The 144,179-nt window shown below is 40.7% G+C and overlaps 2 protein-coding genes and 1 pseudogene across 4 annotated transcripts; all 3 read left to right on the forward strand.

Moving 5' to 3' along the window:
• Positions 1 to 775: 775 nt before the first annotated feature.
• On the forward strand, positions 776 to 2,266 carry LOC311486928 (nuclear factor 7, ovary-like; the record flags this gene model as incomplete). Its single annotated transcript, XM_084542949.1, has 1 exon — positions 776 to 2,266. The coding sequence occupies one exon, from the start codon at positions 776 to 778 to the stop codon at positions 2,264 to 2,266; it is 1,491 nt and encodes a 496-aa protein (XP_084399075.1).
• Positions 2,267 to 5,850: 3,584 nt separating this feature from the next.
• On the forward strand, positions 5,851 to 7,708 carry LOC311486574 (E3 ubiquitin-protein ligase TRIM39-like; annotated as a pseudogene). Its single transcript has one exon. The product of its transcript is annotated as an E3 ubiquitin-protein ligase TRIM39-like (transcript).
• Positions 7,709 to 10,549: 2,841 nt separating this feature from the next.
• Positions 10,550 to 72,836, forward strand: mtss1 (MTSS I-BAR domain containing 1). Of its 2 annotated transcripts, XM_084542466.1 has the most exons (14): positions 10,550 to 11,476; positions 29,767 to 29,828; positions 34,805 to 34,878; positions 47,128 to 47,212; positions 48,688 to 48,779; positions 48,884 to 48,958; positions 59,733 to 59,890; positions 59,978 to 60,085; positions 60,446 to 60,543; positions 61,710 to 61,788; positions 65,088 to 65,210; positions 66,341 to 66,491; positions 68,119 to 69,315; positions 70,964 to 72,836. In XM_084542466.1, the coding sequence occupies exons 1-13, from the start codon at positions 11,405 to 11,407 to the stop codon at positions 69,279 to 69,281; spliced, it is 2,340 nt and encodes a 779-aa protein (XP_084398592.1). In that variant the 5' UTR covers positions 10,550 to 11,404; the 3' UTR covers positions 69,282 to 69,315; positions 70,964 to 72,836. The 2 variants fall into 2 exon arrangements, with proteins under 2 accessions (XP_084398592.1, XP_084398591.1); XM_084542465.1 differs by having other exon boundaries at positions 68,119 to 72,835.
• The last annotated feature ends 71,343 nt before the right edge of the window (positions 72,837 to 144,179 follow it).

The raw sequence follows: 144,179 nt of genomic DNA on the forward strand, positions 1-144,179 counted from the left end.
GGTAACACCCACAGATGTTTCTATTTAATCCTAAACTCCCCACCAGTCTTTTAGAACTGAAGACTGAAGAAACATCTTCAGGAAACTCAGTTGTTGTATGCGGAGTCTCAGGTGCTCTACTTCTTCAGTCATTCCGTTTGCGAGGATTTACACATGTGCCGTATTCCTTCCATTTCCTAATGATGGATTTTACTCCAGTGTATACATTCAGCGACTTGCCTTTACTTTTGTACATCCCATACATGGGTAAAGAATGACATTTGTGCAAATATGACTTATACTTTTCAAAAACACTTTTTCTCGAAATTGCTTGACGAGTTTTTTCCTCTTCGTTGTGTAAGTATAGCCAGGGACACTGATAAACCAGTTTTCAAAAGTTTTACAGTATTATCTTCTTGTGTTTAAGCCATGTATTCCTCTCTACAATTTTAACAGTAAGTTAAAAGTCTGCCAGACATGAAGAGGCACTCCTCCAGTGCATGACAAATCCTCACGTGTTTCATAACTCACACGCAAAGCAGGAAACGGACATTGGTCTTGGCGCTAAAATAAAGACAATCCGCTCCCCGTAACACAAAAACTGCAACGTCCACAAAGAGAGAACAGCTACAGGAGGACCTGCTTCAACCTGATATTGACTTCAATCTGTAAAAGTGAGTTTTCAGAGAACTACAAATCAAGATGAGAATAACTTTGTAGAAAAGTAAGTGTTACCTTACCATACCTTCATGTTTTAACTTTGTGCCTCCTGTTTACAGCCTCAGTCTGTGATAAAATGGCCTCTGCAATGGAGGAAGATCTGACCTGTACAATCTGTCAGGAAATATTCAGAGACCCTGTTATCCTGTCATGCAGCCACAGCTTTTGTAATAACTGTCTGAAGAGATGGTGGAGAGAGAAACAAATACGTGAGTGTCCCATTTGTAAGACTACAGCTGGAAGAAAACACCCACCAAGTAACTTGTCTTTAAGGAACCTGTGTGAGGCCTTCGTACTGGAGAGAGGTCAGAAAGCTTCTACAAAGACTGAGCCTCTCTGCAGTCTGCACTCTGAGAAACTTAAACTCTTCTGTCTGGATCATCAGCAGTCAGTGTGTGTCATCTGTCGAGACTCAAAAACACACACCAATCATAAATTCAGACCAATTGATGAAGCTGTACAGGATCACAAAAATGAGCTTCAGAAAACCTTGAAGCCTGTACAGGAGAAACTGAAGATCTTTCAGCAGGTGAAAGAAAACTGTGATCAAACAGCAGAACACATTAAGGTCCAGGCTCAACAAACAGAGAGGCAGATTAAGGAGCAGTTTAAGAAGCTTCACCAGTTTCTACAAGAGGAAGAGGAGGCCAGAATCACTGCTCTGAGGAAGGAAGTGGAGCAGAAGAGTCTGAAGATGAAGGGGAAGATTGATGCTCTGAGCAGAGAGATAGCAGCTCTTTCAGACACAATCAGAGTCACAGAGAAGGAGCTGAGAGCTGAAGACGTATCATTCCTGCTGAACTACAAGGCTGCAGTGGAAAGAGTCCAGCAGCGCCCCCTGATGGAGGATCCACAGCTGGTCTCAGGAGCTCTCATAGATGTGGCCAAACATCTGGGCAACCTGACCTACAACATCTGGAACAAGATAAAGGAGAAGGTCTCCTTCACTCCTGTGATTCTGGATCCAAACACTGCTCGTCCAGGCCTCATCCTGTCTGAAGATCTGACCAGTGTGATACTCGGACCGAAAAAGCAGCTTCCCAACAACCCAGAAAGGTTTGACAAATATCCAATGGTCCTTGGCTCTGAGAGCTTTAACTCAGGTACTCACCGTTGGGATGTTGAAGTTGGAGACAGTACAGGCTGGATTGTTGGTGTGGCTAAAGAATCTTTTGGAAGAAAGGGGAATTCCGGCATGAGGTCTGGAGTATGGGGAATATTGTTGTATATGGGTAAATATACCACATTGTCTCCAACAGATCTCGCCTGTGATCTTCCTGTGAAGAAGCTTCAGAAAATCAGAGTTCATCTGGACTGGAACAAAGGAAAACTGTCCTTCTCTGATCCTGACACTAACAAACATATACACACCTTCACACACACTTTCACTGAGAAGATGTTTCCAGTCACTGGCACCTTGAACTTACTGCCACTGAAAATATTGCCAGAGTCACATGATAAGGAAGAGGAAGACCATGAGGATGAGGATGAGGATTTGGAAGAGGAAGACGATGAGGATGAGGATGAGGATGAGGATGAGGATGACAGTGAGGATGACAATGAATGAGGATAATCTGTTCGGGTTCTGATAACATACATGGGTTCTAATAACCCATGTATGATGCATCACCTCATGTAATCTTGCTTGTATCGTGCACAGGGATGCTTTAATTAGTTGCACCTCTCACAATGTTTTACATTTTTGCATAACAATGACTCAAAACATCAACAGATTTTCCTGGAAGTAGACAAAGAGAGCCCAATCAACCAAATGAAACAGAAATATTATACTTATGTGTTTATTTAGAAAAAACACACTCTTAATAAAGATAGATAGATATAATTGATATATGCTGCATGTATGCTTCATCCAGATGATTAAGTGAAAAAAAAAAGGACCAAGATGGATTTAAGAAGGCATTTTATTATTTTATTTCAAATAATTGTTGGGCCCCTGGTGGCTTTAAGGACCCATAACAAGCTCATCTTAAGGGCTCAGTGGATCAGACTCACTGCTGTTGTGTGTACGTCTGTTCGCCTGTGGTTGTTTGCTGGATACGTTTCTGAGGATTATGTTTGTAGAATGACTCTTGTGTCCAGATAGCGTCTCGTACGGCCGCCTTGGTGCATTGCTGTTCATCGTTTTCTTTAGTTTTGTTTTTAAATGTGGTATTTTTCGCATCAAGACAAATTCCTTGTTCCTAGCATACGTGGCAAAAATTATGATTCTAAAAAACTGAGAGTTCCGTTTTATTTATGTCACATTAACTGATCTGTAGGTGTCAAAGAGGTCAACGTCTTCCTGCAGATTCCACTTTCCTCCTTGTCACTGCTCTACTACTGGCCAGGAGAACACTTTGCTTCACCAGCAGGTGTCAGCAAACGCAGACTGATAACAAACATGTAGGGTAAAGACTGACAGTTGTGCAAATATTACTTCTATGATTTTTTATTTTTTTTTGCGTGAATGTATGTTGAATAAACTATGTTCATGGCCTGTATGTATTCTTTGCTGTACTGTGTACTATAATTTGTGTATATTCACGTATCCTCCATTGTCATCACATATTATAGGAACACAGAGATTGTGTAACAACATCCACCTTTGCCTTAACATCGAGAAGTAGCTGATGACGGAAAAAGCGTCAGAAAGGTAGTAATTCAACTAGATGATCATTATGGATGATGGAGTTTGTGGTTCTGTTAAACTGGATTGAAGTAAACACACAAGTGTTTCTCTTATTTAGTCTAGCCCCTGACAGTATCTCTCTAATACTAAAACTATGCAATATACATGCATATTCACAATTAATTGTTGTCCTCCAATTTGATTAAAACTGAAAAGCAAGGACTCCAGGAAGAGTAGCCACAGTTAAACAGTCCATTGTCTAATGGTGATCTAAATTCAACTTAATACATTATTTTCATATGTCCTAAATTAATGCACGGCTTGAATTATGGTTTTGAGGATATAGGCTGTATCTCCTTTATTCTCTTCCCCCCATTAATGTTCCCCTTTCAGTTACGAATGAGTGACTTGTTCTGTTTAGTTCAAGCAGTCAGCCTTGGCTGCAGTCTCTCTCAGCAAGTAGTCTCCTTAAAACTATCAGCAGTATGTTACAGTAACAGTGAGCTGTCACAGTGAGCCATTTTCAATGTTAGATATCTTTGCATGTTGTCATGATCACATAATACTTGTTTAATCAGCTAAAGAGCATAGAGATAGTATCTCTCCCATGCTCTTTTTAGTGTCTACACTCTCAATTCAATGTACCCTATCAGGTAAAACACAGGCTACTTTTGCTTTTCACTGGCCTCTAACAAAAATATGAGGTGTGGACAATGATATGGTATGTTTTGACTCCATGTTACATTCTTTATGAATATGGGTTTCTATAATTCAACCATTTATATTGTAAGGTATGTTTCTGTACGGTATTTCAAATTGGTGCTCCGTGTGCCCCCTTTCAACTTTGAGCACCTGCCCCTCCAAAGGTCTCTGCACGGCCCTGCTCCAGTGTACGTTCAGCGACTTGCCATTACTTTTGTACATCCCTTCACTTATACTTTTCAAAAACACTTTTTCTCTGAGTTGCTTGAAGAGTTCTTTCTTCTTCAGGGTGTAAGAATAGCCTGGGACACTGATAAACCAGTTTTCAAAAGTGTTAAAGTAGTATCTTCTTGTGTTTAAGCCATGCTTCTTTTTCCGAAATTCTCTATCATTTTAGCAATAAGTGAAACTGAAAGCCTTCACCGCCAGACATGAATAGGCACGCCTCCAGTGCATGACAAATCCCCAGTAAAGTGGTGTGCGACACCACTAGATTTGGTACCAATCCACTACCAAGTAAATATAGGGCCAGTCTCGCTGATACCGATACCGATATTGAAACTTTTTAATAATTACGGTGGATGTATCATCAATCTGAATCAATCTAAATCTGAATGAATTTTCATGACATTTAGGTGTTTTTGTGATTTGCCTTTTGGATTATTAATCAGTTAAAATCCAGTACAGAGTTTGGGTAAAGGTTGTAAGTAAATAGAAAATATTTTATTATCACAATAAAAGTTTTTGTTCATAAACAACACAAAATGATCACTTGAGGACAAATGAAGACATTTTTTTTTTTTTTTCATAAACTACAATGCAATTATAAAACTAAATCTCTCCCTTCATTACACGTCTTTCTGGATTTTTTTTTCTTAAATAAAGTGTACAAAATGATCACTCCACAACAAATATTATAAATAATGTAAGGAAGTATTCAGGAAGTACAATACAAGAAGACATTTCTCCCTTTTAGTGCACTTTTTTTTCTTCTTTCCAGAGGTCTGTCGGGGCCAGGGGACGGGGATTTTAAAAATTCCCATATAGGTTTGTTGTGTTACCACTGTATCTTACAGCCTTTTTGCTAATTGTACAACTTTCGTTTCATTTTCGGCCTGAAAATATAACTAGACATTGCTCCGCTTTCTCTCTGTCATTCCCCGTCTCTGTGCTGTGTGTAATGCAAGGCTGCTTGCCGGGTGTGGCTGGTAGCGGTGGGCGGAGCTTGGTTACCTGGCGCCGCGGACTCACGTGACGATAGAACAAATTACACACAAGAGGGGGAGGAGCAAAGTGAGCCTGCTCTTCTCTGTGACATCAGCAGCAGACAAACACGGTCAGGTCGCCTCTTTGATGAAACGAGAGAAACTGAAACTTAATTATTAACGTATTAACGTATTTCGTAACTCGTACCCAAAGCAGGGAACAGAGCTTGCCGCTGAAATAAAGACAATCAGCTCCTTCTCTACAATTTTAACAGTAAGTGAAACTGCAAGCCTGCCAGACATGAAGAGGCACTCCTCCAGTGCATGACAAATCCCCACGACGTGTTTCATAACTCACACCCAAAGGAAAAGGACGTTGGTCTTGGAGCTAAAGACAATCCGCTCCCCGTAACACAAAAACTGCAACGTCCACAGAGAGAGAACAGCTACAGGAGGACCTGCTTCAACCTGATATTGACTTCAATCTGTGAATGTGAGTTTTCAGAGAACTACAAATCAAGATGAGAATAACTTTGTAGAAAAGTAAGTGTTACCTTACCATACCTTCATGTTCTAACTTTGCGCCTCCTGTTTACAGCCTCAGTCTGTGATAAAATGGCCTCTGCAATGGAGGAAGATCTGACCTGTACAATCTGTCAGGAAATATTCAGAGCCTGTTATCCTGTCATGCAGCCACAGCTATTGTAATAACTGTCTGAAGAGATGGTGGAGAGAGAAACAAATACGTGAGTGTCCAATTTGTAAGAGTACATCTGGAAGAAAACACCCACCAAGTAACTTGTCTTTAAGGAACCTGTGTGAGGCCTTCGTACTGGAGAGAGGTCAGAAAGCTTCTACAAAGACTGAGCCTCTCTGCAGTCTGCACTCTGAGAAACTCAAACTCTTCTGTCTGGATCATCAACAGCCAGTGTGTGTCATCTGTCGAGACTCAAAAACACACACTAATCATAAAATCAGACCAATTGATGAAGCTGTACAGGATCACAAAAATGAGCTCCAGAAAACCTTGAAGCCTGTACAGGAGAAACTGAAGATCTTTCAGCAGGTGAAAGAAAACTGTGATCAAACAGCAGAACACATTAAGGTCCAGGCTCAACAAACAGAGAGGGAGATTAAGGAGCAGTTTAAGAAGCTTCACCAGTTTCTACAAGAGGAAGAGGAGGCCAGGATCACTGCTCTGAGGAAGGAAGAGGAGCAGAAGAGTCTGAAGATGAAGGAGAAGATTGATGCTCTGAGCAGAGAGATAGCAGCTCTTTCAGACACAATCAGAGTCACAGAGAAGGAGCTGAGAGCTGAAGACGTCTCATTCCTGCTGAACTACAAGGCTGCAGTGGAAAGAGTCCAACAGCACCCCCTGATGGATGATCCACAGCTGGTCTCAGGAGCTCTCATAGATGTGGCCAAACATCTGGGCAACCTGACCTTCAACATCTGGAACAAGATGAAGGAGAAGGTCTCCTACAGTCCTGTGATTCTGGATCCAAACACTGCTCATCCACAACTCATGCTGTCTGACGATCTGACCAATGTGAGACTCAGACAGAAAAAGGAGCTTCCCAACAACCCAGAAAGGTTTGACTGCTATCCAGTGGTTCTTGGCTCTGAGAGCTTTAACTCAGGTACTCACCGCTGGGATGTTGAAGTTGGAGACAGTGCAGACTGGATTGTTGGTGTGGCAAAAGAATTTTTTGGAAGAAAGGGGAAAATAATCATGAAGTCTGGAGTATGGGGAATATGGTTGTATAAGGGTAAATACAGAACATTGTCTCCAACAGATCTCTCCTCTGATCTTCCTGTGAAGAAGCTGCAGAAAATCAGAGTCCGTCTAGACTGGGACAAAGGAAAACTGTCGTTCTCTGATCTTGACACTAACGAACATATACACACCTTCACACACACTTTCACTGAGAAGATGTTTCCAATCATTTACACCTTGAACATACTGCCACTGAAAATATTACCAGAGTCAGATGATAAGGGAGAGGAAGAGGATGAGGATGACAATGAGGATGAGGATGAGGATGATGATGATGATGATGATGATGATGATGATGATGATGATGATGATGATGATAAGGATGAGGGTGAGGATGATGTAATGTTGATCCAATGATGAAGGTGAATGATGTCATCACTTACATAGCTTTCTGCCTTGGTGCTCCTGTTTATTCTCATAACAGTAATTTTATGAGTGCACTGTATACCCACTAATGTGTTTGACATCTAATAACCCATGTATGATGCATCACCTCATGTAATCTTGCTTGTATCGTGCACAGGGCTGCGTTTATTATTTGCACCTCTCACAATTTTCTACATTTCTGCATAAAAATGACTAAAAACATCAACGGACTTTCCTGGAAGTAGACAAAGAGAGCCCAATCAACCAAATGAAACAGAAATATTATACTTTTGTGTTTATTTAGAAAAAGACACTATATGTCAAAATATATGCTGCATGTATGCTTTATCCAGATGATTAAGTGAAATTCATATTTCAGAACGTGAATACAAAAGTCAGTGGAAATATTTCCTCTGTTGCTGTCAGTATATTTTTTACTTTTTTACTTTTCCCTGTTGTGTGAAATGAACTACCTTGCTTAACTACGTGCTGCTGTAACATGGTAAATTTCCCCACTGATGTATAAATTAAAGGATTATCTTAACTCATGTCTTATGTCAAAATAAGTCCATCATTATCTTATTTTTTAGATTATATTGTCAATATATCAATAGTTTCTGTTGTACTTGTTCAGATTAATAATAACAATACATTAATTATGTTCATGAAACAGAATTCATTAATACATGAATTATTACTGAAATGATACATGATAACATGTGCCTTAAATGTATGTAATTAACTTATAAATTAGACTTTTGTTTACTTTCATATAAGTTATCTGCATCCTTTTTTTTTCTTTTTTTTTTTAAACAGTTTGATTTATATGCTAATCCAGAATAAAGTGCATACTTAGTGAAATCTGTGACTCTGTATTTGGATGCTTTGGTCTCCATGGAAACCACGCAGACACTTGGTAGATGGTGATCCGGTGACTCAGCACAGCAAACACAACTATGGACTACTGTGGCATGCAAGGTCACCATGGCAACGGGGCTGGTGGGATTGCCGCTTGTAGATGTGACTCAGGCTGGTTGCCGGGTGAAACTGTACAGCACACAGAGAACAGCCTGTGAGCATCATCATTATATCATTAGTGGGTCATGTGACAGTGGTTTCCTGCGGCAGACAGAGTATAAAAGTTTAACAGCATTTAGCATGTTATCACACACTGTAGTGAAGTTGGAGGCAAATCAAAGGGTGTTTTAAACATTTTAGACACATTTTATTTTATTTCATCCGTTTTAATGCAGTGTAAATCGCGGTTCATGCCATGAAGCAACACTTTAGTGTAGAATCAATAATAAGTTTCAGAGCAGTCACAATTGTGTTGAAATATACTTTAACAAAGGATTCATCTGGTATTACACTATTAATTCTGTCATTTTTTACTCCATGAAACAAAGACATAAAATACATGGCAGTGCTCAAAACACAAACACACTCACTTGTCATTTCATTTAGTACACTTGAAATTGAACATACTAATGTAACAGTCCTGCTCTAAACCTGGTCTTCATGAAGGTTCTGGTGTTCAGCATTTATAGTTTCAAATAACTGAGAGAGCTGGTGGTTCAGCTGTGTTTTCACAACGTTTATGTTCAAATCAGAGACAGATTCTTTCAGTTGTAAAAAATTGTAAAAAATAAGCAAACAAACAAAAAAACATGATGGGTTTAAGAAGGCAAATAGAGTTTTTTTTTTTTTTTTTAAATAATTTTTGGGCCCCTGGTGGCTTTAAGGGGCCCATAACAAGCTCATCTTAAGGGCTCAGTGGATCAGACTCACTGCTGTGTGTACCTCTGTTCGCCTGTGGTTGTTCGCTGGATACGTTTCTGATGATGATGTCTGTAAAATGACTCTTGTGTCCGCCTTGGTGTATTGCTGTTCATCGTTTTCTTTAGTTTTGTTTTTAAATGTGCCATTTTTCGCATCAAGACAAATTCCTTGTTCCTAGCATACGTGGCAAAAATTATGATTCTAAAAAACTGAGAGTTCAATAATTAAATTAAATTAAAATAAATCAGGAGTTATTGCCACTTTATGTTTTTTTTTTTTTTTTTTCCTCATGGTCCAGTAGCAAATGTTCAGTGGCCCTGCATTTGACCTCTAACCAGGTACTGGAAGCAATGTTTTATTTTCCTTTAATACAACTTTATAATATATTAATTTGTAATATATTTATAATACTGTTTGCAGTTGTATATCCTCGATTGACAATGAGTGTCTACTCTCACTGTCTTACTACCTTTTTCTGTTACACCAAACTCTTTTATTTTTCCTCTGCCTAGCTCCGCCCCGCCGGAGTGCCGCGTCCTCAGCCCAAAGCGAGCCTCCACCATCAACGGACACGCAGCAACGTCAAGTCAGCCGAACTCTGCGACGAAAGGAAGCTGCACAGACTTCAAAATAAAATTTAATGCGTTAAATATTTTAGTTTTTAGTTTTTTGCTTTAACGGTTGTTTCTGTTGTTCTCACTGTGCATGTACCAACAAAAGTATAACTTCCTGATTAAAAAATAAAGACTCTTTCAAAGCCGTTTTATTTATGTCACGTTAACTGATCTGTAGGTGTCAAAGAGGTCAACGTCTTCCTGCAGATTCCACTTTCCTCCTAGTCACTGCTCTACTACTGGCCAGGACAACACTTTACTTCACCAGCAGGTGTCAGCAAACGCAGACTGATAACATACGTACATGTAGGGTAAAGACTGACAGTTGTGCAAATATTACGTCTATGATTATTTATTTTGTTTGTGAATGTATGTTGAATAAACTTTTGTTCATGGCCTGTATGTATTCTTTGCTGTACTGTGTGCTATAATTCGTGTATGTTCACATATCCTCCATTGTTGGCTTCATCACAGATTATAGGAATACAGAGATTGTGTAACAACATCCACCTTTGCCTTAACATCAAGAAGTAGCTGATGACGGAAAAAGCGTCAGAAAGGTAGTAATTCAAGTGGATGATCATTATGGATGATGGAGTTTGTGGTTCTATTAAACTGGATTGAAGTAAACACAAAAGTGTTTCTCTTATCTAGTGTAGCCCCTGACTACAGTGCCAAAATACCTGTCAAGTGAGTGTATGTGTGCATCTATCTATCTATCTATCTATCTATCTATCTATCTATCTATCTATCTATCTATCTATCTATCTATCATCATTACAATAAAAATGTAACACGTCATTTGACTGGACGACTTTTATTCTGAAACGCTTCTCCGGATGCGGTTTCCGCCGCGTCGCCTGCCTTGACGCACGGTTCGCCTCACTCATTCACTTCAGGTCGGGACTCCCATTGGAGCATTAGGAAGACGAAGGAGAGAGCGGCGGCTGCTGTCCAAACTCGCCCGAAAACAGCGTGAAAACATTCGGATTTCACTTCCAGACAACCCGCGACCGGAGCATTTAAACCCGACCCGGACGCCAGATAAGAGCCGTTCATTATATAGTCGAACTGGATCGATCCAGAGAGGCGTGCGTGTGTCTGTTCGTGTGTGCGCGTGTTTATATGCGTGTGTGTTTTCGTTTGGACGCACACAGTCACAGGTTGCTAGCGGAGTTAGCCACGTTAGCTGCGGTTTGCTTTTCCCTTCACTGGAACCAGCCGGAGCCAAACTTTAAATAAAAGCTGTCAGACATTTTTTCCTTCATTTTCTTCTCTCCCCCCCCCCGAAACAGGGTTCCGTGTGATTCAGTCAGGATGTGGTGCTTTTACGGACGTTTATCGAGTTGGCCGGCGGGTAGCATCGGCTGACCGAAGCCCAACGTTTGGATTTTACCTTTTTTTTTTTCTTTCCCCCCTCTGCTGTTTTTAGACTTTAGTTTTAAAGCGGACTACAACCTCTGGGTGTTGAAACTAACCCCTTCTATTAAATAAAAAACATATTTGTTGGAGGATTTCGAAACTTCTCGGCTTTCAGTTTTTTATTTTTTATTTTGGGACGTATATATATTTGGAAAAAAAGAAAAAGTTGGGAAGTTGAATTTTTTTTTTCTTTCCCCGAGCCTGTGGAAAAATGGATGCGGGTATAGAGAAGGAATGCAGCGCCTTGGGAGGGCTCTTCCAGCTCATCATGAACGACATGAAGGTAATAAAAACAATAATCCAATTAAATACATTTTTATAATCCTTACAAGTGACCTCAGTGCGTGAATCACTTTTCAAAGCAAGCCTGCCCACAGTTAGAGTTTAATCTAATTTTCTACACCTTACGTATCATTCTTTACTTCTATACTAGTATTTTTATGTGTTTTTATGATTATATATGTTCATTCCTCCTAAAAAAAAACATTTAACCATTGGCTCCATTCATTCTTAATGTAGATTTCCAGGTTTGCCTCACTTTTAAACTTCCCTCTGCATATCATCCGTGTTTACATGTCACGCTTGACACGCAGATTTGAGTCTTAAAGTGAAGGAGGTGATTCAAACAAAGAGCCCTAGGTATTAATGAGTGGATCCTGAAATCTAGTGGCTCAGTGTGGACTGTCTGGATGTTGGTTGGGAGGTGAGTGAGCAGAGGTTCAAGCTGGCGGTGGGCCATCTGAGAGGCTAACGGCGCTGGGTGGGGGTGGATTTTACCAGCTGTGTGCCCTTTGATGTTTGTCAAGCAGCCCCCCCCCCCCACCACCACCTTTTGCTGTCTGTCTGTGTCTCACTGCTCTCACGTGTCCAGCGTTAGAGACTCTCGTTCGCTTATTTCTGTCTTAAATAGGCAGTAAAGCGTGAGCTGTTTTTGCGCTTGTGTTTTGTGCCAACTGTAGTCTCGCTTGCTTCGTTTATATGGACACTAGTATTCTAATAATAGGAATAAAAATCCTCATGTTACCACCTCAGTTGAATCAGACTGACCTGGACCTGATGATCCATGATAACCATGTAAACACACGAATCCATTCTTTCTGAGCATGTTTGCTGCTCGTGGGGTAAACATCAGGCGATGAGTTTCCAGGAAACATGAAGGTAGAAAAACCACCAGAAGATGAACGAAAAACGTAGAAACATCTTGCTCATCTTCTAGTGAGTGATTTCACTGTTGTCAATAAAGGTTGGGGAAAAAAACAGCTTTTTCTGTTCTGTTTCCTGCAGATATGATTATCCACAGCAGCAGAACCACTTTCCCAGTTGAGTTCTGTCATCTGTCATTGTTGATGTTTTTTGGGCCATGTAAACACATCATTACATTATGACCACCTTCCTAATATTGTGTAGGTCTCCCTTGTGCCTCCAAAACTGTTGTGACTCATCAGAGAATGGACATGGGCCTTCTGAGGGTGTCCTGTGGTGTCTGGCAACAGGATGTTGTTAGTGGGGGGCCTTTGGATCCTATGGGTTGTTTGGAACGGCCTCTGTGGACCATCCCACAGATACTTGATCAGTTTGGGATGTAGTGAATTTGGAGGCCAGGTCAACACCTTGTGCTGGTCTTCATGTTTTTTTGAGTTGTACCTAAACTGTTTTTGTGTGTGTCTGTGTCAGTCTGCATCCTGCTGGGGATGGCTGGCGCCATCAAGGAGTGTCATTGCTATGGGATGGGTGGTACATGTCTAAGTAGAACGTTGTATTGTCACAAGAGTCAGTGTTATTTACTTCTCCTGTCAGTGGTTGTGATGTTGGTGCTGATCGGTGTATATCTGATCTGATCATTTTATTTAGTGTCCATGTAAACAGTTCTCCGGTCAGTTCTGTGGTTTCTAAAGTATAATATCAAATGTGTACAGTAAACAGAATCCCAAAGCCCTAAAACTTCTAAACTACAGAATTGTACAGTTGTAAAACTATTGTACAACAGTTTTAATCGTCACATTGGAAATAACAAACAGATTAATTGGTAAACATGATCAGTTGCAACTCTAGCTCTAATAAAAGTTGTCCTCATAGCCACAGTCTGCCTAAAATAACCTTCTTTGAACAGATTGCACAGCTTATTCACTTGACGTCTGGGAAACTTCTTGTGTTTCATTACAGCCAAGATAAGACAAAGGCCCTGTCCACACGTACGAAAACGATCTTTTTTCTCTCCGTTTTCGACGTCATCGTTTCAAGAAATATCCGCGTCTACACGGGTCCGTTTCTGCTCGACCGAAAACGCTACTTCCTATTCCAGGCCTATAAGTGGCGCTGTTTCGGTTTCAGAAATTCACCAAAAATGGAGAGGAAGAGGCGGAGCATGCGCACAAAGCTTGAGCGCTGTTTACAAATCGCCTTTTTTGCTCAGCGTGGTGGCACAGGAGCATGATATTTTGCCCTGGTAACCCTAATAGGCTCAATATCTTCTCCAGCAGGAAAACTAGCATGTAGTCCGCCATTGTTGTTGATGTTGTTACGAGACGTCTCGCTCACGGGAGGTGTAAGGCTGCTCGGGGGGGGGGGGGGGGGGCATACGATGACGTCATCGTTTTCGTTTTTCTGTGTCCACAAGGAAACGCTAGAGCTGCGTTTTCAAATTTCTCCACCCTGGGACCCGTTTTCAGAAAAGTGCGTTTTAGGGCTATGCGTTTACAGGATACGTCTGGACGCTCGGCCAAAACGATTAAAAAAAACCTCCGTTTTGGCGTATTTGCGTTTACGTGTGGACAGGGCCAAAGTAGACCAGTGTTTCCACAAAGTGTCACTGTCACAAAACCTTTTTTAAAAAGCCAGATAAATGTCACCTGTTCTTGGTTTGATGGAGCATTGATGAGATCTAAGCATTAGTATGAAAACAACGTCTCTAAAGTTCAACCTTCTACTTTATGTTTGTAGGCTAGTTTTAGTCGCAACATGCCACCAAATGTATAAAGATGTGCAAGAGGACCGGAAACATCTTGAAAGTACTAAAAGTACATCTGCCACTTGTTATGTGATGCTCTACTGTGACTAGTGATGTCCCGATCAAGTATTTTGTCCACCAATCCGATTCTCAAGCTTGTAATATTGAGCATCGACCGAGCCGAGTTGTGATCCGTTTTAAGTAAACTAAAATTCCTCCCCTGGAGATTCATAAAGACTTTACTTTTCTTCCTTGTATTCTCCTAGATGTGACTGTGTTTAGTCCAATAAATAATTCTGTCAAAGTTAATGTCGTATGGAGAGGGTAGCTTGTACCTTGACTCCAGAAAACCTGTGTTCTCTACTCCAGAAATGTCCTGGTCATCCAACGCCATAAACTCCTTAACACTCTCTGGAATATTTTTCTCCTTGACATTATGTCCAGGAAACTTTTCTCTTCTTTTCAACATTCAGTGTTTGTTGTTGTTGTTCCGGTGCAGCCTTTGCCTGAGTGCACTCCACTGATTCTGTTTAGGGATTTTTGTAGGTGTTGAATCAAGTTGGTAGTATTGAATGATGGTCTTCTACTACCACCTCACCAAACATCCACTTTGCACAGTTAACAAATTTCTGTCTGACTGACTTCATGTTCCAGAGTTAAGTTCTTCCACCAGTAGACGTGTTTAGTCACCTCCTGTTGGTTCTTCTTCTTTTTTTATGGCAGACCTAACTAAAGCTCAAGCTTGAGCATCCCTGTATAGCACATTGTCTGATTCTACTACTCGAAGGTCACCTTGCTGTTGTCTATGACTACAGAGGAGCCCAAAGTTTGATCTATATGAGGCTGTTTCTCATTTCATTCAGAAGTTAAAAACGGTTTGCACGTAACGTGATGGAACTTGCAGACATCCTGTGGTGAGAACAGCGAGCAGTACACATGAGTCACTTCTGCGGTCAGATAACAGGGAAGAGGGCTGTTCATGGAGGACTGTGTGTGATTCAGCGCTTGTGGCATCATATCCTGGTATTTTACCAACCTGGAACAGACCCAACAGGGGCACTCCTGCCATCTGCCACACGCACAGAAGTCATGTCTAATTAAGTGGAGAGTTGCTGCTCAGATAAATCTCTCCTCAGGGCATCATAACATGTCCACGAAGAGCTCACTCTTTGAATGAGCCAATAAACATGGAGGCGCAGAGGCCTCTTCCAAATTGTAGGTCATTTTATGAAATAACCAAGCCGAAGAATTTTTAAAATGTCGTGAAAAGAATCTCCACAATATAGCCAAACGAAATACAGTTCAGATATCATTAACAGTTTCTGTTTGTCCAGATCTTTCAGGAGTTAGAAACAATACATGGCCCCTGGATATTACCCAATGCAGGTCAGATATTGAGTGTTGCAATTTATCTGGAAGGTCTTTCATAACATCGGATTGCGCATTGTGGGTTTTTTTCCACACTGAGCAAATGAAGGAATAGTCTTGAAAGAAGGAATTCAGTGGCCTCTTCTTATCGTGGTAAAAAGAGAAACAATAAAGGTTTTCATAATTGATTAGTTTGTGTCATTTCAACTGCTTAGAGTTGATCTTCCTTTTAGTGATTGAAAGATTTTAAGTTTAAGCCAAGAGTTGCCAAAAGTTCGTGAGGAGGGGCTACAATCAGTTTTGGTCCATTTCCCTTTGTTTTTAACATTTAGAGCTGTTTGTATAGCTAACATTTAACCTGCGTTTACATAGGTTGACAGTTGCCGATGCAGCGTTGTTGTATTTGACCAATCAGCTCTCCTATGCTTGGGAAGTGCCTCCTTTAGGAACTTAAAAAAGACAATTAAAATACCTTTAAAACTACAAAAACATCCTGTGGTATGAAAGTGGCTTTTTCCAGTAGGCTCCATATTTTTATCCTAATATTTTCTGTGTTTGTATAGACCGCCATCCTCACACACCTAAGTACTGGGGAAAATGACTAAATCTCATCTTTGACTCTTGTTCATTTAATGACAAATAATGTGGTCATTGTGGTCCTGTGGTCATCAGTGTGCGTTTTCTACTGCTTAATATTCTGCTTTTTACCCTAATACTTTGTCACCTGTGCTATCTGCTCCAGATCGATCTTGAGACTGGTTTCGCATGGCAAATTTTGGTACAAGACCCAAAGCCTAACACTGGCTCCAACTCTTTAGAGCACCATCAGGCCTTGGTTGATTTCAGAGATGCACAAAAGCAAAAACACGAGAAAAATGTGAAACTAGAGGGAAAATATTGTGGAAATTAGTGTTAGTTTTAAGTAAAATTCTTTTGAAACTGAAATCTCTAAACAAATTGATATCAAACTGAATCAAGTCGGGACCGAATCGATTCAGGAAATTGGCAGCGATACCCAGCCCTAGTTTTAAATTCTCAAAAACGGTCAGTGGAGACCACAGCAGCCTTGAATGAGCGTGGGCAATTCTCCCTCCTTCTGCCTCCTACACTCCATCTACTCTGGTGTCTGAGCTCTTTTCTGTGTGGCAATAATTTCAGGAAAATTCACAGTTTATCAACATTTATTTATTAGCGTTGAGCGGTCGCTCAAGGTTGTGTAAGGTGCACCGAGAAACTCGACAAATCTGACTCGTTAGTTTTAGTGGCGTAATTACAGAATGACGGGGACACAGCAGCTCTCAGGTATAAATGTTTTCACTGGTGTAGGCTCTGCTTGGACTGATTACGGGACTATTAGTCGTTCTCGTTGGCAGAATTATTAAAAGCTGATCAAGGAACGAATTAAGTCCACAAGCGAGTGAGGAGACATTAAGATGAGCCACGTTGGGGGAGAGGCGCTTTCAATACTTGGGAGTTTCCAAATTGCCCGTTATGTTTTAACGTGAAGTCATTCAATTATCACATCTTGTGCTAACATCCTGTTTGATTATAAAATGAGTCAGCGCTCGGTAGAAAATCTGTCCCGCAGCAGCTCTGGGGACCTTTGAGTTCCTCCGCAGAGAGACAGACAGCTTATTGATTTCTGTCTCGGCTATATCAGGAGTGACATTATGAGCCATCGACCTTCCACACTCCTCCATCTATCCCCCCATCCTGACATGCTTAGTATGTTCCTCCACTCTCTCTTTCATGCGCTCACTCTTATTCTCCACCCCCATCTCTCTTCTTCGTCTTCTCTCTTTCTGTTTTGTAGTTTTCTCCCCTCACTAGCTCCACCTTTGATATAATTCTCTGCTTCATGTTTTATGATTGAACCCCCCTGTTGGTTTCTGAGTGACCTTCTGTATGTATGTGTTGTCTTGTGTTTATACATACATGTTATATTTGTGTGTGTGTGTGTTACAGTGGCTGTCCTGTGTTGTGTACTGAAGGTGAACTGAGAAAGGGACAGTAGTAGCGTGTGTGTGTAGAATAGCAAGTAGTGTTCACTTTTTAGACAGACACTCATAGTAAACAACTGTCAAGTGCATTATTGTGTTTTATAATCTTTCACGTCTTTATATAATTAACCGTGGGTGTGTGAGAAGGCTTTCCCCACACACTGTTGGCCGTAATGCAATGCCGTGTCGCCAGCGTTTAGTCACACTGCTGATATGGCACTTTATAGTTCCTGATAGTTGGGTGTGTTTGTGGGAGTGCTTGATTTCAGAGTCAAGAGTCATGACTGACTGGAAAATAGGCAGCCTCAGGTGAAAGTGGGCGTCAACACACACGTTGAATTCTTCAAACACTTTGCCGCAGAACAGACCAAACTTTTATTTTTGTTCAATTAATTAATACGTCGATTACTTTTCGATCATTGTATCGACTATTGTCTGAGTACTCGTTAATCTTTTGGTAACTACTAAAATTTAACAGAGCTAAATTAATTCAAACATAATGATGACATATTTGAAAACGGCATATGAGTGAGGATATACCAAATGATACCATTCGATAAAAGTTCTGATTTATTGAGTGTAATTAGGAAGGATATTTTTACTATATTCAGTCATTAATTAGCATACACTGAGTATGATTTAAGTCCAGTGACTTGTGCTGTTTGTAATTAAAACTCCTGTAGTAGAGGGTCACCATTCATAGTAACGTTAACCTAACCTACATGTCTATGTGAGAGGAAACACAGCACAGGACACGTAAGACACAGGGTGAACATGGAAACTCCATATATACTAAGCCTGCAGTTATGTTTGTATCCTGAAATGTTGTGCATCATTTTCATCTCAAGAATTTAAACTTTCCAGTGGTGTATAACGTGTTGGCACATAGTCAGCGGGCTGAGTTAATCCCTGGTTAAGTTGCAAAAATAGCCGTCGGAACATCAATGGGCTAAACTTCTATTCAAATATAATCATGATGGGTACAAAAAACCCCAACTTGATTCTTCAAGCTGCTGTAGGGTGTTATGTTTAAACTGTGCGGTGTCAGCAAACTTCGTCAGACTACTGTATTGACTACTGACAGAGACGCTGTAACTTATGCACATAGCCCGTACCGGTACGAGGCATTTATGCTTGTGCGCTCGTCAGTCTGACTCGCTCTCCACAAACGCCACCCAAACGCTAGACGGCGATGTGTCTTTTTCGCGAGCCGGGTTAATTTTTGTTTCTACTTACTGCTTCACTTTCCACTTTGTGCTTCACTTTCAACAATGGCCCCTTTCAACATGAAGGAACAGCGGCTCTACTAAAAGCTTCTTCACCCTATGGCGACTAACTTTCGCCGAAGACGAGTCATGCAAATGTTTGTGTCTCCGAACCTCCTCAGTTAATATTTCCTCGATGTGTTCAGTCTGTATTGATCCAAAATTATCAATTACAAAATTGTGGCGATGGAGAAGCAACTGGAAAAACAACATTTCTGGGGAGGTGCATGTCAGCTATGGCAGTAGGGTCTGCGCAGGGTCTGCGTACGCTCTGTGCTATCGCCGTAGCTTCTGCATCAGTTTGAAGCAGAAGTCTATACTGCCTATTGATGTGGGGTTTGCCCTCCTTGTTTTCACCAACCAACTACATGCTAATGTAATTAGCATGGGTCTATGGCAGTTTACATTCAATAAATTAGCGTAGCAATCAGCAAACTTTTTCTGGTAGCTTTCCACAACAAAATACACAGTAAGCCGCTCAGGTTGGCAGATTGGGGAAATTAGATCACAGACATGGGAAGGCCGCAAGCGTATAGAGGGGAAAAGATGTAATGAGATATTCACGCTGCAAAACTGGAAAACACAGTGGGAGTTGCAGGTTTTCTTTAAGTTCAAACAATAAATAAGTAATTTAGATGTTGAAACTGTGGCTATTTCAACTTCTGTTATTATGACCTGTCTGTCCGTCTATCCGTTTGTCAATTTCCATGCGTGGGTCGGGTTGGAGTGCCAACAGGCTAAGCCAAAAAAAATCCAGACTCCCTTCTCTTGCTTCTCTCCAGCAACACATTCCAGTTCCTCATGAGGTATCTCAAAGCGTTCCCAGGTCAGTTAAGATATTTAATCCCTCCAGCGAATTCTTGGTCTACCCTGGGGTCTACTCCCAGCAGATTGTACCCTGAACCACCTCAACTGGCCCCTTTCAACATGAAAGAACAGCGGCTCTACTAAAAGCTCTTCACCCTATCTCTAAGGCTGAGCCCAGCCACCCTGCAGAGGAAGCTCATTTCAGCCATCGATTTAACAAAGCTAACGCCACAGGTGACCTTTGCACTCTGTGCATTATTGGATACTAACGGCCTTGTGATACAGTTAAACTTGGCTGGAACTCTGCTTTTCATATGAAGTGGCCTCCGGGATTGGACAGAACCGTTCCGACGTGCTGAAAGAAACACAGACTCGGGAGGATGGAGTTTATGAATCGAGATGCAGCCAGAAACTTGAACCGTGCATGGGAAGTTTAGAAGGAAGTGAGGGAGATGGATGGGCATGAGTCAACAGGTAAAAAGAGATGGAGGTGCTGAGGTGGTACGGATGACTGCGGTTCAGTAGAGGGTGTGGATTTATCTCTCGCACACCTGGGTATCCTCACACACTGATGGAGGTGAGCCGTGTTTTGAGCACCGTCATAGACATTCGGTGAGCAGTTATATGGAAATTTTAAAAATGCATTTGAGCTTTCAGAGATGTCTTTTTTTTTTTTTTTTTTTTTTTTTTTTTTTAGTGGAAGGTTGATGAATTTTCTTGAGAGGCAAGTGTGAGGAATTAAAATTGTTAAAAGTTGATTATTTTTCTTTTTGATCTTAAAAGGAATTGCAGAAGGTTTAATAGATATCGTAAATAAGTGGACGATTTCTCATGAAAAGTGAGAGTTTCGTCACTCAGTCTTAGATTTTACAGATTTCAAGATTTAATCGCTTTGTTTTGTAATGCTCATAATAACATTAAGCGATGCCTGATGATGCCTCATCACTAGCAGACTGAGCGACAGGACTAAAGGCAAATAGATACACAAATAATATGCAAAGACACAGAAATAGACTAAAATCACATGGAGATCAGCTGCTGTTTGCTTCCTCATATCTACACCAAGTTTGGAAAAAGACAAATGAAGAATAAAGCAAGCAGAAAATAAAAACACTTTACTGCTGGTTTAAGACAGGGAGACTCATTCATGAAGTATTTGCAAACATTTAAATGTTTGCTACCAGGCACGCCATATTCATAAAATATTTACTGGAATTTGTTTCACTCTTCAAACTTCAGCATGTGTAGGTTGATTCCATTAATAGGTATGCAGAACTAAAATAAATAACTACAAAAGATCAGGCTTGGTTGGTCTTATCCTGTTATTAACAAAAAAGGCCTGGATCAGCCCTGATTGAGACATCCCTAATTGTCAGCATCATAAACAGCGGAGAGAGCAGATTACAGAGCTCGTGTTGGCTTCCCGAAGAAATTTAAGAGAATTTGCAAAACCAAGAATTGGAACATATTAGAAGATGTGGAGCACTGATTTTAGTGGAACAAAACTGGCTTCTTTGGACTGTGGGTACAATCCTTTACTGACACAGCATAGCAGCAACACCTCACTTATAATTTCAGATGAAGCATGTTATCCAGTCTCATCAAAATCTGAGCAACACTTCGAGGTTTCATACTAAACATAAGCGCTTCTTAGATCTACTGCAGCACTCTGCTTGCTGTTGTTAAATGCTCGGGTTTGAGATACTTGCTCAGTAAATGTGACCTCAACCATTTGACCTCTGACCCTGCAGCCAAACCAAACTCATTTTAGTCAAGACTGTTAAGGACTTAAATAACTTGATCAAAACCAAGATAAAACAATGTGGCTGATATATAATTAGTCAGTTTTGCAGTATTAAAGCCTAAAGTTGTCCTTAAAATCATCTTCTTTTTTTTTCTGTGATCTTTGCCCGTGCAAATTGTTGGGAGCTGTTTAAAAAGTGTGATCAAAGAAGTGAGATTTATCCGTGTTTTTGGAAAGTTGTTATTCCGTAGACTATCTGTTTGCCGGTAGAGTTTTATGTCAGATGGTGAAGAGACAGACTGACAGCCATGCTTTACTCATCAAACCTAATGTCTTGTTGACCTGGTTGACCTGAATGTCTGAGCTCTAACTCGTTCATTCCTTTACTCGTCTCACTTCAAGCTGCATAGCTTCAGTTTTCACCAGAAGATTTTTGTCTGGAGATCATCTGATTGAGTCTGGCAGCTGAGAGAGGTGACCCCCCCCCCCCCAAATCAACAGACTTTGTGAGCAAATAGAGATATTTTCAAGCTGTCGCACCGTAAAGATGTGGTTCACAGCAATTCCCCAGAGCGGAGGACGACAAAGCTCAAATGCTCAAAGTAAAACGTTATGTGAGACCTAGGGAGGGTAGATAAAAGGAGGAACTGAAAGTGCATACTGTTTTCTGTCTGTTTGAATCACTTAATGACAAAATGTTTTCCCAGATAAAGGATCAGTTAGTCCATGGTGGAACACATTCACTGAACAAACCATTAACCTGGTGTTGACACACCCCACCCATTTACATTCAACTCTCTCTCTCTCTTTTTGTCTTCCTGTCTTGAGTCAACCAGTGTTGCTCAAATACGACGTCAAACAAACCATCAACCTGTTGTTTGAACAGTCTCTCCCATGTTCTCCGTTATGTCAGTGTGATGAGTGGCTGACATGTTTTTGTCAGGGAGTGGAAGAAATTTCTAGCTCCTTTTTTTTACTTTAATTCTCCTTTGTCTTTGGAGAACAAAACAAGAAAACAATTGAATCCAGTGTGGTGGTGATCAATGCTTGTCTTAGGCAATTTGGTTAATGCTTTGCAGATGACTGCTGGTCACTAGTAGCCTGGCACAGTCATACTAAATTCTTATCAGAAAGTGAGTCTTGTAACACACCATTTGGATTTCATTATGTTCTTGTTTCAACTGATTTAGAGAAAAAATATGACTTATTGCAATTGGATAGCCCTCTGACCAATCGGAGTGATTTTGTTGTAAAGCTCCACAGCGCTCCACAGCGCTGAGATGATGTGTATTACTAGGTTGCTGTTACTCTTCTTTCCATCACCGCATAATGTTGATTGGCCTGGTGGACTGACCCCAAACCAATTTTCTGATGTAAACATTGGATGACAGGCTGGCTTTCAGGCTAGGTTGCTATTGGAAGATCCAGGTTATGGTTACCTCTTGTATATAGTCCAAAAGATACAGAGTGAAACAAGTTTCTTGACATTGGTTGTCGCCTCAAAGTTGAAATTAGTCTATTTTCTTCTTTCATTACCTTGTGGCCATATCTCTGCTAGTCTCTTGCTGTGTGCACACCCATTTATTATCACTAAAACCTAAAGAAAACACCAAATGATAGAATGAGTATTGACTGCATATGGAAAGTGGTAAATTTCTGTACCTTTCAAGTAAATTGTCATGTTATGGCACGATCATGAACACAAGTCTCAGAATAGGAGATAAATGTGCGTTTACATGCTCTACAAATAAAACACACATTTACAAATGTGAAGAGTTTTTAAAGACATTACACTGTGAATGAACATCAGATTTGACTTTTTTACTGTTTTTGTATTTGACTTTAATGTATATTGAGTTTAAATGCTTGTGGATACCTCAGATATCCTTGTGTATATTATCAAAATGGGCAAATTTGTGTTCCTCAAAAGATTAAATGGCTCCTCTACAAATCAACATACACATTTGGTTTATATTTGCAAATCATGCAACATATATTAGCCACCGTTATTGAGTAATTTCTCTTCATGCACATACACTGTCCTGCTGCTGGAGTAACTCGATAGATCTCCAAATGTGGATTAATCTGCAACTAAAAGTAGTCCTTAACAAATGCATGATTTTCTCCTGTTTAAGTATTATTTGCTAAAGCTACAGTGAACAGCTGTTGTAGGAAATCACTTTTTAAACATTAGACTACACATGGTAAATTATTTGTAGTGATTTGTATGGTGAGGGATCCTTGAACAAATTGTTCATTTTGGACTGTTCATTGGATCTATTGGCAGTAAGAACACACATGGGGAGTTAATTCATAAAAAGGCCTAAACAGTTTTGTGCTAATAACAGGAATGTAAAACAAAACGTTTAGCTCCATAGAAATCAAGTGTAGTGTGAAAATTTCAGGTTTCATTTCCAACTGGCTTCTGAGGAATTTGTACCATTACATTCTTTAGGCAAGTAGCCCCCCCAAGGTGTGTATCAGTAGCCACACATGCATGTTGAGACTGGATATTTCCACTCCTAAACCAGTTAATCAGAAGTTGAGATGGGGGGGGGGGGGGGGGGGGGGTTAAAATTTCCTCTGGACACATCCCACAACGTCAGTTCCCCAGTCAACACTCAGAATTGCACGCGTGTGACGTCAGAGCCTTTTTTTTAATCAAATCAAGGACACGATGAAGGAGATTGTTTTGTTTCTGACAAGCTCGAGCATATGTCAACAGGCCAGTATCTGTGGTTCCAGCTTATTCTTATCGTCTATTTATGTGCCACATGGTGAAAGTGACAGGTCAGTTACGTGGTAAAAGTTTTAAGTCGGAAGTCATGGGTGACTGTAGGTTGCAGTAACTTTTAGAGGAGCTGTAAAATGAACTCTCCAAATTGCAGCAATGCTATGTGAAGGCCTTCTGGCCAAACAGAAAAATGTGTTGATCCAGTTTACTCTCTGGAGGGCCAGTTCGTAATAAAGCACGGGAACCAAACAGGACACGTTAAACCCAAATTGTACGGGTATAAATACAACACTCTGTCCGTAAGCAAGTAAACGTGCAAAGCAAGCGTGGCCCAGCTTTTAGTTTCAATGTTTCCTGAAGTTGAACTATAAAACCAGTTCACTGGAATTTACTTGGAACAAGTTTCCACTGAAAAATACTTGAGCTCTTCTCTGCGAGCAGTGCCCGCACGGACCAACTGTTATCGGTTTATCTGGGAGATAGCGCACTAAAAGCATACACAAGCAGCATTCGCTTGGCAGCAAGCGGCATGCATAGTTGCACATGTAAAAGACCTAAAGCAACAGTGTGCACTCACACACTCACATATATACACACACCAAAGGTCGTGAACACACGTTTTAGAAACCTCACGCAGACAAAGAAAATGAATGGCAGGCAAATGTTTTGTCAGTTAGCAGTTGCAAAAGACGCCCCTGTTTCTTGCATACCATACAGCAATATCGTTTAATATAGTCAAAGTAGAGGTTGAATGTCATAGACCACAAACAGATTCTGGTGAATGTTGAAACTCCATATCCACAATTTGTTCTTATGGCTTGACTTGACTTATGACTGGATTTTTAGTTCTTTTTTTTGGCATTGAATGTCTCCATTTTCCCAAGTCCTTAATACTGCTACTACAGTGTGGGCAATGGGGATGTGGTGGCCAAAACTCAGATCTGTACGAGGCGGGTTAGCACCAATGAAGGCGTGACAGAATTATGGCATGTGATTGCAGCAGTGTAGTGAACATATCCTACACAGATGCAACAAAAAAATCTATAAATACAAGATAAACTTTGGTTGGTTTCACTTTCACTACCACACCCACAATGGTATTTGGGTTAAGTGAGACATCTAAAACTATTTCCGGTTCAGTGAGGCTATGCTAGGGCTGATTAGACGTTGCTGCCATAGCCTGATCATTTTGATTTCATTATGGGGCATATTTTAACCAGTACAAAGAGGAAAAAATACAACTGCACACTTTTGGATAGGCCGACAACAAAATTCGATCCATTTTGTTGTAAATCAAACCAATTTTCCGACATAAACATTGGATGTCAGGCTGGCTTCTAGTGTAGGTTACTATTAGACGATCCAGGTTCTGGTTAATTCATGTATATTTGCCATGCCAAATGTTTCATAGTGAAACAGGCACCACATAAAAATGTTTGTAGTGTATGGACATAGCACTGCTCTCTATTTTGGAAACAAAATACCGTGAACGTCTGACACCCAGACAATTTTTTTCAGTATTTAGTGTCTTGATTGATCAGGAAGTGCTTGCTTGACCAACGGACAGTTAATTACAGCCTCACCTTCCTTTCTGTCGGATTTACTCGATGAAGGAATCCGTGAATTACCTTCTAACTGGTTGGCTGACTCTTTGAATGAGTGCCTAAACTTGGTCTGGACTCTAGAAAGGACTCATGTCTTTCTGTTGGTCAGTAGAGCAAGTCAGGATTACCATGGTAGGATTAGATGCTGGTGGCAGGTGACCACACTTACAGACCGTAGTAACTTTATACCTGGTCATGCTGTTTGGTTGACTAAGAAGATCGGATAACAGCTCTCTACATCTTGAATACACGGACAGCTCAGACTGTGTAAATGGAGTTTACTGTATCAATAGCAGTAGAGCTTGTAGACCGTCTCCACTCTCCTGAAAGAGCTTTAGTGTCTATAGGAATGTCACATGGGCATAATGGGCAGTTCTCAGGCCACAAACCATTAGACAATGAACTTCTCTGCACCACAGCTAACAAACCATGATTTTGGTAAACCTAACTTATGCTAGATTTGGATCATTTGAAAGGTCTGATGACAAAGTATTGGTTTAATAATTTTTGTATTTTTACATGGGAATATATAGCACTACAAATGTTTTTCTGATGATTAGGGCTGGGTATTGCTACTCGTGTCCTGAATTGATTTGATTCGGATTCACAAGGTTTCGATTTATTTAGAAAAATCTTAGCTTCGAAATAAATAAGTGCCTTTGGAGATCTGTGGTATTTCCACAATTGCTTACCTCTAGTTTTACATGTTGAATATTGCTTTGCTTTTGTCCAACTCTTCTGTTGAAATCTATCATACTCAGAAGTTTCAAACATAAACTTCCAGTCCTCTCACAGTTAGAGCTTCAGTCTTGTTTTGTATCTTGGTTACACGTGGACTGATCTGACTGCATGGCCTTACAAGACAACGATGCGACAACCATCATGCAGAGTTAGTGACGCAAGACTGCAGGAAATGGCATATAGGGTATAAGGGTGTTTACACTCATATTCTATTACGATTCAGGAAACTTAACATGGTTTGGTTCATATTCACAAGGCAATCAAGACAAAACAATCGAGACATAATCTTATTCTATGTGCAGATGTTTCATATACTGTAGTTTTTAATAGTTGGGATCGCATCACGGTAGACAGTAGAATTAACAATAATGTTAGCACCCTCAGGGTCTCAAAATCCTGTGGGAAAGACTGCTGCTGTATAATTCTAAGGTAGTCGTTTTGGTCTGTGGGTAACGTGTAAATTTAGATTGGTAAATTGATGTGTTTTTTTAATACATGTGGCCCTACCAATGATCTCATAAAATGTTTTATTAAAACAAGTGAAAAACTATGTAATGGGAACTATGTAATGTCAACAAACGCACAAAAACCAAAACGGATGGATTGCAGAGAACACCATGAATTTTATGTCTCAACATTTTTACAATTGCCAAAAAACTATGAAAGAAACTTTGGGAACTAGTGATGGTCGTTATTTTTGATGTTTTGGAGATTAAAACGGGGTTTTGTACCTTTCTAAAACCTGCATTTGAATTCAACACATTTGATGCCACTACCTTTGAAAGTCTAGAAATGTTGTGCAGTTCAGATGTAAAAATAGGCATCCTGCCAGATGAGAGTAGACAGTTGTTTTGTCGGCAGCTGTCTCAGGGAACCCTCTGGACACCATCGGTGACCCCTGTGGGTCCCAATACCCCAATTTAGCAACCACAGCTCCAAAGCTCTCAGTGTCAAGCTGCAGTGGACCCTGATACTCTGTCTGTCTGTGGCCTTTTTCGCCCTGCCTGTGGCAGAACCAGAGCTGGAATATTTTGTCTGTGAATGGCTGTGACATTCCTGGCAGTCGCAACAAATCCTGGCAGAATTTTAGCTTTAGACGAGAAGCGCGCGAGGGAACAAGAAGGGCCTTCTAAGAGCTGCACAGAGTGAAATACAAGCCGGAGTCACATTTTATATTGTACATTCTTGGTTGGTAGCTCGACACCGATGTCCAGAGTGACGTTCAGTGTCTGCTCAAGTAGAAGAAGTCTCATGTCTTATATAACAATCAGTCTACAAGATCATAAACAGAAACATACAATAAATGCAAAATATATTTATATATATATCGCAGTCTTTGTGAACATACAAAGAATATGAAGATAAGAAAGAACAGAAATGCAGTGTGATGCTGGAGAGAGAGCTGTGATTCTATGCAGGTCACGGCAGATTTAAACACGAGACAATTTTCCACACATGGATTTTCTGAAAGATTAATACAGTAAAAACCTCTGGCATGACACGAGGTTTTGGAAAGATGACAATATATCATGAATGCTGTCATTTTGTAAACACTCTACATCATATCTAGAAATGCTTTACTGTGAAATCTTGCTCTGAATTACCAGTTCAGTAACCTCTGATGATTTCAACTCCATAATCACTACTTCATCTTAAATGTTTACTTTTTGGCTCATCCATTTTTTCCAACTAGAACCTATTTTCCCCACATGTGTGGGAGCAGCCCGTTTCTATTCACTTCCTTCGTTTTCTGTTTATTGCATGTTCACTGTTGGTTGTTCACCAGAGGCTTCCAGCCGTTCACCTGCAGTATTTCATCACACAGTGCCAAATCCCCACAGCCAGTAAACCTGTCAGCCCCACGCTGTGTTCATGCCTGGCTAGCTGTGAAGCAGGGGTCTGGCTAACAGCTTTAGATGGTGTGGAGCTAAGAGGCTAACGGCATGGTGTTAGGGGTTAAATCGGTATTATCCTCTCTTTGGTGGACCAGCTGAGTTGGAGGACAGACAGGGTGACTGGGTTCGGGAAAATAAAGATGGAGAAATTGGGACTCAGACCAGGCCTCTGTTCCAACAGGACTTTCCTGCATTTTTAATTTAATAACCAGAATGCCACAAACCAGCAGCTGTTGGTCACAGATGTAACCTAAGGTCAGAGCCTGCAGCGCAAACCAGTCTTAGATTACATAATCGGTCAGCTGCTGTTCCAAAATACAGGTATTGAAGCAGATTAGGAGAAGAAAAAAGCCAAAAGGTTAAAGACATTTATATATCTGCAGACCGACGTATTGAAATCATCTGTTGTTTTTTAACAATTTATGGACTTTTACAGATGTGAGGAGATTTGGAGCTGCAGGGATTGGTTGATATAGTCAGCTGAAATAAAGTTTTAAGAAATGCCGCTTTTTGAATTTATTTCCATTGCATTTGATGTCATGTGCAAAGACACATGAAAAATTGTGGAAGTACCACAAATCCCCGAAACTAATGGCAACATTAATGTTAGATTAAGATAAAATACTTTGTAAACTAAAATATCTCTAAATGAATTGATATTGAATCAATTGATTCAGGAAATCAGCCTATAACTGAATGTCTAAATAGTTTTAAAGAAAAATATGAAAAATGTGCTGCATGACAGCAACCGTGGTTTGCTTGAATTAGGTCCTTCTTCCTTGTTTGTTTCTGTGTGTAGATGGTCGACCAGAGAATCCCCAGCTTTTCTCCTAATGTGCAGCCAAAAATAACACCAAGTCAGTCAGCTGTTGATTATTTTTTACGCTGCTCAGAGCTGTTGTCCAGAGAGATCAAGGAGGACTGTAAAACAAATCTGAAAAGAACATAAAGGTCCCACATTCTCTAGTGTCATTCTTCTTTTTATTTCATTTTGACCTTACCTTTTTTCCTCCACACTTTGTGATTTGCTCTTTTTTTCTTAGACCATGTCCCCTCGATTTTCATTTAGATCCAGTCACTAATTCATGTCAGTTTAGTCCTTTGACCCTCTCTTGACCTCTCATAGTGCAGCTATGTCAAAGTATCAATGAGAGCTTTTCTGTACATTGTGTTTCATTTGTTCTGCTTTTTAATCCTCACATGTCACTTGTATTTATCATCATAATGTTTGTTTTAACAACGTTAAATCCACCTCATAGATTGGAGTAAGTTCTGTTTGAGCCTGACAGGTTGAACTCTATTACTTACTTACTTAAATAATAGTTGTGTGTACACTCATTAGAGCCATAAGCCCGGCAGGATTATTGGTATGAGATGTGTATTGTTAAAGCTGTGGGGTTTACATTTCAGTTAGACTTTGGGAATCCTGTTGAGGTTTAGTGTAATTCGTTGTTTTCTGTGTTTGCAGGCCAGTTATCCTACGTGGGAGGACTTTGTGACCAAAGGAGCCAAGCTACAATCACAGCTCAGGTAAGATGCACATGCACACATTTTTGTAAGTGGCAGCTGGGGCTGGACAATAAGGCCTGAAAATAAAACCTCAGATTTTTTTCACACTAAACTAGATTCACAATAATTTTCTCTCCTTCCTAAAAAATAAAATACACAGCCTCAAGCTCTCTGCAGAGCCTTTGACACGCACAGTTGTACATGCGGGGCAACTTACGGCAAAATACTTGCCGCCTGGTAGCACATTCAAGAGACTGAACGTTTTCAGCATATGCATAAACTGTGTTTATCACTGTAAAAATGGGCACTGTATCTTTAACGAGTTTAACCCCATTCGCACGGGACAAGTTTTACCTGGGGATCCGTAGTACCTACAAGGAGTTGCGTGACTTCGACTGTTATGTAATGAAAGCCACGTCAACACTGACTAGTCGCTGATGACTTCACTAATAAATACACAGTAGAAAGTAATGCTTTGCAACAATGAAATCTATATTCTTGACCTGAATACGTATGCTGAGAACAGACAGCTCATGTGCTACTTACTTTGTGCTGCAGATATGTATAGCCTGTTTAAAAACAGGCTGCAGCTTGGCACCATCAATAGCATTATAATATCATAATAGTACTCCACAGTGTGTTGTAAGATGGGATAGTGCAGCCGGTTTCAAATAAATGCAGTATTTCTCCGTCCGTGTACTGCAGCTAAAGGTCTAATAACTCTGACAATGAAATTCACCAACAAATTGATGAGCAGCCTCCTTCTCTCTGGTGTCACAGTGCGATTGGTGAAGTTGTTAACTGACTGCCGTCGAGAGGATTTTCGACTGTTCCTCTGCAAGCATTAGTGGATGCCTTTTCAGTAGTACTTTTGTTGTCTTTCAGTACTGACTTAGATCTTCATCTTTAGTACATTATGTCCACACACTTGATGAACCACTGCTAGTCTGCTGCAGTGACCCACTGGGCTCCTCACCTGTCTTCTTGGTGGCGTCAATGCTGTTACTGTCAAGTGATGAGTGACTAGTCGACATGATGCTTAAAGCGGCACAGCACGGCAGTAAAGTCGACAAACTGACTAGTCACTGTACAACCTCTAGTGTAAAGTAGTGAGCTCAACACTGTGAATTAAAAATAATAAATCCGTGATTATGTTTGTTTTTGTGTTTCTTATATGAAAGGGCAAGCCATTTTTATGGTGCTATAAGGAACTTATTGAATCTTATTGTGGAATTAAAGTCTACATTAACACTTTGTGTGTGCAAATAATCCACAGCAAAGTAGCATTAAAGGAAAACCACAGTAGTTTGAACAGAATTAACGTCCTAATTGTGTGTGTCTGTGTATTTGTGTGTAGCTGGCTGACTGGCAGGGCTAATAGAGTGTGACTGGGTGCAGCAGGCAGAGTGATGCTTATCAAAGTAAACTGGCCCACTGGGAAATACAGCCATTATACTGTTATTACACAGAGCCAGCTCTGGGGTCACTGTGTATGAACGAAGGAATAAGAGTCAGAACATGAGCAGCGTTCATGTAAAATACAGAAAACAACAATAATACAGACACTTTGCAGGGTAAAAAAAAAAAAACTCAAGGGACAAGCGAACGGCCAGCTGGGGCCGTCCAAATGTGTTGATAAACTTGCAAATAAGTTTCAGCACCAAGTCTGCAGTTTAGAATATCATTTTCACACAAAGCGCCGAAGGAATAAACGCTGAATAATATTGACTGATGAATAAGTTAACAAGTTGATGTTTCCTGCAGTGTTGTAAAGTGAAGGCTCACCATTTCAGGGAAGATAATTTATGATCTGGCCAAACTGGATGCTGGATGGTTGGATATGTTCAGAAACACCCTCTCTCCTTAACACCTTTGTAGATAAGCAGCCCTAGTGTTATCTATTCCTTTCCAAAACCTCCAGTCCAACTCTGACACCAACTTCTTGCTGTGACTGTTTGGTCGTGTGGAGGACAGGAGAGCCTGACACTGTCTTTCAGTTTGTTACTCATTTGACACTTTAATGTGAACAACGTACTACAATACCATTACTATCTGTTTTAAATACTCTAGTCTACACCTCCTAAATATGTCTACATAAACTGAATCGAGTCCTTGTGAAGCCAAATCAAATAGATTCAGTACCCAGCCCTAATCATCCACCCACCCTAGCTCCACCTCTTTGCCAATTTTTGAATTAACCAGGAATTTGGTCGATTCAGATACTGCCAAGATGACGACGGTCAGAGATGAGACACTGAGCTTCAAAACCGCTCTGCAAGAAGACCAATTGCTTACTTCACACAGGGTTCATTCATCTTTATAAACGGTCATTGACCCATATATCGCAGCCTCACTGAACTGTCATCTCTCTTAATAAATTCTGAACGGAGTCGGACCGGGAAACTCTCAATCAGTATATTATGTACAGTTTTAAGTAGAATAAAATATCCCAGGGTAATCTGTACACAGTGCTTCAGATACAGCCACGTCAGATTAGCACTGCAGATTGGGTTAACATGACATAATTATGCTCTAAATGATGACTTTTATAATGGTGATAAAGCCAAGGAACTCAGAATGGCATTGTGATCTTGTAGAACCCAAAACTAATTGTGAATAAGTACATTAAGCATCCATGTAAATGAATTTCCTTCCACTATAAACCAAATAAAGATTTGGACTGATGCAACAGTGAAGCACATAACTGGCTCTGCTCCTGTTTAGACCGACTGATAGAGACATTGTGACAAAAAGGGACAGTTGGGTCGAATGAAATTAAAATGGCCCACATCTTAATTTGAATCCTTTAAGTTTTAGTATTTTATTTAAACATGAGCGATACTGGAAATTGTCTTTGGTGTTCCACATCAGATATGTAAATAATTAATGACACTGTCCCTGCTTGCATTAAGCCTCACACACAAATCCATAACTCTTTATTTTATTACCACCGCCCGCGGATTAAGATCTGCAACTGCATTTAATGAGGCTGTTTCTTACAGATCTTCAGAGAGAAATATTTTTCCTGTTTTTGTTGCGGAAGGATTTTTACTTGAAAACATTGTTTGAGGGTAGGAAGAGCTGGTCATGTTTGCTTGTGTTTTCTGCTGTGAGATTTCAAAAAGACAGACCCTCTCTGATCAGAAATTCTGTATCTTAACTTGAAAGCGGCTGAAGAGAGACCAAAAATTTGAGCTTCTGTCAGACTCCAATGGGATTTTTTTTTGTTTTCATGTATGTGGGGCTCTTGAGTTTTCCTGCAGCGCCACCAGAGTGCTGTGATACTGCGGTGGGGGATTATGGGATGGCATGATCAAACGTGCACGCACAAAACCTCAAAAAGGCACCGTGGTGTGTTAGATTTTTACATTATTTGTTAGCTATAACAGTAATATTGTGAAATCTGTGTTCTTTGCTAAACACAGACTTGAATTGTAAGGATGATGCACCGTGTAATAGAGAGAGTCAAGTCTTTGGTTTTAATATGAAAGAGAATTTCCACTGAGGTAACTCAATGCAAACTCTTGTTTCAATCTTCTTCTGTTACCATAATGTATTCCCTAGTCCCTTTGCCCTAACCCTAACGCTAGCCGCAGCCTAATTGTAACCTTTAGTCTTAACAAGTTTTAACTGTCAAAGTCAAAAAGTCCCCACACCATTAGTATTCCATGAAGAATTGGGCCCTACAACTTCATAAAAACAGGACTGCACACACACACACTATTGACAGCAGTGTCATCTGATCTTCTCAGTTAGGTTTTCAGGGGTAATGACTTTGTGTGGCTGTAGAAGAATAGACGCACACACACAGACAAAAGGTCCATTGATGAAGATGATGTGCGTCTCAGAAGGTCTCCAGTTTCACTCGTAACACTGGACTCTGAGGGCGACTGGCCCTCTGAGGGCGAGTGGAGGTTTTCACACTTCCCAGCAAACTAACATTTGTTTTCCCATGGTTGCGAAGTGGCTTATGGGAGACCTGCATGACACAATTGTAAGACTACATTATTAGTTTTAGAGCGTAACAGCAGTCCCTTAGTGTATATGTTAGAACCTGAATCATTGTTTCTTTACAGTCCAGCAGCAAATGTTTTGTGGCCTGATATCAGTCCCCGTGCATCTGGTTGGGAACCACTGATCAACATGGTTGTAGGCGAGGATTTTGTTCTCCAGGTCACGTCTAATTTGTTTGTGTGCGCGCGTTCTTGTTCTCCCAGTGAGCTGGGGCGTGACCACAGTTCCGCCCATCATGCAAAGAAGGATTAACAGAGAGACTTTTTGTTTTAAATGTTTCATAAGCCCTTTGAAGTGTCACTGTAAGTGATGTCTGCTCATTAGTAATGAGAGACTTTTATAATATTCTGTCCATGTAGCTGTTAACTAACTAAAGTAAAACATAAATCTAAGCGACAAATTAAAAATATTTAATATGAGTACACTCTTTATTTTACAATCGCAAAAAAAATGTATACGCATGTGGTGAATTATTGATGTGCTCATATTGATATATACAAAGCAGCCATGTGCAGTGAAGGATTGTCGTTATTTAAATTTATTACTGGAGATTTGTGGAAGCTTCCATGGTGCAGTGAGAGAGAGACTTTACAGCTTGGTCTAAAATTTGTGTCATCAAGTTGTATCGTGATGCACACACACATGATGCGCTTCATGGTTCTGATACAGCGGTAGGTAGAGATCCATTAGAGACACAAGCTGGTATAATATTCTACTGCGCCCCAAATGATCTCAGTAATTATGTGAGTGCAAAACTGTCACTGTGGTGCAGAATATGACTCTCGATTGCAAATGGGAGGCACTTCAGCACACATCAGCTGCATGGTACAGCATATTTAATGATAGTAGCGGTATTCCAAATGCAGCTGGAAAACTGTCAGTTTTTTTGACCCAAAGAGCTGTTTATTTACCCCAAAGACTTCTGATCAGACTCAGATTTGATCAATCCACTTTATTTATTTATTTTTTTTCTTGTCTTTCAGGACGACCATCGTGGTGACCGGAGCCTTCCTGGATGCCTTTCAGAAGGTTGCAGACATGGCGACCGGGACCAGAGGTAAACACTCACAGAAACACATCTCCTCAGAAACACAGCACAGGACGCACGCACTATCCTTATCTGCCTCTGAACGATAATCAGCAGCTTTATGTTACAGTGAACAAAGAGAAATGTTTCCTTCTGGGTCTGTGTGTTCCTCCCTTCTCACTGTGTGATCTTTCACTGTATCTCTCTTGTCATTATAAATAGTGAGACCATGAGGGAACTAATTAGCTCCATTATCTCTCTGTGGACAGACTGTGTGTGTCATTTAATATCATGTAGAAACCATTAGGCTCTGTGCTACTGCAGGATAAAATAGGTCAGGAAAAAAACCTGTAGCCAGTCGTCTCTCTTTTCCTCGTCCTTACTTGCTGTGAGCCTTTTGTGCTTTCATGTAGCTCTGAGTTACTTTGGCCGTTTTTATTTATTTTTTATTTCTGCTCTGAAGTGACACATTATCTTGTTTCACCCCGGGTTAGGTTTCACACTTTCTAAGTACAGTTCAGCCTCTTGTTTGCTTTCGTATATAGTGTTCACGGCAAACATTACGCCCACATGTAGTAGATGAACAGGTATTTCTAAACTGACTTTAAAGAGTAGTTTACTGATTAAACACTATTTAACACTGTCTCAGAACCAGAAATATCATCTTTTTTGATTCCAGGCGTTATCCTTGTTAAAACTTAAGTCAGCATTACTTTACAGCTGACACTTGGTCGCTAGAGGATCCAGACTGTGGTTGCCTAGGTAACCGTCTTGTACATATATATCCCACCGCATTTCAAACATTTATGAGTGAAACACGAGGAACATAATAATACTGCATTTGTATGGACGTACCTAGCTGTTCCTGGTGTCACTGTTCATCCGGCGTCAGCGCAGTGAATCTGGTAGCAGGAACCAAAGTGATGGATGATGTTTCCTTGATGAAGGTGTTGGGTGACCTCTGTGTTTGCATCATATGTCAGTCTACAATAAGAGATTAGCCCAACCACTTTGCGGGGCGACAGTGTTTTTTTCTCTCCTGTCATTGCTATAACTCGCTAAATTATTCTAAATATTCTTATAAACTATTACTGGAAAATTGAAACCAAAATTGAATGTAACTCTGCTTTTTCTGGGAACAAACTCTTCCCTGCTTGCTGCCATGTTGTGATTGTCTGTGGAAAGTAAATGCAGAGGGCGCTTACTGTGAACTACAGAACCCAAAGGGAAGAGTGAAGGCAGTAGAGTTAAAGAAAAATCTGATTTCCTTAAAAACAAATCAACCTAAACCACAGTGATCTATAAAATTGTGTTCATTTTCATAGTTGCAGTCTTCATCCCCAGCTTTATCGGTTTTTTTTTTCTTTTTTCCACGCATACAGTACTGCTTCCCCAAGACAGACTTTGATGTGTAAAACGAGGTCTTCCATTTTAATGTTTTATCTGCATTAACAGTTTTCCTTCTTCCGTGAAGACTTTCCACCAGATTTTGGAACCTGGCAGCAGGGAATTGCTCCCATTTAGCCTCAAGCGCATTAGTGAGGTTGCACACTGGTGTCAGGTGATAAGGCCTGGCGTGCAGGCTGCTTTACTGATCATCCTGGCGTTTGGGCTCTGTGTAGTCTTCCACATCAGACTGGGAATACAAAATGTTTATGGACATGGGGCACAAACTACCGCAAATGTGCATTAATATTCTCCTTCGTTTGACCACAGAGGCCGTATTTGTGGACAGATGTGTGTTTTAACACATTTACAGAGACGTTTTTTGCCTTTTTCACATCCATAAACTGACACGGGACTCTTTTATTTCGGGCCCACTTCAAGCATAAACAGATTATTCCTGCAAATAAAACATCAGCGTTAATCCCGGAGTGCATCCTGTTTTAATACATGGAGGACGGGGAGACGGCCTGACGAAGTGTGCTCAGAGCTGCAGTGCTTGTGTGGAGGGGCTTTAGTAACACACAGCCAGCTGCTGGTGTGATTATGTAACACAGAAGTCGGTTGGTATTTAAAGGAAATCCAGTAACATGTGGGTGGGTGTGTGTGGGAGCTCAGTCATGGCCACTCCCCTCCGTGGAAGCCTCGGCAGACCTGCTCTGCCATATTTTAGTGATTGTTTATGAAAAAAAATCAGAAGCATAGAGGGGGAGCTGTATGACTGCGCACAAAACAGAGCCAGAACGGACTCATGAATAGCAGCACAGTGCTTTTGATACAAATTTGAAATAAGCAGCTGCAGATCACATTTTACAGCACATGACATCACCTCATGGTATCATAAGGTACCGTCATGCATCTTATATCACGAGACATACTGTATGGTTAAACAGCAAGAGCAGCGGGTTTTGACTGTGTGTATCTATAGAGAGCAGACAGCACAAAAACCTAGAATGTCCATTGTGGATGTGTCTGTGTAGGAGTCAAGAAAGTAGTAAATAATCAGCAATCCCAGTAAACAAGGCTAAAACATTTGTTGGAATGGTTTCTCATGTTGACGTTAGGAGAAAGAAACATTTACTTCTAAGATTTAGGTTTCATTAGGAGTATCTGTGTGTGTGTGCAGGGGAGAGGAAAGTGAAAGCTGCTTTAGACAAAGAACATTATTGTCAGTGTAATAGAAAAAAAATGTCCAGAACCCCTGGACACACCCTTTTCCTTTGTGCCACACAGCTCATAAATGAACTATTGCATAATCCTTTGTGGGTCGACAGTGAATTGATCCGAAGCCTTTAGAGTGAGATCTGAGCAGAAAGTTTCAAAATATCCCAAGCGGCTTTCAATAAAGATTCCAAAGGTCACAGATAACACAGGTGTTGATGGTGCACGACAGATCCCTCTTGAATTCAAATAGTGGCGCAATGAATCGATCAGCTGACAGATAAGCACCACTGTTGGGAACTAATTAAACCTTTATGTTCTTTATTATCTAAACGTCCTGCGTTATTGGGTTACACTTTCTTTCATTCAATGAAAATTGATTATACGTCAGTTTTAGGGCGTTGATTGAACAAATCAAGACGCTGGAAGACGGATTCTTGGAAATGTATCCTGTTTTGTTTTGCTGTTTTGTAAGCAAGATAAAATATCTATTGAATCACTGCAAAAATGGGCTACAGTTAAGTTTATTGAACCAAGTGATGGTTCTATTTGCAGCAGCTCCTGTAGACTTTTCATTAGTTTAACAGATTGTAAAGCGTCGTCCATCTCCTTGTAGATGACTGTTGGTCGCTAGTGGATGTTGCAGGCTCTGGTTGCCAAGGTAACCCTCTTGAATATTTCATAACCATATTCCTAGTTTATGGGTGCAGCTAGCTCTTCTCGTTGTCGATACTTCGTGTTTGAAAAGAAAATACCAAAGTTATGGACAATGTTTCCTTGTGGTAAACATTTGGGGAAGTCCCTCCCACTGGTCGCGCTTCAGTGCTGAGATAAGTTCAACTTCAACCCACTTCACGTTGCCCGAAAGGTATATTAGTCCACCATTGAATTTTGTCTCTTGTTTATACATGAGTCTGCAACTGAAATCCAGAGCCATGCTGTGACCTTTAAGACGTGTCCTGGTTCAACTTGATTGTTTTTTTTCACAACTTGTTGGGTTGTTATGAAGCGTTGTTTTTCTGTGAGGAGGTCCTTGTTGATCTTGTGCATGTGTTTTTTACCAATAGTGTCACGCAATTCCACTGATATCTGGTCGTAACATGCCAAGACAAGTTGCAGTGCAACGAAGAAAGGCAGGGATGAACGTGATTGCAAACTAGTAAACATGGACGTAAGCAACGCTGTATTTAAAAGATTTAAGCAATGAGCTACGTAATTGTTTTATGAAGGAAATGCACAGTTTGTTAAACCTCAAAGGTCCAGGCATTTTTCAGTATTTCAAAAACTACTGATTTTATATGAACAGGAATTTTCGAGCAATTTTTCACGGATCGGTCTTCGTGCACGTAACAAATCCTTATCATGTTTTCTAGTATCCTCTGCTGTCTCATCATTGGTTCTTTCCCTGGTTTCATAGAAGCTCTCAAGAGACCTTTGTTTTTTGCTCATTTTGTCTTGGGTGAGCTTGACAGCTTCATCATAACGAGCATAGTTAGTTAAGTGCAGAAAACAGGTACAGACGACAGAGTGTCAGGTAGACGATCTGGTAAGTTCTTCACAATAAAGCACCCTGCAGAGTCCAGGATTCAATAAAAAAATGTATTCTTTCTGTGCGGCCCGGTGGTTGGGGACCGCTGGGTTGAACAATAAAAGGTAAATTTACTTGTTTAGCATATTGACTTTTTTTTTTTTTTTTTTTAAAAGTGTTTAAAATCAAACTTGAAATACCAACGCTGCACAGACTCTGAAGGATATGTGCAATGTGTTTGGTGACCAACACTGAATGAAACATAGTGTAAAGATAACTGGCTCGACTCTTTGATAACAGATCTCACACGCTTCAGTTCAGTTTTAAACAAGAGGTATTTGTTGGAGGATCAGGAATAGTTTTGATTTAACGCAGGACTGTTGACATCTGTTAGCAGTTAGCTCAACGCAAAGCTAATGTGGCCTTTACACACCACTTTGTGTGTTGACCGAGCACATTCCACTGATCTGTGTGCGTGTGTGTGTGTGTGTGTGTGTGTGTGTGTGTGTGTGTGTGTGTGTGTGTGTGTGTGTGAGAGAGAGAGTATATGTAGTATGTTTTGACAGCTGTCTCCTCCTCCTCCATTCTCTCCAGAGTCTCTCCTCGGCTTCTGAGTGTGTGTGTGAGAGAGACGACCAAAAGTGCAACAGCTGACTTTCAGGAGGCTACAAGTTGTCTCTCCTATAGATTTATACCAACACTCATACTCCTGGTGTTGACAAGTCTTGACACCAGGAAAAAACTTAATTGTTTTCCCCCTTTCAACCCCTGGTAACACCCGCAGGCGACTCTGTATGTCAGAACCGGTCTGGTGGGTCTGTGCGTGGGCTCTGTGGTTGGTTTCCACGGTAATGCCCCTGTTCTCATCTTTCTGCGAGCTGAGTGTTTTCAGACTGTTTACCAGGATAGACAGACAGACTGACAGGAGGACAGCTGGCTTCCCAGTTCCTTGCCTCAAAGACGTGTCAGTAGTTAACCTGCTGTTGAAGTTACCCTGTGTGGGAGCCTCTCGAACCACATTTCCGTGTCAGCTGACTATAAATTGTTGTTTGTCAGTGCACACATAGACACTGACAGCAAGCTCGTGTTGTGTCAACACAGATACCATCAATGCGAACACAGTTAAAGCCGTAAGGCGTCTAATATGAACCCACACAAGTAAATTATAGCCACAAACGATTCACTTTTAATCGGCGTCTTCTATCAATAGGACAAAACAGATTTTGAGTGTTTAAGCTAAACAGATGCAACAAAATGGTGTGTTCATGCTTGCCCCCATTATTCATACTGAGAATCTGATCAGATAGATATAGTTGTGGGCTGTTTAACGCCTATCTTGGAGTCATTGAACTATTGATTCATCACAAAGACTGACCCCTGATCAATCAGTGTCCATGAACAGAAGCCGTGAGGCATCGTTCTCTTTCCCTGGTCTCAGCGGCTGATGTCAGCTCTTCCTCTCGGCTGTGTTTGTGCGGCGGTTTACAGCAGATCGCGTTTACTGCAAATAAAATCACATGAGACTTCATTTTGTCATAATTCGGTAAACTGAGACGAAGCCTCTGCGCGGCCTCATAGCTGTGATCGCTGCACTCTCCGTCCGTCCGACTGTTCAACACTCGTAACATAATAAATAGTTGTCGATAAATGCAGTTATGTTTATAATGTTGATCATATGCGCAGTTGTCAGATTCAGGACTAGGCTTAAATCTGGTCACAATCAGCTGATTTTCAAAGCAGGTTTCTCTTGTCGTTTCTCTGGTGATTCCACATGACTGGTTTCCCTGGCAACCGAGAAACTGTTGACGTCTGTGGCATCATGGGGCTTTCAAAGCACACAGACACACACACATGAGTGTACACACAGATCACAAGACGACCTACTGAGTCCAGTCTGTTTCTAAGAGAGGTTTCATAAGGTCAGCTCTGTGCGTGCGTTTGTCGAGGTGAAGAGACGGTTGACTGGCTGACTGATGGACTGGTCAGCCGGTCAGTTAATCAATCAACTGAATCGATATAAAGAGGGAGGGAGTTGGTTGAGTGTGCGAGATGGGAGCTGATGCATGCACTATAATATCTGCACGATTTCAAATTGGACGAGAACTTTGTAAAAGCTAAGCAGCGTTTTTTTTCTCCTGTCACAGAATCAGAGTGACACCAGAGTTTAGGGAATTGAGTCAGAGTAAAAGAAAACACTGCAAACTAGTCTTTGTGGAACAACCTGCGAGTAGAAGAAACAACAGGGACTAATTCACTCATACACACTCACAGGCTTTTCTGAAAGGGCCACATTATGAGCAGTGAGGAGGAGCGCGAAGCTGGAAAATCTGGGTTTAGGAGGAGGGTGAACAGTTCTCTCTCTGTCCTTAGAAAACGGAGGGAAATTATAAATGACTGGAGTAGCTTTACATTTTCCACCCGGGGGAAGTTCATGACTGAGTTCACGTTTCATATGCTAGGCGGATTTTCCAGGGGAGACAGAAACATAGAGGTACCAAATGGATGACTTGTTGTTTAAAATTCTGCTGGAATCAATGAGCAGGTCGACTTGGTCTTAGTCATCTTCTACTAAAGTAATTACATTTTAGTCATTAAAGCTAAGGAAAAAAAAAAAAACTTCCCAACTTCTTCTCCTGTTTTATTTCCAGCAGATTTGACACTCACTCCACAGCAGCAACAGGTGATGTTACTAACACAGATGCATCTGCTTATAATAGCACTTGTTGGTGGATGGGATATATCAGGCAACAAGTGAATAGTTTGTCCTCAAAGCTGGGTCAGAGCATCTCCAGAACTGCTGCTCTTGTGGGGCGTTTCTGGTCTGCAATGGTCAGTAACTATTAAAAGTCCAAAGAAGGTGAAGAACCAGAGACAGGGTCATGGACCAAGGACAAGTATAACTGAGAAGGCTGACAAGGCTGACCCGATCCTACAGGCGAGCTACTGTAGCTCAAACTGCTGAAGATGTTGATGTTTGATAGAAAGGAGTCAGAACACACAAGGTGGATCACAGTTTATTTAGTTTGGGGCTGTGTAGCTGTAGACCAGTCAGGGTGTCCATGCTGACCCCTGTCCACTGATGAAAGCTCCTACAATGGAGACATGAGCAACAGAACTGGCCCATGAAGCAATGGAAGAAGTTGTTCTGGTCTGATGAATGCAATATGAGAAGAAGACAAGCCATCAGAGGCAGGTTGATGCTGTTTGGTCAGTCTTCTTCTGGGAAACTTTGGGCACTGCCATTCATATACATGTTACTTTGACAAATACCACCTACCTAAACACTGCTGCAGACCATGTCAACCCTTTCAGCGAAAATGATATTCCGGCAGTCGACAATGGCCTCTTTCAGATCTAAATTCATCTGTGGGATGTTGGGTGGGAGTTAAAGGATCTGCTGCCAACGTCTTAGTGCCAGATACCACAGCACACCTTCAGAGGTCTAGAGGAGTCCATGCCTCGACAGGTGGCAAAAGGTTGACCTACACAATATTAGACACGTGGTCATAATGTTCTGGTTAATTGGCGTACCTTATCAGATGATTTTATTTAGGCTCCATGTAAACAGTTTATTTAAAATCCAAAGAACAATATTTTTTTTTGGGTTATTGGAAATATTGTAAACAGAGTCTGTATTTGATGTCCACGGTTTTAAAAAAAGATAGTCATTAATCACACATGACTGCAGTGTTCAGGTCTCCATGTGCTTCTGACCATGCATTGTATATATAGGTAACTCCACTTAAAAAAGAAAAAAAAGTCTTGACGAATTGTCAGTGTGTAAATCTGTGAAGAAGCAGCACAAAACTAAATGTGAGAATCAAAAACAAACTCACTCCCACACCGAGTCTGTCTGATCTTGTCAGGTCACATTTTTCTGAAGTCATCTCTGCTCCTCACTGTGCTTTGCCAGACGTGTCTGAACACAAGTGCGAAGAACACCTGCGGTGTTCAATGCCTGGCACCACAATGCACACACAGTTACATACATGTTGTGTTGTAATTCATGTGTTGCTGAATGTTAAATCACACCCCGAGACTTAAAGGTTTTTTTTGCACGTCTGCTTTTATGACATTGGCTTAAATACAGCTCCATATATGCATTCAGTCAAAGTGAAATAAACAACTGGAAAGGAACGCTTTAAATATACAATTTTGGACTTACCTCATAGTTAAATAGGACTTTTTTTTTCCATCTAACTCCTGAGTAATTCAAAAGTGGGTAAATATGTGGGAGTGCAAGTAGAGCTGAGGCTGTAAACATGTTTATTTATGTTTTAAAGTTGCACATTGTCACATGGAACTCTATCGGGATTGACTCACTTTTGGACCCTGTCTTAAGTGACCAACAGCAGTTTTATTACTTCTGTGTTGGTTATATTTTTCAGCCCTGGAGGTTGGTATTTAGGGTTTTTCAGACTTACTGATGAAAGGTCTGAGCTTAAACTACAAAATCAAATCAAAACAAATTAAACCTGCTTAAGAAAACTGAGCTTGATTGCAGAGTAGGGTTGGTTTTAAAAGAAATAAGATTTTCCGATTCGAACGGATCTTAATTTAAAAGATTCAGTGTTGACTCTCATCATCAATTTATTTATTTGTTTGTTTGTTTTTTAAATACGCACTTTTCCTTGCATGGTCTCGTTAGGAATCTGGCTGTGATCACGCAAGACTGGTTCCATACAACAAATCTCACAAGGCCACACAAGTAAAATTGTTTTGATACTGAAATCTCTAAATGCATTGATATTGTATTGAATCAAGTCGAGACCTAATCGATTTAGGAAGTCGACGGCAATTCCCAGCCCTAGTTGTAACGCATGCGAGATGTGAAACTAGAGGTGAAATACCAATGACAACATTAAAATTAGACATTCAGATAGTGATTTTAATTGGTTAAAAGGAGAAACTCACATTAATCCAGACAAGATTCAATACACACACTTTCAAAACATTGCACGACAGGCTTTTGAAACATCTACTTCAGCTGCATTAAGATAATAACTCAGTGACCCTGAACACTGAAGTTCTCTGAGCAGAGAGGGGAAGGCAAAAAATGCAAACACACCTCGCCACACCTTACCGATTAACCTGGTACCTCAGTGCGTGTGTGTGTGTGTGTGGCTAATAATAAGTGTTTTGTTTCAGCACAGTTGTGCAGAATGGAGGAGGAAAGGAAGGCAGGGAGAGGAGGAGGGGAGAGAGAAGATAAGAAGGACAGGTAGAGGACAAAAGTAAATAGAGGAGCGAGATAATGAATAGAGGCAGGTGTAGCGATCGAAGGTGTTGTTGCAACCAAGGAGATCAAAGGGGAGAGAAAAGGCGAAGCGTCTGCTGCTTTAAGACATACACAACGTGAAGAGGGATGCACGTATGATAGCCATGACTCAGCTTTGCAGCCTCTGTGTGTGTGTGTGTGTGTTGTGTGATTGCACGTGTGTGCGGCCGCCTGCTTCCTCCCGGTGCAGCTCAGCTCAGATTTAGATATTCAAACGACAGTGAGCCAGTGAGAGCTCGCCCTGTTGAGACTCGGTGTAAATCTGCTGTGTCACTTCCATCGCAGCAGAGCTGAGAGATGTGCGTGAAATGTCACCGGATGTTCTATTCAGTGTCTGCGGATCATAACTAAAATCACAGATTCTGTCTCGAGCTGCAGCAGTTATTAATTTTATCGATAATCAAAAATGCTTGCGCCCACATTTATAATGATTTAAATCATTTGAAATCAGCAAAGTATTTATTTCACTTATTTCAACTAATTAATTATTGATTACATGTTTTCCAGCTGTAAGCAAATCTCATGTAGCAGTACTCATATATTCAAGCATGCTCAAACTACTTCAGTATTGCGTAGTTTATCAGGTTTTTAGAGCAAGATGGCTGTTTGTAGGGTGTGTACAAGAAGGCATGTAGTCTATATGGCTCACAAACACAATTGCGTACACAGTGGATACATTGATTTCACAATAAATTTAACAAATAAAATGTACAGTGTTGTAGACAGTCATGTTAGGCGGCAAACTGTTTTGCTTCAGTTGAACAGGAAGTGTCATCTCCGTGTACAGGCCGATGGCCACAAAGAAGCCATTATGACCGGCTCGGCTGTGTGTGGGTTTGAGGTTGACAGAGGACTCAGTGTGGAACTGATGCAGCTCTTTTCCTCAAGTCCTTCTCTGCCCGTTTGTGTCAACATTTGCGTGACCTCCCCAATGTTCAGAAAATATGTAATGAATACAAATCTTCTGCCGTCATTGTACCTAGTTTTTACTTGTTTATAGTTTAAAAGTGCTGCATCTAAGTTTGTCGACATCATAAACCTCTAACCAACAAGTCTTAAAAAAACAAAAAACAAAAAAAAAAACTAAATCTAATCAGACATTAATTTAGTGTTACGACCTGGCTCAAGGGCCGCAACATAAAGTGGAGACAAGATAACGGAGTTACAAGAATCAGTAGTTTATTTCAATTACATTAAAATAAAAGACCAGGCCACTGGGGGTGCGGAGGGATGTAACACTTGTATCTTTATCTGGCAGTGCTGTAATTCAAGAGTGGGCTGACATGAAATAGGAAAAGCATGTGCATAGACATGGATAAAGGCTGATTTTTTTGAAGCTCAGTCTAGTGTCTTCAGGCTGTTGCCTTATTGGCAGTGCCTGACTCCACCTAGCTTGATTGAAATTAAGTGTGATTGAAGCTGAGGTGGGCGGGTGACGCCAAGGCAGACCGCTAGCAAACCTGTGAGGACATCAACTTTATATTCTCCCCCTTAGAATTAGCTATAAAGGCCAAAACTACTTTTGTACCTGACTGTAAACATGATTATTTCTGATGTTAAGTTGAACATTTTAACATGGAGGTCTATGGAGATTGGCTCTGTTTTGGAGCCAGCCTCTAGTGGACATTTTTGGAACTGCAATTTTTCCCATTTTTGCTATAATTCATCTACGTCTCTACAAGTGCTTCCCTCTTCAGCTATGGAAAATAAGTCATTGCCGGTTCGCCCATTGGTAGCAAAATACAGAAAATTTACCTGCTGCGAATTAGCTTAGCTTAACTTAATTAGCTTGTATATTAGTATTGTGTGAATTTCTTTGGCAGCGGCTTGAATGTAACAGACTTTTGTGTGTAAAGTTGAGCACTGTGGTTCTAAAATGTTAGTCCATTTAAAACTCATTTAAACTTTATCTTTAATGACACATGGACTTCAGTTTTCCACCGGAAGAGAGTGAGAGAGATGGTCAGCTGCGGAGTCAAGTTGCTCCAGCCTGTGACTACGTGCAGAGATTGCTGTAATGTGTGTACACGCAGCGTCTCTCATTATCTCATGAGGTGGTGTTAGACAGTGTTTTTTATTGTGTCATGACTACTGGGTGGATCCTATTTGTGTGTCTGTGTGTGAAACTTGATATTGTAACCTCATACTAGCCCATGCTGGTTGTGAAAGGCGGTGGTCTCTTTCTTACATAAATAATTAACATAATGAGGCCCACACACACCTATTGTTTCAACATGCGTTACAACACTCTTCACAAGTTCTTAATAGGATTGATCCCTTAATACCACTTTATGAGGCAACGATGGCACACAGACACACACACACACACACAGTTGTTTTAAAGCAAGGTTTCAGTTCTGCTCCTGTTGTCCAGACCATAGCTACAACCAAGAACTGCACCCAGTTGCCAGTTCATTGGGTACGCTTGTGAAAACTAATCCATTCTGCTATACCAGTCCTGCTCTAAATCCTCCTTTATAATTGTTCTAATGTTCAGACTATGACTACAATGTCAAAATAATAGGAAAATGTGTTGGTACAACACAGTGCAGAGAATAACCAGTTCTTAGGAGATCCAGGCTATTTTTCCGACACTGAATTATTGTAGGCAAAGTTGATGTGTTGCTCTACAGAGTGAAACAGTTGCTCTTATAACACACAGGTGCAATGTCATATAAATGCTTGATTCACCATAAACTATAGGCAAATACTGAAACTAAGGTTCTATGTGTCTGTTTCTACTGTTAAAATCGTCAGCTGGCTTTTTATTTTGACGTTTGAGCTCTCCAAACTGAGCTTTATTCTCAAATGACATTTATTCTCACCCATCAAAAAAGTCAAAAGTCAAATTCTGTTCTGATTGTTGCAGGTGCCACCAAGGAGATCGGCTCGGCACTGACCAGGATGTGCATGAGACACCGCAGCATCGAGTCCAAGCTCAAGCTCTTCACCACGTAAGACGCATACACAGTCACACACAGTAAAAGACGAGACAGGTGAAGGTGTGTTTTATCTGTCAGTCTGGGAACGAGACACTTAATTATTCTCAACTGGCACATATAGTCACACACACAAGACGGCCAGGGGGTGTGTAGAGTTACACGTTGTCGTGATTTCACTCGTCATCACTGTCACTGCCGCAACATCGCAGTCGCTTCCCTGTCATTACTGTCGGCTGTCATTAGAGAAGCTGTCAGTCAGCGAATCACACATTCTCTCCGTCTCACACATGCAGACACACGATGTAAACACCCAGCTGCCTCTTTATATTCTGCCATGTATGGAAATGGAAAGGATAAAGTCATCCAGTAAAACACTAGTAAACATCATAATATGTACACGATTTCTACAAACAAAAACTGACGAATAGGAGTTATATAAAGGTTGTTGTTATGACAGGTCGTGTGTATTAGACTGTAAATGTGTGTCTGGGTTCAAATCCACTGGGGCCTTTCTGTGTGGAGTGTGCATGTTCTCCCTGTGTCTGCGTGGGTTCTCTCTGGGTGCTCCGGCTTCCTCCCCAACGTCCAAAGACATGCTGGTTAGGTTAATTCAACGGCTTCACAGCGGAGACAGCAGCACCACAGAGTTTTATAAGAAAGAATACACAGAGAAATGTTATCTCTCCAATTGTCTGAGCCAGTGTTTTGGACTGGAAACAAAAGTGTCCACTAAAGTTCTTCCCTCTTCACGTTTAAATAAATAATTATGAAAAAACGGATGAACCGGGGACTTATGACATGCTTTTAGTGCATGCATGTTGTTTATAAGTCTTATGTTGTTGTATTTTGAACTGAACGAACATAACAGTAGTGTGTAAAAGCATCAGATGCAAGCATTGCTGATGACTAATTCTACAAAAATACCACTCGAGTTTAAAGAACACATGTTTTGATCTTATCAATAGCTAAGGAATTGTTATTAGTGATCAGTGCTAAAATAATAAGTTGAATAATCATTGTTTTTAAATGAATATGGGATGAATGTCTTGTGATATTTTAATAGTCCTGGCTTCCAAAATGTTTAGTAACCCTGAAAAAAACATGAAAATCTGCACAAACTATCCGTGAGCTATCCTTCTCCACAGCTGCAGCACTCTTTTCACAGTGTTTTCTCCAACGTATCAAATTCGTCCCTCGAGTATTTGCTTGTTTTCCAGGTTTGCAACCTTGTAAAATGTGATCTGGAAAATTATTTTCAAACTTGCAAAACTCTTTTTATTCGACTTCAAGCTTTCAATCAGAGTTTCAACATTTTGAAGCTGTTTGATTATGAGATGTCAGCTTAGATTCAGCACAGCATTATTGTTGCCTGCCGGTTCAAATCCCGTGCTCACAGAAACATTGATCATGTTTAGTCTATTGTGATCATTTCAGAAAAGGCAGTAAAACAAATTGACCCATTAAATGTTTTTTTCTTCTTCTCTCAGAGCGCTGTCAGAAAGTCTCATCACTCCCTTAGAGTTGAAAATGGAGGAGTGGAAGAAAATGGCCAGTCAGCTGGACAAAGACCACGCCAAAGGTATTCCAGCATGCCAATACACACATGCACATTAACACAGTACCTCAACAGACGCAAACACTCCCTCACGCCTGGCTTTTTTATTTATTTTTTTCGTCATTCAGAGTACAAGAAGGCCAGAGCAGACATCAAGAAGAAATCGTCAGACACCATCAAACTGCAGAAGAAGGTTAAGAAAGGTAAGGAGAATCATCATCACCTTGAGATAAAAACATAAATACAAAACTGGCAGCAAAATTGTTTAATCTGTCAAAAAAACACTGCCTTTTACCCCGTTCACCATAAGTAACATATCAACATCATCAGGTCACAGACAAACATACAGAGGCTGCTAAAGGTCAGCAAGATAAAAACTAATGAGATAAGAAGGTGAAACAAATAAGAATAGTGACAATAACTGTTTACTTTCTTTAAAATGACTGATGTCATTCACTTTTGGTAATCTGACAGCGGCAGAATAAAACATTTGGAGTATTGTTGGTAGTATTCATCTTTGTATGACTCCAGTGATCTTTGAACAGATATTGAAGAAAGTAATCAGTTTTGCCTTGTCCTTAATGGTTAACCCATCAAACCAACTGATAAACAATAATGCTGAATGACAGACCATAAAGGTTGCTTAAAATCTGCTAATGTTAAGTTGAACACTGTTTCAAGATATCGACAAGACAGATACGAAAGTTTGTTTACTTGAGGTGAAGAAGTAGCCACCGGCTGAATGTGAAAACCTTCATCCACTGAGTGACATAATCCTCCACAGTCAACAGTCAGAGTCTGTTTGATCCTGCCCTCATTGTGCTCAAGTGTTTTCAGATCTCTGCTGCATTATGTTATGCCTTGCCTACTGTCAGTCAGCTCATGCCTTGAGGGAAGATAATAATCCTCCTGAAAGATATTTTTTTGCCAAGATATCCACCACATCTATGCGTATGTAACTTTGTCATTAGACAGGTTTCTTTCTGCTAGGGTTTGACATTTAACAGATCAACCTGTGAGTGAATCTTGTCAGTTTAAATTTTTTATTTGTTCAGGTGAAAAATATTATTTTTTCTTTTGTTTCCCTAAATTGTACATTTCAGCTCCTCTAAAGGACTTGTTGAGTGCACAGATAGAATAATATAAATACACCAAAAATGAGTAACATGATGTTTTTCCAGAGTGGTGACAGGTTTTTCCTAAAAGGGAATCAAACAATGGCATGAGATCACAAATTAGATCATACTCTGTACCAGTGGTTTCCAACCAAAGAGCCAGGAACCAAGAAGTAACAGGGATGTATTTAACTTAGAAAATACTAGAGAGTTTTAAGTTGGTCAGGACTGAAACGTCTTGCAGAGGAGTGAAATGAAACCACGTGAGCAGGGAACGTAGTGTGGGAAAAAATTGGAGACCAGGTGTAGTGCAGACTATAAAGACTATTGACAGTATTTTGACTTTGTACACCAAATGTTCTCTGGTTTCGGCTTCACTACATTTGACTTGTGACTTTTTTGACGTGGTATGACTTGATACCTTCCACAAGAACCTGCAGATGGCAAAAAAAAGTTATACTCTGAATCAGTGCCCCAGTAACCAATCACATTTGTGACTATTTTCTCTTTTTTGTAGGAACTTTTTGGTCTTGACCTGGGAGTTGTTGCTTTATCATTTGCTCTCATTTGTTCATATTTGGGACTTGTTGGCTGTAATTTAGGACAGTTCTCGATGACTCTGTATTACTTGAACTGTTTCCCGAAGAATGTCATGTGGAAGTCAGGAGTTATTTTGTCAAAATTTGTGTCATTAGGCAAGAATGTACTGCAGCACACAAGATGGAGGACTTGGCTCTTAATGGATTTTCCAATTTACATGTGGATTGAAGCGGTCTGCCCAGGACTCCATATTATTAGAGAAACCTTTTTTACTATGAGTCCTGTTATGGACTCTAGGTTTCTCAATTGGACCACAACCACAGAAACTATGGATGTCCCGAGTGGTCTATCCAGACATTTTTAAAATGATTGAATCGGATTGGCACCGGGCGGCAGTCAACCCTGATCTTTTGTAGTTGTTTATTTTTGGTCTGCCACAAGCTAAACATGTCTGCTTTGTGGAAGTACTTAACTCTAGAAAATTAAGTCGGTGAGGCGGCAAGTTGGAGGCGAGGTGGTAGAAGATTGTCATTCAATCCTACCAACTTAATTTGCGACAGAAAAAACAAACAAACAAAAAAAACGAAATACGCCCAGGCAAAGAGTGCACCAAAACAACTTCAAGAAACACAGAATGTTGCATTTAATAGAAGAGAAAAGCTTCCTTGAGACAGCATCAAACCAAGAATATTACAGTGAGGATTATGCAGTTAGACCAGCGTATTTCTTTCAAACAGAACACAGATTTTCTGGAACCAAGGTACGAGCTACCCTCTCCTCTCTACATGAACACTGACATTAGACTTAATGCAGTCACACGGGGTACATGTGATCTAGGAGAATAAGTAAAATAAGAAAAGCCTTTATGAATCTCCAGGGGGGGACACATATTAGTTTGGACGTCAGAGGTTGTTTATTTAAGATCAGATTGGGACTCTGGTAGACTGATACTAACTGATACTAACTATTAGTTGATCGGTGTCAGACTGAGGGGCAAAGAAACTTGATTTGGACACCCCTTATAGAAACACATACTGTCAGGTGGACACCAGAACCCCCTGTTTTGTTACTTAAACGTTCAGACTCGGGCTTGACCAGGGACTTGTTATTCTTGAGTTAGTCTTTGTTGGTTTGTTGGTATTTGGGGTCTTACCTTAGCCTTGTTTCCCATTATTTTCTACTCATTGGTTCATATTTGAGATTTACTGCATTTTGCCAAAGTAGGTCACTTTTTTTGCTTCTAGATGGGATACAATGTACTGCAGCGCACAAGATGAAGGGCTCCTTGGAACTGTATAATTTACATGAGGATTGAAGCTGTTAAGACTCATTCCTAAATGTATATGCAGCAGCTTCTGTGCTGTGAGGCTTGGTGCGTAATCTAGTTTTCTCAGTTGGAACTTATGCTATAAAAACCCAGACATACTGCCAGGTGGACACCCATGGGAACCTTTTTTATGACTTTATACACACACTTAAATGGTGCGTGTTGGTGCTGACTTGGAAGTTGTTGCTCAATGCTTTGTAACGAGTGGTTCATATTTGGGACTGGGGTGTATCCAGAAGATTGTCACATGGAAGTCAGAGGTTATTTTGTCAAAGCAGGCCACTTTTGTTTCTAGTTGGGCTGCAGTGCACAAGATGAAGAACTTGGCCCCCAATTAATATGTGGATCGAAGCTCTTAGCATTTAACACTCATTTCATACTGTTAGAGTAGTGTCTGTACTGTGAGTCCTGATACTGAATCTAGGTTTGTCAATATGACCGATGAAACTCATGAACCGACACTGGGGTGCTCTGTTCATGACTTAATACTCACAGCTTCGTACGTAGACTTGAATTGTTACTTGTTGGTCCTGACCAAGGCTTACCTGTGTGGAGAACAGACTTTTGTGTCTTGACTGGGAGTTGTTGCTCATTGCTTTGGTTCATATTTGGGACTTTGGACCTGTGCTTTTAATTCAGGACTACTCTTGATTACTCTGCGTCATTTGAACTGTATCCAGTAGATTGTCATGTTGAAGTCATCAGTCAAAGTAGCTGTCTTTTTTTGTATGTTGGTAAATGCAAGGTAAAAACAGTGGACATGACTGAATGTGATATGAACTGTATAATCACCGTGTGGATCAAAGCTCTCTGGGTCTTGTTACTAAATAAATACTGCTTAAACTGAATACGTATCGCAAGGCTGAAACTGGCTCCCAGGCTTGTCAGTTGGGCCGTTGCCACAGAAACCCACACATACTGCGAGGCAGACACCTGGGCCACACCCTTCCCTGCTATCAAACGAATACGCCCTGCAGTTGCCATGGTTGCACCTGGCCGAGGCATCCCATAAGCAGAGGCCGAGAGCTCGACAGCTCAACATAAAAGACTGCTGACTACCTTACACGGTAGAAACGGAACGGAAACGCCCCTAACAAGTGCACAAACACACATTCCTTCATGCATAAACACATAGAAACACTAAAGACTGAAAGGAAAACCTCGAGGCCTTTATACAAATACCTTCTCTGTCCTCTCTTGCTCTCTCGACAGATCCAATACGCAAATGCACATTTGACACAGAAATAGTTTTTGCACACATCACAAGTCTCATTGCTAGACCCGCCCAGGGTAAACAGGGTGATGTCTGATGTGGGTTTAACATCTCTGAACATGTTTTCTGCTACGTGAAACTTTTCATTCCCTATCCTCCATTTCTTTCCTCTTTCTGCATCATTTCTTATACTCACATTTCTTCCTCAGTTTAATCAACCATCGTGACCACAAACTGAATCAGTTTTAGACAGTCTATACGTCTTCTACTCAATGCCATCTTTGCTTATGATACCTCTCTCTAGTATGTGTAAAAGATAAAACTACATTAAAGAAATATACTGTGACTGCCAACCTAATTGTCCAAACCACTTTATCTGGAGATCAAACTGAAAGTGAGCACACCTGAAACAATAGAAATGATGCGTCATTGTGCAGGCAAGCTACGGTAATTAGGGACGGACGAACCAGGTCTTAGCTATCAACTAGTGCTTGCAGCGCTTGTAGTTCTGTTCACACTCGTAGATGTGTAGGAACAAAAAAACAATTACATACACTCTCTTAGAGAAACGATACGCAAACAAGTAAGCACAAGAAATTCAAAGATGGAGACGGAGCCACGGCTCCTCATGTTGTCACCACGTAATGACAGAGGACATGCACTCACACACACAAGAACACAGTTTTTTTTCCCCCTGCACAGTGTACCAAAACCGTTTCTGTACACTCACCCATCAGGGCTTCACGTTGTAATTATCCCTTCTGCACTGTGTGCTCTGTGTGTGTAGACACTATATAATAAGTAAGGACAGACAGACGGACTAACTGCTGTAGCTTTTGGTGGTAGTAGTAAAAAAAAAAAAAAAAAAAAAAAACAGTCTTAAGAAAAATCCAGTTATTTTTAGCCTAAAAATGTTTGTGAATTGCTTGCATTTAAAGACTCCCGCCCATTGTCCAAACATTGATATTGCCGTATCGCTACTACTGTACCCTTCTCTCTGCAGATCTTTATTTGTTTCTGTAGTTAAATCCATAACAGTCTTTTTCTCTCTTTTGCTCTTTTCTCAGATCGCTCAGATCACTTTATTCTCCTTTATAATATAGTAAATGACGGGAAAACCTCATAACACTTAACATCTGTTGTGTCACTAACCATCCCATATGATTCTGCCTGTGGGTGTGTGTATGTGTGTGCGCGTGCGTGTGTGTGTGTGCTTTAACTCTGTCATTATGTGGTGTTTAACCACTTCAGGACAGGGAATCTCCAACTACTTAGAAAGAGAGATGGGAGGAGAGTTGCGGAAACAAAGCCAGACATTAAGATGCAAGGTTTTTCCTTTCTTCTGTGTGGACGGAAAATGCACACACTAGGTTTGCCATGTGTTTTTGTAGCACTTTAACACGACTATCCGTCTTGGCAGCGCATGTAGAAGCGGTATGGTTGTTGAGATTTGATTTCATTTGGGAAAAAAATGCACAACTTTTGAACCCTTCAGACTGCAACCCTAACTCAAAAAAAGGATTTATAGTTCAAGATATTCTTTAGATTATCTGGTAAACTGCAGAGGCTGCAATAATTCTGATGTGTGAAAGCAAGAAAACTGGTGCATGCTCATTTGTTTTGATGCGACAGATATTTGAAGTTATATTTTTTTCCTTTGAGACATAATGTAGCTCTGGGTTCGTAAGGGCTCGGCAGCACTAGCTCGGATTTAGCTCGGGTTTAGCTGGGTCTGAGTTTTAGGCCTGTGCAGTGCTTTAACTGGAGCACAATACGTTGAAGAAGGGTAGAGATGAGAAAGGGAAGATGGATCATGATTGGATGAAATGAAGAAGAACGAAGGATCAAAGACTGTTTGTTTGTCTTTGTGGTTTTATAGATATGACGACCAGAGTTAGAAAGATTAGTTGGCGTCATACTTGCTCCATGACTCAACCGCACTTGAAAAGAATGAGTATGGTGCAGTATGAATGGAGGAGCCCAGAGGTTTATGGCAAAAAGAAAGAGAAAAGAAATTGTATTAAATTATAGAGGCAAAAAAAATAAAAATCCTCCTGTGAGAAAGGAAATGAAAGAAGATGAGGTCATAGTTGATAGGAGCAAAAGATGAATGAACTGATGATGGACTGGCTCTCAATTGGAGAGAGAGATGAATGAAACAGACAGACGAAGAGGACATTATTGAGGGAAAGAGTGAACGAGGAGGACAAGGAGAAGCTGATCAGTCAAACTTGGTGGTTTGGAAAAGGGAGAGAAGAAAAAGGACAGAGATGTTGAAGGAAAGGGGTTCGAAAGAGCTACAGTTTGGAGAAGGTTTGAAGGAAGGTGAGATGAAAAAGGGAAATAGGAGTAGGGTGACGATTAGGGAAGTCAAAGAAGGTGAAATGTCCTCTTTTGAATATCCAGGTGGATTTGCATGCAGCTGCTTCGTGTCTAGACCTGACTCCGAGGGCTCTGCAAAAAACATTGGAGATTTCTTGCCTGAAATGAAACACCAGTCTGATGTTGATGACATCATCAGTGTGTGACACAGATGGGCTAGACTGCTGGATGAATAAGACTTTGATAGATATTAGTCGTCGTCTATTAGAAACATTATTTAACAGGCAGCAGATGTCATTCCAGCCTGTTTACTGGCATCTGTTACTGACACACATTAGAAAACTACAAGAGCCAAACTCTGGGAGAGAGGGTTAAGAGATGAGTTGCATCTCTGCGTGGTTCCCAGTGTCTAATCACTGACTGAAACCTTTGGTGCTTGGTGTTCTCTTTTCTCTTTCTGAAGGGGTCATATTTAAGATATTTAACATGACATAAGTAAGTATTACTCCAATAATCAGAATAAAACTGCTTCATGCAACCACCTCTGTCAAAACAGACTGGACTGGTCAGGCGTAAACCTTTGATAATCCTCTCACGGGGAATATATTAGCTTCTAATAATCTTGTAAACACTTGATCTGATCGTTTCAGGTTTTTGAGTAAATCCATTCAGCTGACATGACAACTGTCCAGTTAGGGACAGAAACATCCATGTGGACTGCACCGGTCAAATCATGGAAACATCTAGGTCATCTCTTTCTATTGAATCAATACAGTGTTGTTAATAAAGTTGGGGCAAAAAAAGGAAAAACTATTTCAGTCATATTTGTCACTCCACAGTGAGCTCCACTTTAATGATTGTCAAAAAGGTTCTGTTGTGGATGATGTGTTGCGGATTGTAACTACATGGACCTTATCAGATCATTGTGTTTAGCCTCCATATAAACAGTTGGAATCTCTGATCAGAATGATTTCAGTCAGGTTGTCGTACACTTCATTGTGTGTACGGCACTTCATCGTATAGGTTGTGGTCAGTTTAACTTCCAGGAAGTCTGTATCAGTTCCCAGATCTGTATTTGTGTCGGATCACCTCTGAAACAGTATCACACACTAAAAGTTTCGTCTGAATCTTAGTGGAGCGCTTCAGTTATTTCTTTTAGCAATAATACATTTATTCATGTGCATAATGAACACATTTGTACCTTGTGAATAGAACTCAGGGCAGATTAGGTATGAAGTAAGTCTTAAAGGTCAAGGCCTGCAATTGGATTTGTCAGCAAATCTCGTGGGAAAGCCCAAAACAACAATGCGACCAAACCCTGATTTAGCTAATTCTTCCGTGCCATAGAGCTCCATTGTTGTCCAAAAATAAAAGGGCAATGAGCCACGCTGTTGCGCTGGGAGTAACCCGTCGCTGCAAGGAATATAGTCACTGACAGATGATGGACACAGCAATTGTCATAACTTGTCAGGTTAATAGTCCCTGCCTTCACTAAATTAATGAATGAACTTTGAAGTGATTTTGTTTGTTTGCTTAACTAACTTCCATACAAATAATGTTAAACGTTCTTAACATGAGATGTACAGTACATTTCCCAGCTGGTAAGAATTAGCTTCGTCTGAACTTGGCGTCACCTCTAACGGAGTGAATGAGTTGACTCTGTGCAGGATGGACAGCTCCTGAGTTCAGGTTTTTGTGGGTGGCAACCCAGAGTCCAACAACACGCAGCCTGTCTGTGTGTTTCCACAGAGGCCAGACGTCAAACTAACAGCTTGCCGACACTGAGCTTGTGTTTGCAGTGTGGAAACTACCCACTGTCTTCTCTGCGCTCTCACACACACCTGAGTGAACAGGCTGTGTTTAGGTTCAACTTCATGGCACAAAGTCTGCAGTGTGAGTGTGTGTGCATTGGCAGTGGAAACTGTTTCTCACAGGATTTACTGTCCACGTCTTTGTTTTTTTGCCTTTTTCTCTGTATTAAAGTTGGTTTCTGTTTGCACCAGGTTTGCTAAAAAAAGCGTCTCAGCGTTTCAAAGAGAATGATGCAGCAAAAATCCAGCGAACAGATAAGCCCAGAGATCAGTTCTGGAGATTTTCCTGGTGGTCCTGAGCATTGATTTCAAACATTAGATTGTTCTAAAACAATCAATGTAAGTGGGAAACTGACAGGAGAAGTTAATAACATTGACTATCATGTGACAATACAATGTTCTGCTGGGAAACTTTTGGACCTGGCATTCGTGTGGATGTTATTTAGATATGTAGCACCCACCTAGACCAGACCAGACCAGACACAACTCAAAAAACATGAGAAACAGCAGAAGGTGTTGACCTGACCTCCAAATTCAGATCCCAAACTGATATTAGGCAGGTGATCATAATGTCATGTCTGATCGGTGTATAAAAACTCTGGAAAGTAGAAGTCCTGCATCCGAATACTCCTGTGAAAGCCAGAAACTGTGAAGTAGTAAAACATAGTCATTACTATGAAAGGTGCCTCATGTGTTTTATTATTTGATGTTGGAGCTTGTTCAGAGGAAGGTAATCTGAACTAATTTACATATATTGTAGTAGTGTCCTAGTGAGATGTAGTAAAATAACAGTAGCATCAAAGAGAGTTGCACATAACTTGACAACCCTGAAAATCAAACCACTGTGGGAGCTGCAGCTTTGCAGTTTGTACCTAAACTGCTTTGTGTTAGCAGAGGTCTGTTCTCCCTTCTCCCGGCCTGGACTTATTTTTACACTCGGTGATTGTTGTTTTCCACAGCTGGGTGGTCTGCAGGTCAGAGCTCTGTCTGTCTTTTCTTACCTGCAGCTATGAAGCCAGTTCAGTGTACTGCTACTACAGCTCACTTTTTGTCAGTGTCTCCCCACATAGTTTGAAATTTAGCTTTAAGTCCTAAAGCTGATTATCTTTTATACACGTCTATTCAAGTTCATTTCAGCAGCAGTTTGGGCCAAAACTGTGGTTCAGACTGAAATATCACAGCAACTATTGAAATCAATAAATTATTAAGTAAGTGTTTTTTTTACTTTTCAATTACTGTGGTTTACTCATGGACAGGTCAGGAAGCACATGTGAGACAAGCAGCTGACACTCAGCAGTGTGTGGCCTGTGTTTACATCAACTGTTTAGTGTTGTGCTGACCCCTGCTGGTAGTTCCTGGTTAGGACCGATTACATTTCTGATTGTACTGAAATGAGTATGAAATAATTGTTTCTTATTTATTGTAATGTCTTCTGTCATGTTTTGAATCCACCTGGACAAGATTGCGGCAAGACTTTCAAAGAGGGGAGGCAGGAAATGTCTTGTATTTAAACATCAGTTCAAGGATTTTATGTATCAACATTGGATCTGTCAAATGAAGACCAGTTTGAGTCGGAAAATCCTTTTACTTTTTTTTGTTTGAATCTAGCCCTACTCATAGTCTCATACATCTGAGGCTGCAGATTTTTGCTGCTGTTTTGAAGTGACAGAATAATGTTTACCTGAAATAATTAATTAAGCTCTATTTGAAGGATATCATTTGTAAATTATTGTATTTCTTGACTAATTAGTTTGTTGTCTAATGGTCAACTTTACGATAAAGTTATGGACGTCTTTAGTATCAGCAAGCATGAGGAAGTTGGAGATGCTTCTGACTGAACTACCAGTTTGTGTTGTCTAGCAGAGGAACGGTCCAAATCCTCTTGACAGCAATCAATTAACGACTTCACCAAATGCGCTGTGGTAACAGAGAGAAGGAGGCTGCGAATCAGCAATTTCCTGGTGAATTTCATTGTCAAACTTATTAGACCTTTAGCTGCAGAACACAAAGAAGGATTCAGAGAAATACTGCATTTTTTTTAACCTGGCTACACTATCCCATCTTAAAACACGCTGTGGAGTACTATTAAATGCTTATGGTGGTGCTGAGTTGCAGCCTGTTTTTATACAGGCTATACATATCTGCAGGGCACAGTATGTAGCACATGAGCAGTCTGTTCTCAGCATATGTATTCAGGTCAAGAGTACAGATTTCATTGTTGCAAAGCATTACTTTCTATTGTGTTTTTATTAGTGACTAGTCGGTGTCAACTTGACTTTCATCACATAACAGTCGACTTTACAAAAAGACTTTAAAAGAGAGGATGAGGCTGTTGGTAGTATCAGCATTTTCCTCAGACATATAATAAAAGAAAACCTGTAATTGACTAAATCACAGTGTATTAACTAACCATCCACCTCCAACATTAAGTATTTACTAACTACAGTCAGTACTTAAGAACTTGTGAAAATTGCCACTAACGAGCTCTTGAATACTAGAGGGGGTGTTTATGTGAACTTCTCATGTGAAGGCAGCGACAGAACTGATGATTAAAGTAATAAACATGATGTTCCTTCCTAACTAGTCTCTATTCCCTCCAGCCTGACCCAAGTTTCCTGACATCAATTTCTCCTGTGTGTTTTATTTCAGGGAAGGACGAAGCTCGAGGACAGCTGGACAGCGCGCTGCAGGATGTAAACGTGCGTTACGCCTTCCTGGAGGAGACGGAGAAGCGAGCCGTGTGCAAAGCGCTGATTGAGGAAAGGGCTCGCTACTGCAGCTTCGTCAGCATGCTGAAGCCTGTGCTGGTCAGTGCTGTGTGTGTGTGTTTGTGTTCAAACCCATTTGAAACCTCTTAGACTGGAATTGTGCTAATCGTTTGTGCGTGTTTGTAGGACCATGAGATCAACATGCTGGGTGAGGTGACCCACCTGCAGACTATTCTGGAAGATCTGACCAACCTGACAGCTGAGCCCAGCAAACTCCCACCAGCCAGTGAACAGGTATGCTAAACTACTTCTGCTTTATTTTGGAAGATTTTTATTAGTAGCTTGAGGAGGCCACAATGAGTTTTACTAATATGGATAACAAGGTTAAGGCAGGTGTAATTCTACATTTCTATTCTCTGTCTCTATTTTACTTCAACCCCACAAGCATTGTCTTGTTTAATATTTAAATGTGTATTAATCCGCTGCTGAATATAGTCCCATAGTTATGTTTGCTAGAAGCTGCAGAACCTGGATTTTTTATGAAATCAAACTGTTTATGTGTGCGCTGTTTTTAAAGTTTTATGTCTTCTAGGAAAATGTAAGAAACGCAAAGTTACAATAGTTGTTATGTGTTTGTTTTTGTTTTTTTCTCAGGTAATTCTGGACCTGAAAGGCTCTGATTTCAACTACACCTATCAGACACCTCCGGCTTCACCCAGTAACACTCTGTCCAGGAAGAGCAGCATCAGCAGGTAACCCACAGCTCATACACGGACACACCATCCTTCTGGTAACAGCATTTCTAATAAGGTCACTCTGCTGTAGCTTTCTTTTCATTTGGCTGCTTTGCTCGCATGATAATAAACAAATACATGCTGACAGGTGTGTGCAGTTTTACAGAAACATGTGTTTTACAGACTGACAACCTGACAGTAAGACCATACAAATATAAGAAATAAAAAAAAGGTGCAGGCTATTGCAGGTGAAGAAAATATTAAAAAAAATATGATGAGAAACACATTGAGACAGTTTGAGCTTCTCTGACAGCTTTTCCAACAGCTCTAAGCATAAAAGCAAAATCTTAAACAGGACCAAATCAATCAGTTCCAAAGATGGACAAATCCTCTGTTGTGTCACCAGTAGTTTTCCTGAAGAGTGGTTTTGAAGCTTAGTGGGGTTCCTTTGGCCGTCACCTTCTTGACGATGATTAACTCCACCTAACTCCTGGCCAATTCAAAAAAGATCAAAGATGTGGAGTGAGAGGAACTGAGGTGGGCAGGTGACGCCTAGACAGCTAGCATCCTGTGAGGGCGCCTGTCACTCAAAGCGGCCACAACCTTAATTATGCATATGTTTAAACCTTGATATTATTTAAACAACTTAGTTTTATAAAAATCCTCACCCGTACAGTTTTCATGACTAAAGAAGTTAGCTAAAGAGACCAAACCTGTTTTGTGAACATGTTTATTTCTGCTGTGAAGCTGGACATTTTAACATGAAGGTCTATGGAGCCTCTAGTGGACATTTAAAGGACTGTGACTTCATATTAAATGCAGGTCAGATGTGGGTCTCTTAAATGCTGTATCTCCAGATCACAATTAGATTTAATACAGGTCTATGTATTTCACTTTGTCACAGATCGAGCTTGGTATCAACGTACTGAAAGGTGGCATTACGTGTCAGATCAGATTCAGGATCTTTTTAGTTTACTTAAGATTAAAATCATAAATTCACACATTTTGACTGTATCATTTAATAACTCTTTGTCGGGCTTTGAATGATATAAAAGGTTTGAGTTTGTTGCTCACAGCCTTAACTAAAAAAACATCTGAATAGTTTCAGACAATCATCTCTTTGTTTCTTAGAAAAGTTAATTATTATTTGATCACTTCTCAACTCTAATGTTTATGTTTCATAGCAACTACCAGTCTGGATCAGTGAGGCATGTTCCCTCTTTGGACTCCATCAGCTGTGCTGTGGATGGAGTACACATCCAGGTAATACACACATATAGAGACTGTTTTTATTGGGTTTTTCTTCTGAAACACACCAACATAGAACTTATAAAAAAAATAAAAAAAATAAAAAATAATACATTAAATGGCCGAAAGTTTGTGGTCACCCGGTCCCATGCTCATGTCCTGTTTGAGTCTCTTATGTCAGTGATGGGAAATCTTTTTGCTGACATATTTAAAAAAAACTTATTTTCAACAATATAGCAACTTTTTGAGGAATTCCCTCTTCTGTTTTAATACATTACCTGTGCACTGGCCCACGTCCAAAAACATTTTCCGTGTTTGTTGTTGCTGAACTTGGCTGGTCTGCAAAGATGTCTATCCAAAACTTTTTGGCTGAATGAGATCAACTCTGTGCTGCAAAATGTACAACCTTTCCCGAACTAGCAGCAGAGTAATGCACAGCTTTGAAGTCACATGTTCACCCAGTCCAGATCTCTCTAATTTGCGGTGTCCATATACTTTTGGCCATATATGAACATCAGTGATGCTAGTGATTTCCAGCAAACTCCACCAGTCTAGCTTACAGCTTAAATTCAACTAGATTGTAAACCATTTTAATATCTTAAAGGTACATGTCACTTAAACTTCAGATTCCCATAACGCTGCTTTTTGTGACTCTCTGCCCCCACCCACACTTTAACTGGTAGCTTTTACAAAATAAAAGCCTTTCACCCTCAAAATAACAAGAAGTGCAAGAACACACACACACTCTCTAACCCTCTCCTGTGTGTAGCGCTGCTCCTCCCCCTATCTGCTGATTGGCTGTGATGAAAGTGGCCGGTCCCTCAGCGAAGGGAACTCCCCCTCTCGCATCGGTCGTCAGGGCAGCCGTGGTCGTTACGGTTACGCAGCTGGCTATGGCCGCCATCCCGCTCAGAGCCACCGCGTTAGCCGCAGGGATTTGACCACCGTGAGAAAAAACTACAACTATTAACATTCCTCCCAACCTGAGCTCCGCCCTGTGTTTTCACCATTTGTCGTCCATCAGTTTAAATCTGAGTCCATTTCACGTTAATTCCAACTGTTTTGCCTTTTTATTTCCCATCAGTTCGCACCTGGAGATTTAACCTTTGAATCCTCCCCCTGTAATGTCTCCAATTTCCTCCACTCTAAATGTTTCAGCTCGAACCTCACATCTCAGATCCAGCTCTGGTTTCATCCCATAAAATTTTGGATTTCACTCCAAATCTCTCCTTTTAAACTTAATACCAGATCCCATTCCATAAAACGTGTATATTTGTGTCATGCGTACAGTGACAGGTGCTGTGTCAGTGTTTTCCTCAGCGGTATTTTTTATTTTTTCGGTGTCGTCTTTTAAAGTGTGTTTATGTCTTGTATCTCCAAGTGTGTTGTTGACTCTTCTTATACATTGTGCTTGTCTGTACGTACATGTTTAGCCTATACTTCAAATTTGATTAAAACGTATTGACTTTTCTTTTTTGACCTATATTCTCTAAACTACCCAACCCCTTCAGAGGCGTTTTACAAAGTACTGATTGATGGAACCTCAGTGATATTAAGTTCAGATCGATCTAAAAGAGAAAAGAGCTGCAAATTGTGGAAGCTGGAATCAGGCCCTGTTTAGACCGGGTATTAACATACGTCCTGAGTGTTCTGCTCGCAGGTAGTTTAAATGTCTTTAAATACACATGTACATAAGTAGGGGGTCCCCGCTCCATCTCTCCATCAGTTTGGGGGTCCTTGGCCTGGAAAACATTGAAGACCCCTGCTGTAGACTGTTTAAATATATGTCAGTAAAAAGTCAGCAATAACTTTATGTAGTGCAAAACAGCAACTTGAAAAGTACTACTGTCAACTGCCTGAGGTTAAATCAGCATACACCCCTTATCCAGTCCAATGACAGGAACACAGTCAGCCGTTCAAAGAGATCATGTATTTTGAATGTCCAATGTTCAAATAACATTTTAGTCCCGTCTTGTCTCATTAACAGAAAAGGGTATTTCATCATAGTTTTTATCATCAGTTATTAGTTTTGGCTCGTCAACGTCTCATCTTCGTAGCATTAAAAATAGTCGTTGACAAGTATTTTTCGAATTAAAACTGGAGTACATGGAAGATTGACAACGCATTTGGCCTAGACCTCCTCTTTTGCCTCATTCACTCAGAAAAAAACATAGGTCTCCTGTTACGAATGATTATTAGAAAAGTGAAGATCACTGTAAGTAATTTCTTAACTCAGAGAGCCTTTTATTTCCTCACTAATGACTGGTGTCTTTATTTTACTTTAATACCGCATATTTTTCTTGATGATGACATTAGTATGTGGACGCTTCCTGCATTCGACTTATAATCTTAGCTTTGTGTGGGTCTTTACAGCTCACTGTGTTCTACAATTTCTATCATGTCCCCACGTCGGGGTGCACGCACAACATCCATCGGAAACAGCAGCTGTTACAATATTCTGCTACGCACAAAATGACGTTGGTCTTTATTTGCATACATAGTGTCAAAAAAAAACTGTGTTATAGTACCAGACCGGAACACACCTACTTAAAGCTGGAAACTTGTGATGGGATCACTTGGGACACAGGATAATAACAGGTCTGAACAGGGCTTCAGAAAGTGTTTGGCTTAAAAAGTGACTGAAACAATCAATCATCCAAACTTTCGCTGATAAAATGTTTCGTTTTCTTCACTACGAACCACCTTATTCAATAAGTCTGAAGCTAAAAATTAGAATATGATGCGATTCCCTGCTGTATAGGGACTACTATATCCAACGACACGTGATCACGTCGCCCCTTCCTAGAAACCTTAAGCGGCCTTCATCCTGTTGTAAAGTTCCTTGTTGCATCTTTACAGAGATGCCCCGTCTGTTTCAGAAAGAAATTGTCACTGGTGTCTTGTTAGTGGCTCTGTAATAATGAATGTTATTTATGTGCTTGAAATTGAACTTGAGTTTATTTCTAAAGTTCTGTAAGGAAGACAAACCTAACAGGCCTCGTTAGCCTTTAAATGCAGCTCATTGACATTATATTTTTGGTGACGCCTTGTTTGTCTTCTAGTGTCAGCTCTTTCTTTTTATCCCTTCAAGGCTCTATTGATACACTGTAAAGGTGTGTTGGAGGCCTTTATTTAAAATGTATGTTCAGCCTCTTTATAGCTGCTTTCACGGTTGCTCTACATAGAAAAATAAGTTGTGAAGTGATGATGAATGACAGCTCAACAGGATTATACTGTGTTTACTTAGCCATTGATACTGCTGCTTACACCGACGGTGCGCGTTGGTTGACTCGTGACTGCTTTATTTCTGACAGGACGCAGTTGGCTCGACCAATCAGCTGGCATCCGGAGGGGCGGAGAACGGTCTTTTGGCGCCGCCACACAACGCCTTCGTACACCCTGGAGAAAGAGCTCGAGCCATGTCTGCGTCTGGGAAGGTAACGCACAGCGAGAAATTAGAGTGAAATTCAATGTTAAAAACTGCAAAAACGCGTTTGTCTCAGTGAGCAACTTCTCAAGAACACGTACGTACTTCCAAGTGGACTAAAAACAGCTTCATTGATGATTGTATAAGGAAATTACTCACACACAATAAGGAAAAGAGGAAATACGAATAAAAAAAGATTCTGAAATGTAATAATAGTAGTCATAATAACAATTATGAATATTAATAAAAACGCCAGTGAATGGAAAATGTGTTCAGTAAGTTTCCGGTACACGGTGCAAAAACAGAAAGGTAAATGGATTCATGATTATTTTTATAGGAAATCACATGACATGTATGACTATGTCGCTGTTCTATCCATCACCACACCTCGATCTGATTGGCCCGGCAGATCTTTGCTGGAGCATAATCAGTTGCCAACGGAGACACTCCAGACCAACTGTCTGGGGGAGTTGTGCTGGCCTCCAGGCCAAGTGCATAGTGGATAAATTCAATATTAAATTTATCAGAGAGTATATATCTGGATTCTATCAGCTGATTAGAAGTCCACATGATCCACTGGAGGGCGGCAGAGGAACAAACATCCTCTCATCTGAACTCCTCTTCTCGTCTTCCTCCGACTCTCTTTGTGTTCTTCAACATCAGAGGCCTTTGTTAGTTAGTCAGTTAGTTGAAAGTGTCACACTTATAATCTCAAGCTGCAATAATGTTTCTGCGTCTGCACCTCTCCAGAAATGTAGCTGAAAGTCAGCCCGAGGCAAACTGCAACAGCTGTGATTGGTCTGCTTTGTACACGTGTCTCAGTGAGCAGACAAGCAAAGAAAATTCTCCCTCCTTTTTCCTCCTATACATCATCTACTCAGACTCTCTTTTCTCTGTTGCAGTGATTTCAGCAAAAACAACATTTATTTACTCTCACTCCAACATCAGCCGCTCAGTTCCAGTTGCAATTGTTTGAAGTTCGCAGAGAAACTCAAGACATCTGACTAGTCTTTTAGTGGCGTTATTACATAACAATGCAGACACATCAACACAAGTATAAAAGCTTAATGGTGTGGGGCATTCACATAGTAACATCATCCACTGTCTCTCCCTCTCTCTCTCTCTCTCTCTCTCTCTTAGTCTTGTTCAGCCCGGGATCAGCTGGCGTTGACATTGGGTGCGTTGAATTCAGGCGCCCCGAGCAGCAGCCGGGACTCTCTGCACTGCTCCAGCGGCTACAGCACCCAGACCACCACCCCATCCTGCTCTGAGGACACCATCCACACACACAGTGAGTACAAAGACACAAAAACATAAAGCAACAACTCTTTCTTTCACGTTAATATTCATTATGCTTTTACAAATTACGTTTTATCGATCATTTAGCATCATACGAGATGTATTTGATCGCCTGGTTACACAGCTCAAATATGAACTAAAGAGGCAGATTCTCCGACAAAAACACTCACTGTCCGTCCGCCTCAGGTGTCCCCCCGTTTTATTTAGATTTCCTATTACTAAATCTGTTGAGCTGCCTGTCATCTGAATTGTGTTCTGGTTTCTTCAGTGTTTCTCTGGTGCTCTAGCTCCTCTCTGGTTCTCTGTTGTGTTTCTTTGGTTAAACTTCCTTCCTTCTCTTCCAGCTGTAAAGAGAGATCCTCCCCTCTATGGTAGGTCTCTGACTGCCTGTCCATTTATCTGTCTGCCTTCATGTCTGCTTACCTCCCGTGTAGTTTCAGGGTTCAGCTGCATGCCCTCACATCCAGCATGACGAATCGTTTTAGTCTGAGAATAATTAATCGGAAAGGACTGAGGCCCTGTTCAGACCTGGTATTAGCATGTGTTTTCAGCGATGCAATCACAAATAGCCAGCTTAAAGTACACACACTGAGGGCGCGTTTGAGAGCCAATCATTCAGACCACAATCCTGCATTAAATTGATATGTAAATATGTAATTCTCTGCACCTTCTCGTTAGAAATTCGACTGTGGTGTCATGAGACCGTGCAACGAGATTAGTCTCCATGTGATCCAAAACATGACAGAAGCTCCAACTCTTGAGAGCACCGTCAGGCCCGGAAAATGATTGGATTTAAAAAAGCGTGGCGACAGTGAAGAGCTGCACAAAAGCAAAGACACACGAAAGATGTGAAACTAGAGGGAATTATATAACACTTCTAGTCTATTTAAAATGTTATGTTTAAATGTCCCAGGCCCACAGACTGTAAGTAAAGATGGATAACACGAAGAAGAAAAGCCATTATGTAGAAAAAAAAATGTCACTTCTTTCCTCTTCAAACGATCTTTGGTTAATCACAGACCTCGGCTTGCAGAAAGGACCTATTAATACGACACTATGTGTTTACTGTTATTAGATTCTTCCCAGAATGAACATCATTGTCAGCTGAGATGACCTGTTATACCATTACACTGCGAGACGGCCTCGGATTATCAGTTTTGTTTTAAACCCAAGGATATTACATTTTCAGAATTGTTTCTTTGATTTATTTGTGTAATCGAGCTGTAAGACACAAATTGCACAGCTGTGGCCTCTGTGTTATCTATAATGTCGCCCCTCGTCCTGTGTGCGTGTTTGACCCTTTTTAATGTCATACTGTTTACGTCATATCCATTAAGTGACGTGTGCATCTGTTTTTTTTTTAACTTCATTATTCTGAACATTATGATGGATTTGTGCGTGTCTGTGGCCTAAAAGTAATTGGGTTGCATGCTCCCTGTTTTTGTGAGATAAGAGTTTCCACAATGATGCATCCCTGGTTCGCATACACCATCAGTGAGTCACTGATGTAATTACATGTTCCTGCTCCTTCTGTCATCTGTTCCTCAGATGAGGAGATGCAAACACTTTGAAACTGTCATCACAACAAGCCAACATTTTCTTTGTCTCTCTCTCTCCAGCTGATTACGAGTCCATCTCTCTCCACGGAGACGGCGACTCCATCTCCCTACGTCACCTCCCCCACGGCAACAGCCAGTCGGACTTTGACAAGTCCTCGACCATCCCGAGGAACTCCGATCTCAGATACCAGTACAGGGAGTTTGTTCAGGCCAAGCGTCCCGCCTCCACCGTCAGCCTGCTGGCGGAGTCCGAACTGAGTGGCGGCTCCGTCCGCCAGCTGCCGTCACACACGGCCACCATCAGACGCAAACCGTCCTCCAAGCCGGCGTATCGCAGGGGCACAATCAGCGGAGGGGTTCCCATCCCCATCAGCACCCCGCAGGTTCCCCTCAAAGCCTTCGGAGGAAACGGCGGGAGCGACGAGAATGTTTTCATAGCTCCCCCTGCTGGAGGAGTAGGAGGTTTAGGTCAAAGTAAACTCTGCACCTCCACACAGAGTCTCAGTGCGCTACCTCCCTCTTCCTCCCCGTACTACCAGCTAGTTCCAGGTCAGATGCCCATCCCTGTGCCCATGCCCACTGTACCCTCCGTGCTGTCAGAGCCTAGCAATACCAAACAACAACAGCAACAACAGAGACAGTACCAGCAACAGCTGCAGCAGCACCAACGCAATCAACTGCAGCAGCTCCACATGCAGCAGCAGCAGCACTGGCAGCAGCAGCAGCAGCAGCAGCAGCAGCTTCAGCAGCAGCAGCAACAGTTTCAACAGCCGCCACTGCTTCAGCAACACCAACAGGATCAGTATCAGCAGCAAGATCTGCACCGACAGCAGCTCAACCAGCAGCACCAACAGCAGCTCAACCAACAGCATCAACAGCAGCTCAACCAACAGCACCAACAGCAGCTCAACCAACAGCACCAACAGGATCAGTATCAGCAGCAAGACCTGCACCGACAGCAACTCAGCCAGCAGCACCAACAGATCTTTCCGCAGCACCAGCACCCGGCCTCCGCTGCCCAGGGAGAGCCCTCCGTTCTGGGCCAAATTGCTAACTATCCAGCTCCTCCACCCGCCAACCAGGACCAGAATCCAGAGCAGCTGACCCAGGAGGGAGGTGGAGGCGGAAATATGCTGACCCTCATCAGAGGAGTCAAGCTCAGAAGGACCCTCACCAATGATCGCTCCGCCCCTCTCCTGCCTCCACCAGCCAATCACAAGTGAGGCTGAACAACGGGTCGTTTTGCTTCCCTTGCTGGTGAGCTGTTATGTTTACTGGGCTCAGCACCCAAAGGTGGCACCAGAGTGTCGCCAGCACAGACTGCACAGAGCGAAATCACAACACACTGATTAATCCGCTGGAACTCGACACGTTTTATTTGATAAACTTCCGCTTCCTTTAAGGCGTTTAGATTTGTGCTTTAAATATTTTGGAGATTTAATTGTCATTTCCCGTTGCTGCTGCAGGGACCATCTTTTGCCTTTTTTCCTCTTTTTTTTGCTTCATGTTTGCATTTGGATTGTGTGTAAAGTTTTCGTGTGACTCAGTCTTACTGGTAGAACTGTCAGTTGTTTTAGTTAGCACTCACTTCCTTGTCGGAGGAACAGGAAGCTGTTAGTGTCTCCTCATCAGGCCCCCCAGGTGTGTTTGATTTGCTTCTTTTTTTTCTTTTTTTTTTTCTTGTCTAGACTCCCAAGGGGGTTTATTGAAAAGTCCAGTAGCTCCACAGTGTGATTGAACTGTGGTGTGTAGAGGTTTTAGTCTGCCGGCTGTGGGTCAGCGCTGGTCCAGTTTATTTGTTTGTTTGATTCAGTCATCTCAAAGAGGAACCGACCGCTTCTGCCTCTGGAATAAAACGTTGACGGGGTCTGTAGACTGTAAATATATTAGAGCTTCACCTGAGGAGGCTGGATGTTTCTTCAGCCTGATGAGTCACAGTTTGGACTCCCTCACTTTTGAGCGGTGGCAGTTTCTGCCTCCGGGATGCCAAATGGTGCCTCTTGAAAACTAAATCTGTTACTGTGGGCAGAAGTCTGGTTTACCTGTAAATAATTAGCTGGTTAGTACGAGGAAAGATGACATGAAGGCAGCAATTTGTCGGCAACTTTAAGAGGCAACGCTTACGTTTCAGGAGAAGCAGACTTGATGAGGTTTCTGCTGGGAACATAGCTGGCTATGATGAGCAGAACTGTCACTCGCTATCACGGCGGCCGTCGACACACAGGTCCTTAACGCATTTACAGGAGACTCACTGCCATGTTTGAAGACTTGATCCAAACCTGTGGTTGAAACTTTTCAGAAGCCAGGCTCATGTTGAAGACTGACAGAGGCCTGTTTAGTCTAAACATTAATTATCTTTCATTCTATACATAAAAGAGTCCAAAAACACCGTTGCATCTAGAAATGACGAGAAATGTGTTGTTTCGTTTAGATACAGCGTCGTCTTTTCACACTTTGTCTGCCAGAGCGCAGTTGCTAATCTATTTTTATTTCTACACCTTAAAATGATCAGTTCAGCACACGACACACATCTGATAAGCATTTGTTAAATTTTAATATTGGAGACAAGTTTAAAGTCTTAAATATAATTACATGAATTTCATTCAATGATGATAAAAGTTTTGCGTGATTATTTGAAGAACATCAGGCGATGATAACTCTGTTATTAGCCAGATATTTCGCCAGTAATATATACAGTATATCCCATCAGATGTCAAAATCTCATATTTCTTATTAATTTTACACATGAGCAGTTTTTGAATGTAGACGTGTGATTGTTTTTTCTTTTCTCCAACATGGTGGTATGTTTTTTTTTTTTTAATCTACTTCGAAAGTAAAAAGTCTCTGATGCTTGTAGTTTAAAAAGGTCGGGTAATAAAACTTAAATGTCTTTTTGTTTCAACAGACGAGGGAGCTGACGTGTTTAATAAAGACTCTGCTGGAATTTTTGTTGTTTAAGATAAGATAGTCCTTTAATTTACCTTGAATTAAACTATTTATCGACAGACTCTGCTTGGGCTGAAGTAGCTGGCTCTATTTTAGCTCACGTCTTTGATCGAGCGGCTGTTGGCTTTTCCCTCAGCTGAGTTTTCCAAGTCTTAAATCAGTTTATCCGCCGCAGCCTCTGTGTTGACGAGTCCCCCCTGATCGATGAGAGCGAGTTAATCAAACGCAGATCAGATTATTAAGACGTCAAGCTGCCTGTTTCCTCTTAAAGTTGACGATGAGAAGCAGGGCCGCACCCTCAACTGAGGCCTGAGGTCAACTTGACATTGTGACGAATCTAAATGACACGAGGAGTTCATTACGGCTGAATTGAATGCGTTAGTTACTCTTTTAATGAATCCAATAAACGTTTGGTCTAAAAAATGTCTGAGTTTACATTTGTAGAAGAAGAGAAGCAATGAGCTTTTTTTTGGTCTCAAGTTACCAGCGATTATTAAAATGTTGTTTTCGCTGTTTTAATGTTCAGCTTCACATTTTGACCAAATGCTTTAAAATGTGACTTTTTAGAAAGAAAACTCAAGTAAAAGAAAAGTTAACATTTTCCACCAGAATGAAACAACTGAAGCTGCAACCATGTAGGAAAATGAAGCACGATCAATTAATCAAATGTGGAAAACAGACACACAAGACGTTTGTTAGGAGCTGTGAGTATTCCTCAAGTCCTGGCTGCGGCCCTGCTGCCAAGCTGCCCATCAGAGATCAGCTGCATGCTGGGAAATGCAGTCCAGTCTCTGTTCAGCTGGTCCTGGTCTCTTCTCAGTGAAACCTTTGTGTATTTTTTTTTTCCATTCAGCCGCTGATTGAAGTCTTTTTATTGCTCGTGACACAGAGAAGCTGTACTCTGATTCCTCTTTATTCATATGATTGATTGACTGGACCCGATAAGCCCCACAGCAGTTGTGTATGTATATATTAGCGCTTCTATTCCTGGGAGAGATCTAAATCTATATATTAAAAAGTATGTATGCATATCCTGATCGTATTTTTCTGTTGATTTCTTGATCCGACGATGTGATCGGGCCCGGCGCCGCCGCCGACCTTCGCTCGTCGTATTTTTGTAGAAAAGCTTTAAAGGAGGAAACTTCCTGATGTTTGAGGATCTGGAGCCTGATTGGACGCCTGACTGTCGAGAAGCGAGCGAAGGAATACACGAACGAAAGACGTGAACCGACAGAATGTTGACATGTTGTGTTCTTCGCTGTGGGATCAATAATAATAATGATGATGTTGATGATGAGAAATGGTTCTTGGTGTTTTTATTGAGTCCTGTGTTTATTGTCTCTGGGCAGATGCAACAGTTACCATCAAGCATTTACTGGGATCAGTTAATATTCATTTACTAGATATTCTCATTAGTGAGGAAAAAATACCTCTGAGGTCATGGACACTGCTGCTGACCCGTCAGCTACAGAGTGTTGTGGTCAAGGGTTGAAACACTGAATGAGTGTTATTATTCATAGACTATTATGTAGGTATGCTACTGGTCTGGCCTGCTTGAGATCCAATTGGGCTGTATGTGTTCCCCGAACTAAAATGAGTTTGACACCCCTCATGTAATGAGCACCCATGAAAATATTGATCATAGAATCATTTTTTTTCCATCTTAATTCACAACGTTCATATGACAACCCAGAAAACCCTCATCCAGTCAGTTTCAGAGGAGCAGATACGATGAGCCAGCAGATCCTCAAACGTCCTCAGGGTGTAATTTAGGACAGGGTGGGGTGAACACCCAAGCACCAAACTCTCTCCAGGGAGCACACTGAGCACACTAAACCCTGTGTGTGTGTGTGTGTGTGTGTGTGTGTGTGTGTGTGTGCGTGCGTGCGTGCGTGCGTGCGTGCGTGCGCGTGCGTGCGCGTGCGTGCGTGTGTGAGTTTAAACCACTCGCAGCAGTAATTTATAATCTGTTCCCTCTGTTATCATGTGCTGTCACTCTGGGATCGCCTCAGTGAGTTATTTTCCATCTGAGAAACACATGCTGAGACGCAGACACCCTCAGTAACCCTCAGTGCAAATGGGATGGAGCTTAGCTGGTGTCACAGTCAGACTGAAACTGATCTGTCTCCAGGAAGTATACACAGCCTCTCTAATGGCAACAAATCCAAACAAGTGTTTACATGGACGCTAGTATTCCTGTAATTAATCCATAGTGCAGTGCCCGTCGGAAGTATGTATTCCTATAGTGGGAGCCTACAGGTGCTGTGTATGAGGATTAGTGGAAATATTAGAGCGGAGAAAACCTATTTTACCGATATATTTTACATTTCTTATCCAAACAACGTCAAACTTAGCAATGCACATCTTCGTGCCCGTAGCGAGACACCTGCCCAGTTTCAAATCAATCGGGCCAACGGTTCGCGAGATATGCGTGCCACAGACAGACAGACGGACAGACACACACACACAGACGCTTCTTGATTTATAGATAGATGGCGGACTACATGCTAGTTTTCCTGCCGGAGAAGATATTGAGCCTATTAGGGTTACCAGGGCAAAATATCATTTCTCCTTGAGTTTGGTTTCTTCTAAAGCCGATTTGTAAACAGTGCTCAAGATTTGTGCGCATGCTCCGCCTCTTCCTCTCCGTTTTTGGTGAATTTCTGAAAGTGGCTGTTTTTGATGCCATGGCAACCGGAGTAGTGGAAATATTAGAGCGGAGAAAACCTATTTTACCGATATATTTTACATTTCTTATCCAAACAACGTCAAACTTAGCAGTGCACATCTTCGTGCCCGTAGCGAGACACCTGTCCAGTTTCAAATCCATCGGGCCAACGGTTCGTGAGATATGCGTGCCACAGACAAACAGAGTGACACACAGACAGACGTTCCTTGCATTATTAGATAGATGTGAAGTTTGATGTAAAACTTCTCCTTCTGTTCTATTTCCACCGGATTTGGTTATCCACAGCAGCAGAACCGCTTTGTCAATCAAGTTCTATCTTGATTGATGTTTTAGGGCATGTAGGCTCACATATCTGATCAGATCGTGTCATTTAGTGTCCATGGGAACAGGACTGAATCGGGTTGAAGCTGCATCTCTCAGCTCCAAGAACAGCGGATTCCGTCACAAATACCTAGGTCCAAAAATCTGAATCTGAAATCTGAAAACAATCTCAACATTTGAGCATTTAAAAATACAAAAAGTGCAGACATCTAAATTTAAGAAGAGGTTTTTAAGATTCTGCTGCATGTCTAGGTTATCAGTCACAGTCATCATCAGCTGATTGGATCGATCAGATTTCCTTTTCTCTCCACTGAAGCAGAGTTCATGTAGATCTGATCAACTCATCAGAGGCTCGTTCAACTAAATCAACCTGCAGCCACTGATCACCCGTTAGAAATCTTTGGTTTGAATAACTGAACCTTAAAAAAATGAAAACAAAAAAAGTAGTTTAATGTGATCAGGAAATGGATCCATTCATCCATCACAACCTCCTTGATACAGTTTGTTTCGCTTTTTGGTATCTTACCAGGATGTACTAGTTATGTACTAGTTACTAATTATATATATAATTAAGTGGGTAATGAACGCATGATTAAAAATACGTACATATGTACACAGTTTTAAGACAGTTTCAAAACTTACTTTACTTTGTCCAACTTGACATCCAGTCATTTTCTAATAACGAAGATGGGATCAGTTTGTTGTGGAAGATGATGAAGGTCAACAACTTCAATATGATCAGTGGTGGGCGAGCGACAAAAGGAGTGAGTCAGCTCTCTCTCCTTTGATCGCCACGACATCAATGACTCATTTTTGTTTTGTCTTTTCTTTCGTCCTCTGTTCCTCCTGCTTTATGTCATTTACAGTCATCTGATGCTTGGGGGCAGCAGGTGGACGATGAGACTCCGATTACACACACACACACACACACATCTTTTTATCATAATGCAGCCTCATTAATCATAATATCAGAATGATTCACCCCCAAACAAAACCTGATTCCCTGAAGTCCACAATAGGCTGTTAGCTGGTGTTTGTAATCCTCACACAGATGCTCAGCTGGCCGTTGGCTGCAGTCTTTGAGGTGTGTTCAACATGGAAAGTCCCTCAGCTTTCCAAGCTTTAAAGATTTGAAATCCTCACAGGGCAGAAGTGTTCTTTACTGCAATAGTTCTGACCTAAAATCTATTCATACACCTTTTTGGTTTTGTGTTCCTGCTTTACAAGGTCCTGGAGTCAGTTTAACACACACCGCACATATATACAGTCACAATCTAGTGTTTCTATCTTTGGAAGGACTTTTCTATTGCAATAATAGTCGCTAACCATAACTAGTGATGTCCCAGTCAAGTTTTTTTGTCTTAAGATCCAATCCTGATCTTTTAATATTGAATGTCGGCCGATCCGAGTCCAGATCTGGTCATAAATAAACATAATTTTCTCTAATTCATAAAGACTTTTCATCTCTTCCTTGTATTCTTTTAGCTGTGACTGGATTCAGTCCAATAAATAGTCCGTCAAAGTTAATGTAGTATGGAGATGGTAGCTCGTACCGTGGCTCCAGAAAACCAGCGTTCTCTACTCCAGAAATGTTCTGGTCATCATAATCTCCCTAACCCTCTCTAGAATATTTATCTCCTTGGCGCCATCTCCAGGAAACTTTTCTTATCTTTTAAATATTCAGTATTTGTTGTTGCTTTTTTTTGGTGCAGCCTTTGCCTGAGAGGACTTGACATATTTTGTTTTGTGATCTTTTTTTTTTTTTGTTAGTTGTTAGTACTGAATGGTAATCTTCTACTACCACCTCACCAGACATCCACACTGCTCAATCCTTCCCTGACTGTTGGCAACCTTGACTCAAAAAGCACTCAAAAAGTTGTGGGGCCCAGCAATGGTAGTATTCCATGAAGGAAAACTCAACTCAATAGAAACCAGAACACACACAGATACACATTTTTACACGGCAAATAACTGTGAAGACATTGATTGACATGATGCATGTCCCAGCACCTTACACTGAAGCTTAATTTAACGGTGCGCGACACTTTGTACCCTGTGCTGTAACCTGACGTGCACCTCCCCAGAAATGTAACTATGCATCACGGCTACACAGACTGTAACGTTGCCGTGGGCAAACTGTTTGGCTCAAGGGTAACACTGGGTTTTAGAATTTTGACAGAAGAGCCGCGCCAGCAGCATACTGGTGGTGAGCAAATCTTAATTACTTGTGAGTAAAGACGATAGAGTCAGATTTAGCAAAGGTTGTTAGCGACTGCACTGCCTCCTTTAGTGGAATCACCTGAAACGAACTGCATTGCAGGATAAAGTCAAAATTAATGTGGTTGTTGGACACTTTTATAGTAGTTTCTATAGTTTGCCCACCACTGCTGTAATGGCTGTGATTGAGCTTAAATGCTTTTCATTGTTCACGCGTCTGTGGCCGGACAAGCACAGAAAATTCTCCCTTGCTCAGCCTCCAGCACACTCAGTTGTCTTCTCTGTTTTCTGTGATTGTAGTGAAAGTAACTGTTAATCCATATTTATTTAAGTCGCTAACCCTGAACCTAACCCTAAAACCAAGTTTTAACCCTCAAAACAAGACTTTCCCAAAATGTCCTCACTCTGATGGTCCAAAACTGAAACCAGTCCTCAGAAAGGTAGCTGTAAGAGAACACACACACACACACACACACACACTTGTGTTTCTGTGTTTATGGGGACCATTCATTGACTTGATGCATGCCTTAGTCCCTTACCTTCACCCTAACTGTCTCCCCACAACGACAAAATGGGCCCACAGCATTAGTATGACATGGAAAATTGGCCCCAACAACTAATTATACAAGACCGCACACACACATACGCAGAGGTGAGCTGGCACTTAATCATTGTTACATAAAGACTGAAGCAGTGAGTCAGACCTCTCACTGCTCAGTGACTCAGAGGCAACACCACAGTGACTTTGCACAAATCTGTTTCCGTAACCTGGATTGCATGAGTGTTACACCAGCTGCAGTTCCTCTCTGCACCAGTAGAAGGCAGAACAGACCACAGCAGGGTACTACTAGAGCATGTCCTCATACAGCTACAGATTCTGAGTCACAGTGTTTGGTTTCTGTGATGTACACTTCATGTAATCATGTTTTGAACACAAAGACACAGCACTTAGAATAAGAGTCAAAGTTTTATAATCTAAAAGTAAAACTCTAAAAGTTACCCTTTATTAATACATTAAATGTTTCATTCTGATCTGATCTGCTGATCAAACTGCATCAACGTTTGATCAACATTTTACCCTTGTAACTGGTCAAACTGGAGCTAGTTTCAAGTTCCAAATACCAAAAAATGCATTCAAAAGTAAATCCATGGATAATATTATTAAACAATTCACTTCAACAAATCAGTATCTGGTATGATCTGCAGCTATCTACTTATCAGTTAACTCCTCAGGCTGGGTTTAGGAGCCACACTTTACCTCTTGAATGTGGATCGCTGTCAGACATGTTGTTTTCTGTTTTGGGACATTAGGTTGCTAAAACAGGCAGTCTGAAGACAGCTAATGTTCCCTATCTGCACCACTGAATAAATGAATTTACAGCTTGAGAACGAGAACAAATTGAACCTTTATGTCCAACTTCACGAAACTTCATTTATTTTTATTTTTTTTACCCAAAACTCTTCAGTGCATGAATGAAAAAGAAACAACAGTTCCTCAAATGTCCACTGGGGACTGGCTCCAAAAGTGAGTAAATCCACATAGACCTCCACGTTAAAATATCTAACTTTTAATTATTAATTATTTAACTTCAATAGACATTACAGCCTTGTAAAAAAATAAATAAATAAAAAAATCAGTTTTAGTTGCTAAAGTGAATTTCTCCATTCATGACAACTAACTACATGGGGCGGAACTTACATAGAATTCACCTGTTTAAATTATATTAAGGATTGAAGTATTGAATAATTTAGGGCGTGGCTTCTTTGAGTGACAGGTGGGTTGCTAGCTATCTGCCTCAGCTCCACTCATGCTCCACCTCTTTGATAATTTTTGAGTGAGAGTCAGGTGCTGCCAAGATGGCGATGACCTGAGACACTACACTGAGCTTCAAAACTGCTCTTCTGGAGACATATAGTTGATGTAACAGGGGGTTCATCCATCTTTATATACAGTGAATGACTTTTCTCTTCCTTCAGTGCAAAGACACACATAGATGGATCGTGACTGTGTAGCCATAAAAGATTTCAGAGTGAAAATGTGAATAAATATTTGTGGGTTTTGTGCATGTGTTTCAGATGAAGTGTGTAATGAAAAAGGAAACATTTTGTGTGGATATATCCACTGATGACTCATGGTGACAGTGGCTGACAGAGAGATGACTTCTGAACATTTGATGAGAGCAGATGACTCACTCACCAAAATAAGAAGAAGATCAAGCTACAGCCCCTCTGCTCTTTGGCAGCAACTATGTTTTCATGGACACTAATAATCAGAATAAAAATACCTGTCATGTGTTTGCATAATTATTGGGGGCTAATATTTTCCTGACTGGACTGGATACAAGAGGGATTCTGACAATTTCTCCTATTTTATTTACTGCTGGTTTTATATGATAAATTCTGTCATGGGGCTTTCAAGCTCTGGTCTCTGATAGCTTCATTGTTTTTGATGCTGTATAAATACAATAGAATAAATTACAGCAGCAATTACCGTGTAATCTGTGGTCAACTCCCATTTTAATGAAAAAGATGGTCATGATTAATCAAACATCAACATTAATCAGAACTCAGTAAAAGAGGCAATAGTCAGATTATTATTATGAGCATTCAGGGGCTCTCTCCACATCAGACCATGGCAACTAAGTGTTTCTATGGAGGCTATAGCCTAATTTATTCAATGTCAGGTTCAAATCCAGACAGAATTTATCGCATAACGAGACACAGATCAGCAGATGTCATGACAGGAGAATACTGTCTCATAGAGTCTCAGGGAACGAGTAGTGTCTCTAAACCACTTCTCTGAAGGGAAACTAATTCTGGACTGAGACAGATCAGCATTTAACAGAAGATGATGCTGGTATTTACAGATATAGCTTGTATTCAAGGGCCTGTTCAGACCTGGCATTAAGATCCGATCTGGGCAATCCGATTGCAAGTGTCCAGCTTTAGGTATGTGTGTTCAGACGTGGCATTAACACGAGTCTTCAAATCAGATATCAGTTTCGCTTTCTGTATGTTAATAAACCCCGACAATACCTGGGGCGCAGCAGAATATTGTAATAGCTGTTGTCTCTAATGGATCTCTACCGCTGCTCCAGAAACATTCCTGACATCCTGGGATAACATGGCTCTGAACTAACTGGTGGTGCATGCAGCTCAAGAACAGCTACTGACTGTCTGTTGTGTACACATGCAAGACAACTGGAAGTCAATAAATTGTGGTGGGAATATCCGGGGCTGAAAAGTGAAGCCAGTGTGCAAGATACAAGGGACTGCATTCCCTTACTTGTTAAAGCTTCTGTAAAGACTGTTTGCAGAGATGGTGGAGAGAGAAACAAATACAGCAGTGTCCGGTTGGTAACAGAAGATCAAAAAAGGGTGGACCACCCTGTAACTTGGCTTTAAGGAACCTGTGTGAGGCCTTCATACGAGAGAGAGATCTGAATGCCTCTACGAAGGCTGAGCCTCTCTGCAGTCTGCACTCTGAGAAACTCAAACTGTTCTGTATGGATCATTCTGCTGTCTGTTATTTTACTCTATTTCATTCATTCATTCATTCATCTTCTGCAACCGCTTGTCCTGTGAATGGCCACGGGGGGGCTGGATCCTATCCCAGCTGTCATTGGCCGAGAGGCGGGGTACACTCCGGACAGGTCGCCAGTCTATCGCAGGTCTAACACAGAGAGACAGACAACTATTCGCACTCACACTCACACCAACGGCCAATTTAGAACCACCAATTAACCTAACCAGCATGTCTTCAGTCTTTAATCCATAAACCACAGGATTGTCTCAACTTGCAAATTAAGAAAGGATTGTGAAGAAGGAAATGTGTTCTGACTACTTAACTGAATATTCTGGATATAATAATACGCTATCTTGATTTAGTTCAAGCTAATGTGATGTCATCAGATGACTTGTGGACCTGTGTGGGTTGCTGGTTTGAATCTCCAGATGCTCTGTAAAAACCAAAGCCCACAGGCAAATGAGGTCGGTCGGTAAACTGGCTTGAATGATGATTATTCTGAAACACAGTGACTCACATGGCATGATGCAAACCTTATGTAAAGTGATAAGAATGTGGAAAGCAGAGTTGTCACTTGGTTAGGTGAATGTATTATTCAAAGGAAGATGAAAACCACAGTGGACTGTCGCTGGCAGATCTGTCGCTGGCAGATCTCAGCCAAAGTCTGAATAAATCTTGTCTTAAACAAATGACTCTCAGTGACACTTCATTCCAAAGACAAACCGCAGATTTAATCAGGGGCTTTTTCTTTTAAAGGTTGCGGCTCATTCCGTGCGACATTCAACAATTAACGTGAACTGATTCAACTGCATGACTGCAGTTTTTCAGCTTCCAAAATTCAGCAAAACCACAATGAAAAAAAAAAGTTATTTACATTATTTATCATATTGGTTATGAATAATATTGTCTATAGCTAGTAAAAGTTAATGGATCATTCTTGTGTTAAACCTTTGACAGATGATGTTTTATTTTACAAAGAAGTCCATGTTTCAATCTAGAAAGAAACAAAAACGAATTAATCTAACAGTTTTTAAAACTTCCAGGTTTTTAAATCGACACTAATTCAAGACTTCTAACAGTCTGGTTGAAAATAGACGCCACAGGGTTGTATATCTAATAGTTCCTGATTAAATTTCAGTGACATTTGTAATGCAGGACTTTTACCTTTACTACGAGTGTTTTAATGAGTAAAAACTGACCTGAATACGTCCTCGTCCACTGTCTGTGTGGAAAGCTTGCTGAAAAAGTGACCCCTAAATGATTAAATAATAAAAAAAAGTGCATTAGACTTAGACTTAGACTTTATTTGTCATTTAGATTTTCATCAAAATGAAATTTCGGTGCAATGGCTCAGAGTACAGCAGGAATTGTTGACAGAAACGGTATATACAATTTACAGGAACATATATACAAAATAGAATAAATATATATATATAAAACTTAAAAATGGAGATAAATATTATTGCACATTTTAATTGCAGGGTAATAGGAGTGGGTGGGTGAGGAGGGGGGAACTATTTATAATGCATTAAGCAGTCTTATGGCATATGGAATGAAACTGTTTTTGAACCTGGCTGTTCTGCTCTGTAGGCTGCGAACCTCCTTCCAGAGGCCAGCAGTGAGAACAGTCCATGTTGGGGGTGTGAGGGGTCTGAGGTGATGTTTTTGGCCCTTGTCAGACAGCGTTTCTTTGCAATGTCCTGGATGGGAAGAAGTGAAGTCCCGATGATTTTCTCGGCTGTCCTCACCACCCTCTGTAGGGACTTCCAGTCAGAGGCACTCCAAGCCCCTGACCAGACAGAGATGCAGCTGGTCACTATGCTCTCTATAGTACCTCTGTAGAAGGTGGTGAGAATGGGAGGGGGTAGGTTTACTCTCCTCATCCGACGCAGAAAGTGCATACGCTGATGAGCCCTCTTTACAAGTGTTCCAGTGTGTTCAGACCAGGTCAGAGAGTCTGTTATCTGCACCCCCAGGAACCTGGTGGTGCTGACGATCTCCACTGCTGAGTTGTTGATGGTGAGAGGAGTGTGGCTGGGCTGGTTCTTCCTGTAGTCAACGATGATCTCTTTTGTTTTTGAGACATTCAGGATTAGGTTGTTGGTCTCACACCAGTCCACCAGATGTTTCACCTCCTCTCTGTAAGCCAGGTCATTTGTTGTTGCTGATGAGGCCCACTACTGTCGTGTCATCTGCAAACTTCACGATGTGGTTAGTAGTGAACCTAGCGCAGCAGTCGTGGGTCGTCAATGTAAAGAGCAGTGGACTCAGGACGCAGCCCTGGGGGGAACCGGTGCTCACACACTGAGGTCTGTTGGTGAGGAAGTCCAGCAGCCAGTTACACAGGTGGGTGCTGAATCCAAGGGGGGCCAGTTTATTTATCAGGTGCTGTGGGATGATGGTGTTGAACACGGAGCTGACGTCCAGAAACAGCATCCGCACATGTGTATTTCTCCCCTCCAGATGCTCCAGGCTCCGATGGAGTGCAGAGGAGATGGCGTCCTCTGTGGAGCGGTTGGGGCGATAAGCAAACTGGTACGGGTCGAATGTTGGGTGGAGTCTGGAGATGATGTGGTCTTTTACCAGCCTCTCAAAGCACTTCATCATGATGGGGGTGAGTGCGACTGGGCGGTAGTATCTATCTGAAGGTGAGTTGACTATGACACATAGAATAGCTTGAATAGCTTAGATGGCTCAGAGACAAAAGGAGAATTTCTCATACAGATTAAAAAAAACAATTTTCTACTATTTTTGCTCAGTTCCATAAGAAACATTTCCAATAATTTAATTTCAGCAGGACTTTAACAAATAAATGATACTCACTGCACAATTAGTATAAGCACAGACTTTGTTATACTTGAGTGTAAAGTCTTAAACAAAAGACTGAATTGTGCAGTTCACTGGTGGAGCAGCCCACAAAGTAGCCTGAGAGACTTCAAATGTCAAAATAAAGTTATCTGATACGATGTGGAAAAAAAATGGTCTTGTTCTGCTGTTGATGTGAGCGACAGGTGTGCAGTCCATAAAGACTCCTGTACGGTTGGAGTCCGCCGTTAGCATTAAACACTATGTAAACCCAAGTATGTAACAGTTTTATGACACTTGTGTTTGTATCTGACGCACTGTTACTCCTCTATAGTTTCCTCTATAAAACACTTGTTCAGCAAGCAAACACTGAGCCTGAGAGATATGATCACACAGCAGCGGCAGCAAACTCAGCGCGGGTGAGTCACTTTAAAGGTTAACTGATAATGTGAAAATCAAACACTGTGTGCTCAACTTGCGACCAACTGTTATCTTAAACCAAACAGCGGCAGGACAAAGGAAGCAGGCGGACGCGGTTTCCAAGAACCCCAGTGATAAGGGTGGAAAAAAGAGCATCTGATATTTTGTCAGAACTTTATCAAGCCTTTTAGGAATATATTCAGTTTATGAAGCACATTTGTGATGTGGAAAGCATGCAGATCATTTAAGTTGGTAGCCATTAAAGTATTTTGTGGTGCATGGTTTGGTATCTCCCATAAACTGTAGAAAATATCGATGACACGTCTCCACTTCCTCTCACTGGTCAAACTGACGCTAGTATCCCAGGGATGTGGGCGGCACCAGCTTGGTGACCTGCCTTGTACTAGACTCACTGCGTTTGTGTTTGGTTAACACTGGGCTCTGCTCTACCTCCAATAGTTATTTTTTCCTACTCTCACGGTCCTTTGGGTCAGCTTCACGGAGTGGTTGTCAGTGGCAACTGTCAGTCGTCATGATGCTACATCCTGTGTTCATAGAGTCAAGTGACTAACAAAACTTATCAGCAATTTCACTATGGCTGCAAATCGTCCAAATTGCTCTCAGTTTTTGTTCCAACTGCAGATGCTGTAGTGCAATCTGAACAAGTTGCAGGAGGACTTGCAATGATGCACTATCAGCATATGTACCATTTTTTCCCCCAGTTGCTTTGACAGCCACTTAGCTATTGATCAAGGCGTTGCTGTGTAATGCACTTTCTCTACATGCTTTTAGAGAGAGAGAACTAATCAGGAACATGTCTGCTTCTATTGAGAGGGCAGTTAATCATTATACTGCTTTAAAGGTTTCATTTCAAGTGAGTAATGAAAGTGAAATGGAGAGAGACTTGAGTGCAAGTTGAATTGTAAATGTATTTTAATTAGTAGCAAATTATCAACACCAATCCAACTGCTCTTTATCCTGGATTTGCTGCACTCAAAATGAAATGTGATGAAATGAATCAGATGAATGCGAAGAGTCCCTTTATTTTTCATTAATAACTGAGTAGAGAGACTCAGTTCTTATCAGAATAGAGTCTGGTAACACACCGTTTGGATTTCATTATGGGGCATGTTTCAACTGATACAGAGAAAAAAATACCTCAGCACGTACTCAGATAGTCCTGCAACCAATCAGAACCATTTTATTGTAAACAAACTTGGCTACAAAGCACCCAGCTTCTGTACGTCACCACATAAAGCCCAGCCCAAATGACTTTACAGCCTAACACGGTGTTCTGATAAATCTGGTGGGTTCAGGTCATACTGCTCCCTAAGTGGAAAAGCAAAAACCAAATGTTCAGTGTAATGTGATAATATTTAGTTAGCCGTTGTTAATTTACCCATTGAATGGACCGCCCTAAACATCAGCAACCGTGTCAGCACTTGAGAGGTTTGGCAAGAAGTGTTTACTGCTTAATATTCTGGTTAAGTACTGGCTCAACTTCTGTTGCTCACAGATATTGTGTAGGAATCCTTGTGCAGCAGTCAGCAAAAGCTCAAAACAATATCTCAGCGGACATCTAAATGTAATATATCTAACTATTTATCAGCTAAATGTGCTTTTAACTATTTAAAAGCATTTACTACTTTTACTATTTAGTACAGATGATAGATTCCACTTATGATAAATATATTTAACATATTTGTTACTAATAATATTGTGTTTAACTAATTAAAGCTAATGGATCTTCATACATCATATGACACTTTCCTGTGTTAAACCTTTTTATTGATGATGTTTGATTTTACAAGGAAGTCCACATATCACAGAAGTGAGAAAGTTTTGGTTCTAAATAGAAAAAGCCTAAATGTATTAATCTTCAGTGGTATTCTGAATTTAGGACAGTTTCATTTAAACTTTCCAGGTAAACCTAACTGCAATTTGAAGCTTACCATAAACTTTACCACACCATACCTTATCTTACCCTACCATACCATAAGCTTTTATTTTGTTACACAACGTTAAAGGCTTTCTTTGTACGTGTGTTTTTTTTTCATGCTTCTGCTGAACATAATACCAAGCTGATACAAAAACTACTGAACAGAAAGGGATTGTGAGGCTGTTGCTGAATTAAAGGAGCATGTAATTCAAAGTTGGGGTCAGCTGAGCTTCGTCCTGCTGCCACCGTCTGACCGGTCTTAGAATTGCACCAATAAAAACAACATCAACATAAAGAATAAAATAACAACATGTGTCTTTTGTGAAACAGTTCTTCACATTTTTATTATAATAATTCATATTAGAAGATTAGTGTATGTGAGGGAATGTTAATAGATGTTTTGAGAAATTAATGTATATTTTATGGACTTGATTCTTGCAATTACACAAGAAAATAGATTTCTTAAAACAACAAGTGAAATTAAAAAACTTATAATTCAAGACAAGATGAGGAAAAAGTAGACTTTTGTCAGTATTTTGTTTCTTGTGTTTGCTGTGTTCAGCTGAATGTGTGTTGGAGTGTTTTATGGTCACACTGATGTGAGGACAAGTGCTGATAACAGATTGGACTCAGCACGCTGGACAAAGGTGACAAAACGTGTCCAGGTGACCGAGTTCACTCTCTGATGTCAGTCGGTGTTTACAGTGTCGAATATTAAACTGAATGCGCAATACACCCAGAGCGTTTCTTTCTGTACTTGTGAGGACACTCAATGACACAATAATTGTACTTCACCCAACCTTTATGATCTCTGGATGCCCAGATTAGTGTTATTACACAAGTCTCCACAGCTTTTGCAATCCTGGATTTATGTCATTCTTCCTGGTAGATCCTGTCAAGCTCCATCAGACTGGATGGACTTGTCCTGAAGCCACTCCACCGTTGTCTTGGTGGTTTCCTTTAGGCCATTGTGATACTGAAAGGCGAGCCATCATCCAAATCTCAAGTCTGCCTGTAAATGACTGCATTTACCCTTCTCTCAGTGAAGGACAGACTCCATGTGAGATTCTGAGAAGCAGCCCCATATCATGATGCTACCACCTCCATGCTACACACACTGCAAAACTGAGTCTAACTTTGATAAAATATCTTACATAAAGGCAAAATACACTTGTTTTTTTTGTTTGTTTTGTTTTTGTCTTAGAGCATTGCAGGACTAGGATTAGAGATTTTTAAAGATATTTTTCTCTGTAAGTTCCATTGGGTGCTAAATTTAAGAACATTTTTCTAAATGTTTAGAAAATAATTCTAGACATATGTGTTTGATTTAAGTCAACTGGTTTTAGATATGTTGCCTAGCATATTCAAAAAAAAAAAAATGCTGCATCATAAGATAATGATGATGCTTAAATATTTTCCTTGTGTCAGTGGAAATCCAACATTTTTTAGATATCTGTGGGTTATTAGAGGCTGGATATATTTACTGGTTTAAAAAAAATCTTGTCAAGTCAAATTTGTTCAAATCCTGTTCTATTGGAAGATCATTTTATTTATGTAATATAAGTATTTTTTTGTGTTTCTTGTCTTTTCTTGTTTCTTGTTTCTTGTTCAGAGCTATTAGTAGGTGATGAGCAGCGCCTGCTGTTCAGCAGACTTTTGGCCGACGTTTGGAGTTCCGTTTTTGACTCATCACATCAAAGAATTATTTTCCCTGTGCTCCCAGGCTTTAGCAGTTGAGTCATGTGTCTTTTAATCAACAGTCCTCTTTTCATAGCTAGCCTCACAAAGTCCTGATAGATGGAGAAACAATGTCAAACTCAATTAAGTTCAGTGAGAAATGGAGTCCAATCATGCTTAAGGCATATCTCACAGATGTTGAAATCAAACAACGTCAAACTGACTGCAGCAGGGGGTCTGAATACATTAGCAAATAGGCAATTTCATTATTGATAAAATTTCCCCCAAAAAATCTCTGTCAGTGTTTGTTACTGGGTGTAGATGACGAGGGGAAAAACTATTTATTCCAGTTATTTTCCAGTATTTAAATTTGCAACACAATAAAATGTGTAACAAGAATAATCGTTTAAAGGAACCCCACTTTAACCAGTAGTAAAATGCTGGCAGTGCTGCATAAATATATTAAATTTGGAGTTTTATCAGCATATTTATCTGAGTACATCGGTACTTTTACTTAAGAGAAATAAGTAAAAGATCTGAGCATTTCTTCTATCAATGCCAGGACGTCCCTCATGCAAAAACAAGAATCTGAGACCTTTGCATTTACATTTTATTTGTAACTCAAAGGTTCCTCCAATTTCCCTGCTAATGAGATAATTCCTTTATTATATTACATGACAACACACACACACACACTGTTTTTTTCCTCCACACAAAACAACAGATTCTCTTTCATTTGTTATCCATGCAGCCCGTGCTTTGTCCTTTTCTGTCAAGTACAATCTGCCGTCCTCCCTTCTCTTCTTTCTCTCACTTTTTCAGGCACACACACACACACACACACACACACACACACACACACACACACACACACCAACACACGCTTCCCGCTAAACCTGTCCTCTGGGTCATCCTTGCCAGGGGACTGCGTACCGGTCCTTTCAGTTGGCCCTCGCCATGGAAACAATTTGTCTCATGTTGCCGTGGCGCCATGTGACGAACGGCACTCTGCAAACACAAAACACACTCTGCTGATCTTGATCTTGGCGCACACAAACACACACATTTAGTATAATTTGGTCACATGTTTGTGCGTTTATCTCTGCTTCATGTCACCTTGCGGGAGGCTGTCATCGCGCACCAGACAAAGTGATGGCAGCAGAGTCAGAACTCCCTACTGTTCCTGTGTCTGACACTGAACAACCCACTTTAAGAGCAGGTGACAACAATTACCAACCATCTCTGAAAATATAGTGACACACAAAAACACCACTAATCACAGGGTTGGGGGGAGGATCGATCACAGAGGCCTCGTGTCCAGATGTTCACTGAACAAGATACTTGGTGGTGTGGCAGCCATCTGCATGTGATTGTGTGTGTGAGTGGGTGTATAATAATAATAAAAACAAAATGCAGCCAGTCATAAAACTACCACAAGTGACTGAGTAAAATATCCGTACTCCTGCAGAGATAAAACAAACATGCAGAACACTTTATGTTGTCAGTGTGTTTAAAAGGGGTTATAGTAATGAAACAAAGAAACCTCTAATAACGCCAGACATACAGTTGATCTTAATGTTCATAAACATTTAATAAATAGATTATAACACTTATTAATGAGGTTGCAAATTAATGTATTAGTAAACCAAAATTCTGGAGGCTGTAAACAATATATATATATATATATAAATCTTAAATCGAGTCTAATATTTAACTTTTTTAAGTACATATACGTAGTTAAAATGCCCTTATATTTGTTTACAAGCCCGTCATCAGCTGTTTATCTGTCGATTTCTTCTGAATGCTAAAGAAAGGAGTGAATGGAAAACAGAGAACAGACAAAACAAAACAACGATAATTAGCAGGTGAGATTTCCCTGAGGTTTAAAGTTGTCATCTGTAACCTAGAAGACGTGTTGGCTAGGATTAGGGTTAGCTTTTAATGGCTTTTAACTATGTGTAATCTCTTTTGGCCACAAGAGGTCATTGTTGGGTTTGCGGCTCCCTCCCAACTCCACGTCTCTCCTATCTGTTGACTGAAGGCAAACCCCCTCATCTGTCCAGCAAACATTCTGTTCCAACCTGTCTGCCAAGTCTCACCTCACTCTGTTTGCTCTCACTGATCTGGTGCTGATATTCCCTTTCTTTTGTCTTTCAGGGCCTCCTTCCAGCTGCTGGTTTGGTTTGGAAGCAGAGCAAACTGGGTGACCAGCTGCTGCTTTATTGGGGGGGGAATTAAATTTGGTTAACGGACTAGAAATACTAAATCAAGCCTCCAAAGGTTCCGTGATCACTCAGCCACACAGACTCTCTAAACATGAAAATACTATTGAACCTTGGTGGCCTAAATTATGTCTTCTTGTGATGAAAAAAACTTTGTAAAGTTGGAGTTTTGATTTGGCCCCAGTTCCCACTATCCATTAGTTTTTATCACATAGGGAGAGCAGTACGTCAGAATCTAATTCTTCTTTCCAGACATAACTCTCTAATTAGTTCTCTGTCCTTGATGGAGACAGTGGAGACAATATACTATATATATATATATACTGAAATGGGGTGCCTCCATTTCAAAATCTTCAAAACAGGTTCGACACACATCTTTTTATGCTGCAAACATTCACTGGAGCGTCAAATGTGGATTAATCAGCAACTGAAAATAATCCCCAACAAACTTCTTTCATTCATTCATTCATCTTCTGTAACCGCTTGTTCCTGTTAAGGGTCGCGGGGGTCTGCTGGAGCCTATCCCAGCTGTCATTGGGCGAGAGGCGGAGACAAATTTCTTTCTGTTTTATTAGATGTATGTCTTAGGTAGAAATGGGTAACAGACACATGTGATCATTCTCAAATCCACGGCGACTTCTGCAAAACGTCTGCATTCTATTATTAAAACGCAGCAGGTTTAAGCTGGTGTCTGTATTTATGAGCTCACTTCAAGTTTCTCTGAGGCTGCAGAGCGCGCGTGTGTGCTACATTTTCGTTTCCAGTTATAATAATAACCATGAATGAGCCGTGCCCTCACAGCAGTCGCACTGATGATGATGATGATATCTGATATAAAGAGCAGCATGCCATAACTGTTTTTTCAAGGTCAAGATATTTCAAAGTGTGAACTCTGATAACAAGTATCGCAGATGTGAACTTAAGTGACCTACTCCTGAAATAAACTGCCCGTATCATGCTTCAGTTCCACACGCTGTCTGTCTGATCTCACAGCCTCCTCGTTTGAATGTGGTCACATGCGGCACTTTTAATTCAGGATTTGAATGACATGCGTATTTTCAATGCTGCGGCCAAGTAAAGACAAAATGATTTGCATACATTTAAATGTGGAAATATGATTATTTCTTTCATATCTAAGCTTTGTTTTTGCTTCTTCTTCTTGAGAAAAGACGAGGGTTAAACTTAAAGAGCCGAGCTGAGCAGCTGGGTGGAGTGTATTTGCCATTTTAAATCAGTTGTTAAGAGTCCACCTATAGCTGCTCTTAAATTTAGTCCTCCAAGACAGAAAGCTAAGGCAGAAGTCCAGGTAGGTAACCACCTGTTCCCTCTGGTAATTAAAGATAAAGGTAAATGCTTCCACAATGTGTAACAGCAGCAGAAGCGCCTGGCCCATACGTTCTGTAAAATTAAGTAACTCTTCCTACGGCAGGTGCCAGTAGTCTGTGTTCATCTTTCAAAAGGAGAAATGAGAATAGCTACTGTTAGCTGGGAGGATAGGAAGCTGGGAGAACTTACGACCTGTCGTACAGGGCTGGCCTCTCCTGCATCGTACTGATCAGTTGATCTACAGTTTATTTGTCCTAGATCTGTGATGTCAAACCGTGGCCAAAATCTGCCCAGAGGGTCCAGTCTGGCCCAAGGGATGAATTTGCAAAGTGCGAAAATGACATAAAAGACAGAATTTTAACTGAGACCCAGACCTAAACAGCAGGTGGCAGCAATGTGCAGAAATACATTTATTTTTCTTTAAAAAATTTCTGTCTCTAAAATGTTTTGTAAAAGGATAGTTGATTAAATGTAAACATTACGTACTTGTACTTCTTTGCACTAAAACAAAGGGAACATTTTGGAGTTGTCGTGATTTGTAGGTTTATAGATTGAGATCCAATTGGGCTGTATGTGGCCCCTGAACTAAAATGAGTTGATCTAGATCATCAGGTTGTTGTGGAAATATGCGTGGGTTTGAATGTTCAGATTAAGATGAAGATTAAAAGAACATCAGAGAGACCTCCTGTGAGACCTTTTAACTTTGTCCTTTTGTTTACTTTCGTCACTTCTGGTTTCAGCCAATCATGGCGATTTCTCTGATCAATTTTTTCCGCCATTCTTCAGCAAAGGTTCTGACTAGTGGCAAGGTCCTTAAAGTAGCCAAGCAGTTACTGTCAGTTTAAACTGATTAATAAGCGATCAGTGAGTACCAGAAGAGTATGTTGGCAGCTGGAACACCCCTGAGACAAATATGTGTTTCACTGCTTTTTAATTCAGTTCTTTATTTTTTTTTAAAAGCTAGTCTTTTCTTAAAAACGTTTTAAAAAAAAGAATAACTTGTACCACACGTGTTTTCCCTGTTTTGCTCAATGTGCTACATGTGTGTGATCTATGAATGTTTCCACAGCATTATTTTAGATAAACTCTGTGATGACGCCGTCTCAAAGGGCTGGAGGTTAGAGCTCTTTACCCAAACTGAACTCGTCCATCTGTGGATCTGTTCATGCTCCTGCTGCTGCTGCTGTTGCTTTCAGCCTCTCTGGCCCAGCGCCGGTGGCCTGTTTACAGAGCAGGTTGTGTTCAGGGATGCGTCGCCGGGGGAACCACCCTGCTGAACTTTTGTTCCCGTATGTTGCCTGCATGACTGCGGCCCAGCGTAGTAGTCACGAGGAGCAGAAAAGCCCGCCAAAGCTCAGCAGCCAATCAGGAGACAGGGAGGGAGGGGCTGAGCGAGCAGCAGGGAAACAAGAGCAGCTGAGAGACCGAGTGACTGTGTGTGTGTGTGTGTGTGTGTGTGTGTGTGGGTGGGTGGTCACACACTGCAAGAAATGACACACTACAAATAAGTTTATGTCAGTATCATATGCAGTGTTGTGCAAGGTCACACTAAACAAGAACTAGTTCAAAGTTCAGTTCACACAGATAAAAGTGAACTAGCTGAAGTTTATAGTTAACAATTTTTTTGAACTAATCATAGAATGAATGTTTGCATTTGTTTTTTTTGTTTTTTTTTGTTTGTTTAATGAGCACTTTCTATTCTTGTTCAATAGACTCTCTGACTGACCTGCCCATCCATCCCCGGCCCGTGATGTTTTGTCCACCAGGATCAGTACTGCTTTTCCGAATAACCACTGACTGTAGGAAATAACTCAAATGTTTGTGTGGATCAGTTGCTTCTGCTGTGCCGGAGGTGGGTTCTCTGTCAGCTGCACCAGCCATGCTGTATGCCGTAAATCGCACGTCAGCTGACAGCTGTCGTAAAACTTTTTTTTCTTTTTTTTTTTTCCCTTAACGGGGGTGAACGTCGTTATTTCCCTCCACATTGAGCGAAACTTGCTCACAGTTGGAAAAATTATGCATTCAGTTCACAGTTCACAAAAAATATGAACGCGTTTGTTTGCGTTCATATGAATGGCTTCGGTGGCCTCTTTAGATAGCCAGTCACCATATATTTATACAGTCAGGGATTGACTCACTTTAGGGCCCAGCCTCTAGTGGACATTTGGGGAACTGCGGTTTTTGGAAGTGCTTTTCGCAGCAGATCTCTCCAAACGGTTTCAAGACATGGACTGATCATCATGCATATAACAAATCATAAAATCAGCATAAAAAAATATGTCTTTAATATGAACAAATAAAATTACTCTATTATATTACTCCAAAGGGTGCTTTGTCTCTGTGTAGTGAAGCTGTGTGGTAGGACTCTTAATATTTAACACCCTGCAGACTCTGATAGTGAATAAAATAACAACATCTCTTTGGTGGACTCTGCAGTGTTTACAATTTACAGATAATCCTTCACTTTTTGCAGTGTAGATGTGTGTGAGTGCGTTTTCCCGCCACTGAGACGCTTCTGGATCCCTTCCAAGAATACATTCCTCTGAGACAGAAAGAGAGAGAGAGAGAGAGTCTTTCATTCACAAATGTTAACATGCTCCTGGTATTATTGACTCCTTCCCTGTTCGTTTTAGAAAAAAAAAAAGAAAATGCTCATAGAGTTTCGACCGAAAGCGAAACTGTGAGATGGTGTACAAGTGAGAGACTGTTTGTGTGTCTACTTGTATGTCTAGCTTTGAGAGGACATTTATGGAAAGTGATGATATTTTGAGACAACGGTAAAAGTTAGCATTTGGTTAAGTGTAGTTGAAATTTGAGGGTTTGCATTATCTGAAACCTGTGAGTGTGTTTGTGTGTATGTGCATGCACTATTACACCACATACAGAAATACTTGTGACGTGTTCTTAGCTGCACAGGGACACACGTTGAGCAACTCACATGTTCATGTTCACACAGACACACATACATACACATGCATAAACACACATGCACACATGAACTCACTGAACTGTGGATGATGTGGCTTTAAAGTCGAGGTGCTGACAGAACAGCATGTCCTGTACTGTTGTCCATTGTATGGTTGCATATTGTATGAAGTCCATTTAAATGTATTGGTATTTTGTTTCTATATTTGTCGAGCTCTTGTATCTTCTGGCTCAAGTTTTCTGTTCTGCTGGTTAAGAAATAGATTGAGGGTTAAATCTGACCAGCACTTCTAGGAAAACTCTAGGTCTGACATGTGAAGTACGAGTCACACCTCAGCTGGAGGCATGCTGGAACCTGACCCCCCACCCCCACCCTCACCCAACACACACACACACACACGTATCCTGGAGCAGTTTAAATGTTTAAAGGTTACATGCTGTGGCGTTGGAAACTGAGCTTCACTTACATTTAAATGGGATGTGTGTGTGTGTGTGTGTGTGTGTGCGTGTGTGCGTGCACTTGTCAACCTGTGTGTGTGAGGCGTGTCACACTCCCAGCTGACCTACTGTGAGTAAACTCAGGTGTATTTGCTCTCACACTTGCAAATCTGGCGTGAACTTTTAAACTTTTATTTTCAACATGCGATGCTGTCTCTATCTCAGATTTCCCTTCAGTTTCCAGTTTGCGTAAATCCCAGAAAATGCTTTCTCCGTACTGCGGGATATAGACGCCGTAACTTATGCATGCAGACTGCGTTGGCGTGAGCCATTTATATGCTCTGTAAAAAGGCCAGCCAAGCACTAGTCGGCATTTTTGTTTCCATTTCCTGCTTCACTTTCAACAATGACAACTGAAACTTTCGCCAAACGCGAGTCATACAAATGTTTGTATCTCCAAACCTCTTCAGCTAACCTTTCCTCAATGTGTTCCATCCTTATTGATCCAAAACAATCAATTTGAAAATTGTGGAGATGGAGAAACAGCCAGAAATACTAAACCGGAAACACCCTACTACCAAGCGGGCCAATCACGGCTCTTGCACTCTGCGTCGCCGTGGCACATAGTTACATTTTTGGGAAGGTGCACGTCAGTTATGGCACTAGGCTCTGTGTAGGAGTCTGGGCTGTCGCCGTAGCTTCTGCGTTACGCAGGCCACAAAAAAAAAGCAGTCAGTTCAAAAGAACAAAGAGGGAAGTAAAGTAAAAGTTCATGTATGAAGCAGGAGAAGAGGTCCGTGTTTCTGCAGAGAACACAAAGAGGAAACTCCGGGTCACTGTAGTGCATGAGCTCAAAGGTCATCTTCAGACATGAGACAAGGGAAAAGGTCGAAGGGAGTTACGAGAGGTTTAACTTTTAACAAGCTGAAGGTTCCACGGTGCCAGAGGGAAGAGGTCAAGTTCATGTTTAACAGGCTGAAGTGGCGGAAAGATAAGATGTTATTAGAAATGACATCTTCAGCATGGATTTTAAAATAGTAGAGAATAACAGTATGTATGGATAGAGTTAAGCTGGTTGATGCTTCAACCAAGATTTGCAAAATTACAGATAAATCAATGGTTGATAAGATGGTTTAAAAGAAAGTTCCACTGCTAGCATTATGTTTGTTGAAATTAGGAATTTATGATTGTATTGTCTTCTCGTAACTCAGAAACTTTTCCCAAAATCTCTAACAACTCCTTCAGCATCACCAGCTCCAAAAAGGGTTTTGGAGCTGGTAAAGAGTTGGTAAACTCAGTGTGTTCTCTAAACCTGCTTCAGGATCCCTGTCATTAGAAGCAGGTCATTAGTTTATCGTTCAAAACCTCTGAGTGAAGCCAGGGGTGTGGTGATGAGAAGCATAACTTAGCGGTGACACAAAAAAATGTCTTGTCACAAAATCTTGCGTAAATGCGTATCATTGTGTCTTTGTGACGACACACACTGACATAATGCATCTCCTGCCCCCACTATCAAACACAATCAAACCTTCACAGCTTGGCCCCCGACACTAAACCCAACCTCATTCAGTGCAGAAATGTCTTCACGTCAACGTTTTTTGTCAAACTAAAATTTGTCCTCGCAAACATAGAAATGTGCGCACAAACACACCAAACACATGACACACCCAACAGGATTTCTCAGTGGGACAGACAATGCACCCATGTATGAACACGTGTGTACACACATTTATACATACAGTATACTAGGGGTGTAAAGGTACATGTATTAGTCCCGCGGTGTCACGGTACGGGCATCACGGTTCGGTACACGCAGTCACACGGCGAATACGTCTGAGTGAGTAGCCTATAAAAAAAAGAAAGACAAAGTCAAGTCCTCACTTTAGTCCAGGTGGCGGTAATGACCTAAAAGCTGCCAGCTAACGTTATTAGCCTACAGAAGAAGAAAAACAGACGAAGAAGAAAAGTAATGGTGTGGCGCATGGAAGGATGTACTAAGAGAAGTGTGGAGTTGGAAGAGCCGCCGGCTTCATTTAAATCACCAGTGTGGGAACACTTTGGTTTTCCCGGTGCAACATAACGGCGACACACAGTGTGTCGCCGTTATGTTGCACCGTGGGTTCTCTCCAGGTACTCCAGCTTCCTCCCACCGTCCAAAGACATGCTCATTAGGTTAACTGGTGATTCTAAATCGGTCATAGGTGTGCATGTGAGTGTGAATGGTTGTCTTGCCCTTCAGTGTTAGCCCTGTGATAGACTGGCGACCTGTCCAGGGTGTACTCTGCCTCTTGCCTGGTGACAGTTGGGATAGGCTCCAGCCCCCCACGATCCTTCACAGGAACAAGCGGTTACAGAAGATCATTCAGATCACATTTCTTCCACAAATTTAAGTCACAATGCAGAATTTTTGGCAGTGAGTGTAATAACACAAACACTGCAGAGCTGTAAATATAACATTAGACAATCTACAGTTTATTCTGTTCTGTCAGGGCCCCACAATAAGGATGAGCCACACTAACACAAATCAGTGTTTGTCCTCTCTGTTGATCGCTTTCTTTTAAAGCTAGATTCACACTTCTGTCTTGGAACAACAAAGAGCCTTTTTCAAGAGAAGCTGTCGGTTGAAAAGAGGGACATGTAAAGACTAGAGAGGGTATTTGGATGTTCACATTCAGGGTTTGGGACACGTTTCTGGAAGTTTTGGCTTCTTGTCTCCCTGGTTCTGGAGGTTAGACATGTCTTATAGGTAGGCATGGGTATTTGGATTGTGTGAGGCATGGACTAACTTCATAAGTGCAACAAAAAAAGGACGATAATTGTCTGTGGTTTGGACCGTTTCCGTGGCAACAGAAGTTGCCAGGGATGCTTCCAGAAGTAGAGCTGAGGGTTAAAATCCCTGAGATTGTGTCACATAATTTGGGCTCATCTCCTCCCTCCCCCAGGAACAACCAACACATCTGCACTGAAGCAACACAGGCTCCAGTTTGTTAGGAAATAAGAATTATAAAACACACACACACACACATATAGAGAACAGTAACTGCAATTGGACACCCTGCAGACTCTCCACTGCCAGCTTTGCATCTGGTTTAAAACTCCAGTTCAGGTTGCGGTTGGGAAAAGACAGACAGACTGAAGTTGGGTAAGAGCTCGAGGTTTGGAGAGTAATGCACATATTTCAGGCTCTTGCAGCACACAGCAGTTTTCATTCCATTAAAACAGATGATTCAGGAGTTGACATGACCTGGAGTTTGACTTTTGACCTCTCCCTTCCAGTATATTCTACAAAGAAAGAAATAATGAAGTACAGTAAGAGGACCTGAGAAGTGCAGCAGGAAGTGTAGGTGCACACATCTCCATTTCAAACTCTAGCGGTTTCTGTTCTGTTAACGGTTTGATATTGTGTCAGACTGTGTGTCCTATATTATATATTGTGTTTTGAAAAGTACATTTTAGCATTTTGCAGAAGAAACATTGTTGAAACCTGAGGTGGAGCAGTGACTTTGAATTTCCCAGAAGCCCCCAGGCTTATGCTGACAGTCAACAAGACCCTATGCCCTAATCTGACACAGACACAGTAGCTCAGGGCCAAGTTGGTTAAAATGTAGTTGTTTTACTTTATACATTTATTTATTTCTCTCTATATCACACACACAGACATATCTGCATACAACACCGGCTTCTTCTCAGATTGTCCACTCTGTTAGAGCATGATAACATGTAAACACACACCTACACACACCAGTCACTATGACCTTGCTCGGGTACATTGTGTTAACACACACAGCGGTTACACATTAACTCACAGTGTCGCTCCTGCAGCTCCAGAGTGCTGACGTGGACCTGAAACATACCAGCTGACAGACTGACTGATGAAGCAACACACAGCGCTGCAAGCACAGCAGGTCTGACCTGAGGGTGCCGCTAGAGTGATTAAAATACTATGCATCATGGTGATCCTACAGTTATGTGATGAGATCACTGAGCTAAGTCAACAGGTCATCATCGCCCCCAGCATTCATCCTGGTTTATCTGTGTAACATGAATTTCAATCGGCCTGTTAGACGGTTGACGTGTGGCAGTGATGGGTGTGTTACAGTTTGGTCCAGATGGAGACAGGGAATATTGCTCAGTGCGTCTTCCTGCAAGTGTCTGATTTCAGAGGAAATGACATGTGACAAATTGAAAAAGAAAAAGATTTCTGCTGAAACGTGCTTGTGTCTCATCTATCTCATCTAAGTGTGTGACAGGATGTAAACACAGCCTACGTTGGTAATATCATTAAAGCATGACATGGTCTAATCATGTACAAAACATCTGGCTAATGTTTCAGTAATGATATCAACAGGAAAAATATAATAAATTATCCGTAATTTCTGACTTTTCCTGTAGAATTTCTTCCGCATACCTTTAACATCTGATATCTGGCCAGTAGTTCTCTGGATATAAAATGTCAACCATGTCTCCTCGAAGTTACCTTTATATATTTCACCAAACGTCCTGTGGTAACAGGGAGAAGGAGCCTGCAAATCAACAACTTACTGATAAATTTCATTGTTAAATTTATGAAACCTTTAGCTGCAGTGCATGAAGAAGGCTTCAGAGAAACACTGCCTTTTTTTTTTTTTTTTTTTACTCCAGCTATACTATCCTATCTTCCAACATGCTGTGGAGTACTATTAAATGCTATTGATGGTGCTGAGTTGCAGCCTGTTTTTATACAGGCTATACATATCTGCAGCAACAGTATGTAGCACATGAGCTGTCTGTTCTCAGCATATGTATTCAGGTCAAGAATATAGATTTCATTGTTGCAAAGCATCACTTTCTACTGTGATTTTATTAGTGATGTCATCAGCGACTAGTCGGTGTCGACTTGACTTTCGTCACATAACAGTCGACTTTAGAAAATTAGAAGACCTGGAACCCCTACTTGGGACTGATTGAGTTGGGGAACGAGGACGAAGAGATCATTGGACAAGAGCAGTGACAATGAAATACTGCACAGGGAATCATTTATTATGCTTACCTTTCTTGTTTATTTGTCCTAAACAGCCAACAGGTTATTTTTATTGGGGGGGACAATTCATGTTTTTCAGAAACTGGGGGGGACATTATTCCAATTGGTCCAATTATTGACTCGACTGACTCGGGTTTGGAGACCACCTCAAGTTGCCATTTCAGGAACTCCAGTTTTTGGCATCTGTGTTCATTTCTCAGCCCCGGAGGCTGCCACTTACAACACTCTTGGAATAACTGTGTATTGAGGGATTGGGACACTGGGACAACTTTACTCCAGTCTGCACGCCCTATCTGCATTTCTATTACATCTGTGTATTTAAACCCGCACACTTGTCAGCTGCTGGGCAAATTTCCAGCTCCTTTTAGAATGTGACGGACATAATCACTACACATATATACTTGTGCATTCACACACACCTCTTATATAAGCCAGTCAAACGTTTACCACACGATGTGTTGGTTAACACCTGCCAGGTAAGTGTGACAGTTAGAGGGAAATTCTGTCTGAATATAGTAAATAAAACTTCCCTGTCCTTTAACTGCCCACGAACCATCACTTCTCTTATCTTCAGAGTCAAAGTTTAATTTAAACAGTGATAGCCAGATTATTGTCTTCCTCATTTCAATGTCGCAAACTGAAAAGGGGCTTCACCACTCGAATGCAGAGCTCTTATATTTAGCCTTTGCTAACATTAACATGCACAAGATGCAGGAGATACTTTAGATTCAACTTTCCCTAAGTGACATACAGTTAAATAACTTTCATTGTGTCAGATCCTTACTTCATTGGACATTGTCCTAATAAGTACTTCCTGTTCCTCATTCTTGTCAGGTGGGAAAATACAGTTAAATATCATCAGTTAAATGATTCACTTTCACCGGTGCAGAGTGTGTATCAATGGATTTATTGTGGATTTCCTTATTTGTTGAGATAGGTGTGGATTCGTTGCAGTAGGGGAAAAAAAAAAAAAAAACTTGGCTGGCCTTTAACTGACCTATTGTATCATTTGGTAAACAAGAACCGGAAATCCTGTTCATTTTCAAAGCACCCGACAAATAAAAGTTACCACTCCTTATTCATAACTGACTTATTAATATGTACTCTGTGCAGCTGAACTATTTGTTTTGCAACAGTACAGAGTTAACAGTAGCTTTTCAAGTCACCGACTTTTAAACGCAACCACACCATAAATGTTATATTCCAGTACATCCAACCAGGTCAACAACCAACACTGTAACAAATTGACTGTAGAATTTACAGTAAATACCTGGCAAAAAAAGTTGGCAGTAAAGTATTGTAAAATTGCCGTCAATTACTGTAAAAAGGATTACAGTATATTGCAGGATAACTTGTGCAGGTTTTTATTGTATATAAACTAAAGTTGCCAGTAAATAGCTGTAAATACTTCACAATACAATATGTTGTTGTGAATGTTTTTACAGTTAATTTTTGTTTTTCACATTAGCAGCTTTGCAAAATATATTGAATGAGACCAGGCTTGCTGTTACTCCAAAATTCTTCAACATTGCATTAGATTTTCTTCACCTGTTAAATAAAACCAGAGTCAGAGCTGCAACAAAACAAAACTTTTATTAAAACTCAATAGTTTTACAACATGTATCAGAACTCAGCTTTCATATGACATGGTGTTTGTATCTTTAGCATGAAGTAGCGTAATCGCTAGCGCCGATTTTGTGGACGTGCTCATTCGATTGGGTAAAAATGGTATCATGAGCTTTTAGCTTAGCTTCTTCCTGTTACGTGGGTGTGCTGCATTAATATGTTGCTACATGGTTAGCATGCTCTTATATGTATGATGCAGCTGCCCTCGGTACCGGGGTCGCTCGGGTTGAGAAGACTGATTCTTTCTAACAGTTAACGTCAGGTTCAAAGCACGGCTTAGCTAAAATAATCATTACAATGTTCTCTGAAAACTCTCTCGCTAACTTTCTTTGAGGACATGCAAACCAGGCTGATAACTTACAGTCAACTTTACGTTATGTTAACAGTTAACAAGTTGAATCATATTTTAATTCTGTAGGATATTTACGTTCAACTTACGTTTTATGGATGAGTGTTTGAACGCTGCGTTGCTCCTCTGCTTCCGACATCACGTGCTCCTCTTTCATATCCGATATCAACAGTATTTAACTGTAATACGCATCATCTACAGTCAGAATACAACTTGCCTGTCATTTTACAATATGTTACTGTGGGAAACAGTTATACTTTGTAAAATGACAGAACAAGAAGTTACTATAAAATTTTACTGTAGAAATTACAGCAATTTGTTACAGTGAAGGTCAAAGAATTAAGTCTCTGTCCGTTGAACCTACAATATTTGAGTGGCTGCTGTGTTTGTATAGTGATTTGTCTACATGCTGATGGCTTTTTCATCCACTGTTTGATACATGATATGATCGGATTGCTCTGGACAGATGAGGATGCGTGGTCTGAACGGGCTCTAAGATTTGTTTTTGGATGGATGAATCTGTTAGCAATTGTAGGAGACGTAAAAATGCAGTTAAAACAAACAAAAATTTGCCATGTTATTATAATAATGATCTATTCAAGGTTAAAAGCAGTGTTTATTCCACTTTCCTCACCGCTGATGGTTGGTGTGGAAGAAAGTGACCGCATGGCAAACAAGCACAAATCTTACTTTGAATGTGTGACTTTGTGGAAACTGATGTTGTCACTGATTAATCACGTGTCTCTTTAAATGTGGGTCACTGATCTGAAAACTTCTGGAAAGGTTTTGTTATCGGTTTCCTTTTCTCGAAATTGTACCTGTGACTTTTATGATGTGGTGTTGTAAAACATTAACAGCAGTACTATGGTCTGCCAGAGGTAGCTGAGCATTATTTGGTGGCAGTTGTTCTTAACCAATATTAACTTTTCCAGGGAACGTTGTACGAACAAGGTGTTGTTTCTCAGCCACACCCTCCATTCATAACCTTACAATCCTGGTGAGAACTACTGTCAAACACTTTACTCAAACACAAAGAGCACGGCCTTTAGACTCTGGCTGGAGAACAAATGTAGTTCTCCATGACGACTTTGAGAGACGTGAGATGGTCACATGAGCAGTAGACCAGACAGAACATGAAATAAAGTTTAGAGGCAGCATGAAAGATGATTATATCCAAATATTGCAGGTTCTCCCCGGGGCAAAGCAAACGGACAAAGCAAGGCATGAACACTAAAGGTGTACCATCGAGAGCCTGATGACAGGCTGTATCAAGAGCCTTTCTACCACCAGGCCATCAGACTCCACAACTCACGATAAACTAACCTCATAAACCCATCTGCTGGTACATTACAATGTCAAATATGACTGTCACTTCCACTTGTCATTTTTGTAGCAAGTCATATTTGTACTTAAATGTTAGTATTCTACTGATGTTCTGTTTTTGCTCTTACTACTTATGAGCTGGCCAGATCTCTCATCCACAACATTTCACTGTTAACCTTGTAACCTGCACATGACAAATAATCCATGAATCTGGTCTGATCTGAATCAGCTAATGTCTCCATGTTTGCAAATAAGCAGCAATGGTCTACCGCACGGTTTTGCTGAAATGAGAGGAATCTGTGTCAAATTTCACACCAAATCATTTTTTGTTTTTCACTGGTTTAGGTTTGGCTGCAGGGATTGACCTACATGAGTGGCCAACACTGTCAACTTTTACTAAAATCATGTTATTACTCATCTCACATCGAATGTCCACACTTGACTCCCAGGTTAGGATCAACTTACTGTTCCCCTTCCTGAAACCTGCGCTGGTTTTAGCATGACTGTGCATTCCTTCAATGCGTAACGCATGCTACAGGTCGCATAGGAATGACCTTCACTGCCCGGCCGTTTGTCAACTATTAACAGCAATCAACTAGTTTTTGGCTGCAGATTAAAGTTCAGACTTGTCCTAAATGCAAACAGCAGTCATTTACAACAGAGGCTTTGTGACACTGATGAGGTCCTATCAAACAAAAGGGTTAGGGTGAGAAAGTCACAATCTGGGACATGCACAACTGTTGTATTCTCCCAACCATCATTAAGGATGCCGCTACCCATGTACAAATTCTGTCAGTAGTGGTCTGTGGTTCTTCTGTGATTCAAACAGGAGAGCGGTGAGCCAACTCTGATTATCAGCATTAAAAAACTGGTTCAACAATGACTGTTACCAAACAAATGAGGTTTCGCCATGATTGTGTATTTGTGAATGGATGACGCATGATATAGGCAGCTGATGCAGGAATATTATGACTACCTGGCTGTTCGCCCGTTATTGACAGGAACAAATGTCATGCCTCCTTGGCAGCAGATAAAAGCCCAGATATGACTGTCTGTTTAGCGCTGCAGATAGCTGGGATTTTAATTTGGTGAGTTTGATGGTGAGTCTGCAGGTCATTTTACCCAAAGAGAATTTGAAGTGAGAGTTTTTTCCGAGTCTTGAAATGACATAAAACTCACAGTTGTGTTGTAACAATTGTGTTTTTCTAAAGGACAGTAACAGTGATTGGGATGAGTCAAATACCATAAATTTAACCTTGCTTTTCTTTGTGGTTTCCTCTGTTTCAAGGCTGTTTTATTATGTTTTACTCGATGAGCGTCCTGTTCTTGTCGGATTCCTGTTTGCTGCTCTTAATGCAAACTTGTAACAGCCGTCAATTCGAGCAAGGTTTACTGAGAATGAGATCATCATCATATATATCAATAGATCAGAGAGGAATCCATTATCTGGAAGACTGCTATGAAAACAGACTTTTTATGTCTTTTGATCATCTGAAAAAGAAGTATGATCTGCACAACAGAACTTTCTTTTGTTATTTCTGTTTTGTTATCCATAGAGTGATGGGAATCAGACTTAAATATAACAAATGAAAAACATCTTTGTTTGGATTTGTGTCAGGATAGTCAATCCACTACTATTAATGCTCTCTACATGCTTGTTCATAATAATTTTCTTCACCAACTATACTTAAACCCAGATAAATTAAGTCTAAACCTGAACTGTCCACAGTGAGCTTTAGATGTGGTTATGAGGTGGGCTCCTGTACTTGGTCCTGTAAAAAGGTAATACACTTTTGTGTTATTTTGCATTATATATCTTTGGTGTCTGTACTTGTGAAAAGCTAAAATAATAAAAAATAACTGCAAATGAGTTAAAATAAGCTGAATGAGTGGTGATGTCTTTGCTAATGTTACGAACTCAGCTGTAAGGATGGGATGTTGGAACAAAGTGTGATGTAGGCTGGACTGAAACGAGGAGTGGGATGGGGGCTTACCAGACGCTGATCTGCATGCTAACTGGGGCCCCGACCTGCTGCTCCTTCGACGCGCTGTTTCCGAGGCAAGCCCAAGCGGCTATACTGCGTTATCCATCTGGATCCGCGTTCAATTTAGTTAAAGAGTCTCTTTGATAAATAACGTTTATCAAAGAGACAAAAAAGAACCGAAAACAATTAGAGAAATCACATGACGACCGTCAGTGATTCAATTCAATTCAATTCAATTCAACCTGATTCAAGCCTCTCTCTCTGCGTCATCTGATCCACAGGTGTCTTCATTTCTTATGATGATCCCTGCCACACACAAACCCCCTCATCCAGTCCAGCCAATGATTGAAAAGCATGTAAGGTAGTGTGAGCAGGGGTCTCTAATGTGATCTGCACACCGTAACAGAGTTATTGGGAACCTATATATGTTGTTCAATCACAACACTAACATTTCCAGAAATGTTAGAAGTGGATTGTTGAGTTAATATACGGCAATCTAGTTGTGTATTTTTATTTGTAATTGAAAAACGATAATGTTGACTTTCCCAGTGACCTCATCTTTTCTTTATGCCTTTCTTTATGCCTACATTAAGTTTGGTGAGCCTCGATGGCTTTTAGATGTCAATAGTTACCCAGTAGTAGGTGTTCTCACAACTTATGGCTTATAATACCACTTGAACACCAAACATTTCATGAGCAAGGAAAACGAAGCTGTCTCAATTCCAAAGCCAAATTTCTTGTTGGTTTTCTGTGAAAGCTCAAAATAAAACTCCTCATTACACTGAAAAATATGTACTAAGACAACAGTACATGGTAGTTTATTTCTGAGTAAGATAGACTTGGATCCCATTTTTAGATCAGCAATCACAAGTTACTGTTTTTACAGCGAAAACTCAGTGAGCTAATACACTATAACCAAACTTACATAATGTAAATTGCATTGATGGATAAAAAACAAGCAGCAAAGAAAATCTGAAAAGTCTCAAGGTTTTATACTCCTCCTCATTTGAGCCAAAAAACACGTTGGAAGGAATCACAGAAAGTGATTTAGTTTTATAGTTTGCTTTGTCAACACACATCCAACTTTTTTTTATGAGATTTTGAAACAACAATCCCATAAAATCAGCCTGAAAATGGCTGCATCCAATTACTCTAACAGACTCCTAATGAGGAGATGTCACTAAACTCTCCTCTGAATATTTAAAAGCATCTTGACTAAGAATTGAGTCAGAAAATCTAACAATACAATAAAAGGTTTGACACAACTGTTCAGCCTCTGTATGTTTCTTCATGTAAGTGGTGACTGACTGGTATGTGCCCTAAGGTAGAAGGAATCAATTTTATAAAACCTAGTTCTGTCAAGGTAAGGACTTTTGTATGTTTTCTGTGACCCTGTTTTGTTTTACTTGTTTTTCCTGTTTTCATTTTCTAAGCTTCTGTTTCGTGTCTTGCTTTACTTCCTGTGTTTATGACTGGTTTCTCCTTAGAGTCTAGGGCAAATCATATGTAGATACATGAAACTGAGTGTCACCATAATGCAGGTGACACCCAGCTACATGTTAACCTGTTAAAGCTCAACACCACTGATGCCTCTTGTATCATGTCCTGTGTTGCTGAAATTGAAAGCTTGATGTCCACTAATTACTTGCAGCTAAATGAATCCAAAACAAATGTGTTTTATAATTTGAAAAGTTTGTTTTCAAAAGTGCTTTACAAATAAAGTTATTATGAATACAGCAGCGATGAGTGCAACCTCCACTGTACCTGCAGAGCTTCAGTTTATTTGTTACAATTTTCAAATACCGAAAACAAGTTAACTCCAAACTTTCTGTATAATTTCTCACAGATTGACTGCATGTGCATAACAAAAGCTGCAGTCAGTCACAACTCACGCCTAAATATAAACTCCGGTCATGACCTCTGACTTTACAGCATAGCCAAGCATGAATCCCTATAGTGATATCAGTCACGATGGATGAACGTCTTCCTTCCATCTGACCAACAGACAATTAATTTCCTTTTCCTGCGTGTGTTTCCCTTGATGTAACCAAAAGTCACACACACACAAACGCACACATACAACCTTGTATTTCTATCTTTAAAAGTAGGTTCCAATGGCAAAATGCAATCCCAAGTTTAGACTATTTAGAAAGACAACATGGCCCCACAATGTCATTATTCCATAAGAGTGTGGGCCCCACAACTTAATAAAAACAAGAACACACACACACACACACACTCACACAGCAGGGTCACATCAGACCCATATGAGGTCAGTGAAACGGCACTGCTGACTTCTTTTGTTCCAGAGTATTCAACCTGAAATGCAATTGTTCCCCTTTCATTGTGTGTTTGTTAGTGAACAGAAATAAAAGTTGACATATTGATGGGATGTGCGCCCTCACACACACACACACACATACCCACACCCACACACACACATACACATCAACAGAGACAATGAAAAGTTCATCTGCAGTTTTTCCTGTTTATCTCTGCCTTCCATAGTCTGTGATTACCCTCCTCTGTGGCTCTTCACACAAAGAGAGGGTCTCTCTCTTCATCTCTCTCATGTCCAGACATGTCCGTTTCCTCTCTGTTGCTGTTCATATTAATTAGCCATTTCGCACCATTCAGGACACAGAGATTTCAAAATAGGGCATGCAGTTATTTTTATTATCAGTTTATTTTTTATTGTCTTCGAACGTTAATTAATCATTTGGTCCATGAGACACCATACAACAGTGAAAAATGCTCTTCTTTGACCAAGTAAATTAGTAAGATTTGTCCTAAAGAAGATCAACGTTACACAGTTAAACACAACATGACAGCAAAGAAACAAAGAAACCTGATGACTTCAACAAATCTTTAATCTGTTTGGTTTAGTTGGCCAAAATTGAACTTCGGAATGGGAGAGCAAAATTAGTTTCCCTTGTGCAAACAGATTGTGACTGTGATCATTCCATAATCGTACCTGTCTATTATTTTAAGCATGACGGCAAAGATCTGAACCTAATCTTTCTCCTCATTTCCTTCAAACCGAACAACTTGCTCAGAGTCAAATGTTGTTTGACTCTTCCAGCTGTCTTTAACTCTCGAATCTTACCTTTTATTGCTATTTTCTTAAATTGCACACAGTAAATTTGATGTAAATGTGCTGCTGCATTTCAGACGGAATTAAAGCTCTGCTGTGGGGGGGATCCATCAAAATAACAAGAAAATATGCACTGAAAAGTGCAATGTTTGGTGCAATATCTGGGGTCGGGGTATGCAGCTCTCTGTTTCTCTTTCTCGATCTCTCAAGCTCAATCTGCATAATTAACTTCAGTGTCTCTGCCTGTCTCTCTCTCTCTCTTTATTCACAGTCACTGGGCATGTCCTGGCATATCCTCTGGTGGTCTATGGACTTCAGCCCCCATGCTGTGAAAAAAAAGATTTTGTGATGGGGGACTGGGAGGGGATCATAGACCAGTGAGTGCAGGCTAATTAACCCGGGCCCCGGTTCATAAAAGCGGTTTTGTGAATGCTGTTCAAACATATCTGAAATGGTTGCTGCAGCACATTTCGGTAAATGATTGTCACTCGTACGCTGAAATACATTTAAATGTACGTCTAGCTTGTTCGTGCGTGGGATGGAAGAATGTCATGTGCTTTATCTTGAGATAGAATCATCATTTTTACATTATGCAGCTTGCATGTTGCAAGTGATTCTGAACAGAGGTGACGGTGCTGATGGTTTTCAGCAACTTTAGGCTATAGTAAAGGTCAGATCTTCTTCTGACTTGCATTGGACAGATCTGACGAAGACATGAAATGTCAAACAGACGCCATTACATAAATAACTGGTAGTTCTTCTTGATATACATTACGCTCAAGTTTGGTTCTGCCCGTGGCTGAACGTGTTGCGGTTTCAGGGTTGCTGACTCTGAAATTCCACCGAGCTGCCACACAGGAGCTGAAAGCAGCTGAAATGTCGCAGCATGTGCAGGCCAGCCGGGAGTGTGTTCCTCTGTGTGTGTGTCTGAAAATGTGGTCTACGGTCACTGTGCTTATCGATCTGCTGTGTGTGCATGTATGTGTGTGTGCATCTGTGTAAATGAGTGTCGCAAGCTTAGCTGTTTTTTGACATTTATACAATGATTGATGTGCAGCGAGCGCGCCTCTGCCAAATTCATCATCCTGTTTCTCTCCGTCTTTCACTCGGTTTCATTCAGGCTCGGTGAATCCCGAGAATGTTGTGGAAAGTTCATTCCTGGTGGGGAAGAATTTGAGCATTTCCAGCTTTTTTAAAGAATTTAACAAAGAGTGTGTATTGTCACTGTCCTCACTGAACCCTTGTACCCCCCAAGTCAATGAGATAATAGAAAAAAGAGCAAGATGAATCCCTCTTCTTGGATGACTGGCCATGCAACAGATGCTGTGTGCTTCTGAGCTAACAATATTATATTACAGCTGTACATGTGCGAACACATCTGCCTGCACACAGACTCTGCGTCTTACACACAGACTACATGTGGGTCTGCTGTTCAGCCTGCATTTTGGACACAAAACAGTTTTGCTCTTTTGGCATGAAACGTCAGTCTGAATCTCTTTATTTAAAACATCTCACAGACATAAGTGAGGCCCTTTGGCCCGCATGTCTGTGAGATAAAGGTGTCTTATGGCAGTCTGCAGCCGCTGTGACAAAATGTTGATGACTTCCTGCTGCTGCGTGCTCTTCCTGTAAAACTGTCAGTGCTGCAGTGTAAAGCCTTTAACCTCCCGACCTCCAGTCTCTTTACGCCGTCTGCATCACCCCTTCCTCCTCTTTACCTTCCCCCTCCATACCTCACATACACCATCTGTCCACATACTGTACCTTTCTTCCTTTTATCCTTTCACACCTTTTCTAGCTCTCCTCTTTCCTTTCTCCTTTTTTTCCTTCCTTCCTTTCCTCTCTACATCTGTCCTGTCCCTCTCTCCCTATCTCTTTTCCAGAGAAATGACTTTGCTTGCAGCAGCTGTTATGTGCATGCCCTGTGCATTGGTGTGTGTGTGTGTGTCAGTGTGTGTGTGTGTGTGTTTGTGTGCACTGAAACATGATCTCATGGCTGGGAGAAACAGTTTTAAAAGTCTCACGTGTATCAGTGCAGTGTGTCACAGGAAGCGCCAAATAAGGCAGCTAGAAAACCCAGCTGTTAGTGTGTGTGTGTGTGTGTGTGTGTGTGGGTGGGTGTGTGTGTGTGTGTGTGTGTGTGTGTGTGTGTGTCGGGTTGGAAGATACAGATACAGCATGCACGTCTTTCTATTCAAAGGTAATTGGGCATAAATTGAGTTCCCCCAGGACTTAAAACTGGTTCGACTCGTAATCCATCAACATCTTTATGCAACAGAAACCAAAATTCATGTCAGCCTGTGTTTAAAAACGTCTTTCATTGATCTTTCTACAATGGTGAACTATAATATATATTGTACAAGTACACACTATAAATACATTTTTAAGCATGTATTAGAGTATCTGACTCTTGTGGCTCGTTATTTGGTACATTTTTGGCGCTTACATGTACAAAACAAAACAAAATCAAAGGCAGCATTTATGAGCTGGGAGGACTCTCAAAACCTCTAAAACTGAAGGACACTGGACATTGTTTTACAGCCGGTGCAGGCCACTGTTTCGATTAAAACTGAAATATATCTGTTCCAGTAGATGTGCATGAGACAGATGACTGTAAAACACAGCTGCGACGAATCCAGTGCGAAGGCCACTGAATGGATCGACGGATTGGACAGATTGTTTGAGACACATGGCATAAAGAAAGTGAAGAAAGCCACATAGCGCGCTGAACGTCTTGTACCACACACTTCAGGACCAACACATGAGACACTTGTTGTCATTGCAGGTGTTCTCTGAAATTATGTGTGGTGACTCTCTGCTCCGCAGCACAGTAAAAACAAGATAAGATTGGATTGCAAATAAGCACAATCAAAGGAGGTTATAAAAATAACGGTAACATAAAGTGAGGAAGCAGCAGTGCTGTCCTGAAAAAAAGCAGCAACAGCAGATTATAGGGCATGAGAATAGACAGAGAATAACTAACAGTGCATGGTGAGTTCAAGTGTTGCCCAAAAATACAAAAGTTATTGCACTGTTATGCAATTATTGCACACACTTTAACACACATATAACCTTATACTTTATTTTCAATGCTGCATTGTACAGTGCCACACTACATATTTTTCATATACTTTTGAAAATGTATCTGCATGTGTAATGATGATGTAAGTTTACTGGTGTTTACTCGGCAGGAAGAAGGAAAAAATGTTTTAGTGGAATCAAAGTCAGGAAAATGGAAATCACTAACTTCCAAAGTGGATGGAGACTTGAGAAGCATTTATAGTATGAAGAACAAAAACAGATGTCTCTGTATGATCATTTCGTAATTTCTTCAGTTCAGAAGATCATATGTCTGACAAATTTGAGAGTGTGTTTCTTCTTTGAGTGCACGGTCCAACAGGTCAAACTTAAACAGAGGCGAACTTTGATCTGCAAATTTTCACGGCTGACCAATCAAGACTGGGCTGTCTTAATGAATCCTGTGCTCAAAATGGAGCAGCAACTAATTCATGGTGAGCTGGCAACCCAACTTGATGTAACTAGAGAACAGGCTCATAAATTTGTAGCTCGTAGCACATGAATGAAACTGGTGACGTACCAGTTAATGTGAAACTGATGCCTGACTTATTCCACTGCCTAATATTTAGACACTTTCTAAACCAGAGACTGAGGAACTTTGTAATGTCAGTCAAGGATTAGTAGAATTAAAGCTCTCCCATCGAGACAGTCTGTGTTCTTTTATTTCTTTGCTGTTAAAACCGTCCTCTGTAGAATAATGGCAAAATCCCCCATGCTAGCATCTGCCTTGGTGCTACATTTTTGTGTCCATAGAGCACTGACTGCATTGATTTGCGGACAAATCCTCTTTGACTTCACCCATAGGTTTCCCTGAGTGATTCTGAAGCTCAAACATACAAAATCAAGAGGCCATTTGACGAACTGGCCACTTGAGGCTAGATGTTTGAGGTTGGGGTGGATGGATGGATCAACATAACATAGATATTTTGTTTCCTGTTTCTAACTGACAGCATGGATACGAGCACCATGCATCACAATCCGCAATGATTCCCCAACATTAACCAAGCACTTAACTAACCTAACTTAGATTTAACCATAGTTCTGTCATATCTGGTTAGGGCTAGGGTGTCAGATCACTCACATTTATTTTATTTAAAGGCAATACATACGTGAAAACCTTATTGTTTAGTCATCTTAGTGCTCCTCTAATCACACTTAGCATCTAAGATACCCCTGGCCCCACTAAAAATGGTACTAAATGTTAGAGCCTTTTAAAGGTTACAAAATGATCTGTTGATACACATCCGATTAATCCTATATTAAACATTTCAATTTGAAATGCTGCAGACTTCAAATTATAGTCACATATGAATTTATGTTCAAAATTTAAACCCAAATTCTTTGTCATTTGTAGGCCCTTTCACCTTGTAGTGTCAAGTCTGTGTGTGCTAACGGCTGAAACATATACTACTGCTTGATGAAAACTGCACAGTTATAGTTCATCCTTGCATGCAGTCTATAGAGTTGTGCAATATTTCAGATGATGAATCAAAGACATTCCTCACATGAAAGCACTAATAAAGCTGTACAGTAAAGCCCGGGGAGATTAACAGTGTGTACACCCGACATACAAGTTCAAGCCCGTTGTACAGATGTACAGGGGCAGAATTTTTGGGCTAACTGAGTGTTTGTCCAAGTGACAGAGAAAACTAATGATGGAAAGAGAAGTGAGGTGGAAAGAGATAGTGATAGGAGAAAAGGGTCACAGTAAAGGGAGAAGGGCAGGTCAGAGAGTAAGTGTGCATGTGAAAGAAAGAATACAAGGCTTTGCTGGCATGTGCGTCACTTGTGAGTGTGAGCAATTATGTATTTCTAATTGTTTGCGTGAGTGTGTGTGAGAGTTACTCTCTCACACACACATGATCATTTGAGTTGTGAAACTGATTCTTGCTCCCGGGGGATCGTGGGATACTTCCACACCCTCCATTCCTGACTGACACCTTCAACACTAATACACTTCTCCAAGGAGTTCACACACACACACAGACACACACCCACACACGCGCACACATAAATATTCGGGATTTATGCAACACAACTCCAAATCACATTTAAGGGACCTCTATTTCTGTTTAAATTTCTTATAAACCTTACTAAAACAACTTTGGACAGTCCAATGATGACTGTAAAACCAAATAAAAACTGCAGTTGGCGATTCTTAAAATTTGAAATTAGAAACAATCACCAGTGGTGATTGTTTCTTTGTCTTTATTTGAGGTGTGTCCTGCACCATTGGCACTAGTGGGACCCTGGTTGACAGCTTTTTGATCAATTGAAGGTGATGAATTTGGTGGTGGAAAGATTGACTTTGATTTACTGTTCACTGTTGAGCACCAGAACATGAGAGGAAAAACAAGTGTGACAAAATTACTTGAACAAGTACTTTGTTTAATTCTTCTGAACATCTCAACAGGTGAATATTCTCATTCTCATAACAATATAATTCTTTGGAAAGATAAAAACTGATCAGTGTGATTCCACAACGGCAGTCCTACCTCTTTCCCCTTTGAACGACGAATACAGACTACCGCCACCTGCTGGTATGGAGGGTTATTTCCTCCTGTGCAGGTGCAGAATCATTGGCTGTAGCCCTGGTAGTGTGTTCAAGTGCAAGTTTCTCGCCCAGCCAGTTCTTTAATGTCACTTTGGTGTGTTCAGACCCTAAGGTACTAGTCAAATGTTAAAAAGGCTAGTCTAACATTAGAAGGGCAAGACAAATGTTGGAGAAAGCGTTTAAATGTATGAAGGACATGCAAAATGCTAAAAGGATTAGTCAGATGATGCCTCAACTGATTGGTGAAGTTTGAGCTAGGGATTTGTGCATATTTTTATACTGATTATACTGATCTGACTATACAGATCCATGCTGTGCCTGGACAGCTTTTGTTTAAAAGCTAATGTGCCAAAACTGTGAGAGAGTCTGAGGGATTCTGCAAGTCTTTGAAGGTCTAGTCAAATGTCTGAAAAAACTTTAAAGGGATTGTCCAGAGAGTTATCCAATACACTTTTCTCCAGATTTAACCTGTCGAGTTATGCTTCCTTTCAGGTAGAGGTCCCAACAAGCTACTCTTAATATACTGTTTCAGTTTATAATTAGTATTTTTTTTTTTTGAGCATTTTTCTGATTCAAACTCACACACTTCTACAAACACTGAATACCAGATAAGCTGACAGTATGATTCACTCCTTCCTGAAATACTTTCCCATGCTGAACAATGGGAAAGGGCGGGATGCTGGTTACAGAGCTGGGTTGACAAATGACAGAGGCATCACTATGTCAGTAAAGCCCACACACACTCACACTGGCCAGAGAAACGGGACAGAGAGATCAGTGTCATAAGAATCCTTTCCTTCATATCGCTCAGCCAACCGTAGGATGAGTGTTTGGCTTCCAGACAGCTATGTATCACCCCTCAAACCAACACCACCAAGTAAAGGCCAATGTTACAGATACGCAGACTTGGGACCATCACATGGATGCTATGGTGGAGGTGAGGCTTTTAAAATTCTGACATTAGCATAAAGCAAATGTCACTCCTCATATGCCTTGAAGCGAGATAATCGGGATGATATGCCAGCAGGTGTGTGTCTAAAATGCTGTGGCCAGGTTAAGATGCTATAGCAGCGAGTAGCTTTTGAAATGCTGACAGTGGCGGTTGCAGAGAGCGGTGGTTGTGGCCTTCAGCTGTGTGCAGGCGCAAAGCAAAAGAATAAGCACTGACAGCTTAAGCGCACATAGCATAATTAAAAGGGTGTGCTGGATATGTGCTGCGGTGGAGCTGGGCCGCCTGAACCAACTCACAGGCTTCGCTTCATTTCACCAAAAAGAAATAGAAGATTACGTGTGTGTGGGAAAGACACACTGTTGAAACAGTTGGTTTGGAGAGATAAGAGTTGTTGTTGTTTTAACAGATTCTGCAGCAGACGAGTTTGTTCTGTGAAGAAAAAGTTCCAATTTCCAATTTGAAGCTAATCTTTGCTTCTGCTCAAAGATTCTAATTATATTAGTCAGTGACTCTTTGAAGCACTCGATTGCACCAGTGGAGCCATGCCTTATGGTTGACAAGATAATTTGATCTGGTCGTAAATTATTGGACATCACAGACTCTGAGGAAACATCACGATTACTGGCCTAAATGAATCCCGATAGCAGGAAGTCTTCTGGTGGGATGTGTGACAAAGATCATGACTAGTGAATTGTGTTTTCTTTGTTTATTTATTTATTTATTTTAATTAAAGAACATGTTGCCTCAAAATGTGAACAAATTACACTTTAACAGAAAAAAGATGATGATTGCTTCAAATGTTTTTTTAATGTAGTGTAAGTAGAATAATGCACACCTCAGAACATGCATTAAAAATAATGCATTAATTGTACTTTATGTTGCTTACACAGCTTTCTGTTATTGGTCACTTACAGGTCACTGAGCAATGTGCATTAAACGAAAAAGAGCAAAGACACAGAGAGATAAACATGCACTCACATGCACACCTACTGCCAGTTTAGAATCACCAATTAACCTTTGGACATTGTGAGGAAGCTGGAGTACTGCTAAGTTAGTAGTAAACTCATTAAAGGTTTTCTGTTGCTAAGTCTGTGAAATCTGATCTTATGACAAGCTTCAACTTTAACCCAAACCCTGTGCACATTGGGAGTTGTAGCTTCAAAAGTTAACATCTGTTTTTGTCAGTTAAATATTTTAACTTGGTATTAACTAGGAATGCACCGATACTACTTTTTTAAAGACCAAGTATTAGTACAAGTACTTACATTTGAGTACTTGCCAATACTGGGTACTGCTATGAGTACCATTACTGTTCATAAAATGACTTTGAAAACGCAATTTCATCAAATATTGTTTATTCTGTGACTATAGCTGTAAACTGATGTTGCTTATGTCTTACTATTCCAGCGGGTCAGTACGTCCTGTTGGAGTCTTTTTATTGGCTGGTGGAGCTGCACTTGAATATCTTGCGGGTGGGAATAGGCTGAAGCAGAATCTTCAGACAACTATTTCACATATGACTGCATCAGATACACATTTCTGTGCCTAATAGCCGGCTGGAGGTTGTGTGCAACACATGGCAGACAACCAAACCACAACATGAAGTGCCAAAAAGTGATATCGGGTGTTGTTGTATTGGAGCACTTGCATGATTATGAGTACAAGTACATGTGCACAGTATCAGACAGATACCGCTGGTATCGGTAATGGTACATCCCTAGTATTAACATTCTAACTGGCTATTAGCATGTGCTGCACTATTGCTGTAGATGTCTGGCTTAGCTGGGTTTGAACATTCACCATAGGATGCTCATCCTTGACATGTATCAAATAGCAGGAAAACGTGATTAAAATGGTGTGACACATTTAAAAAATACCAGTGAGGGATCAGTGTAATTGCTTTGAACGGGTATCTTAACATTGCACAGTTCCAAAGACAAGGGTTACATGTTATTTCTGTTGTGGTGGCGCTGTGACTTATATGCAGGTCACATCTACCACCTTTAGTCAACACCCACACAGCACAACTGTGTACACAATGCTTTAACACACTCTCACACACACTGACATTGCACAAGTTCATACACAGCATGTGCTCATAAAAAATAACTATGCATGATCAAAACAACCCGAAAAGTAATGTGCACATGAACTAACGTTACCTATGTTCATGACAGGTCCAAGCACTGAAAGCGGTTGGAAACTAAAAAACAGAAAAGAATGACTTTTGGTTAATGCTGGACGGTTTTGCTCTGTCTACGAGAATCTTTAAATTCAAACTGTCAAAGGTGGGAGTGACGATGCCAGTTCTGACAAAGGACGGAAGAATTTATAAGCAGCTTTGGAGGAAGAGGGGCTGGAATCAGGGTGATGCACAACCCTCTGTCCCATTTTGATTTTTTTGTTTCATTATGTTCTGGTGTTTTCAGTAGTAACAGGAAACTGAGTGGAAGGTGTTATTGATCTGTGCTGAGATAATGCTGTCTGGTACACCATGAAATGACACGCTGCAAACACACACTTCTAGGTCATAAATGAGTGCAATGGTAATGCCATAATAATGTTGGTATTATGGGCGTGTTTGCACTGGATCAAGCAGTTTCTGGTCTCTTAACTCTTCATCTACCCACACACACATACACACACATACGCACACACACGCGCCTCTCTGTGTATTAGATAACATGCAGAGATGAAATTGTCCCATACCTGCCAAACCAAACACACCCACACACTGATTCCCATGGGATCCTTTGTTTCAACATGTGTGTGTGTGTGAGAGAGAGAGTTTGTGTGTGTGTGCAGGTACAGAGTTGTGTTTAGGGTGTGTGTCAGTATCACTATTGTGTACGTGTTTTATGAGTGAAGGAAATGAAAGTTAAGAACAAATGATGATGGTGAAATAGTTGAAAATTTCCACTCTTGACTGAACCTCTGCTGTTATCAATCCAATTTATACCGATAAAGCCAAACAGAAATAAATTTAACATATCCTCAAAGTGTGTGGTTGCAGCGCAAGTGTCTTTTGTCTGGTGCATGGGCTTAATTAATTTTACCCTGTATACTGTATACAGTCAATGGTCTTACCAGATAAAAGACATGTCTGAAAAGGCCAGAATCTCACTATGATACAATTCAGATTCGTGGCTCTGTACGGTTGTATGGACACCTCTGGTTTTAGGTTATATACTTGTGCGTTAAGTTGGCACAGATGCTAACACGACAACGCAGACGCCTCCCCAGATAGCGCGGCAGTGACGCAGAGCGCAAGAGCTATAACTGGTAAGCTTGGAAGTAGCGTCTTTCTGCTTTAGTATTTCCGGCTGCTTCTCCATCTCTGCAGTTTTTCAAATCGATTGTTTTGGATCAATAAAGATGGAACAAATTGAGGACACGTTAACTGGGGAGGTTTGGATATACAAATGTTTGTATGACTCGCCTCTGGCGAAATTTTGGTCAAAGTTTCAGTCACCATTGTTGAAAGTGAAGCAGGAAGTGGAAACAAAAATGAACCGACTGGCAAAAAAAACCCACAGCGCCAACTAGTGTTTAGATGGTGTTTTTACAGAGTGAGCCAGACTGACGAGCGCACAAGTATAAATGGCTCACACCGGCGTAGGCAACATGCGTAGGTTACAGTGTAGGTTACGGCGTCTATGTCCCGCAGAGGTATAAACACTGCGAGGAAGGGGAGAGAGAAACTTGGTTAAGCAAGCCTTTATTTGCGTCTTCACTGCTGACACAGATATAAATACAGTCACCTTTTGCCTTACAAGCTGCTTGACAATAATACAAAAATAAAATCACCTTTTTTGGCGCATAAAAGAATTCCCTGCAGAAAAAACAGCAGTACAGGTTCATGCAGCTAGCACTCACAAACTTTCCCCGGGAGTCAGCTTCTCATAACGTTACACAGCCACTTATGTCACACGAAATGTCTCCCCTGTCACATTTAAAAAAAACTTTGATAAACCCTTTTTTTTTGTAACTCTTTCATCTGTCTCCACTTTATGTTGCAGTGCTCGAGCAGGGTTGATACAAAAGTGGAGGACAGACAACAAAGTTCACAATGTGTTCCATATAAACACCCCGTCTTGTGGTATTCACAATGTCGTATGTGGACATTGTGTTTGCTGATGTAGGTGTAGGTTGGTGGTTAGTAAATATATTTTAAGTTAGCCTTCTTTGTAATAATATGTCGAGGGAAAATGTTGGTATCTCCAATGGCTTCAGACTCTACGAGTCCAGTAATGGAGCTTCAATGTAATGCTTCCTGATTCAGTCCACCGTTGGCATAACTATATCCATAGTGTTGCATTAGACCCTGAGTATACAGTTGAGCTGAACAGCCTTATGGGTAAATAACAGACACATAATACTACCTGTATGAACAGTGGGAGTGCCTTCATTTCCTTTTACATGAGTTGACAGACAGCTGAAGGCGGTAAAGAGATGTGGCTTTAAGAAATGCGCCAGGCTCAGGAGTTTTTGTTTAGTTAATCTTTATTTACGCAGGGAAGGTTTGCTGATAAAGCACCTTTTCCCCCCAGCTCCTCCCTGCTATACATTACATACACTATATATACAGTACCAGCATCAGACAGCCAAGTACAGGTAATTAGCAGCTTTTCTTTGAAACCAATTTTCTATATCTTCCAAAGTACCCTGTAATCTAAAAAATAAAAATCAATAGTTATGCTTTGATGTAAACGCAGACATGTTGTGCAATAAGGTCATGCATAAAGTCAGTTTTATCCTTTTCCATAATTTGCTAGTTTGCTAATCTCAAAGCAAAATGTAAAAATGCATGAATCCTTTAACACCAAATGCTCAAAACATTCACCTGGACTTTTATTTGCTTATTTTAATAATAAAAAGGTCCTGTGTTTTGCCCATTTTTCCAGAATACCTAAAACTTACAGTATCTGGCAGCTATTTGCAATTTACTGCATGCTATAAGAGTGTAAAAAACTTCTAGGAGAGGTGCAAGTGAAATTACCGTAATGGCATCACATTGGCTGTAAAGTGCAATGCCTCAACTTTCATAAACCGCGACGTAATAACTGTAATCAAAAGGGCACTTGCACAAACATGCCACCAGCAGCACATTAGGTGTTAAAGGGTTAAATAGTACTGTCAGAAAAAGTAGGAAGATAATAGGAAACAGACAATGGAGTCTGTTTGATCTGAAATACTTCCAGATCCCTTCATCTGGGGTTTAAATGCAACGCAATCCAAATGTATGTTACCTGGATTCTGAAATGGATGTTGTTAAGTGTTGTTGTTTTCTTGTATGTTTATCTTTCTGGATGTTAAAATGTAATGGATATCAAGAAACTCTGAAGTGAACATCTAATAGTGAAGGATTGACTTCATCGGGAGGCTTCTCAATAACAGCTGTGAGACATCAAACCAACAGTCGGCAATTGAAGTCAGCTCTGTACAACTGTTTGTAGCTCTTCCCAGCTAATTCAAGCTAGTCGCAGCCCTTCTGCTTTCCCATTTTGCATCATGAATATTATTTCTGGAGAACGGGCAGCTGGCTGTAGTTTTTATGGTGAGTTTAATGGCGGCTTTTTGTTTCCAGACACAGGCACCGTCGACTTTTGTGGCTGGTAGCTGTTTGGTGTATCTGAACCAAGATTCAAGACAACCTGCCACGGAAACAAGTGTTGACCGTTTGCATCTTTCCTTTACTTCTTCTGAAAATAGCAGAATCAGTGAATTGTAGGTAACTGCTCCAGCCTTTTCGGGTATGCTACAGAGGATGCAAGCGCGCTCCCACGTCCCACCCCAAAGGACACCTAACCTCCCACTGTGTGAGCCTTACTCCTTGTAACCATGAATTATCACACTAACTAAATTAATGTAGTTGCCGTGCAAATAGACATATTGTATATCCGATTAGAGATAAGCATCGAAATAATCACATTTCTGTGTGGGTCAATAACATCAAGATTTTCTCAAGGTTCTTTACAGAGCCTGATAACCGTTGCCTCAGTGGCGAGTAAAAACTTCCTTTACACAGGAAGAAACACTGAGCAGAACCCAGCTCTTATCGCTGGGACCAATTTGGATTAGACATAAAATGAGAGAGAAGTAATGAGAGGGAAGCAGCAGAATCATTGAACAAGTGCAATAAAACCACTGAATAAGTAAATATGCAGCATAAGAGCTATAAAATCAAAAAGTACAGTACAAGATATAGGTGATGCATATTACATGAGAGAGAAGACTGGTGATTCAGAGTGGTTATTCAGAGTGCTCATGGAGTTAATGTTATAGGAAAAACACAGAGCAGAGTGGAATAAAACTGTCAGTAACAATAGTTTTATGCCACTTGTTTGCCAGAGATGGCGGCGCGCATGAGCGCAGCGGCTTTTAGTTGTTCAGCATGGTGTTTTTTCATGTGTATGGTGTGTATCCTGCAATGATCTTACTCTGTCTGTGAATGGGATTGTTTGTGACTGCATGTAGTAAGATTTTTCATGTATGTTTGTATTTTAATCTTCTTAAAATCCCCGCTATGATGGGTAACGGGTAGCTGACATAGGGTTTGAATGCATGAGGTGTCACAAGCAAGTTGAAGAATATTTAGACACTAAGCAATGGAAAATAGTAATAAACTGCATTATGCGAAATGGAGAGCCGTGCATTCTAGCCTTCAAATGGCATCTCGGCATCTGCGGCTTCATTATAAACGTTTAGATTCAGACAAGGCACCTGAATCCTATTTTTAACATCAATGCATTGATGTTAAAAATGTAACACACGCAGAGAATAAAGCAGCTAATTGTAACTGCAAAATGAGCTACGAGTTCCATGAAAAGACCAGGTGCTTCGTGGTCATGTCTGTTTCAAATGCAGCAAATTTTGCTTGTATCATTTCCTCTTATCTCATATAATGTTGGCGGGCGGTCTGCGTGCATGAGGCAGGAAACTGTCAGAAACAGGTGATGAAAAGAAACAAAAAAGAACTTGTGCAGACATCATAAAGTCTAAGTTGTGCAAAAGAATAATTTCAAGTTATACAAGACCAAATCAAGCCTGAACACAACCCACAACTGTTGCTTTCCTGTTTGGTGCGATGAAATTAACAGATTTCTTCTTCATGGGTTTCCTAGAAGTACAAAAGTACGACGACTCTGTCCACTTCCTCTCTGACAGGAAGTTTCCTTGCAGCTTGCCGTCTTGTGGCGGAGCAAACACATCACACAACGTGCTGGAAAGACACTACTGATGTCACGGCATGTGTCTGTGTGTCCACAGACCGCAGAAACAGGTGAAGCTGCTCTGTTTCTATAGTTACTACAACTTCCTGTCAAAGTCAAAACAAAGCTACAAAGATACAAACTGCCTTGAAGTTGTTGAAGAAGCAGATCTTTTAAGTGGTTGAGTCTTTCTGCAGTCAGCATCATGGCACGTAGAAAGAAAGAAAGAAAGAAAGAAAGAAAGAAAGAAAGAAAGAAAGAAAGAAAATGTGAGAAGAGAGAAATTGTGAACAGGCTTGAGGTTCATGGGAGCAAGGCACAAAGAAAAAGCAAAAGTGGGAGAGAGAATGAGAGAGATGAAAGAGAGGCGTGAAGAATGAATAGAGGCCCGCAGTCTTTTTTTACAGTGAGAAAAAAAGGGAAGGGAGAATGAGAAAAGCTGCTTGAGGAATTCCATTCAGCTATTTCTAAGAAGGCATGGGAATTTCTTGGAAAATCCTCCTCTGGGGACAGCGATGGGCGAAGAGGAAAAAAAAAACAGAGAAGGAATGATGTGCCTGGAGGGTCATATATCACAAAAAACTTTCCCCCACTTATCCACAGGCGCCTGTGTTCAGTCAGACTTTCTGCTAAGCACATACAGGGAGCAAGGATATCCAACCACATGAAAAGTGGTTTGCACCTAAGGAGAAAGTATTTTTTCATATTTCATAGCTGCTTGTTCATTTGTTATGCAAGAAGAGAAACTAGGATCACAGGCAACAACAAGTGACAAGTGCAACTAATCTGAACCAATCAAATGCTGTCATAGAAACATAGAGCAGATATGAGGTAAAGGAAATAGATCTACCACAGAAACTGCACACAGACAGATAAAGTTTGGCAGTCCATGCATACTACGGTGCTTTACAATCCCCTTTCTTAAAAGTATGAACCCAGAGCTTTAAAGGTACCCTATGCAGGTCGTGTCCTGTTTAGTTTGGGCACACATGCACGTGTAAAAGAAAAAGAAAAGTTTGTAAATGTTTTAAAAGGAAGGAAGCACGTGTCTAGTTTTTTCAAGAATACACACAGTATAAAAAAATCTTACAACTTACAAAACAGCTTTTTGCAACTTTGAGATTTTTATTAGTTTGTTCAACTATTGCTCACAGAACAAAATCAATGTGTTTACGAGCCCTCCAGCCACCCCGCTTGTCCTCTGGAGGGACACGGGGTGGCTGGAGCCTATCCCAGCTTTCAACAGGAGAGAGGACAGGTCACCCTGGACAGGTCTCCAGTCTATCGGTCACACAGACAAACAATCACACAATCAAACAATCACATGCACACCTATGGCCAATTTAGAATCACCAATGAACCTAACAAGCATGCCTTTGGACGGTGGGAGGAAGCCGGAGTACCCGGAGAGAAGCCACGCAACTCCAAACAGAAAAGCCCGAGATGAAATGAAACCCAGAACCTTCTTGCTGTGAGGCATCAGTGCTACACACCACACCACTGTGCTGCCCGACATTATTATTATTATTATTCTTAATTAAACACATTTTCCACAGCTTGCTGATAATGCAACTAATTCAGTGATAACGTGAAGACTTTTAGACTTGTATCTCATTTAAAGCACCTGACAGACATGAAATTATCAGCTACTGTAGGTCTCCAACACTCAAAGCATGGCTCAAGTTGTCTCTTGCCCAGAGGTGTTGCATTACTGAAGAATTTCTCAAAATAAGGAGTCAGACCCACAAACAGTTCACGCCCCCCCCCCCCCATAACTCCCGAATCCCACCCACCAGCAACCTTCACACAGGCTTGATTTAATGAGCTGAGGGTCCCAGGGTGAGAAAAAGAAATTTCAGATCTGATGTCCACAACAAGAATTACCCAGTCCCCTTTAACTGGTCATCAGACTGGCTCCACGAACAGCTGTCCTTGTTGTTAAAGGAGGGAGGGCAGAGGGCAGGAAGAAGAAAACAAAAATGAAAGGATTTAATAAAAACAAAAGAAAGACAAACTTAGAGAGGATGTGTGGTTTTTCTTTGAGGTCACCGTGTTCTTGATTAAAGGTGGAGCTTCCTCAATAACAGGAAATCTCTAAAAACATGTTTTCTTTATGCATAATTAAGAATCAGAAAAATGACTATTAGATAAATACTCCATTTAAAAAGAACACTACAACACAATGAAGTGGTTCAGTCTTTCACTGAATTATATCAGTTCCTTGGGGAGGAGTTAAACCTCCTCCTCTATGGCCCATGAAAGCAGGAACTTTCCCAGGAACTAGGCCCCTTTGGCGGTCCACCACAGGGTGCACGCTCTAAATTAACTTATATGAGGGTTAGTTCAAATGTACAGGAACTTTGGGGATGGGCAAGTACTCACAGCGTCTTACTCCAGGTCAATATCTGCAAATCAGATTTCTTGGTTCAGGCACAAGCTTAGCATTTCAGGCATTTTGAATCTGCTTTGCCTCTACAGCTCGTCTCTTTTGCAGTGTGGACTCAGAGACCCCATTTGCAAAGCAGTAAATCACTGTCAACAGTAGCAGCGCTTGGAATTTACCATTGCTGCAGTGTTGCCACTCAGCCCAGGGCGTTATTGTTGTATAGTCTTCTGCGTTACTACCACAGACCTGACTAGAGTGGAGCAGGTGGCTGTATCTTATATATATGTATATGCCAAATGAAATGATTTTCAAAAGTCTTCTGAAGAATTTGTCAAGATATGATGATGCCCAGTCACTGTCACAAATGGGATGCCGCAGGGGTCTATCCTTGGGTCACTTCTTTTTAATCTATAAATAGATACAACCATTCTTCCTACTGAGTACTATGTTATTGCTAGTTGCACAGTTTTATACGCCCCGAACTCCACTCCAGCCCAGACTCTGACCCGCCTTGGCTGTGCTTTGAGGACTTCCTATCCTTCCTTCTTAATCACAGGTTTGTTTTAAAGGCAAACGAGATCAAGTACACACATACATCTGTCTCTACCAGTGACTCTGGCCCTGTTGCTTCAAGATCTGATCTGGGCAATCTCATCGCAGGTGGCCAGCATTAGGTATGTGTGTTCAGGCCTGGCACAAACATGCGTCTCCAAGTGCGTCTTCAGACAGCTTTCCAGATCCAATCTCAGTTTCACACTCTGTATCCAAATAAACACCAACATCATCTGGGGAGTAGTAGAATAGAGAATATTTTAACAGTAGTTGTCTTAAATCTCTACCACTGCTCCAGAACAGCACAGTTTTATTTGTGTGCATCTTGAGTTTGACACGCTTTAAGTTAGTATTTACTGACCTCTGTCCTGACGTTAGTTAGACCTGCACAAAACTAGGATTAGGATCGCTAATCTATAAAGACTGTAATTTCCGATTATAAAGGTAAATGAAGAAATATTTAACTTAACCGCACATGGCTACTTATACATCAACACGACCGCATCAATAAATAACCACATGCCGATACGTTATTTAATGATAATATCACACTTGTATATGCAGAAGCACCCCTGCTGAGTAGGTGGCCTTTAATGTGACCCAGGAGGCATTATACATTCACACTATGTAGACACAGAGATCCGATCTCCAAATTGCCCAGATTGGATCTTAATGCAAGGTCTGAACAGGCCCTCTGATTATCCCCTCATTAAAACGTTTACTACCCACATCAGTCATATACGTGCAATGTTTGACATTTTACTTAAAAGATAAGAATCAACCATTTTGTGACTCTTGTAATTGTTGTTTGTTTGTTTTAGCTGTCCAATTTTTTTTTTTTGATTAAGTGATTAATGATTTGTGGTTGTCCTTTTTTTTTTTCCTCGAAAAAGAGCTCTCAAAGAGACTTACATAAAGATGTAACAATAATCCATAGCATCCATGTGCATCCATTTGTCTGCAATGATCAGCACTGACTTTTGTGAATCGACTTGAATCAAGAGAGTTCAAGAAGCAGGAGCTGAGCTTTCTGTTTTTGGAGTAGGAGGAAAAGTCCAAATCAGATAACATTTGTCAATGATCAAACCTGATCAAACCACACTTCATGTTAAAGACCAAACGGAATAGCCACATTTTTGATTTTAATAGTTTAATTTATATTTTTTTCTGAACTTTAATTGTTTAGAAATGCCATAAAAAATACCAAGAGAAAAATACCACTAAACATTTTTGTTGGTGTTTCAGAAATTGTTTGTGTGTGTTGTCATAGATCCTATATGATGTCCTCTTCCTCTCCACAACACACACATTCACACCCCATTAACCGCCATACAGTACCATTACACCCTGTGCGGAAAAACAGCCAAAACAGCAGTCTTGGAAAAACAGAGGGAGGATGAATGGGCCGGCGAGATAGAGTGATCCAGCAAGTGAAACAACAGAGTGAGGGAGAGAGAGAGAGAGAGAGCACACTGTATAAACATTAGTCCTGCAGATGAATGAGACTTCCATTGGCTTGTTATTCCAGTGTTTGGTCTGACAGAGACAGAGGATGAATGTATGAATGAGCGTCTGAGAAAAAGTGAGAGTGAATGAGTGAGGCGGAGAGGACGGTGGGCGGGGCCGTGAAGGAAGGAGGTGTGTCCCATTGGTGACCGAAACCAGTGGAGCTGCGACATCTGTTATTTAAGGCCTCTAGCGTTGTAGAAACACATGTCTGGTTCACTTTTGGGGGACAAAGTGTTTGGTTTGTGTTGTCAGTGCAGTCTCATCAGAGCTAATGAAGAAGAGGTGCATGTTTAGTGTTGACAGGTCTCTCTAATATGGAGAGATGGGAAGAATCCCACTCTCTTGCAGCTCCTGCCAGAAGGTAAAGAAACTAAACTCAGTGGCATTTGCTTTATTTTACAGAAATCTGCGTAAAAATTCAAGTGTTGATCAATGGCTGAAAGATCAGTTTGTGGTACTGTGAGCTTTAAAGCACATTAGTTTGTCACTTGGATTTAAAATTTAGACTTGTATTTGTAAGGTCATGTTAAAAAACATCCTAACCCCTGGAAAATATGAAGGATCGGATGGAAATTACAGAATATGCAAGGTCATAATTAATTTTATTGTAAGCGTAAGGAGAAGAGGCATTTGCAATGGCACATTTTAATCACCGTCAATGATAAATAAATAAATAAAGAGATTTGCTCTTGTTGTTACCCAACAATGAATTCACAGGCTGCATTTGCAGACAGGCTATGACGCCCGTGAGGTCAAAGGTCAACAGAAAGTTAAAGATCTGCTCACACAAGCACGAGTAAACTCACAGAATACGCACGCTTTAGAAGATAGACAAAGCAGAGCATCACTCAGTGTCTTTGTGTGAGACATGAATGGGAGAAGTGACTTTAAGCTGGTAACACTCTGCTGTTGAAGATAAATTCTTTCTTTCTTTCTTTCTTTCTTTCTTTCTTCAACAAGGCAAAAGCTGGGGAAGAACCACAGATACTAATACAAGACCTGAAGGCATTACTTGTCCAATAAAAACACTGAATGTGTGTTTCTTGATTCAGCAGTTTATTTCAAAGCTGCTCACAAACATCCATCCCAGTGTGGGTACTTCTGAGGATGACAGCCCTGAACAATGTCTTACAGGGCAGTTCCACAAGTTCTTGCAATGGGGAAGAATTATCACATGGTCACGTGACTTTCCCGCTTCATGTTGTCTCCTTCTCTGTTATTTTTCCCATGTCTTACTTTCTGACCTCTCTTTTCCTTCTTTTCCATTTTACTTTCTTAACTTTCTCTTTTGGCTTTGCTCTTTTGTTCATATCTTTCTTTGTCTAACCCTTCCTTTTTTCAGTCCTTATCTCTTCTGTTTTCCTCTGCTCTCGTATCTTCTCTTTCTTCTTCTCCTTATATGTCTCCGCTCCTGCCGTCTTGTGTCTAATTTCTTTGTTACATTTCAGAACTGATACATCATGTTAATATTTTGAAAGTATTTTCAAATCTTTTTACTTTAAATTTACGCTCTTGGATTTTATCCTGCAATGTTTTTTTATTTTTGTTGTTGTTTTTTTTTAACTTTGAAACTGCGTTCTGTCAAGCTCAGTTACTTCCTCTCTGCTAAGATGGCTCTGAATGTCTTTGTTTTTAAGGGCGTTTTTACACCTCACCTGTTTGCTTTTAGTTAAAATGAACTCTGCTTCATTTTCCAAGTAAGAGTAGTGAGACGACTGAGCCGTGGCGCAGACGCAAACAACAGACACAGACACTAGGTCCCAGTCTGCAGAAGGATTGTGGTGAGATTTTCAAATAAATTCAAAAACTAAACTGTTGGTCAACTGTTCAGGTGCCTGTCTTATAACCGATCTGTATAAGTAATCTGACCATATAACGATGATCAGTAAGTAGTTCCTGATTATCTTTACTCTCTGCCTGGTTGTCATGGCTGAAAATGCACAATAGATTTGCAGCTTTATGGAACAATTTCTGCTCATGCTCAGTTCTTTCTTAATGAGTTTTTTTGTGCATCTGCAACACAATACCTCCTTCAGTTACCTGTCAGTCTGTATGACTTTTTACTTGTATTTGTGAAAAAGGTGACCAGCATTAGGTACATGTGTTCACTATCTGATCTTAGATGATGTCGAGAAGGAGTCACGACCTGCCGTGCGTGTGTTGGGTGCCGATGGAGGCTGAGGTCAGAAGCTCGAGCAGTGCTAATGACGCAGCTCATAAATGAGCAGGCGCTAGACAGCCATAAAAATAACAGGGCTACCACTTATCACGTCTGAAAAGCTGAGATATTTTGATTCTAGAGAACCATGAGCAAGTCAAGGAGGAAGGTGAAAGGTTGGCTCTCATTCACTGTGTCTGTTTGATTTAGTCCTCCAGGTCCATGTTCTCAAAGTGAAAAACAAGATAAACTTCAAAGTGGCAGCCTTATCTAAACACTATTACCTAATTATTATCAGCTCTTATCTCCCAGGAACAAAAAGAGAAAGTTGTGTGTTCTACCCTAAGGGGCCATCCACACGGAGATGCTTTTTGGTTTAAACGCAGATGTTTTGCATCGTTTTGGCCGATCGTCCAAACGAATCCTGTAAACGCATTGCCTTAAAACGAACCCTGGTCCCAGGGTGGAAAAATTCGCAAACGCAGCCCTTGAGTGTTCGTTTGGATGGCGAAAACGCATACTTGCGTTTCGATAATGTCATTGCCACACCCCTCGAGCTTAGCCTTCCAGAGATCCAGAGATCGTTTTGGTACGTGTGGACTTGACCTAAGAGGAGATCTCAAACAGCTGATTCTGGTAGTTTTCCTTTTCTTTCCCTCTCCCTTCTCACTTGTTCTCTTTATTAATCCTTTCATTAATATTTTTACAGCTTTAAAAATGTCTTGGTTTATTTTCCACCTCATATTTGCATCCTTCCTCATCGCCTTTTATTTCCTTTCCTCTCTTTTCTTTGTTATTCATTTTCATTTTTTACTTTTCCTTGGAATCATTTGCCCAGTCCCAGGTTTTACTTGCATTCTTGCGCTTTTCCTCCTCAGTCCCATTTATGGACAACTCATACTCTGTCTCTCAGTCCATCTCTTGACCTTCTTTCTCATTCCCCTCCTGTCTTCTATTTCCTCTTCTCCTTATACGTCTTTCTTCTTTTTTTTTGCTTGTATTTCTTGTCTTCACAAAAGTCTTCTTTCTCTATCTCTGATCTCCATTCTTTTTGGAAATTAGGAGAACGAGAGAGAGAGATGTGTGTCATGTTGGAATATAGTGACGTCCAGTTGCCCTTATTTCAGCCAGCTTTTTGGATATCTATTATTTAGTTTTATTGTTTTGTACTTTTGTGGTTTTGTTGTTCCCTTTTCTATATTTTGACCTTAACTTAAGAACAATGTGTGCCTTTACCTTCCTTGTATTGTGGTTAAAATTCTTGCCAGCATCCGATGACTCAGTTTGTTCTGCCTTGACCGGGTGAATGAATAAAAAAGAAAAAAAAAACTGTGAAAGGGTGGTTCTACTTTGCCAGCTTTCCCGTAAGTAAATCACTTTTCTTTTTTTATCGCTGAGAAAAGGAAGACGCCTGTTAGTCACTCTGATATAGAATTACGCAGCAGCTTGAACCCCGTCCAATTCAAACGGCACCGGCGTTCCTTTCCAGCCAATCACAGCATTCCTCACCGCCCACAGAATTCCTATCAGCCAATGAAGAGCAGGCGTGGAGTGACACAGACGGTATTCCATTCATTCCTGGGCCCTGAGCGTTAAATGGGTGGTTTGGTGTTTCCATTTTTTTAGCATCTGTCCATCCCTCCCTTGTTCTTTCCATTGTGGGTTTTGAGTGTGTGCATGCGTCGGGTGCGTGTGTGAGTAGATATGGAATGTGTGGTGGGATGTGAGCAACTTCCTGTTTTTGGTTGTTAAGTACATCCCTGCGGGGTTTTACACTGTGTGTGGGAGAGAGAGTGCAGAAATTAGAGTGGCGACGAGATGTGGCCAAATGTAAGCAGGCACCAGAACATTTAACCGATGCTGTAAGTGACTCTTGAGCTATTATCAAGCTTTTCACCAGATGTTGAACCTTTTGGCTGAAGAAATTTTCTCCCACTGACCCATAAGAGTATTGGGGAGGTCTGGCACTGACACTGGGTGATGAGGTCTGGCTTCTGGTCAGTGTTTCAGTTCATCCATACCCCTCGTGCTACCCTTGGGGTCTCTGGGACCCCAAGCGAATGGACAGACAGAGAGAGATTATGCAAGAGGGTAGCACGAGGGATACGGAGAAACCACCAGGGTTTAAAGAGTCGAAAGTCGAGCTTTTTCCTGTCAAACCTTGAATAAACTTTATTTACAGGAGGTCATAGTCATGATGAAACGGGAAAGGCCCTTCCTCAAACTGCTGCTGCTAAGCTGGAAGTAATGAAATATCATAAGACAATATAATTGTATGCTCTAATATTAAAATGTCCCCTCAGCACTTCTCAGACGCCCAAACCATGAAAAACATCCTATGACCAAAAGTACAAAAACAATGCCCCTGTCCAGTTAAATCTGGCAACTTTACAGAAAGGTGGGCTCTAACTGTAAACTGTGTTTCGCATGTATTCCATAATCTGTTTCCTCAGAACAATTCCGTCAAGTTTTGAATGACTTCAATCCTGTAAAAATTAAACAAAAAGCCACAGAGAGCTTTATATAATGCCAACATTATTTAATTATTACTTACAAATCGTTTGTTTTTATCGTCTTGGGAAATACTTTGGATCACTTTATATAAATAAAGTTCAGGAACTAGACGACACGCCATGTCATTCTATTTCTCACACTATAAAGGTATGTCCTAACCCTTTCCCTTTCTGTTCATCTCAGTTCTCAACCCTAACCCTCCCAGTTCCTCTCTTTTCTGTTCTTCCGTATCCATCTTTCATTACTGGAACCACAGGGACAAGTTTCCTGATATGTGCCCCCCACCCTGAGTTTCACTCCCTGGGTTCCTCCACCATCGTCCATCTACACATTTCATGTCTTCCCTTCGATCCCTCTCATTCATCCTCTTCCACCCCTCTCATCCCTCCATCCATTCCCCTCACATCCTGCCGACCAATGAACTTTGTTGAATCAACTAAGGCTTGGTCTTTGTTGGTGAACTAAACATTAGAAAACATCATGGCTTGGTCTTATCGACATAAAGTTTGCCTCTGCATCAATGGGATTGCTCCATTTGCCAAAACAGCACTGTCATTCATAATCATAAATAAGGTGTTGTTGCCAAGTGTTGGCAAACGGCTCCCTACTCTCTGGGTGTATAAATAGATGTGTTAAATGCAGAAATGAAATTATTGTATGGCCAATTTAAATATTCATGCAATAGTTTTTTCCTGGTTGCAATACATCCATTGCTATTGCTTATGTTTGCTTCATGTGGAGGTGATCTGATGGGTTTCCAGGAGGGTCAGAAACATGGAGGTAGCAATGTTTGAAGTTACATCCCTAGGAAGGTCTAGAGGAATTTAGGGATGAACACAGGACAACCAATGTAAAAAGTAGAGTCTGGATGTAAAGAAAGCTTCATAGAATTTATTTGAATACAAAATGTAACTGAAAATCTGCTTGATCAAGAGCTGAGAGCCGAGAGTCGATCCTGTCACTGGATCCCTTTTAATGTAGGCCCTGGGTTGTGACTGGATGATCTGCGGCTTAACCAACCAATCAGCAGGCCCCGTCAGACTTCTCGGCCGCAATCAGTTGTGGAATCAACTGTGAACAGGGGAGGGGAAGAGAGAGAGAGAAGCAAAGGAAATACACTGCCCTTGTCTGGCACGTAACATTTAAAAAGATGAGTGAAGACAGAAATCCATGTTGAAAATCTGTCTCAATTGTCAATGAAATTGTGGGGAAAAAACATAAACACACATATCTTATCAGACCATTTTATTTAGCGTCCATGGAAACAGTTCATCTCCGATCATAATGACTGACCAGGTTGAAGAAATATTGACCATGTGAACGTAGCCAGCGTTTGACCTGACTGAACCATTTCTGTGTAGCTGTGCCTGCGACGAAGACCGATGAATGTGTTTACAGCGCAACTAGAACAGTCTTCAAGTGTGTCCAAAAGTCAAGTCCATGTTGTGCATGTATACTCTCTCTTTGTAATATTGCCAAAGGCTGAGTGTGTGTGTGTGAAGCATAAACACACAGCAGACTAAACACATAATTATCATGTGAGTTAGTTCAACACGCACACACTTTCAACCTGTTAACTACCATGTGAGAGAGAGGATGTGTTTGTTTTACGGAGGCCATGTATGTAAATACATCCGCTGCGTGGAAATGGCCTGTTAAATGGGTGGTTACACACACGCACACACACATACACACACACACACACTGCTGATCACATTAAACCCTGTAAGGACACCTTGGCTGAATGCTTGTATGTTATGTGTGTGCATGTGCATGTGTGCATGTGCATGTGCGCTTGTGTGTTTACAGGTAAATCCAGGGAAGAGGTCGGTTGGATATGAGCTGTTTCCAGGAAGACGCAGGTGATCATTTGCTCTGCGGAGGTAAACACTGGGAGCTGATCTCTTTCTTTACTCTGGGTTTGTTTGTTTTGTACATCAAGGAGCTGAAGCCTGTTCTGACCACAGCAGACGTCACTCTGAACAGTTTGTACAGATAGCATTAGTTTGTGTCAACAGGGCAGTTCTCTCTTTAGTGTGTCGGCACACAGCTGGTAGAGTTGAGGATGTCACATCTAATGATGTTTGCTGCAGTTTAATCAGTACTCACTTAAAGCTAGAGCAAGAATTACGCTAATGCTGAATATATTGCAGCATTTAGTTAAAAACATATGGTGTTTCTATGTTTTGGCCTTCCATCAAAGTGTACCACGGTCTACATGACATTTGGTCACACGCCCATGTTTTCAAGGGTCCAACACCTAAACTGTTTGATGTGTGACTGGACATGTCTCCACAAGTAAAAAAAATAGACCCTGTGAAATCAGTTCATTGTGACACAGTGGTTTGAACCCATTCCACCCCCTCCATCCTCTCCCTACATGACTCTGTTTTTGCTTTTAAATAGACGGTCCACCAGTTCAAGTTTCATTCCAGATGGGAAGCTTTGGAAGTGGGTTATAATGCCCTCCAGTACCAAATCTGACTTAGTGCAGGCTTACAAAGCAAAGTCACTGCAAGTGTAGCAACTGTTTTATGTCCAGAATGGAGGAAACTCCACACATCTAAACACGCCTTCTAGATCAAGTTCAAGTAGAAGTTCTAGTCCCAGTTTTTACTGTGTCCCACACCACAGAAGGCAGAGAGATCACTCTGACTGACTTAGGCCACGTCCACACGTACGAAAACGATCTTTTCCCTCTCCGTTTTCGAGGGCATCGTTTCAAGAAATATCTGCGTCCACACAGATCCGTTTCAGCTCGACCGAAAACGCTACTTCATATTCCAGGCCTATAGGTGGCGCTGTTTCAGTTTCATAAATTCACCAAAAACGGAGAGGAAGAGGCGGAGCATGCGCACAAATCTTGAGCGCTGTTTACAAATTGCCTTTTTGCTCAGCGTGGTGGCACAGGAGCATGATATTTTGCCCTAGTAACCCTAATAGGCTCAATATCTTCTCCAGCATGAAAACTAGCATGTAGTCCGCCATTGTTGTTGATGTTGTTATGAGACGTCTCGCGGGAGGTGGAAGGCTGCTCGGGAGTGTGGCGATGACGTCATCGTTTTCTCCGTTTGTGTCCGTCCACAAAGAAACGCAAGAGGTGCGTTTGCGAATTTCTCCACCCTGGGACCCGTTTTCAGAAAAGTGCGTTTTAGGGCTATGCGTTTACAGGATACGTGTGGACAATCGGCCAAAACAATGAAAAACTTTTTGCGTTTTTACGTTTCTGTGTGGACGGCCCCTTAGAGAAACCATCAACATGTCTTTTAGACCGCATTCCAACTAAACTGGAACTACTTTTTACTTTTTTTTTTACCATTAATTAACACCTCCATTTTACACCAGTTGATAATGAAATGAAAAACAGAAACCTTGCTATAATTCTGTAGTCTAAAACCAAATAGAAGAAGTTAATATTAAACTTAATTTTTCTTTCTACTAACGTGATTTAAAGAATAAAATGCAACAAGTCAAAAACGAACAAACAAAAAAAACATCCACACTTCCTTCAACTAAATCAGAATTGGCCTACCTTACATTTTATTGTGAAAGCAAGTGGCCTCAGTAATCATGACGAGGCAGAGAAGCACATGAGCAGTTACAGAGCCATTAAGATTGAACATTAACACAGTTGATTCATCTTTGACCGTATTTATTAAATCTCCTTTCAACCTAACCAAGCTGTATTTGTGCCTAAAGCTAATCAAATCTTTATTATAAAGTCATTTTTTTATAGTTGTCCAGCAGCCTCCTGTGGGCCACTTCATAGGGCAGGGACACACATTTGTTTTTTTTTTTGTTTTTTTCCCAGTTTGGGGAACTTACATTATTTGAGTATAGTGTAAGTAAATATATTTGTATCAGAGCCTTTAAGCTGTTTTTTACACCCTGAATTTGAGAGCTCTCCTCCTCTCAGACTTCCCCTCTAAAGTCAATCTGAGGTTGCAGACTTTTGTCCAGCCTTTGCAACCACTGACCTTTGACCTTCTGTTCGCTGACTGACATCAATGTTTTGTAATTGAGGAACTGGAGCTTGTAGTTCTGCTGACACACACTGGGTGGGTTGGGTCATTGACTTCCAGGGTAAATACATCAGTTTTTCAAAATGAGGCTGAGAATGACATTTTGACATTCCGGTTTTGGTTCTCTTGTTGTTATGTTTATGTTAGACTTCTATCTGAAGTCAAGTCTTCTTTTTCCTTTCTAAACTTTCCACTATATACTACCAACATATACTACTATTTATTGGTAGATATACTTTTGTATACAGTATATATATCTCCTCACCTGTCCAGATCTCTAACTGAAATAGCCTATTCATTCTTCCTGGGGTTGAAGGTTCATATTTCCTCGTGCTGAGCTCACAGGCTTTCCTGTTACAGTCTGTTGAGCAACAGTTCACTGCGAACTGTGTGTGCATGTCCTCTGGCCGTGAGCCCAATCAAACAGAAACGTCAAGTGTGATGATTTGGCACAGCCCGATGCCCAGTTTTAGTGTGTGTGTGTCAGCCTGTAATTGTGTATGTGTTTCCATTTCATTGTAATCCAGGGAATTACACTTTTTTGGCATCTTTTCCTTATAATTAACAGATTTTCTTTTCTTTTTTTTTTATTAAATCTAAACCTTTGTCCATTCAGCAATGAAAGTCTGTGTGTGGGTCAGTGTGGAAGCTGAATGAATATGCTGTGTTGGCCAAATAACATAGAATTTCTTTCTGTAAGTTGGAGGACAAGACATTTTCTATATTTTCAACAGCACATGTTCACTTTGGCCCTGTTCAGATCTTGTATTAACAAACCCTGGAAGTTCCAGTCACAAGTGACCAGCATAAAGGACAGGTGTTCGGAGTAGATTCGTTTTTCTATTGTGAGGCATACAGATTTAGTCAAACCCACATAAGTTCGGTTAAACTTGCTGACAGGCCTTGTAATGTCTTTTGCGGTTACAGAGAAGATAAATTCCTGACAAGTGAAAACGAGTTGAAGAGATCTCCCAGCATCCAGGCTGCAGAAATCTGCCCGAGGATCAAATGTTCGGTCAAACGGCTAAGAAGCAACGCTGTCAGTGAACGTCATGATGAAGAGCACAAACAGAGCCTGAAGTATGCTGTCAGAAAAAATATTTCAAAACCCAAAAATATTACCAGAAAACACTCAACCAATTAACATCAAATACTGTTGGCCAATCAGATATGCCCATGGGCTCATTCCTTGTAATTACTTTATGATAATCAAGATTGAGGACAACGTGATTGTCAGCGTGATAACTTGGAGAGTTGTAAATTCTTGTCTCGTAGAATCATAAACCTCTATGCAAATGCTTTGATATTCAAAGTTTCAGCAATATACAACCGTCACCCATTATCCTTTTCCAAAGAGCCGGTTTTCTGTTGTTGTTTCAGTCACAGCACCAAAGTTTTTTGCAACCAATCAAAAGGCAAAATAGTTTGTTTTCTTGGCTCAAACCTGTTGTCAAAACAGTTTCTGAAGAAACTCTGATCCTACTAATAGGTGACATAGCCTTGACACACCGGCAGCTTTAATGATGACAGGAAGGACGTCCTGCAGGAGTTAGCGGGAACAAGAGAACGCTTCTGTATCCCTGTTATTTATTTAACAGTGAAATCAGAGACCAAAAACACACATACAAACAGACACACACATAATTTCATGGAAATATGTTAGAGGAGTCAGGACATAGATCAAATGTATATGGTATGTATTCCTATTCCTAGTGTTTGAACTGCCTTCTGGCTCTGTGTGTCAGTACACTGTGTTACTGTCTACACCACCAGCTGCTAACGTTATGCATTTGGCAGTGAAAGTGAGTGAATCATGTTTCACTCTGCAACAGTAGTAGGCAGTGGCCTTGTTTCTTTGGTACTCAGGTGCACAAGAGGTACGGAAAACCTGAAGGTAGTCAACTAGGGGGCCCCATTCTCAGTCAGTGTTAATCTTGATTTTAGTCTTCAGACCAACAAACTGCTTATTAGTCACATTTTAGTCATTTTTATGTTTAGTTATTACATTTAGTCAAAATGCAACTAACAACAATCATTTTGGGCAGTTGTATATGTTGTCATCAGACAAGTTAGAATATTTATTTTCTGAAATTTCAAATTATAGTAAACACAGATGTTTAGAAGCAGTACAATGGCTGAACACATTCTTGAGATAACTTGTCTGTCAATGCATTAGAGAGTACTCATAACTATTAAAATAATTCAAGTACATACATAATAAAGTAAAACTATTCAAGATTGCACAAATTTTGAAGCTGAACAACATTTCAAGTCTTAAGCAAAAAAACACATGCTTAAAAACCTGCATGGTTTATTGTATTAATTTGTATTTGGACTTATACACAAGAAGGATTCATTCCAGGAACTACATTTATGGTCTATTTTAGTTTGCTAAATGCAAATCCATTACACACACTGTACACTGTGTAAATATGTGTCAGTAAAAAGTCAGAAGGCAATAACTTCAAGTAGTGCTAAACAGCAACTTGAAAAGTACGTAGATGAGACTTATTTAACTTCAGAGATGAATGAATGAATGAATGAATGTCATCATAGTTTTTATCGTCAGATTTTAGTTTTAGTTCGCCAATGTCTCATCTTTACTGACGAATATTTTTCATCATCATCTTCGTTAACAAAATGAATACTGTTCTCAATTGAGAAGCCTGTCCTGATGGTTCGTCCATGGTAGTAGTGTGGCTGTAGGGATCACAAAATTGTTGGTGTGGTGTTTTGGTTCAGATTTATGTGTGATTTCATACGCAGAACAATGGTGCATCTCTGGTACAGCAATAAATGCCAGTGCACATATTCACTGCCGATGCTTCATTTACGTTTTTAAAATATTTCCCAAATTTCTGAAATCCAATTTTTCAATCCAATTTTTGCAAAATTATGACAGAAGTGTTTGCAAGAACCTAGTGTTGAGGGTGCGTCAGAATTTTGTCTCCATTGTCCTGTGATTCCGGGTTAAAGAACCTCGGATAAATGCAGAGTTGTACACAATATTGTATGTATTGTATTGTAAAGAAACATAGGTGTGAAAGCACGCTAAACACACACATCATGAGACAACTGGACAATTCCACAAAACCTGGATTATCTTGGGATGACATTTTTTAAGTCCAGTGCCAGTGTTAAAAATCTAGCCTTCAACAAAATCTCTTTGTTTGGAACTACAGTTACGCTCAGTTAAGATTACGCAAATAGTATGAAAATAGTTTGCTTTGATATACAGTATAAAGGGCGCAGTATTTCTTGTGTTGTGTGGATCAAACAGTTGTCAGTTAATATTTTAAATGTCATTTTGTTCAGAGCGTCACGGCACAGAGTTTATTTCTTGTTCTGTAAAATTCAGTGAGACTGATTCATGGGAATCCTGCAGTGCTGTAATATTTGCTTTTAATATATTTTGTGAAATGTTGGCATGCTTCATTGTTTCTCTTAAAGTCTAGTTTGCTCAAGAGCAACCAGCTCATAAAAGCTGAAAACACTAAAGATTTAATTGAAAAAAGACTGCCAGACTATACCATTGAATGAGTCTGTGTTCTCTTTTTCAGTTAAGAGCACCTGGTCAAGTCAGGCCACGTCAAGCTTTAACACCTCCACCTTACACCTACTTTATCCCCTGAATGAAACCTTCCTGTCAACACTGTAAACGTCTGGAAATCACAGCTCTGCTGCTCTGCTGAAGGTGCTGAAAAGGTGGGTGATCAAAGTGTGAAACAAACTGACCATAGAGAGACATTTTCCACCAGGGGGATCTTTTGGCCTCCATATGTTTTTTTTGTTTTTTTTGTTTATTGCTTCACTCTGGGTTGAGTGAAAGACAGTCAGCCTGTTGCAATCTTGACAGAAACATTTGAATATGATTTGCATATCTGTGAACTTTCCTTCAGGGCGAAATCCACCAGAAGAGAGCGCTCTGAAAACTAGAGGTTCAGTCAGAGAGATTCTGAGGGCGTTAAAAGCACAACCACACAATAGATATCTTGATCAAGAAGTTTAACTGCTGCTTTAAGCTGTTACAGCTCACGTATCTCAAGGTGGAGGAGTGATGGTAAAATGGAACAAGAGATGGAGAGGAGGTTTGGTGCTAATGTGGGTGCTCTTCTGAACGGTTGTGGTGTAGAGGGAGCAGAGCTTTGATCTATGTCGTAACCCTCACCTATGGTCCTGAATGTTTTGGTACTGACTGAAAGAGCGGCACTGTGGATACAAGTGAGCAACAAGAGTTTCCCTACTAGGGTTGCTGGGCTTAGCTTTAGAGATAGGTCACGGAGCTTGAATGTCCAGAGGGAGCTCTAAGTTGAAAGGGGCCAGTTGAAGTAGTTCAGGCATCTGGTGCCTCCTGAATGGCGCTTCTCAGAGGTTTACCGGGCACAGCCTGCTGAGAGGGGAACGCAGGGTGGGCCCACAATTCACTGGAGGGGTTACATGTTTCGACTGACCTGGGAACACCTCGGGATTCCTCAGGAGGAACTGGGATGAGATGCCAGGAAGATGGACGTCTGGTATATCATGCTTAGCCTGTTGCAACCTCAACATGATTTCTGAAAAGCAAATGAGTGGATGCATGGATGGATTATAGCTTGCTTTTTCCTCAGAGATCACATAAATAAAATAAATAATACTAAGGTCCTTAACAGAAAGAGGAAAAAAATATATAATAAACAAAACTTGAAACTGTGAGAAACAAGTTGGCTTGGATTTGAAGAATATACTTGTTCCTGCATATCTATTAAGGCTATGGTTTGAGGAACCTTTATAGATTTATTTTAGCCACATGGAAAATCCCAGAAACCTGCATGAACCAGTGTGAGCCGTTAAAACAGCTTCTCATTGACATACAAAAAAATTCCAGAGAATTGCCCAAGAAAGAGGGTATTCAAATTCCCTGGTGCCGGATGATCCGTATTTGAATGGTATTTGCATGTGAGTGGAAGTCAACCCGAGGCGACCATCTGAGCTGTGAGGCAACCGAAACACCCGAGAACATTCCTGTCAGGGCAATGCTTATCTCTGCTGTTGCTTATCTGCTGCGGGCAATGAAAGGCTCTGTTTACACTGTCCTCTGTTCACTTAAACCAGTTCACAATCAGATCAGAAATAACTGTTATCACTGCTGTTCTGCATACCTGCTCTGAATGAACATGAGCGGATGCAGAAACGCACTGACAAATCATAAGGAAGCAGTCGAGCAATGATTTAATAATCCTGGTTTAACAATAGAAAGTATTATCAGTAAAGTAAATGTTTCTAGGTATGTCTTTCTGTTTATTTTTTCCTATGATAGAAATTATAATTAATAGTTTTATGTACTGTCTTCACTGACTATATGTAGGTGTGTTAACTGTTCTACTATCTTATTTTGTCACGCAGTAGCAGCAATGTACTTTTGGTTGTGTCCACCTTCACTCAGCGTATGTTGTGCAGTCAGTGATATCCTGCATTCACAGAAAAGACTTTGTTCTTAATTTTCCACAGTGAAGCAGAAAGTACTGTTTCTGTTTCATGAAAACAGAAACAGTACAAAAAAGTATGAAAGCCGAATAAAAAAAAAAAAAGCAGTGGTTGATCACTTATGAGGGTTAAATAAAGCAGTGCTTACATACGTGACCTTTTGCAGATGTGTGAATAAGTGCATGTAAACCTGCGTCATCATGGTAGCCAAGAAAATGCAGCATAAGCTTGCTGAAGATGACAGAAGTTTGCCATGTGACACAAGTACCAAAACTATGATCTTTTCCCAAACTTGCTTACCAAATAAGTATCTAAGTAAACCAAACCAAACAGAATGAAACTTCAGGCAGTTCTGCTCAACAGTTTGGATAACCACAGTCCTAGCACTTCCTGTTTCTTCTTTTGAATGACGAATACAGACTACTGCGACCTGCTGGTGTGGGGAGTTACTTCATTGTCCATGCTGGTTGGCTCCAGACACAGGTGACATAAGAGGTCTTAGACAGTTTGGTGTGTCTGGTACTTAATGAAATACTGGGACTTTTAATGAATGTTCCTGTCTGTTATTTTATCTCAATCAATCAATCAATCAATCAATCTATCTATCTATCTATGTATCTATCTATCTATCTATCTATGTATCTATTTATCTTTATTTATAAAACACTTTAAAAAACAACACAGTTGGCCAAAGTGCTGTACACAGACATGAGAATATATAAAACAAATAGCAAAATTAGAAACAAGATTAAAATCATAAAACCAATCAAACAATATAAACAATAAAAACCAACATCTCAAGCTGAGTTAAAAGACAAAGAGAAGAGAGCTTCTCCTGCTTTGAGTGTTTTTTTTTTTTTTTAGTGTCTCCCCTTCTAAAAAGGTCCATTGTAACACTAAGTACTTTTGCAACATGTTGCATCACATTTGAAACACTGAGGTCATAAATATATACTGCAATTCTAAAAGTTTAGTCTAATAGAATTCACATTTGTGGGGCGGGTGTCGCTCAGTAGGTAGAACGGGTTGTCCACAAACCAGAGGGTTAGCAGTTCGATTCCTGGAATGTGCCACATGCCCCAGTTGCTCCCAGTGCGTGGCACTGGTGTGTGAATGTGTGTGTGCTTGTGTGAGTCAATGGGTAGATGCGTCTGTAACTGTAAAGCGCTTTGAATAGCAATAGGTAGAAAAGCGCTATATAAAAGAAAGGCCATTTACCATTTCCTCCATCTGTGAGTGGCTTGTTGACAATTTTCGTCTGACAAAACCTTAACAGTAGATACTACATACATATACTTTCCCTGAATAAAGTAACTTGTACAAGATTCATAGAAAAAAGAAAAAGAAAGTCAAGAAAAAAAGCGTCATGCTCTAAGATGATAAGGTTCCCCACTGCGTTGATATCTTTCTCTTCAACAACTTCAGTTGTGGGTTTAAATCCATGGGCCGACTGGGGCCTTTCTGTGTGGAGTTTACATGTTCTCCCTGTGTCTGCGTGGGTTCTGTCCGGGTACTCCGGCTTCCTCCCAAAAAGACATGCTCATTAGGGTCCATTGGTGATTCTAAATTGGCCAGAGATGTGTATGTGAGTGTGAATGGTTGTCTGTCTCTCTGTGTTAGCCCTGCGATAGACTGGCGACCTGTCCAGGGTGTACCCTCCAGAGGATAAGTGGTTACAGAAAATGAATGAATGAATGAATGAATGAATGAACGTCAGTTGCCTTGAATGGAGGGGAGTGAGATGTGCTAGACTTTATGTGGAAAGAAACACTCCCCCATACTGCACTTTCACAGTTTACTATCTTAGATTACTGTGCAGTATGGAGCACTTAGTAATCTTACCTGATGATCATTTCTTGAATTGAGATGTTGATTTTGTTTGTGGAGCATCTGAGTTCAGTGACAGTCTGAAGGGGTTTTACCCGCCTACATTTTGACACAGGGAAAAGAGAAAACACTTCATCATCACAGAATCAGAGTGTGACGGAGAACAAAGATGAAAACTCATGAAAGCCTCGTAGACGGAAATAAAAGGCTATAAAAAAAACATCAAAGTCTCAAATGAGTCTGTTTTTTATTCTCAGTGGTTTCTGTTCCTGTGCTGCACATCTCTAGAAAGATCAGTCAAACCTGACTTACTCTTGAATGAAATACTTATATACTACTTAATATAAATTATATATTTATATGTTACCAAGATAATTACCAGCGTTGACAGCAACCATCATTGTTTCAGTTCAAATTACTGATCAGCCAATCAGACACCAGACTTACAATGAGAGAAATCTGATTGGCTGCCACATAAAGCGGACCTTCAGGCTGTGAAGTGGCTCCAACAGAGACCACCAAGACTTTCAGAATAAATGTCCTCTAGCTCTAACTCGGACAAACGCTGTCAATGATTAAACACACTTCACAGACACACAGTCACCTTCTGACTTTGCTGATTGACTCCCCTGTTCATTCTGGGAGACTTAATGACTCACACACACAAAGAGCTTCAGCAGCTGCTTTCAGCTTCACAGTAAAACGACAATACAGAGAATATGAATCATTTAACATGTATTTTACAAGCAATGTGGTTTTTGTGGTTTCTGGATGGTTTGAAGTGATTGATGGCTTTTATTCTTATATAAACTTCAAAACTCTGTTGCTAAGATGTTAAGATATCATGAAATCATAAATAAATGAATAATTAAACTCTACACATACTGCACTTTGATTACAAGCCGGGACTCACGTGAGAGTTTCCTCTTGACCTTGCAAACAGTAGTAAAGACACTCCAAGTTAATGTTTTCTGCTTCAGAGCTTTTAGTCGTAGCACAACACCATCCACAACGGATGCAATGTTCTCAGTTGACATGGAATTGTAGATATTTAGATGTTTGTGCATCAAATTGCTAATAATCTGCAGCGGAACATTATCTGCACTCCTAACGTCAGGCACCAGAGAGTCCGAAAGGCTGAAGTGTTGAAGCTTCTGGTCAGTGTTTCCACCGCAATGACCCAAAACTTTAGGTTTTATTATTCTATTTTAAAATACCGACCAGATCATTTGTTCCTGTTGCACAATGACTGCTTTATTTTCTTCTTTTCTGTTTATAGATACTAGAAATATGCTCATTCACAAAACTTCTAAAAAAAAATAAAAAAAAATAAAAATTTTAACAAAGAACTATGGTACAGGGAAATGAGAAGTTATAGTGTTCGTGAAGTGTGAAATGCATGCTATCTGAATGCATGCTATTTTTCAGTGAGTGACTTTGGAGAAGTATTCGCTTTCAGGGGCATAAAATGCACCTGGCATGTAGAAAATGAAGATCAGTGGAAGAGTTGCATACTTACAGTATACGATGGCACTTGAGGTATTGAAGTATGATGAATAAAAGTAAAAGTAAAAGTGCATTTTGTGGGGTCCCCGCTCTTTCATATTCCAGTTTTAATATATGACCTTTAGTCAAGAGCGTTTCATGCTAGTTTCTGAATGACTGAGCGATCACACTTGAGAAGATAGCGGTATCAGTGTCGATTAGACAAAGGGTTTCTGTTGTAGAGGAATGAGTCATCGAAGCCAACCAAACTACGCCAGGAAACGTTGTGTGTTTGTTAGAGAGAGTCTGATAAAAGGTGCATTGAGGACATGAACACCGCAGAGACGAGGTGAAACAAACAAACACACACGCACAAAATAACTGGGTTTCTATCTTTGTGAGATCCCATTAACATAATGCATTCCCTAGCCTCTTAACTGAACCATCCAAACTACTTAACCCTAACCATAATTGTATCTTTGACATTAAAACCAACACATTTCATGCCTCAAAAGGTTGTGGGACCCTGTGAAGTCCCTACAACATTGGTGTTACACAGAAAATTTGCACCCACAACTTAATAAGCCGCACACATACGTCTTAGCACCAGATATAAATACACAAGTACATTCCGTTAATCTTTCGAAACCTGCCACAAAGATGCTTCAGGGAGCACTGAAAATCTCATTCTGATTACAGCACTGTAATACAAGAAGTTTTTGTGTACTTGGAGGCCTGCCTTTAATTTAGAATAAAGTTATAAGGGGACAAGGGGAGGATGGGGTCAAAGGAGTGGACAGGGCTGGGGTACAGGGGCAAAAGTGTCAAGGGGTCAGAGGAGTGTCAATGAAATATCTTGCTCTGCCCAAAGGGCACCTTGGTCTTGCACATATGTTATACAGAATCTATTCCTCAACCCGTCACACAAGTTTGTTGTTGTTGTTGTTTGTGGTTTCCTGTTTCTCTTTGCAGATTTGTTATTCACCAGCCTCTCTCCCACCTGGTACTCATGTCATTAACATGTCATTTGGAGGGCAGAGGATGTTTACAAATGTGCGGTGTGAAACGGCAAAATTACTGTCATTTATTTATTACGAACAGTGGCAGTCCACTGGTGAGCTGCATTCAAAAGGTTTTCATTTCCCAAAAAAGCAACAATAAAGAAATTTTTCGTAGTTGGTGCTGAGTTCCGTAGTTCGCTTTAAATACTACAGCAGATAAGATACACTACAGATATGGTATACAAAGAGGTGTAAATGTTACCATGACTGTCAGTCAGTCCAAAAAATTTACCTCCCAGTTTAAAGATTAAAAAAAAAAAAAAAAAAAAACAACTACCCCAGTCCATGGGGAAAATGTCACCTCAAAAAACCCAAATTTGAACACATGAAGAACATGCAGATGAGGATGTGGGTGTTTTGCAGAACAGAGTCTTTTGTGTCATTGTGGTTGTGTTTCAGCAGTGCACAAAAGATCCCCTTTCACCCCCATGATCAGTGATGCTTACTGATAATCTGTCTCAGCCAAGAAGTACACCCTTTAAAGCGTACAGTATGTAGAGT

The sequence above is a fragment of the Chelon labrosus genome, assembly GCF_963514085.1.
Source record: "Chelon labrosus genome assembly, chromosome: 4".
Taxonomy (NCBI): domain Eukaryota; kingdom Metazoa; phylum Chordata; class Actinopteri; order Mugiliformes; family Mugilidae; genus Chelon; species Chelon labrosus.

Bases quoted from the DNA above. Each gene is read 5' to 3' on its own strand.
- mtss1 (XM_084542466.1), top strand. From the start codon at position 11,405: ATGGATGCGGGTATAGAGAAGGAATGCAGCGCCTTGGGAGGGCTCTTC. The intron at 59,891-59,977 runs GTCAGTGCTGTG...GCGTGTTTGTAG, and splicing joins GCATGCTGAAGCCTGTGCTG to GACCATGAGATCAACATGCT. The intron at 66,492-68,118 runs GTGAGTACAAAG...CTCTCTCTCCAG, and splicing joins GGACACCATCCACACACACA to CTGATTACGAGTCCATCTCT.